Genomic DNA, 144,179 nt, shown 5'->3' on the forward strand with positions numbered 1-144,179 from the left:
AGGAAACTTGTTACTGTTGTAAGGAGACGCGTAGTAGTAGCGAACATTGAAATTGACAACATGCCATAATTGCAATACTTTTTCCTATGGGTATTATTATATTCATTAGTACGCCGCCATGGGTGTGACATGCTACAGTGGTTGTGGCCAGGGCCTAGAGTCTTCGATGCTTGGCCGTCGGCCGAAGGCCGAAGGCCTTACTTCCAAGACTGTAGGCCCTGGGCACAACCACCGCAGCATGTCACACCCATGGATACACCCGTAGTATTCCGTATCGAATGCTAAGTTGTGGGGAGTGTGTGCAGTCTTGGGTGCATGGCCACAGGCCATGCACCCAACAACAAAGTTGTACCTTCTGGACGTGCAAGCCACTGCACACCCATCCGATTTAATATCTATGGACATACAGCTAGGAGTGAAGCCTCTGGCCAGAAGCAGTGAAGGAAACCACACTTATAGAAAACCCCCAACTACCACACATCACTGAGGTGGTTGTGGGGAGACCTTGCTGTCTTGGACATACACCTAAGTTTTTAGGCCCTGGCCACAAACAGTGAAGCATTTCAGAGCTAGATAGACACCCCTAGTATTCAACATCAGTTCGGTGGCTGTGAGGAGGGTCTGCAGTCATGAGTACATGGCCGCAGGCTATGCACCAAACAGAACAGTTGTATGTAGTGTACTTATAAGGCACAATGGGTGTGATATGGTGTGGTACTGCATCACTCAGGCGGCTGTGGGGAGGGGCTGCAATCATGGGTATATGGCTGAAGGCCATTCCCCCAAAAGCACATTTGTATGTAGTGTACCTATATGCCGCAATGCATGTCATATGGTGTGGTAGTAGTGGCCAGGATGCAGAGTATTTGAACAAAGTAATAAGAGCTGCAGTTGTAAGCAACTGTGTATTTTATATACTGTACACCCATAAATTCATAATTCTATGGCCTCAAACTCACATCTGTAGCCTGTGGCTACAAGGTTCTGCAACATATCACAGCTATTGCTACACTTGTACTATGAAACATCATTAAAATGGTTGTGGGGAGGGCGTAGCATTTTGGGAGCATGGCCAAAGGCTATGCTCCCAAAACCAACTTTGTATATAGTGAAATGAGAAAGCACAACAGTTCCGATATGCTGTGGTGTTTCTTCAGGACCCACAGTCTTGACTGCATGCCCAAAGGCCATGGACCCAAGACTGAAGTCATAAACAGTGGAGTTATAAGTGAATATGGGAGTGGTGTAATGTGCTAGTTGTGTGCACGCCGTAATGCCTTGGCTGCAAGGTTGCAGACGATGGCCCCAACAGTACATTTATAAGTAGCTAATTTACACAGACCATGGTTTCGAAATGCAGCAATGGTTGTGGCTAGAAAGTATACTCTATGTACTTTGGTCGTAAGGCGTAGGTCTTAGAATAGACACTGAAGATGCAAGGGCCAGCCTCCAGCCACCGCAGCATATTACTACCATAGATTAGATGTGTAGATTTGCATGTGTAGAAAATGACCGCCAATATACTTACTCCTTACTCTGTTCAGAATCCTCATATATTTCTTAAATGATTTTCGTACTTGGCGGAAGTATCCCTTTTTAAATTTCTGTTATAAAAGAAAAAGGTATGTTAGTCTTTGCATTTTATAAAAACGTGCTACATTGCATAATAGACAGCTCACCATTTTTTTTACCCGCATATTTAGTTTACAAACCAGTGTACTGTGCATTGTGCTCAGTTTCTGTGTTTGCTTTTCTGATCCTTGGGTCTGGGGAAAAAAATCCTTGTCGGATAAAAAAAAACCTTCATTTGCTATGGTACAAACTACTTCCTTTTTTTCCTTTGAGTGCTTCCTTCATCTTTCTGATTAATGTTATGTTTGTTGCTTTCCTGACGATTTTTAACAACAGTTACATACCTGTAGGCATATTGTACCTGTGCATGTGTTCCTACAGATCTGTGATATTCATGTATTTGTGTCGTTGTTATATACTGTTTCCTTCATCTTTCTGATTAATGTTATGTTTGTTGCCTTCCTTCCGATTTTTAACAACAGTTAGATACCTGTAGGCGTATTCTAACTGTGCATTTGTTCCTACAAATCTGTGATATCCATTTAATTGTGTCATTGTGATATCCTCTTGGGCAGTTAGATACGTATTGGCGTATTCTAACTGTTTGTAGTCTTTCACATAATCTTTTGACAATCTTGAAGTACACATTATTTATTAAATGTTGGCTTTAAGAAGATTAAATATGCATTTGTAAGATTAGCTGGCAATCTATGCTTTAGAGTAATGGTGCTATCATTACATTCGAACCATCCACATTTCTCTTTAATGTATGCAGTGTAGTGACCTGCATTGGTTGTAGTTCTTGCATGGTAGATTATACCTGTTGTTGTAAAGGTTTTCTTTCCAAGTGACACTTGACCGTGTGTGAATTCGGTCAGTTTGCAGTTGTTTTTTGTACCATCTGCATTATAACGTAGAAGCATAACTATTATGTAGAAACTATGTGATTGTATCAGTAAGGTGGAGTGATTGTCTGAATTGCAAATACTACATAATCTGCCATGGTTTGCATTCTGTACAAGTTGCTGAAATGGAATGCTTTCACAATTTGGTATGGAAACATACACAAATCGCTCATTTGGGATTTCTTCCTGTATCACATTGCTAAAGAGAGTGCATGTATGTTTCCACATGTATGAAATCTGGAAGATTGAATTTACTGGTATGCTTTTGTTTTCCAATACTAACTGTAAGTACATTAGACATTCTTGTGGATCTTCTTGTGAGTTCAGAGTGAATCTCACCATTCCAGCAGAGTCGTCCAATTATTGCCGTATTCCATGAACACTGTATGTGTTGTCAGGATTGCTTGTTGCATTTCTATGAAGCACTAATATTTTCAAACACAATTGGTCTGTACTGTGCAAGTAAATATTGTTAACAATTGGTGGCAATTGAAATAGAATATTCATTGCTATTTCACCCCACTTTCACTTGAAAATTTTAATGGACCAGCTAGTTCTCTATCTGAGTGCATTTTTTGGAATTTCTGTTCCTTCTTTGCCGACGGCCCTGGTTTACATTCCCTAATAGGTTCTTCTTTTCTTGTGGTAATTGCTGAAACTTTAGCATCTTTTCTTTTCTTTGAAGAATTTGCTGTGGGATTCTGTTGCATTTGTGTTTCATTTACTTTTCCTTTACCACGTTTTACTTTATCTGGAACAGGATATTGTTTCAGATGAGGGGTGTACAGTTAACACAGTCTATTGTATTCTAGAATGCAAGGAATATCAGCTTTCACTTTACTTGCATCAAAGTTCATTAGCAATAGACCGTCAATTGTACGTAAGCGTGATAATGCTACGTAGCTCATACCTTCCTTAAAGACTGTGTTTCCTATATCTATCAATGCTTTGTCTAGGGCAAGACCTTGGGATTTTTGAATGGTAACTGCATATGCAAGAGTTAGAGAATATTGCTCTCTACATACATACATGTCTTTGAAGAGAAGGAATCGAGCAACTGAGAGGTCTATCCTTATCACTTCTGAAACTTTACAAAATGAAGATTGACAAACTGAATGTTGATGTCACATGGGTATGATTGAAAGCAAACAACTGTACCTAGTGCTCCATTAACTAGCCCTTGCTCGTTGTCAAGGTTACGTTTAAACATTACTCTACAATTTAAGGATAATTTTAATATTTTTTCCAACCCAGCTGTGTTGGAGATTGAATTTTCTAAACTATTTAGTCTTGTTGTGGCATGCTCATACATGGGTACTGTGATACCATGTACGTCTAGTTTGTCTGTGGCGCTAATTTCCATTATTGGTTGCATTTCTTTATTTAACATTGTTTCATTGAATTTGAAACAGCTTGCAAGAGTTGGCATTAAGGCCATACAATTGACATTTTTGTGCCCTATTTGTACCATAACATCAGTTGCACATGCATTATCGCCATAAAGTGCATAAATGTGTCAGTTTTTCAATACAACTTGTGCTTCTTGCGATAGTACACCAACTCTAATATTTTTTAAGATGTTGGCATAAGTGAGATCTGCAGATTGCCGCATGTTCTCAGTTAATACTCTGTATTGGAAATGTTGCAAAGGTTGACATGACCTTTGCTACCAACAGTTCTCCGGCAGAGTTTGTGGCCTAAGGTTTTCAAAATAGGTTCACCTTTCATTGGTGTCAATTGTAGAAGATCTCCAAAAACTATAATGTGTTTCCCTGCAAAGACTTCTTCGTTGTTACTTTTAAGTACTTCTTGCAATCTGTGGTGAATCAAAGCCAACATTAGGTTGGAGACCATGCTCACTTCATCTATTGGTAACATTTTCATTTGTTTCAATACTCTGCGTAATTCCATTGCAGCTTCTGCAGAAAGCTTGTAATAGTCTAATTTATTTTGATGCTCTACTGGAAGCAGTAGTAATCGGTGTAAAGTGACACCACCTATGTTGTAGTCAGCTAAACCTGTGGGGGCCGTTATAACAGCTGACAGTTAGCGGTTTGTCAATTGTTGAAGGAACTTGCTGATGATTTTGATTAAGAATGTTTTCCCTGATCCAGCTTCACCACTCACGTACAGCAGTATAGGGTTGTAATTTTGGCAGGTACATTCGTTATTTTTGTGTTGTACACCATGTACAATTTGTTTTGTTACATCTTCAAAAATGGTGCACTGGTCTTTGTTAAGTTTTGCTTGTTGTACATTTAAGTCTTCTGTATCTTCTTGATACTGATACATGGTGTTTTCTACTTCTGCCATAGCTACTTCAGCCTCATTTGCTATTAGTGGTTGTCATAGTGGTTCTTGACTTCCTGTTACAGAATGTTGACTACTGTCAGAAGAGTCCTTATCTAGTTGGGCCTGAATTTCTTCTTCCTGTTGCTGCTCATTGTATAAAAAGTTTTGTACTGCGTAAAGTTCACATCGGTGATAGCGCTTTCATTTGCTTTGTAAGCATCTTCATAGCAGTCATAGTTTTCTAGTATGTCTTCCTCTTTACTCCACGGTTTGAAAAGTTGTAACAGAGACATGTAATACAGTTCTTTCTGTTGGGTAGTTTTTAATGACAATTTTACATGATTAATTAAGCTTCGTTTGGTAAGTTTCACTAAGCTCCCTTCACAATCGGTCACTCTATATCTACGTTTGCTTTCATTGGGTTTTACATTATTTTTGTATACAAAGTTTTGAGCTATGTGGTATAGACACATGGGTTCCAAAGTGCTACTCCTATTCGGATAGTATGTGTCCAGTAAATTGTTTTTTAGAATGTCTTGGCTGTTGGGATCATTTCTGGCAATTGTTTCTTTGTCCTCATATGATTTCAGCACTCTTTTTCTAGATTTTGCTGGACCAAGTCTTAGCCATACTATGTTGTCTGATTTACCATAAAAAGCAGTACCGGTTAAACGATCTGCTGCTTCATTGGCGCCACATTCTCTATGAGAGAGCATTTTTATGCCTAGGCTGTACAATTTCTGTGATAATGTTTTGTCTGATGCTAGGTCATCCCAGAGGTCTTGAAGCTCTGTTTTTTCTGCTTTTGTTAAGTAGGCTGTAACATATCGTGCAACAGCAGTTGAATTGTCTGCAATGTACTGCGCATCTATGTTTGCATTCCATAAGAGGGCAATGATTGCATTGTAATCATTGATGTATTTTGATTCTTCCCTTCTTTTTATGAAATACGTGTTCTTAGGTGATTTACCTTTAACACTATGTCGAACTGAAGACATAAAGTTGTTTACTTCACCTGTTTCTGTAACTGGTCTAGGGAAACCAAAGCGGCATTTGGTATAGTATTTACCTTTGTTTTTTGTATTTGCGGCAACAATATTTGACACATTTGTGTCTTTGAAATTGTAAAATCTGCCCATGCAGTTCACTATGTGTCTGTTGTGAAGGGATTTCACAAGTGACATATTTTTGGATAAACTGCAAAACAGTGCTATCACTGTCGTGACCAAATTTCGGTGCACCTTTCATCCATCAGAACATGTGAATATGTGGTGCTCCTCTCGCTTGATATTCTTTTCTCCAAAAGAAATGTTGCACTTCTCCAAGGGGAGGAACAGTTTTATTGCAAATAAAGTGTAGCATGGCAATGCAACGATGATGGGAATATCTAGACACATTAACTGGATCAAGAGAGCAAAGTTCTCCAGGTTTTAATATATCTATGTTGTTTTTGTTGCTGTTTGCTATGCGTAGGAACGCATGTAATTCTTCCCATGCATATTCTGCACAACTTTTCGTAACAAACCAAGTCGGTGGTCCAAGGTTTCTGATCATATAACACACGTCTCCATGCCGTTGGAACCAGTATTCCTTTGTACCACGCATGTTTGGAAACAAATTTGTTATACTTGCTTGTAAAACTTCATCTTTTTCCTGTACTTTTTGTATTAACTGCATAACTGACATATTTTGAAAGTGGTTTCCAGATTTCAAAATGTGTGCAACTTCGTAATATAGTGTTGCTAATTCACTTTCATAGAGTAGGTGGAATATGTATTCCACATTTTGTCTAAATCTGGGATCTTGCAAATACATTCGTAAAGAGCCGTATTCTGATGCTCCAATTTTTTTTGTGGGTCTATCATCGTATCTTCCACCTTTGCCAGTAGGAAATAGCAGTGGAAAAGCATGTGCTTCTATACTTTTTTCCCATATAACCATTGGTCACCCTTTGTTTTGTTGCATTTGGTAAGTTTCTAGTGCATCATCTATGCTTTCATTGGAATGCAATGGATGAATTGTGTAATGGTCCAAAAGAGTGGATACTGTAGCAGGATCCAGAAGTTCGAATTGTCCAGTTTCTGATGGCTCTTCAATTATTTAATGGGAAATAAACTACTTTGCCACGAATGCCTTTCACCAATTCAGAGGAAGGTAATTTTGCTGTTTTTGGATGAAGGAGTATAATTGCTTGAAATGGGTGAACTGTTTGAATTATTATGCTCTCATACAAATTGAGTTGTTGCAGGATTTCTGGTAGTTGGAACAATTCCAAATTATTTGTAATAGCATGTGAAGGAGTGTGGTTGTTGTCTAATTTTGTAGTACAGTAATTGCAAGATATTAGGCGTTCAGTTAGTTCATATTTGTTTTCTGCTAAAAGGTAGAGAGCTAATTCAAATCATTTAGAGTCTTCATTGTCTTCTATTTTGTATGCTATGTCTACATTTTTTGTGTTCCTTTTGTAAAAGGTTCTGCATCAACACACACACACATGGTTTGGTACTTCAGCAGATGACCTTTTAAATGTTACTATTTCTTTTCTGTATGTGTGTAATAAAAGGTTGCTATGTGCAGAATTGTTGCTACTATGTTCTAAAACTATAGCATTTTCTAAGTGGCTTTCACTTCCAAAATACTTTCTCTGAATACAGTCAATTTCTTCTTGTAAGTATTTGGGTGTACCATGCAAAAGAGTGTTAGTTAAATTGCCTAATTCTGAAGCTGAAGTTTTTGCATAGTATATTTTATACACTAGATTTCTTACACTTGAATGATGTATTGATATCCTTTTGATATCATGGAAGGTGCTTTTGGAAATAGGCCCAGAAATGCAGGCTAATGAATGTCCTTGTAATCCTGTGTATTTGCACACTGGACAAATATCCATATTTTGCAGCACTTTCATTTTACTTTTGTCTTTACCTTTTACATACTGATTGAGGAACTGACATAAAGATTTGAAAGCTTTGTTTGGAATGGCACACATTGATGTGCACGGCCATTTGTATACTGGACGGTGTAGTTCTGCTGAATCGAGAGGTAATTCAGAGTTTACAGAGGATACTTTTGTAAGCAGTGTTTCTTGTTGCATGATGATAGTATTGATTTCTCATACCCTGGTCCACTGTTATGGATGGCAATTGTGTTTGTTTGATTTTGTTTGTATGCTTCTTCATTAAAATATGGTTCTGTGGTTGTTGTGTGAGTCCATTCACAACCACAAACATTAAACAAATTATTTTTGTTCACATTCTGTTTATTGCTGAGTTTCTTTTGTAGTTTGGTACTTAGTTTTGTTAGTGCTTTCATCCTATTTAACACTAATATAAACAACTTTCTTTTCAGAAGGATTGCACTGTCCACGAGAGCTTGCAGGATTAACTTTCTACGGTAGGTTTTAAGGGGTGAGGATGATTTCGGTCCTCTTCTTAGTAGATTCTGAAGGACTCTGTGACGAAACATTTTTAATAAAATACTTTTTTTACTCTGGGTTCTTGATACACTATCAGGATTAGTAGGTACATTGTTAGCTGTACTGGTAGCCGATTTTTTGCCAACATTTTTTTTTTGTGACACAACGTGATGGAGGACGTAAAGTTTTGGTAGTTGAATATTGTTTTGTTTTGCTAACCGACTGCATTAGCTGGTTTCTTCCAACATTCTCTACAAACTGTACAACAGATGGATGCTTAGATTGGACACTTTTATTTTTATTTGCTCTACTTCTGCATTCTTTTCTACAGAGTTACTTTTTGGTAGGCATTCTTTATTGTCTGTTGAAAAAAAGAAGGCCTACTTTGGTCTGTTGTATAATGTGTGTGTGCTGTGTGCATGCGTGTGTGCGTCTGATGGGGAAGCTCTTTGTTATGGTGTGTGAATGTGCATTGGACTCTTGCAATGATTTGGTAAGGCTATTCTACTATTTGTATACCAGTACAATGTGTTTCAGATGAGACTACAAAGTGGGCTAGTGGTGACGAGAAGCATAATCAATAAACAAAATGCCATGAACTTGCAAAAGCAACTACTTTTCTAAATCTAACCTGTTCAGGAGGAGTGGAATTCGCTGACGGGCCCATTGGTCAGCACTCACCCTCTAGAACTTGTAAGACAAGATAGCTGCACCATGTGAGGACCGGGGGTGCAGGATTCACTTACTCCGACACGACTCAATAACGAGGACTCAGTAGTTTGGCGAAGGGAAGTCCATTTAATGATACATACATCAAACAGGGAAACAACTGGGAATCAGGTATAGTGCGATCACCGGTCTCACTCCGACTTCCACGAACTTCAGTTGAACAACAATTTTTATAGGCACAAATCGTCATCATTGACGTCTAATTTCTATAAAAAATCATCATGCAATATAATTGGCTAGGAAAGGTAACTTAAATATAGGTGTTATATCTGTATATGATAATGGAGTATGTGGATTGGATAACTCTTATCGGGTGGGCGTCTACGCCCATCCCTCTATATCACACGTGATTGGCGTCACTATACGTACAATGTCTCATTGGCTACAGTGTCTATAGGACCCTAGATTACATGGTCCATTGTGATTGGCAAGTTACACCCCTAAACATAAATCTCCACTTTAATTAGCAGCATGCAGAATAGACACCCCTGAGCCTGGTGTCCCAAGTTTCACCCTGCCTCCCTTTCATCAATCAGTGTTTTAGGGTGCTGTGTCAATTAGTTGGCTAAGGACGGCCTCAAAACTGTAGTCTCTTATCTGGAAAAGTTATGGCATCCTCGGGTCCCGGATGACATCAAGCGATGGCACTTCTTCGCGCCTGGCTGGTCACGTGTTAGTTCACCATGAATCTGCTTCAGTTTCCAGCTTTTAGTGCATTTAATTCTGTGTCGGCATAGCCACCTGCATGGGCCCCCCCCTTATCTTGACCTTCATTAGGCAGGCTGGTACGCTCTGAAGTTGGAGTCTTGTGAGCTGATGCTCTCCTCCCCTTCTCCGGTTGACTTTGATTTCCTAGGCATGAGCCACTCTTAGTTGAGTTTCGATTCTGCTCCTTCTCTTGCCTTTGGCTGGGTTTCGAAACTTGGCCTGGCAGGCCTCTGGCCGCCTGGGTACCTTTTCTGCTTTTACAAAATGGAGTCGCACTTGTATAATGTGCCTTATTGAGGTAGATATACGGTTGGCGCTTGCCGCTCTATCTTCTACTAAGCATTGCAAGCAATATCGATTTCTTAGCATCTTGCGTTTCAAGCCTATTTACACACGCTTAACAGGACGGCTGCTTCCATCTGGTCTCGTAACACTGTTTCCTGGCGTTGTAACATTGTCTCCTTTCTGTGCCTATTCCATTCAATTTTGTAGCTACTTGCACTGGCGTGTTATCCATTGTCGAATCTGTTCAGGCCTTTGTGTCATTTCCACGGGCCTTCTATTAAGGTTTTTGGGGTCTCTTTGTGGACTGTGTGTAGGTACTCCTTATTTTGTATCAACGGCTGGTATGGCTTTCTGATAGGGTACCGTGCAAGTAGGGTAGGGTACCGTGCTTCCCAGGGTTGTCTGGTTATGGGTGCTTCAACCGGTATGGATCTTCTGATGTATACTGGGCAGAGTCCCACTGCAGCTCTTCATAGGTTCATTTGCTCTTCATTAGTCACATACCTTGGCAAGTGAGTTCCTGGTGCTGCGAAATGAGGGGGAGAGGTGCAGGCCATGTCTGGGACCTCCTCTACACTCCCTCTCTGGTCGGTTCATCGACCACTTCTGCAATCTCCTTTGCATTCATTTCTTTTGTTTCTTCAATGTCATGCTCATCGTCCTCTACGTTGGTACATGATGGTGTGAATGTGTGAGCCTTTGGTGTCCATATTTGTATCACTCCCTTCAAACTCCCTGCTGTCTTCACATGTTCGTCTTTGTTCCACATCATTAGCTGACATTGTCCATTTGGGCTGCAGTAGATCCATTTTCCCTCATACCTTCTTCATTTCTTAGGGTATGTGAACTTTGTTCCTTCTGGCGCAAATTTGCTGGCTTTCACAAAGTCTCTTATTTCTTCATCAGTCAGGTCTCTGGGCTTCCATCCCGGTTCAACATCAATCATTATTTTCATCCCTATGGCCTTCTTCGCAGTTGTCTGGCACTGTGTAATGATTATATTGATTACACAGAATCCTAGCAACACCATTGCTAGTAGAGCTCCCGGAAACTTAAATATATCTGCCATCCATTGTGGGACCCACGAGAATAGGTCTCCAAACCAGCTGTCATCGTCTACTTCGTCACTTTCATCGCTCATCTGGTTTTTTAGGCTTGTCAGCATGCTTATAACCTCTGTTAGGGTTCCGTTTTCTTCATCGTGTGATGGTACGAATGCGCAACATGATTCTCCGATTGTTGCACAAACACCTCCATCCATTGCTGTGATCATGTCAAGCACATATCTGTTCTGGAGGGTCATCAGTCTGATTGCTCTCAGCTCTTCTTTGATCGCGTTGAATCCTTTTATTGTGGTATTGATGTTCTGCAATAACTCCCATATGGTTATCTGCAACTATTTAGCATTCACTCCAACTAGGATGTGGGGCAGGAGCAGTGTTGTAAATACTGTTGAGGTGAGGCTGAACAGCCTGTGTTCATACGGGATTGCATGGAATGCCTCTTCTGATTTGGGAGAAAAGTAATTTTCCCTCTTCATCCTGGATATCAGTTCCTCAGATCTTCTTCTTCTTAGATGAGCATCTGCTTTCAGGAAACTGTCCAACTTCAGGTCATTTTTAGGGATCACTAGTGCGGGAATGTGGACGTTCACTAGAGTGCGTATGCCTCCCCAGTTTTTTGGCAGTCTTATGTATGCCTTGGATCCACACGCCCAGTAATGGTCCATAATAACTGCGGTTCCTTGTGTCATTCCTGGAGCTTAAAAGATTCGTCCACAGTTTTGATTCTCTCCCATCTTCCTTGTACCATTGTTTCTGAAGCATAGTTTTGGGCTCTCCAGTGGCACTATCTGCAGGGGCCCCCCTTTATCTTCGATCCATGTTAGCAACTTTACTAGCTTTGGCCACAGAGGTTTGCATAACATCTGCGAATTCTCCATTGCTTCCTTGCACGCTCCAAGGACCATCCATGCTCAGCAGATTACTACTCCGTCCTCCCATCCATCTGGGGAGACCACTGACCCCCAGATCTGCATTTGGCCTCTGTTTTTCCACATTTGGGCCTCTTCTGCAGTCTTCCCTTGAACGTTCAGTCTTGGGTTTATTTCCCATCTTATCCCAGATCCTTTGACGCCAGGGTTCTCGTACCTGATCACATGATTTCTGGTGTGCGCTCGGTTTCTTGTTTTAATGACCTGGACTTAGCCGTCTTCATCCGGGTAATCCTTGTCGTTGGCCCATATCAAGAAGGCGTCTCTTCCCATAAATTGTCCTCTGGTGTTGCACATAGCTACATGTGACATACAGTGTGCTGTAGGGACATCAATTTCTACAGCCACGAAAATCTTGGTCTTTCCCATGCTGTATGGTAGGAGTGCACAGACAAAGCATTCTCCTTCTGACTGCCTTCGTCCTACTTCCTTCATGTGTTGGTAGCATATGTTGTTTCTGAGATGGGCTGTGCTGTCCAGGTAGTCATTAAGTTAATTGTTATCTTCATGGGGTCTTCTCTTGATTCTCAGCGTTCTTCTGTAGTTTGCTATGACTACGTCTCTGAATGCATCTGTGCTGCTTTTCCACTTTGGGTATCTCGATGGAGCAGGCTGCCTTGACTGCATCGCTGTGGTAGGAGGGGGATGTGTGCTTCCTTCCCTTCCCTTTTGCAGTCTGCCATAGACTTCCCGTAACCACCATTGGTTCATCAACCTCTCAACTTGTGGCTGTGCTGTAGGTCTGTGGCTTGTTCCTTGAGTTGAAGCAGGTGTGCTTGCAGTTATAGTTTCTATAGTTCTCTTTTTCAGCTCCTCATGTAGTTTCTTTGCTTGGACTATAAATGGGAACAAATACTCTATTAGCTTGTGGGTCTTCTCTGTGAGTTCTTTTGTGGCCACTTCTTTTATTTTGAGGGATCTTGCTATTCCCTCCTTCTTTGCCATTTCACTTGGCTTTTCTTGGTTATCTCCACTATTCTCTGGAATTGAAAGTTCGGCAGGCAGTCTCTCCTTTTCTGCTGCCTTCGTTGGAGGCCTTGTAGCCATTGACACTTGCCCTTGTTTGTGTGCATTCTGAGTGTGGGTGTGTGCCGTAGCCAGTGCTACATTATCATTCATACCGTGCTGACCCTGTCTCCAGCCTTTTCTCTCATTTATCACCTCGTGTGTATATGTATCACTGCTAATTATATTCAATTTTACATCATTTGCTTCACCATTAGCTTTTCTTGGAACTGGAATCACTATGTAGGGTCTGGGTGCTTTTGCAGGCCCCAGATGTTCATTATCTGGTGGGTGCACTGATAGGGGGACACTTTGTGCACCAATAAAGAAAGCAGTTCTCATTGTTAATAATAGAAAACCAATTATGATCACAGTACATATGCACATAATCCTTCTGAAAGTTTGCAGCATTTTCTTCCAGGAAAGCGGGGGCGCCCTTCTGATGGGGGTAAAACCAAGTTACTGTTCTGGGCCCTCGTTTCGAATGAGTTCATAGTCAGTTATTTATTCCTTCTTTTGCTCTGGTCTCACAGTTTTAAAGTTTATTACTACTAAAGTGTTGAGTGCTTTCAGTGTCCCCCTCTTGTGGGTGATGATGTCAGTCTCTGGGTATCTAGCATGGTTCTGTTCGCTAGACTATGGAAAAAGGTTAGGCTATCAACTCTGGTACATCACGTCCATCTAAGCATATCGATACTAGGTGAGGTCCCAATACACGCCTCGAATTTGCTTTGGTCGTGAGGACGTGCTGGAAACAGTTCAAATGTGAAAAAAGAAAACGGTGGAACTGCTCCAAAATCACACAAAATGAAATGTTGCAAAAATAAAAATAAAAATAAAAATAAAGTAAAAATGCTCTTGATGACGACAAATTCTATTTTGGATTTCCTCCTTCTAAGGCTCTCCTTAGCAGTGGATGTCCATAATTGCTTCTTAGTTGCGCTATCATAGCCCTCAAGAGCCTGTTCAGTTGCGCGTTTTTTGCTGGATTACTGAGGAATGCGGGTATGTCAACATTGCTGGGTCTACCCACTAGTTCTGGAAAGTTTTCAATAGGTAGAAGAAGACCCGGAATACGTATCTGCTGACTTCTGGTGTCAACGACATTTGCTCTTGTTTTCTAGTCTCTAGATGACAGGCCTTTTTGCTGTGTTAACAGTTTTTGTCTCCTCGATCTGTCTCTCGGTGAAAGGTCTCACTGGAATCTCCTTAGGAATTCTCGCTGGAAGTTGGACAACTCCACCTGGTGCATTATGTCTTGGAGGAGTGTGCCCATGTGTGGGGCGTTGGCCGGATCTCGAAGAAAGGTGATGACATCAACATCAACATCTGCAGGCCTCCCCACCATTTCTGGATAGTCTGTGACTAATCTAAACAGGACACTGTGCGCCGGGTGATAGGGACATTTGCTCTGTTTGGTTGTGTCCTGATCACAAGCTTTTCTTTTGATTCGCACAGTTTTTACACTTTCCTGCTGCGTGGATTGCAACCACATAGTTCAATTTGTGCCATACTTGGTTGAGAAAGTCATTGTTTCTTGGGTCTCTGATAAAGGTTAGGGTATCTGTGGTTCTCCCGATGAGTCCTGGGCATTCCTCTATGATGCGGAAAAATAGGATATTTGTAAGTTCATCAATGATCACTTGAGGTGGGAGCATTAGTGTCCTCTTCGCTGTGCTTAGGCAGTTTGATGAAGGCTTCCATTATGACAGTCAGAAGTTGCCAGATTACCTTTTTGTTTTCAGCATCTCGAATAAAGTCTGTGACACTGGCTCCTCTCCCTATGAGCGACGGGTATGATAACACCACAAGTTGAAAGTAGGTTAGCACATCACACTTGAGATTTCTGCTGGAATGTACCATGAATTCTGTGATTAAAGTCTCGATACTGGTTGCTTCAGGATACTGTGTTGCACTCTTAGGCAAGGTTTTGGTTACATTCTATCAGGGTCTTGATTCTTGTATCAGTCTGGGCATTTTGTGCTTTCAACAGTTCATTTTATCAATGTTGTTGTGGCTTTGATTGTGCTTCCCTTTACCCTGCAACTGGGATGTACAGAGTGTTATTTCCTTATTCCCCTTTGCTTGGGGAACCTGTCCAGTTTTATGCCACACTTGCATTCAGGTTCTTTGTCTTAGTTTTCTGCTCATGCGTCCTTCTTCTTCGCCATGGATCTTGTCTGCACATGCTGAGGTTCTTCCCTGTTGTCTGTTGCTTCTTTGCGGTTGATGTAGCAGGAGGGCTCTCTCCTATGTAGGGTTTGATGTCATTTAGGAAGATCCATGCCCTTCTGCCCTGGAGCTTGACGGCAGAGGGGGTGCAGTCCTCTACGATGAACGGGCCCATTAAACCGTGGTTCGTCCCACCTTGTTCTGGTGAGGTTCTTCACCAAAACGCTGTCACCAGGGAAGACGAGGGGCGCATGTACACCTTGTTCGGTGTCTGCTTCAGCACTTCCTGCTGCGTTTTGTGCTGTGCCACCCCCTTTTTGCCGTCGCTGCAGTTGGCCTGAAATGACAAAGGTGCTGGATGTCAAACAGTCCAGATAGGCCTTCATCTCTTCTCCTAGTACCTCACTAGTTGGCTGGACATCACATCTAGCTCTGTCTCGGGGGGTTGGAGGGGTCCTCATCCTTCTACCAGTAACTATTTCGTGCGGCGTGAGATGATGGTGGGAGCCTGGCTGGTTCCGAAGAGCATACAATGCCAGTGGTAGACAGTGCAACCATCCCTTCCTCAAAGTGAGCTCCAACTTGGCTATCCTTTCCTTAAGTAAGGCGTTGATCCGTTCACATATCCTATTCCCCTCAGGATGATACGCCAACGAGAACTTGTGCTTTATACCAAGCAACAAGCTGATCTATTAGAAAGCAGAATTTACAAAATGGGCCCCATTATCTGATCTCATTACCTCGCACACCCCCCATCTAGGGAACACTTCCCTCACCAGGAACTTTGCAGCACAGGCAGCGTCGGGGTGTGTACAGGGGCCTGCTTCTATCCATCTAGAGAAGGGACACACCACCACAATTAAATACCTGTACCTGTTGCACACTTGAATCATGTCGACGTAGTCGATATGTAAGTGCTGAAATGGTCAATTTGGCCTGGGAATGATTCCTCTCACTACTTTTAATGTGGGCCCAGCGGTGAATTGCTGGCAGATAATGCAGTTCACCATAAAAAATGCAACATGCTCTGCTAAATTCAGTGTGAACTAGTCTTCTGCGAGCGTTGCAGCAATATTTTCTTTTGTCATGTGGATGGGGTAGTGCAGTTGTTCTAATGCTACCTTCAGGATGGCGACAGGCATTACTGGTTTACCAGTGCTGTCTTGCCTCCACAGCCCGTCAGAGGGGTTTAAAGAACACCCTTGACGCTTCCATAAATTCTTCTCCTCCTGAGGTGCCTCCCCTTGGAGTTCCATTAGCTGAATCTGCCCCATGTGACTATAGGCCTCGGGTGTGGCTCGTGCTACCATCATCCTCTCATGGGTACCTGCCACCTCCACATCCATGATTGCTTCAGTTTTGGATGCCATGCGCTTGGCTTCCCTGTCCGCTTCATGATTTCCGCGAGACACGAAATCTGTCCCCTTGGTATGAGTGGTGCATTTCACAACCGTTATGCCCACTGGGAGCTGTAGTGCTTTTATCAGCCTGTCCAACACTGGCGTGCCATCTGCTCTGAGGTAGCCCCTCCTTTTCCAGTGCGCTAGTCCTGCGTGAACTGTGGACATCACATGGGCGGAGTCACTATACACCGTTACTTCCTGGTCTGCATGGTTCTCAATGCGGAGTATCAATGCCAATAGCTCTGCAGCCTGTGCCAAATAGTGAGATGGTATTTGTGCACTAACGAGTACTTGAAACTCTCCATTCGCCATGTGTTTTACCACGGCCATGCCTGTATACCTTTGTCCATCTTCTTGGTCAATTCTTGAAGACCTGTCAATAAAGACGACCTCTACACCTGCTAGGGCATTTTCTTTTACCCTGGGGATCTCATCATAGAATTCTTCATAGTTCGCACAGTCGTGTATGGGTTCTCCCTCTGTGACTGGCTTAGCTATGAATGTTGCAGGGTTCACAGTTTTACATCGCACTATTTTGATCGATGGGTTGGAGATAATCACCTAATAGGCAGATGCTCTTTGAGATGTCAGTGTGCCCTTTGGCTTTTCTAGTATGGCAAACAGTGAGTACTCAACATACAATAGACAATGCCTTTTCGATAGCGAATGCGGCAGCAGCTAGGTTTTGTTCGCATGGAAAGTGGCCCTTCATGACTGGGTCTAGATTCCCGCTGTAATATGCTAGGGGCTTGTACCCCAGCGAGGTTCGCTGAGCGAGCACTGCCGTCATAAAACTGCCATCGGTATGTGAGAACAAGTAGCATACCTCCGCATAATTAGTAATCCCGAGCACTGGGGCCTTACAAATTGCCCCCTTGAGCTCTGTAAACCCTTTCTCCATTGCTTCATTCCATTCAATTTCTTCTCTTGTTGCCTGGGCCTTTTTAAGGGCCTGTAGCAAGGGCTTGGTATACGAGCTGTAGTCAAAGACCCATGCTCGGACATAATTGCACATTCCTAAGAAGCTTTGCATTTGTTTTATCGTGCACGGCTTGGCCGTATTCATGATAGCTTCAGCCCTTTATGGGGTTACCTTCTTCCCCTCATGTGAGATCAGTTGCCCTATGTACAACACCTCCTGTTGGCAGTACTGCAACTTTTCATTGTCAACTTTGCATCCCTTCTCAGCCAGTATAGTTAATAGCTGGACAGAATCGCGCCTGCATTGCTCTTCAGTGGTGCTGCAGATCAGAATGTCATCTACATACTGCAAAACAACACTGTCCACTGCGATATTGCTTAGGTCCATTTGCAGGACCCTGTTGAAGATTGACGGGGACTCACAGTACCCCTGTGGCAACCTCGTTCTTTTCAGGTGCATTTGCCTGAAAGTAAATGACGTCAGGTCTTGTGAGTCATGGTGCAATGGAATCGAGAAAAACACATTTTTCAAATCGATCACCATGAAATATTTTGCTTCAGTTGGTGTATTGCATAGTATTGTTGATGGATTAGGGACTAAAGGGAACTCGGCTTCGACTATATTGTTTAATGCTCGTAAATCCTGGATTAAACGCCAGGACCCTCCCTTTGATTTCTTGACGGAATAAATCACTGTGTTGCAAGGTGATTCTGACGTCACAAAGATGCCCTGTTCCATCATGGCGGAAATTGTCTTTGCGATCCCTTCATCCGCTGCTCTGGACATGGGGTATTGTCGTGCTTGCGGCAAAATAGCTCCTGGCTTCAGCTTAATCTTTACTTCACCTGCCCCTTTCAGGAGACTTACGTCATAGGGCCCCGTAGTCCAAACTTAACAAAGTACTCTGGGCGTATTAGTGCCAACATCGTTTTCTGTGGCACCTCCCGTTTGATCATTTTGACCCAAAATATGAGACTCACTTCCACCCTTGTATCTTCTAGGTCGGGGTGTTCTTCGAACAGATCGTCATCGGTGACATCAGTCACTCGATACCCTTCTTCAATGGCAATGATTGCACACCATTGTCTGCCTTCATCGTCATATTCTTCAACCAATACCACTCTCCCTCACACTTCGGCAGATTGTATCATTAGGGGGAACACTTGTCCCTCCTCTTCGTGCATGGGTATTCTTGGTCTGAATAGAAATTCATCAGGGTTTCTCATAGTTCTGTCTGCGAGGCCCGGCAATCCCGCCATAAGCACTTGCATGCCATATACGAAGACTTCTGGCTCCAGTGGTATCTCCCTCATGGCTGCACATCCAGAATATGCTGTGATCATTTCGCACACGTTTGAGTAGCGCATTCCTGGGGTGGAGCACACTATACCATTCTCGGTAAACGAGATGGTCATGTTTAGTTTAGTCACCAGATCCCGACCCAGAATATTTACTGGGGTCTGACGCGAATACAATAGAGGTACATTCATTTTGCGCTCTCCTACTGAGACTGGGAGTGCATCTGTAAAGGGAACTCTACTATGAGCTCCAGTGAAACTCTGGGTATCTATGGCCTCACTGGGCAAAATGTGCCTTCTCGTAAGCACGAACACATTGCACCCCTGTTAACTAGGATGGAATAATCTTTACCCCCTATGGTGACATTCACCCTAGGTTCCCTATTAGGGTCTGGTGTCACTGATAGGATAGAACACATCAGGGTCTCCCGTGAGCTGTCCTATTTTATATATAGGTTCGGTCCACTGTACACTTGTGGGTTTCCCCCATTTCCAAGGTTAATTCCCCCTCTGGGATTATTGCCCTGAGTCATCTGCGGCGGTGCCTGCTAGGGTTGTCCTTGTGGCATATTCCCCATGTTCGGTGGTTGAACTACTTGCTGTGCACCTTGCTGCAGGCCTGCCACCTGCTGCTGTACCGTGTAATTTTGGGCACCGCCCTGTTGCGGGATGGCAGGTTGATTCACCATGCCTTCCCCCATCCCTTGGTTATTTTGCCACATGCCATAGCTTCTGCACATGCATGCCATGTCTCCAGTCATTCCACACAGCCAGCATACTGGTGCTGGTCGGGCCATCTGTCCATATGGCATAGTTGTATTGCCCATCTGTGTGTTCTGGAAGCCACCTTGAACATTCTGAAACCCTCCTTGGTTACCACGAAACCCTGCCTGATTACTCTGCCATCCTCTATTTCCAAACCCTCTTCCCCTCGGGTAAAATCCTGTGCTACCTTGATTATTTTGCGAGGGGTTAGTCGCTTGCTGTATGCTTGGTTCGGCCGGGCTGGTGAGCGTTGCTCCCTCGAGAGCATACTTCGAGAGCTTTCTTTGCACCAGCTTTGCTTCCTCCCCCATACGTGTTGCCTCCTTTTTGCGATTCTTTTCTTGCAGCAATCTGCAATAATTGCAATTGTCAACTGGATTTCGGCCGATGGTTTAGCTTCTATTCCTACCAATTTCTTGAGCTGTTTTGGCACCGGTTCTAGTAACCCATGGCACAATATATGATAGAATACAGGGATGGATTTTGTCCAAGATTCATGCATTTCGAGCACCCACGCGTCTTGAAAATTCTGTATATAAAGCAACGGATCCTCTGACTCTTTCATTTTTCGAGTCATTATCTCTCCCATATCAGACATATCTGGATATAGCCTATGCAGCGCTTTCCACACTGCTGCTCTACAGTGATTAATTGGTGCTCCATCATGGGAGGTGTCAGTTAGGGTTACCCTAGGGTAGCCTGCCTGTTTCCATACATCATCGGCTCTTTCACCCAGTATGGCAATGAGGAGGCCCATAATGTCCCCTATAGCTAAGGTGACACCCCAGTCATTTTCTCTAACTCGTGTATCCACTTTCCGGCTCCCGATGTCAGCATTGGAAGCTTATTTTTAAGGTTCTCTCGGTCCATGTGTGGCCATGGAATATATTGTGGTCTTGCTCCCCCCTTTTCTAGCAACGGGATTTGGAAAGCACAGTCCTCCTTCTCTTTCTCCATAGTTCTCCGGTCTGCCGCCGGGGTTGCGTTCCCACCTTGCCGTCTGCCTGGCAATGCCCTTAACCTGTCTGCATAGGCAGGCGCCGACGCCCCTCTCTAACCGCGGGGTATTTCTTCATGTCGGCTGGATTGTCCAGCAGACTTCGGTGTCCTACTTACGGACCCGCTAGCATCTGACAATCGTACCTCTCGGTCCCTTGGGAGCCGTTTTTCGCACCGTCTCTCTTCATCATATGCCACTTCCTCCATTTCTCCACCGGAGTCAGACCCTGAATACTCCCAGTTTACGCAACTTCTTGCATCTTCTTCGTTCTGCCCAATCTCTAGACTTTCTAGGGACAGTCCCCTGCTGTCACTACTTCGGGTGACAACCTCAGTGTCATATAGCAGAGTGCTCTCTAAGCGCTCATCCTGCCTTCCCCCTTGGGAAATTAGTTCCAGCCCCATCTCATCATAAATTTTATCAATCATTTCCCCGATGCTTCTGGTGTCGAAGTCATCTTCAATATTTGTCCCGCTTGTACTTGGTACCGCATGGCTTGCAGGAAAGAGTTCTTCTATGTCTTCCTATTCTACAACAGGATTGGGTTTTTTAACTTCCTGTTGTAAATATTCTAAATCTCGTGCCCTCTGTCTGTACTTACGTTCCGCTTCCTCAACTATTTCCTTTCGCTTCTTTGCTTCTTCTCTAGCCTTATCTACTTCCCTCATTCATTAATTTCTATGTTCTTTTGCCCTTCTACTTTCCTCATTTTCCCGCTTCTTTACCTTCCTTTCTTGCACTCTCCTTTCTTCCTCTAACTTTAGCATATTCTGCCTGTACTTCTCATAGGCTGCGCATTGTGTACGACTGAGCGATATTCCTTGCTCTTCGCAATATAGTTGTTCTCGCCTCGACCTATTCTTCTTTCTTATCCTCACATCTCTCATATCCTTTTCTTTCTCCTTTTCCTTTCTCAGCACCTCATCAGACCATTCCCTCGGTCTTATGTCATCACTCCCTTTACCATCAAGTTTTAGCAATATCTGACCTCCCATCCACTCGTCCTTTGCAAATGCTAACTCGCTACTACCTTTCTGCTTCTTTCCCTCTCTCTCAAGAGATGTACTACTCTGTAACTGATCCCTCCCTTCATCACCACGTCTCTCGTTGTCCCTCCGGACTACGGAGGCAAGATTACTTTCCTGCCCTTTTTCTTTGATGTTGTCACCACTGCATGCAGGCGACTCATATGCGGGGTTGCTGTATCCCGTGGCTGCCTTAAGTTCTCTTAGTGGGTAAAGACCCTCTGACTTACTCCCTTCAATTACTGGTTCAGGTGGGGCAGGTGGCGCGGTAGGCGTCTCACCCCCCTCTGTACATACATTTAATATCCAATCTGCAGGTGGTTCTTCCACCTTCGGTTCTTCAAACATTTTCCACAGTTCCAGCACAGCAAGACGTTTCTCTAGCTTATTGCCGGTATATGTGGCATATAGGAAAGTGGTCATGTGCTGTAAAACAGCCTTAGAGAGTGACCCGTTCTGGGGCCACTGCATAAACATCTTATTTGCGGTGCCCTTAACCCACTCCTGGCTATATTTCTTCAGCTTTGTTGCATGCTTGGGCAGTTGCTTGCATAATTGCGCAAGCGGGGTAACTTCCTCCATTCTTAATTCCGACACCAATCAATAACTATACAGTTCTTTTACTCTTTTAATAGTATGAGCGAGCACCAAATACGCAAGCTCCAATCCAATCTTTTCCTGCCAAATTTTATATCAACTATTTACTCAAAACTCATTAATTCAGTGGCGATTCCCTCTCAGTTACAGAATCGTGCAAATCCAAAATGCATTTTAAACACTCACCAATACAATCATTTTATATTCGACAAACAACAGAACACACACGACAGACGTTTGACGGACTGAAAAGACACCAGCTGGTCATACGTATACCTGCCTTCCAATTAATACCCCCGTCATGGGATTTGAACGAACCCCCTTTATGGCGTCTTTAAATGTCATTGTAGCCTAAATTGTCCCCCCACTGTGGGCTCTGGGTTCACGTTCCTTCTGACCACTCTTTAAAGTGCAGGAACAAGGCAAATCTTTACGTTTTTACTTCAGGTGCCCCCCTGATTTATGTTTTTACTTCAGGTGCCCCCTGATTTACGTTTTATTTCTTATGCTCGAGTCATTAACCCCTATAAATATACAGTCTTCTCTACTTCTACTTCTAACTATTTTATTGTTCCTCCACCACCCTCCGTTACTTTCCCTTGCTGGCTCTAATGCCTACACGAGTTTACTGTTTCACTCACTGATCGCATTGTTTCCTCTATGGAACTTCAGGATCACCGCCCCTTCCTCTTCCTGCTTTTAAGGTTTTCATTGATCAGCTGCCCATGGGAATGAGAAGGGTTATGCTTGGAAAGGCGGTTTCCTTCAGACCCACTGCAGATTTTTTTTTAAATTTTTACTCCATCATTTTCCATGGGAAGTTTCACAGTCTACTCAGCCGGAATGGCGAAAGGACTTATGATCTTACCGAAGGCCCAGAGTTACTTTGTGCCTTCGGTCTAATGGTGTCTTATGACTATATCAATCGATAATCTATAAGTGATGGCCGTAACCATCCTCACACTACCAAGTGTTCAGGAGGAGAGGAATTCGCTGACGGGCCCATTGGTCACCACTCACTCTCTAGAACTTGTAAGGCAAGATAGCTGCACCATGTGAGGACAGGGGGTGCATGATTCACTTACTCCGACACGACTCAATAACGAGGACTCAGTATTTGGGCAAAGGGAAGTCCATTTAATGATACATACATCAAACAGGGAAACAACTGGGAATCAGCTGTAGTTCGACTTCCACGAACTTCAGTTGAACAGCAATTTTTATAGGCACAAATCGTCATCATTGATGTCTAATTTCTATAAAAAATAATCATGCAATATAATTGGTTAGGAAAGGTAACTTGAATATAGATGTTATATCTGTATATGATAATGGAGCATGTGGATTGGATAACTCTTATCGGGTGGGCGTCTACGCCCATCCCTCTATATCACATGTGATTGGTGTCACTACACGTACGACGTCTCATTGGCTACATTGTTTATAGGACCCTAGATTACATGGTCCATTGTGATTGGGCAAGTTACACCCCTAAACATAAATCTCCACTTTAATTAGCAGCATGCAGAATAGACACCCCTAAACCTGGTGTCCCAAGTTTCACCCTGCCCCCCTTCCATCAATCAGTGTTTTAGGGTGACGTTTCAATTAGTTGGCTAAGGATAGCCTCGAAACTGTAGTGTCTTATTTGGAAAAGTTATGGCATCCTCGGGTCCTGGATGACATCAGGCGATGGTACTTCTTCGCGCCTGGCTGGTCATGTGTTAGTTCACCATGAATCTGCTTCAGTTTCCAGCTTTTAGTGCTTTTAATTCTGTGTCGACCTAGCCACCTGCATGGGCCCCCCTTATCTTGACCTTCATGAGGCAGGCTGGTATGCTCTGAAGTTGGAGTCTTGTGAGCTCTGCTCCCCTTCTCCGGTTGTTCTCGATTTCCTAGGCATGAGCTGCTCTTTGTTGAGTTTCGATTCCGCTCCTTCTCTTGCCTTTGGCTGGGTTTCGAAACTTGGTCTGGCAGGCCTCTGGCCGCCTGAGTACCATTCCTGCTTTTACAAAATGGAGTCGCACTTGTATAATGTGCCTTATTGAGGTAGATATACTGTTGGCGCTTGCCGCTCTATCTTCTACTAAGCATTGCAAGCAATATTGATTTCTTAGCATCTTGCGTTTCAAGCCTATTTACACACGTTTAACAGGACGGCTGCTTCCATCTGGTCTCGTAGCACTGTTTCCTGGCATTGTAACATTGTCTCCTCTCTGTGCCTATTCCATTCAATTTCGTAGCTACTCGCACTGGCGTGTTATCTTCAATAGCTGCTCTTGTTCTTTCTCGAATCTGTTCAGGCCTTTGTGTCATTTCCACGGGCCTTCCATTAAGGCTTTTGGGGTCTCTTCGTGGACCGTGTGTAGGTACTCCTCATTTCGTATCAGCGGCTGGTATGGCTGTCTGATAGGGTACCGTGCTGCCCAGGGTTGGCTGGTTATGGGTGCTTCAACCGGTATGGATCTTCTGATGTATACTGGGCAGAGTCCCACTGCAGCTCTTTGTAGGTTCATTTGCTCTTCATACGTCACATACCTTGGTGAGCACGTCCTGGTGCCTCTAAATGAGGGGAGGGATGCAGGCCATGTCTGGGACCTCCTCTACAAACCTTCTAAGGATTACGTACGTTATTTGAGTTCCAAACACACAGGGATTTGTGAGCCATTCGGACTGTTATTCTTTGTTCAATAAATGGATATTTGTAGGTAGAATGGTTCAAAAATCAATCTTTGCTTTGGTGCCCAAATTAAACAAATAACCCATGCAGCCTCTTTGAGGAGTAGTTACAATATAAAGGTAGTACTGTACTTACTTTTTTTTGCAAAATGACCAGGTTTCTTCGGATATGTCGTCTGCAGTTGCTTCTCAGGAGAGTAGTCTTCACTGCGATTCAAAAAAACTAAATTAATTACTTTGTGTGTTTACAGCAGTGCTGATACTGCACACATTAATTGTGCATCGTTCGTCAGAGCATTCTCCTTTCATATTTGGACCCAGTACATGTGCGCATTTCACTTCACTCTGTGCAGGCTTTGCATGGTACTTGCAATATGTTACTTCCAAGTCCTTCAAAATTGCTAACATTTTTAAGGTTATGAAAATGCCTTGTTTTTTTACAAGGTGTACTATCAATAGGAGAGAGGTTTGTAAGTGATAGGGCAAAGTAGCAGATGGGAAAAAAAAATCTACTTGCAATTTAAAAGCACAATGCCGAAAAATAGTGAGACCCTCAGTGGGAGATGTCATCACAGCAATCGGAAGCACTTACTTTTGTTTACGATTACATTGTAAGTAGCATTACTATAGGTCGTACACAGTACACAACGCCGACATCTTCTAATACAAAATCGAGTTTTGCCCTAAATAGGCATCCTTGCAACATTTGTGTAGGTTATGCGGAAGACAGTAAGAAGTCGTGCGGTTTGTCAATGATAAATCGGACATCTTGCACTTAAAAGGGGGAGCGTTGGTATGTATTGCCTATGCACATTTAGCAGCATTCATTTGTTTTACATTACATCATAAAGGTTGCACATGTTCTTCGATTGAAATATAAATACCTGTACTCTATACTCATGCATGTGCGCATGCATGGAGTTGTACGTAGAAATTCGCAACACTTGCACAGTATCTTCTGAAGTAGGTGCTTTGCAATCATATGCGACTTCCATTCAGAATTATCGACAGTAATTTTGCACTACGGTGCATGCCATTTGGCCTACGTGACTGCACATACTTTGTTGGCAGATTTGGGACAGTTGGTTGAAGCACTCATGAGCATCTTTCCAACTGCAAAAGTGATTTTTTCTGGTTTACTCCCTAGAGTACAATGGGACAACAATTCTTTTTTCTGTCCAGATCAAAGTATTGGGAGGTGTATCATTAATCGCGGAATTCGTGCATTTATGTTACGCGCTGGTATGTTTTTCTGCAGCCACGAAAACATTGTTCCAAGTAATGCAGATTATTTTGAAGCAGATGTTGTTGCGCTATCTTCTTTGGGAAATGCAATGTTCTTTTGGAACGTAAGGCTTGCTTTAGAGAATGTTCTGTAATGGTTGTAGGAGTAAAGTAAGGACAAAAAATACAAAAAAATAAACAAAATAACAGATGTATGTAAGGTATCTGGGCAAACATTTAAAAGAAATGGCTCTTTTCAGAGCCCACCTTAAAAGGGAAAAAGGGGAATAATACTTTAATGTACCATCGTCACGCTCTGATCCTATACATGTCCGTGGAATTCTGGGGTGGAGACGCATGCAAATGACAATGAGCGGACCTAGGGATTGGTCAATAAAGTTCAGTGGGTGTGTTCTGAACGGCAAGATTTAGTAAGATTGTCTTCTCCCTGACAGGAGACCACACAGCCATGGCTTTGCATGCTCGCAAACAGATTATATGGATTTTGGGAGACTCATGGATACATTGGTTGAAGGTACATGCAGAAAGCTGCAGTTTATCTGCAGATCTCGGATTTCCTCATGTGGAAGTGCACTGGCATGGCGTGCGTGGCATGAGGTGGCTGGACTTGGTACCTCTCTGTGTTACTTTACTGACAGAGTGTCCTCCAGATATACTTATCATTCATTGCGGAGGAAACAGTTTAGGCCATGTCTCTGGAATTTCTTTGCAATTTGCAATGAAGGAAGGACTTGCGAAGCTCATGGACATGTTTCCAAATTGTCACATACTATTTTCCCGTATTGCACAAAGACAAATATGACTGTGTTCTTCTGCTTTTGGTCCACAAATGGAGAAAGCAAGACGCAATGTGAATAAGGCTGTTTGTGTCTTTTTAAGAGATGTTGGCATGTCCTCATTCCACAATGAAAACATTTTGTTTCGCAGCTCTTTAATTTTCCGCATAGATGGAGTCCATCTCACATATGGTGGCAATCAGATTTTTCTTCGCAATGTACAAAATGCATTGCGCCCTCTTTTGGATTCACACTAACCTATGTGACAACCCGTTTTCTCCAATCCACAGTTTTTGACCCACACAACACACCACCGAAAGGCTCTTTTCAGAGCCACCACTTACTCCCAGCATACACTTCATTGTGTTTGCTCCCCTTGCACCCTCCTTGTTTTCCCCTTTCGACTGTCTGCGAACATTTCCACAACTTCGAGGGGGTCTACAACGGTCACTTCATAGTTCTATTGTTAAACTCTGAAAAGAGCCTTTTCTGTAATTTTTGTTGTTTTCACGTTTATTGGTTCTCAGCACACGACACACTAGGAGAGGAGGCCGAAGGAGGGTAAGGAAGGGACACCAGCCACGGGGATAAGAAAGGGCAAGTGGACAGAGAAAGATAATGGGCGAGCTTCACTTAGGTAAGGAGCACATAATCCGGTGCTCCATGACCGTAGCCTCAAAAGCACTTCGAAAATTCTCCCCCCTGCAGAGTCTTATGTCACAATACATACACACTATTGTCACCTTTGAAAGGTAAGGGTCAACAGTATTGCGAATGGCTTGTGAGGCAGCTGGAGGGAGGCGCTCCCCCACAGGAGTGTCTCTTGTGGTGGGAAGATCGGACTCGGAGGATGCTGTAGAGGAACTCAATCGACTTCGCTCTTCACATGGCACCACCTTGCGAATGTCCGCAGTGTGGAACGAAGTGAGGTGTCGCTTCATGGTTGTCGTACCAAAGCAGTATGCACCAGGTCTCCCCCGACTCAGCACCACCTCGCACTGGTTACACCTCACCAGGTTTGCACGTGCTTTTGGTACGTCCCAAAAATGGAAAACAACTGCAACACCCACGACCCCCGCCGAGTGCTCCTAGTGCAGAGTTCCTCCACTTCATTCTCTTCTTCCTCTTCTTCCTCGCTCTCTACATACTCACCCGTATATCTCTCTGCAGGCCCTTGGGTGGGTGGTGGCGGGTTTGGGGGTGGTGCAGAGGCTAATGAACCAACAGCAGCCATGGAAGCCATGCCAATTACTTTCCTTTTGTTCACTACAGCAGTAAAGGCAATACACCTCAATCTGCTATAGCTAGAAGGACAATGAAGATGCACTCGGGGTGTGGCCATTTATAGGGGTGGAGGGGTGTGCCTCATGACCGTCTTCATCCCTGCAAAGCGGTATGAACATTTCACACAACAAGTCCTCAGGTAAACTATTGTCTGGGATATGTGAAATGATATTTTTACACTCTACAACATTTTGCATTGAGTCTACACGTTCTTTTGCACTGCTGCGGAAGCACACAAACTGTGCAAATTAGTCCACACGCTCAGCGTGTGTGCGGTCACATGATGACGTCCTGAACACATCCGCGACAGAAATGGGAGTACACTGGACAGCAAATGCAGAGTAACAAGCGTGCACAGATGTTGCAGTCAAACATCAACTCCATCTTACTTGACATTCGTAAGGGTAGGTGTACTGCCTTTACAACACCCACATTCCATTCCTTGCGGATAGGTCGAACAGGCGCACTGTTCGCAAACATTTTAAGTCTTTTTAAAAAAAAATCCACAAAACTCTATAACTACAACTACTATACAAAAACATTCCAAACACACACACACACACTTCAATACAAAGAAATAGCGGGGGAAGCAGATACTGACACAAATGTAGGGGAATTTGGATTCAACATGGGCTGGTTATGAGGAGAAGATTTCTGAGGGGAAGAAGGGATGGATATTTCGTCAAAACGTCTATTTTCTTCTTGAAGGTTTGGGGATGATTCACTAGGGAATGGAGAAGCGGGGAAGGTACAGGTGGGACAATGGTAACATACTTTTCCTCTCACACAGTCCTCTACAAACTCCCTTAAACTTTTAAAATTGTCATTCAGTACATCCATTTTCTGCTCAATCCTTTTCATCCTGTCTTCTTCTGTCTCGTTTGTTGGCCTTTCTTCTTTTCTTTCCTAGTCTGCACAAAACATATATACATATATTAAATGCCTATAAAATATTGATCAGTATTTTGCCTATGCAGACCAGTGTGTACCATTATTGTCGCTGTCTTCAGACATTTCCTCATGTGGAAAATTGTCCTCCAGCCACTCCAAAGTACTCGCCATTTCTGTGTCAAAACAACAGAAATAAATCATTATTTCTACACCACATACTAAAAGAATTACACACCCATACAAAAAAAAAACCTTCACTCACTATTTTAATGTAATTTCCCTTCGTCCTACTGTGTCCGTCCACTGTCGGTCCAGGCTCCAGAGTTTCTGTGAAGTGCTTACGATGGAGGCATCCTTTTTTATTTATGGTACCATCCATTTCATTGTACATGGTTATTCAATGTGTCGTTTCCATTTCACACCTTTAGGTTTCCATATTTACTTATTAATACTTATAATGTCTTTATGTCCTTCTTCTACGTTGCAGATTTTTTGTGTAAGACAATAGTACTTTTTCAGATACCCCCTGCATCTTTGGGTAATGTTCATCCCGTACGCAAACAGGTGCTCAGTCCGTACCTTTCTATTATCAATAGGGAAGGGGTTCTGTATGTTCTATGTTAAATGTATATCAAGTATGTACATTATACTACATATCTCCCACAATCACATGATGACAGTGTATATTCAGCACAACAACCTCATTGACACAATCTTATGATAAAGTTCCCCTTCCAAAAACCTGAAAAATTCACTAGAAAAAAACTTTGTTGAGGGGACGTTATGGTTAAGTTGACCTACCAAAAACCTGTGTACTTCATAAAAAAAAAATAATAATAATTCCTACCTCCCCATTATGGTTCAAATTAAAACCGAAAAACCCCTGAAATTCGCCAGTTATGGTAAACTAAGCCCCCATACCTGCCATCACCACTGTGCACTGCTAACACTAACACCCAGAACATGAAAGATGGCATCACAAATGTTATTGATGACATCACTGACGACATCACATGTTTAGCCCCTTTGTTTTCGTTCCCTGCCACATATATACATATGTACATTCAGTAAAAAAACTTTGTTAAAGGGATGTTATACTTCAAGAGGGGATGAGTTTGTAGAGGAAAACGTTTTAACAGTATAAGTGGTCATCAAACAGAGCCTTGATAATCTCCTAGAGTCGGGGGGGGGCAGGAGGTGGATGTAAAAATATCTGTTCAGGGCTAGGAGCCAATCTAGTTAAGTGCTAGATCTTGGATGCCTATGTTTGAATGGGTGAAGCGGTGGGAGGACTTTATCTTTCTCTTTTTTTTTGTAGCTTTGACCAAAAATCAAATGAGCTTTGCAAGCATACATCTTGCACACCTCTCTCCCGCGATGTGAAATCCCAGCTTCCTAAAGGCCAAGTAAGTCCCTGATCCCTTTTGCTGTCCCATTTCTACAGTTAGTGCAGGAAAGACTTGCCCTGGCCGCTGGCGAAGGGCAAAGGCTAAGGGTGCCCCCAATTTGCCTCTTTGACTGGTGCCAGAGCCCTGCTCTGCAACACCCTCTACCCATGCCCATTGGGCCACACAGCATTAAGGCAGCGTACGCCCCTGTGAGGAACTTACCACTGAACTATTTGTTTGCTTTGATAGTGTAGAGAAGGAGCCAAGTACCCCCACCTCAAGCATCACGCCCATGTTGCCTATATGCTGGGAACCAGAGTGTGAAATACATGCAGTGCCAGAGAAGATACCAATACCAAGGAAAATCCTGGAAGCAAGGTTCCCATTGCATAAACCATACCTGACTATATGATGGCTATTTGAATGATAATACCAGAAGAAGTGGGAAAAGTGAGCGAAAGGGAAGAGTAGTGACATCACACGAAACAGTGCTGATGCACCCAGAAGAGATGCAGAGGCAAGAGGACATAGATATTCTATAGGCATCAAGAAAGTATCAAAGATAAACAATATTTCAGGCTCGAGATGAAGATGCTTATGCTACAAAAAAGATGAAGACATTGAGTCATTTTACACATCTATAGATGCAAAGAAACACAAGCAGACAAAGTATTCTTAAGGCTAGCTATGTAGTGAATAAGTCTGCGGCATGCACCAACATATATATATATATATAAGAGTGAGTGATCTATGGACGATTCCATTACGTATGTTAGCAGAGCTTGACCAGAAAAGGGAAGGCTTTTCCAGTGTGTCGCAGCTGAAAAGCAACCGAATTACAGAGATGAATCAAGAAGGGCGAGGCTGGATCAGCACCAAGAAGACAAGGCCTCTCTAGGCTGGAATGATCAGACAGTAGCTACAAACGTGTGAAAGAACAAACTCCTGCTCAGAAGATGGGCAAGAAAACAAGGACGCCGTCAGAGGTTCATTAAATAGTACTATTTCAAATAAACCAGAGCTCAAAATCATGGTCTTCAGTCACATGGATGGCTGAAGATGGGCAATCATGACGAACCACACCTACGCAGGGAGACAGAGCATGCTTTACTCCCTCATATTCTCCAGAGCAAGCAACATTTCCAAGGCTGAGTTCAAACCTTTCATTGACGTGCAGACCACAGAGGTGATGTTAGATGGTATGCTAATTGGTGGGAAGCTATGTACAAGACCAACCCACCTGGAGGGCAGCCTGCGTGTTGCTGGCATATGTGGAAACATCCTAATGGTTGTAAGGGTGCCAACCAATTATAGAGGGTCACGCAGTCAAGAGTCCTATAGTTTGTGTAGCCAATGGGACGTTGTGTATTCAATGACGTTCATAGAGACCTGTGTTAGGGGAGGGCTTAGTTGCCACACCTGATACTAGAAACCCTATCACTCTCTATGACAATTATGAATTGTATACCTAGATGTTCCTTGTAAGCCTATTACCATTCCAAATAGGTTTTTTAGTTTGCCACATTTTTAGTTTGCCACATAGGATGATGTCAGCAACCACGTAGGTTGACGTCAGTAATGACGAGTTTTTACTATATAAGATGCTTTTTTATAAGATTTGTTGAGAGATTTTGCTTTCCGACATATGTTGATGTCCGTTGTACTCCCTGTTTTACACCATTGAAAATAAAAAAGTTTTGATTTGCCAACATCCTGAGTTAGTTTGATTATTGATGTTTGAGTATCTTCTGCATCCCCATCCATCTCAAAGTATTGCTACCTCGTCTTAAAGGGCTGGGTTGATACTCGCAGTTTTATTAAAATATAACCGTATGTTATCTAATTTAACTGCACAGTTAAGTTAGATGGCATAAGGTTATGTATTAGAGTCAAGTAAAGGGCTACTTTGCCTTCTCTAGCCCCTGTAGTGTACAATATTACTGGCGTTTTTTGCACAGTGTATAATTTGTCAGATGATGTTTTCAGGTATATGTGTGAGACATGGTTTTAGCATTGTCACTGGTTGATCTGTTATAATTGAATGATGACTTAAAAAAAACTTAAAGGGAAACACTACAATTAAATTAGATTACATAAGGTCATGTTTTAGAGTTAGGTTTAGGGCGTCTTTGACTTCTCTAGTCTCTTAGTAGACATTATTTGCGTTTTTTGCACAGTGTATATTTTGTCAGATTATGTTTTCAGGTATATGTATGAAACATTTCTGGTTTTAGCATTGCCACTGGTTGATTTGTTACAATTGAATGAAATGTTGGAATTCACTTTTTTAATGCTTTTATTACAATAAAGAATGGAGTATAATATGTTTTCATTACATGATTACTGACCTATCGCACTCCTCTTTACTATCCGAGTCCTGACCATTAAATAATTGAAGACAAGTTTTGTTCCATGAGACATCACCTACTGTAGTTCTTTCATGTGTTAGAGTGACATTGGATTGATTGTGTGCACTTTAGATTGGCCATACCTTCTACGTAGGTTGTGGTGAATATGTCCTCGGAAGAGTTGACCCAAAGTCAAAATGCAAACTGCAGAAGGTTGCTTTGAAATAATGCTGGTAGGCACCAGCAGCACAACGTTTTATCTTACTTCTTGATAAAGCTAGCTCAAATAGATCCCCAGAGGATGTGTTTTGGGTGGCAAGTGCCAAGAAGTGGGAATGGGCATAGGGATTAGCATGGCCATGGGCAGTTAATGGGTGGATGAATAACCAAACAACACTTACACGTTTTGTGTCCCTCCTCACATCCAACTGCACCCCCACCCTTCCAGCGCTATTGCAATGCCATAGTTTTGGCTTGCAATAGTCACAACTAATACATGATACCTAAATCTTTTCCATTTTTGGTTCATTTGACTATGTGAAAGGGGCTGTCTTCTAGCGTTGTTTCGAAACAAAATATTTCAGGACCAAAATAATACATTTCAGACTGTTTCGGAGCCAAAATAATCCATGCTAGAGTGTTTCCCTATTAATGCCATGTATAGTGTATCCGCATATTCTTAATGAGTAAAGCTTAAGTTACTCCTAATCATATGCATCTCTCAAAATGTGTGCATATAAGAAAAAAAATCAGCAATTCATTTAAAATTAGTTTTCACTACATGTTTTGAGGGACTTTGAAATATGCTGTCTCGCCATCACCCACACACAATCTTAATCCAATTTCTGCACCTGCTCTTGCATGATCACACTAGATGACCTTCATCAAAGTGCAGGGCAAGTGTAGTCACATCAGTGGCAGCTTGTCTGTTGGGATAGAAGGGCACCACCCCATTTCTTTGAGTTAAAGTTAGATTAACATTCTTAAAATACATCTTTCTCCTGATATAGTCTGTATCAGGTGAGAGATTTACTTTTAGAATGAACTCCAGACATACATCTCTTCATCCAAAGCACAGCGCCAGCAAGTACCGGACTCTGTTTGCACCGGGGACTGTGCGGCCTGCCCTTGAGCTGGGGTGCATCCGTGTTATGCATTTGATTCTTTTGCAATACGAAGGCTGAAGAGCTTCGCACAAAGGATGTAGACAGCACTATTGAGAAACCGGAGATGGGTAGGAAGCCTGAACCTGCTGCCACTCAATATTACTCAAACAGATTATGGCAGCAGCCCGCTGACTGACTGGAGAGATGAGGGGTGGGCCATCTGTCTCTTTCTGACTGAAGGTGTGAGCAGGTAAGTGGACCGTGTAGAGAGGGAGAGAGAGAGAGAGAAAGAGAGAGAGAGAGAGAGAGAGAGAGAGAGTGTGTGTGTGTGGGCATGCAAAGTGTTGTTTGAGTATGAATGTATCCACATGTTAAGGTGTATATGTTTATGTTTTTTTGTTTTGTTTTGTTTATGCGTGAGCAGGGAAGCATGTAACGCGGCCCTGGTGGATGGGGCGATAAGAGGTAGGCCGATGACATTGGTGGGGGTGGGAGGGATTATGCTACACTCAAATTCGGAATTTTAAAGGCATTACGAGCAAAGAAGAGTGGTTTTGTTCTCTCATGTGCCCATGCAGGCCTACATTAGAGTAGTCAGTTGAGGTAATTTGTTCTTTTTACTTGCAACAAAATAGGTGTTCTTATGGGGCCATACTGGGCACATTATTGCAGTCAGTTGTAGGCATAGTTGTTGAAGCTGCGTTTATTTATTACTGGTTTTATGAGCAAAGACAACAAGATGAATGTTTGCCGTACAGGCCTACATCACTGCAGTCAGTGATGGCATGTTTTCTTACACTGGCATTACATTTTTGGCATGGCTTTATGTCTAAAGCCAACATGATGACTGTTCTTTAATGGCCACATTGGCATTAATTGGTGAAGCCAGGTTGGGCACATTTTCTTACTATTCCATGATATTTGTTACTGGCCTCAAGGGTAAAGTCAACGTGATTAGGGTTCTCAAGAATCCATACTGGCCTGCATTATTGTGGCCAGTCTGCTCATATTTTCCTACTCTGGATTGGCATATGACATTTTTTTTTCTGGGCATCAAAAGTAAATACAACATGATAACTGTTCTTAAGTGGTCATGCTGGTCTACATTGGTGGCTCCAGTCTGGACATATTTTCTTACTGTGGCACTTCATTTTTTACTGGCAATGCCAACAAAAATATGTTCCTACATGTGGATGCTGGCATACATTGGCAGAGCCAGCATGGCCATGTTTCCTTATGGTATCAGTACTGGAATTATTGGCAAGGTAAATAGGTTTATGTACTTACATGGGAATATTGAAATATAAGGGTTCAGAAAGCATGGATATGTATCAGCAGAGCCAGCATGACAATGTTTTTTTATACTGCCGCACATTGTGGACAAAGGCATCAACAAATGGGTTCGAAAATGTTACTCTGCACTGTTGTTGACATGCATCTACTGGACTTTTATACGTTACGCTAACAATCCAGTTGCAAACTGTGTGTTTTTTTTCACTCGATTTTTGGAAGAAATTGTACTTTACAATGCACCACTTTGACATAATATTTGAAAATGTTCCCATGGGAAGAATCCCCTTCCCCCAAACCACCGTGGTTGGTTCGGGCTCTTTTACTACTGTCTGTGGCGCCTGCATATTTGTGGGAAATATGCATGCTCCTCCAGTTCCGTTAAACACATAGCAAACCCAGTGTGGCCTGCCAGTGGCTCATGGGCACCCACCCAAACCACATTGATGCCACTCCCTGCCATTTACACATCAAACTTTCATGCGGTTTACACAACCACAATGCACCATTGGTGTCAAGGTGGCACTTATTGCCACACCCATTCCTCAATGGGAGCAGCATGGCGGCTCCTGATGACTCCTGCATACACATAAAGCCAAATGGCCCTGCGCAATGTGAAGAGGTGTGAGCAACCTGAGTCCCGGGGGAATGATGGGAGTATAACCTGCAGACAAGTACGAGAAGAAAGCAATGAAGCACTATGAACACGGTATAACGTCGTTTCGTCGTCAGTTATTTTTACAAATGACATTTAAACAACTACAACATTACTAAAAAGGGTATCAACATTTTTGGGCGGGATGGGAAAGGGTAGATAAGGGGTTGGGGTACAAGTAATAGTTAAAAATAGGTGGGGGAGGAGGTATTTGGGGGGAACCCCCCAAAAAACAGAAAGTATTTTGATAACCATTTTCGTAATTTTGTACTCGTTTAAAAGGCAGTCGTAAAAAATGACTGACGATGAAAGAACCATGAACACACGTGAATATATACCTTCCTACCTATATCCAAATGTTACTCCCTGCAGCATGGGTATCTAATTACCTGATACAATATTAGTGCTTTTGAGCACAACCTCCCTGCAGTAATGGATAACAATGGTGGTATTCACCATGTATGGCCAAGCTGTGTTTGGACGGGCTGAAAGGCCAGCTTACCAAAATGAATGCCCTATCCTTTGTCCCTTCTCTCATTTGTGCTAGCACTGTATCCCTAGCCCTTCCTGTGCCCCCCCCCTCTTTCGAGCATTGCTACATACTAATGTTGAGTATAGATATACTGTAAAAGATGAAAGCAGTTTAGCAGAAATATCTATTAATAATCACCTGTAAGCAGTGCAGCAGTAATAGGTATTCACATGTCTGTGTTAGTTTGTTGTTGCATAGTTATACGTTGTTGCACAAGCCCCTGTGGAGAAGAGTGGGTCTTCTTGGTCATGTATCCAATCAGAAGAGCTTCACCATGCTCCCTACTCTGTCCCTTCAGCCCCCTACCAAACTCCTTTGCGAATGGGAGCTGATGGACCTTCCGTGCTCACTTAGGAAACTCCAGTATTATGAGCATGGTCTCTGGGGTATGTACACTATTAAAGGGTGACAATCCAAAATGGATGCTCACACAGCCTACTTTTAATGGTAGCCCGTTGAAACCAGTGTCCATATCCAATACACCTCCTGCCAGATCTAAACAAATCCTCTGATAGTTGTTCTAGTCCCCTCCACTGACCCGTCCCTGAACTAATCTCCTGATTAACTTCCTGGTTTTTCTATGACCCCATCACCTCCATCAAGAGTGTCCACCTCCAACATGGCACTTATCACACAGCAATCCAGTCGCCCCTTATGTGAGCTTTGATGATAAGAGGGAAAGGGAGATTGCCTGTGTGTGCATGTGGCATCATTGTGAGAGCATGTTGGGTTGGAGGGAAAGCTGTGGGAGGGTCGAGAGAAGGACCTCTGCTCCACCTCAAAGGTTAAGAGCTAAATGATTAGTCACATCTAAATGGCAGTGTTAGTTTCATCACTGCTGAATGATTACGATTTTCACTTGGTTGTCATTGAGGATACCTATGGGCTTTGTCGCATTAGAACGAGATAAATAATAATAATATATAGATATGTTTTCAATCGTTAATATCTCAGAATTGGGCAATTTGATTGTCAACATTTTTTTAGTACACCAATTCCAGCTAAAATGTAGGTGCCTGCAAAAAATAGAAATATCAAAGTAGCCGAGATATTTTGCCTGAACAAATATAATCATTTCCTGCTGGAAAGCCCCATGTTAAAAACTGTTCAAAACACAACCAAAGTAAATATTTTCTAAACTATTCAGCCATTAATGTAGATATTATGCATGCATAGGAGGTTGAATCGAAATATAACTCTAATATTTTCTGATATTTTCTTGCAAGCATTCGGAAGTTATTGGGCAAAGCCATTTTCTGACACTCCATAAGAACTTTGTCTTAACTTTAACTATGCCTTGTATGAAGGCGTGATATATCTTACAGTAAATTAAGCAATACATGCTGAAACGAGCCCACATCTATCTGGCTGAAGTTCCACCTGTGTGCATTTTGTTGTGTGTCTGAGAGAGCCATTGTGTGTTTGCCGGAGTTAGATGTGAGAGACACTCGGATGAGAGAGTGTGGGAATAGGGAAGCAGGTGACTAGGGACATCAAGACTGCACATTACAGGCTCACAGTGGCACAATAACATGAATTGATTAATCGTGTACTTAATGTGCTAGGTGAGCTACCTCAGTGAGCCATTCCTGCTCAAATGCCAGTATTGGTCCTCTTCTGAATAAGAAGTATGGATAACTTGGCATCAAACTTGAATTTCTTTTACTATTCCTGATACTGTCGAATCAACATCAGGTATATGAACATTTTTCATACCATTTAATCAGGGAAATGTTTGCAGATGCTAATGATGGAGTAATGACTCACAATGGATAGCAGGCAAGAGGGCACTAGTGCTCTTTTTTCTTGAAACCAGGAGCAAGGAATCCATGCTACCACAGAGATCGACAAAGGCAAAGGGTTGCAAGGATAATTGGGTGCAATTGGAGTGCTAATGCTCAGTAGACAGGATTGTGGTGGTCTGGGTGAAGCGGCAACAGGCAACGTGATTAATAGTTCCGGCATTGTAATGCAGGCGATGAGTGGTGTTATGATGGGGCAACAGTCAGGTCGGGTGCGCAGGGTGTCTATGAGAGAAGAGGGGATACAGGAATAATTGGTAACGGAATGGAGGGGATGGCCATCCGGAATGGCTGCCAGTGCCATTTCAGAGTAAAGGGGTGCCTGGAACACTGGGGATAAGCTCATGGGCTATTCAGGCTGTGTGTGTTTCTCAACAGTATGTTGTAAATCAATCATTGTCACGTGCTCCTTTTGCACCATCCCCCTTAGCAGATGCACATTGCTTCTTAATGCAAATGTCAGTTCTTGCTGGACAGTTCAGAGGAAACGATCTGCCTCTGGGATTGAAAAGTGGTTGTGCAGTCTTTCAGGAGATAGACTTTTCTTGCAAGCCTGCACAATTCCTTATTGACATGACTGCCACTCCGAGCCTTGGTGGCCATCAGCCTCATCCTCGTGAGCCACTCCCTGCGCTTCCACCAGAGAGTGATGCTGCCTTTCAGCTTCTTGTGCACTGCCAGCACTGTCCCGACATCAGGTTTTGCCCCTGCTCTTTTCCCCACTTACCAGTGTCATCATAGGCAGGTTGGTCAGGTCTCTGACCTTTCCCAATGTAATCCTGCCTTTCATTTGCAGTGGCTCATCCAAGAAAACGTTCCGCACGGCCAGAGGTTTTGGTGCATAAGGGAAGAAACATGCAGCTAGTTAATGTCATGGGCCCCCACAAATGGAAAAAAATTACAACAGTATGTATCAAATCCTTCCAATATGAGACACAATGAAAGGGCTGTAATGGGCTGCAATGAATAGCTCACCCTAGAAGGTACTTGAACCCAAATACAGTTTCAAACATATCCAGTGGCAATAACAGTCGGAAAAGAAGTACTTTACAGTGGCTGACAACCACACTAAAAGTACGCTTTTTGCACTGACCGCTTCCATGGACTTTAAGCAAATTGTGCTCTCCCCCACACACAGCAAAGCATCTCCCTAGACTTAGTTGTCACATCATCCCCTTGTATCAACTGTGCAGACCCTTTCTCACTTGACTGGTCTGACCACACCACCATCCAACTATCAGTAACCCACTCGACTACTGCTCCCAAATGTCAGGTTAAACGCCCCTTCACTCAACGCCACTCATTCAAAATCTTCCCAGTAAATTAGCTAGAAGCAAACTATGCAGATTTACCCCACCACAGGGAATGCTTCAGACCTCCTGGAAGTATTCTGCAACTCTGCTTTAAAACTGCTGGACACATGTCCCCCTAAAAGTCAGCCAGGCTAAGACCAAATCATCTGCCCCAAGGTACACCCCCACGAGATACCCTTCAACAAAGGATCAATCTGAGCCCAGAGAAACGTTGGCACAAAAATCCTAACTCTGGAGACCTCACCAACCTAGAACCTCTGCGCGCAAACCATAGATTTCTGATTACTGAGGCCAAAGCTGCTTAATTCTCCACCACCAGTGGGTCAGACCCTAACAGGAGCAAAGCCCTCTTTGAAGTAGTAAAACATTGTACCAAGCCCTCAACCGACCCAAAGGTAACAGAAACTCAGCAACAATTTGACAGAATCAACACATTTTGCATTGGAAAAATAGACAAAATCCAAGACACCATCAAATCAACCTCTCACTGCATTGGCATCCCCCACACCCTAGCATGCACACTGCCCCTCTGGACTGAATTATCTCCTCTCTTTCCCCCAGATCTCGCAAAATGATTTCCTCCTTCAAACCTACTTCTGATTTTGATTTTTGTTATTTGTAAACGCGCAGCAGGCAGACCAAACTGCATTCAGGCGCAGTTGTTAACTAAGAATTTACATTTAGCTGTGGGAGTCTATAATTGCCCTATAGTTAGGTTCACTTGAATAGGTAGCTTTTCAATTCTTTTCTGAAACCCTCTAGAGACTTGCATGATCGTATGGCGACGGGTAGCTTGTTCCATACTTTTGGGCCAGATAGAGAGAACCTCCTATCGCCCTTTGAGGTGCATTTGGTCCGTGGAACATCCACCAAAAGTTTATCTCCTGACCGGAGATCTCTGGTTGGTTGATGATGGTGAATTTATGTGGTCAGGTATCTGGGTGCAATTTTATAGTAGCATTTATACATGAGGCATGCCACTTTAAATTTTACTCGATCCTCCACCATAAGCCAGTGGAGTGCTCTCCGGGATGTTGAAACATGGTCTATTTTCTTTAAGTGGGCTATAAGCCTAACTGCTGCATTCTGTACCCTCTGAAGTCTCAACATCTGTTTCGCTGGAATCCCTATCACATAAAGGAGGTAACTTAAAATGAATCACTTTAAGGGAGGTGTGTTCAAAACTAAATGACCCTAAACACTATGAATAGAAATGTCATCGACATTAAGGATATGGTGCATTGGACACTCGCAGATATCAGCAGGGTAAAGATATCAAAGCAGAATGTCACAGACGGCTCAAGGAAAACTCAGTGTCTCCAAGACGGTTCAAGAGCCTTTATTGAATGGTTCTTTGGGGCTCTAGGTATGTCCCTATCTCTCTCATCTAAAAACCGACATTTCTCTCTAAACCAGGTGATCCTACTCCCCATGTTAGTATATGCTGCATCTTCCTCCCTGCTGTCTAGGTTCTGTCTTCGCAGCACAGAGCAATCTAAAGGCCAATGTCTTTTCTTCTTAAACCCCATCAGGGACTTCCTAGACCAACCCTACACTATCAATGTTGTTAGTTAGCTACAATGGATTAAAGGGTGTGCCTTTCAAACATGCTCTAGAATTGTTTCTTATTCTTATCATGTCCAGGTGCTCTTCTCCATCTCCCTGCCTGATGTCCTCCTCACACTAGTCTCCTACTGCCAGTTCCACCCACCTTCACTTCTTCTATATACTCCCTGCGTCTTCCTTCTCTGTCCCTCCGACATCTCTCACTCGTACGCCTTGCCTCCACCCTTTGATGCTACTACTCCCACCTCCACACTACTACTCCCGCCTCCACACTACTACTCATCCTCGCCTTCTCGCCCCATTCACACTCCTTTCACTCTCAACACCACTTCACGTTCACTCCCTACTCTCCCTCGAGAATTCTCACTTGCTTGTCTCCCACACACACACTCACAATGTAGTGCCACTTGGACTCACCAAGCAACACCTCACCTGCTGGACAATTCAGGTCCGCTCTCTTCTCTACCATCCTTGCTGATGGTCTTTTGCTCTTCCACCTCCTTCTCATCTGAGCTTATCCGAACAAGCAACACCGTCCTGCTTCCTTGGGTGTCTTTTAACCCCATGTCTATCCTCTGGCTGGTTGTCTAGTCCTTGCCAATCTAGCCCTGTCTTCACCATCCAGAAGGTATTATATACAAAAAACTTTAACATAGCGGGTGGAGACCCACCCCTTTCCTCTGGGGCTGCTCTAATGTAGCAATGGCAGCCTTCGATGCACACTGTTAACGTTTGTATTAGGGGCCTTGTTGTGGCTACTCAAGGCAAGTGCAGTCCTCTTTACTGGTGGAAGTCCCTAGTGGCCTAGGATCCTCACAGAAGGTTCGCTGCTGCTGGTGCTGTTGCAGTGAAGCAGTGTGCAGCGTATCAGGTGGCCTTGTAAACTCTCCACCACCTCTTCTGTTGGTTCTCTCTCTCTTTTTCTTGGTCCAGCGCTTGAATGCAGAGGGCGAGGCACACCAATGGGTTGTGCTGATTTTACTGGCCTCTTCCTCAAGCTGTAGCAGTGACTTTGGTTCTGAAAACCTGGCGAGCATTTGATATGATATGATAGTTTATTTATATAGCGCCGATACAAGCACAGGATACTGCAAAGAGGTACTGCCCATATCAAGACTGCCACTTGGAAAGGGGACATACATTGGGACCCTCCCAACTGCCACCGTCCCTCTCTCGGGCAGGACTGTCTCTGGATTCCTTCCTGATGGGCCTTCCACACTAGGGTCAGAGGAGTTCCCATTCCCTCTTAACAAGTTCAGGGTGCAAACCTTGTGACAAACAGCATGACTGAAAGTTAGGATGTTCCATGGCTTCAAGCAAGAAGTAGGAAGGAGCTGCAGAAAGAGGGGATGGACTGTAATGAATGTCTAAGCAAACATGGAAAAGGGGATGCTAAGTGTTGCCATTCAAAACTTCCCATAAATCATTATGTAGACCACATAGAGCAGCTCGGAGACAGACTCCTCGTCATAGGCGAGTCCAAAGAAATGCCGTAAGTGTGGCAGGATGCCAGCGCAACCACATGAACATGGCTTATTGTAAAAATGCTGTGAATACAGTCAGTAAAAAGAGTCAAAAGAGTCATGGGGAACTAAGGTCTGCACAAGAAAGGCATATGCTGCCTGTTCTTCCAGGTTGCTCAGGTAACAATCAGATGCAGAGATTGTAAATCCAGAACTATTCTTTTTGGGCCAATTTAATCTCTCTGGGCCCTCCTTGTGGAGCTTCTAAAACCACTTTTCCAAAATCCCACGACTTGACGTCACCGGCAGTGTGCACCTTTCATGCTATTAGATTGTTATTGTGACTATTAGTGTTTTTTTTCTGATTCTGAGATTAACATGCCAGGGAGCACGTCACACAAACATTTCCACATCTTTATTTAAAGGCATTCTTTTAAGTTCAGGTGACATAGATAAGAAGTGTCCTCTCCCCGTTGTCTACTTCAAAAGTAAGGCTTTAGCACAAAGCGTACATGTGCCAGAGCTACCAAAGGAATAATGTCCTATTACGGGAGGCATATACCATGACGCATGCAATAGGTCAGAGTGCAATTACTTCTGATAGCTCAAAGGAATTTCACACATGTTTAAGGTTTCTCTCGTTTCTGAAAGCAAAACATGGTTTTGAGAAGGAAGGATCCTGTTTGCACAATATTTCAGTTCTTGAGGTTATGTTTTCTCACAGTATCACCCAAGGAGCAAAAGCTGATAACACATATCATCCATGATGTGCTATAATTCCTGATGTTGCTATGCAGCAGGGATCCGGGATTTACCCTTCTTGCTCAATTCATTAGGGCATCTAATATATTTCTTCAGCTATCCACATTCAGATGACCAAGTTATCAAGCTTTCTGCTTAAGTCATAGAGTAATTTATCGTAGAACCATCCCTGCTGACACTTGCAAATTGCCAATATGGCAAGTTTTGTTTATTATTATTATTATTATTATTATTATTATTATTATTATTATTATTATTATTATTATTATTATTATGCTGGAGCATGGATCTTGCTTCGTGAAGCAACTGAGGACTTTTCAGAGGGATAGAACAGTACAGATAGACAGAAGGGGTGGGATAAAGAGGGACAGAGAGGAGGGGTAAAGCTGTCCAGGGTGGCATGGAGGAGAGTGGTGGGCAGCGTCAAGCAAGTCAGGTGGTACAGGGGACGACAGGGTGGACTTACTGTGCGCCTGTATCACATAATGGGGTCACCACATCCAAAAGCAACCAAACCATCATATTCGTCACCATCAGCAGCATTAGGAGTGCATCCTCCTCATCATCACTGTTATCATGGTGATGATCATCATCCGCATCATCATCATGACTGGTGGAACCGTGATAAGGATAATGGTGGCAATGCAGTTGTTTGTAGCGCAACCCTGCATCTCTACGGTCCCCTGCTGCAATAAGAGCTGGTGGATTGTCGTCCACCCTCCCACTACTAAAGCCCCCTCAGGATCGAGAAGATGAGCCGACCAAAGGCCAGTGAGATTGGGCAGGCTTTGTGTGGAACCAAGCAGGTGGGTGTATGAGTGGTCACTGTGCAACCTACAGCACCTGGTGTAGCATGGCTAATGACAGAGGCATATCTCACGACAGTGGGTGTGATAGGGCTTGCTGCAGTGGGGGTGCTGGCAGCAGCCACACTGGCGGAAATGATGAAGGTTGCCGGGGTTGTAGCAGTCATACCAAGGGCGAGTGTTGCTGCAAGTTGTTGCAGTTCTGCTGGTCATCTTACTTGGACTTAGAGTGCCACTAGAATGCTGGACTGGAAATTAGAAACTGGGAATCGGGGAATCTGTGAAACACTGTAAAGGGTACTGTTTGTAGACAGGGACGGTGCAAGCACTAGGCCAGGTTAGGCACTTGCCTACATTGTGGGAATCTTGGAGCGGCAAATGTTGTCTCCGGCAATAAGCGCTTTTTTATACATTATTTCTGTAGACAATATGTATTCTCATTCTTGAGGGTGGCACTGCGCCGTGAGGTTCGGGTGTGGGCGTGGTGTTGCGCTGTCATGTACTGTACGTGGGATGTACCTGCTCATTCAAGAGTTGCACCGCACATGTCCGCATGCGCATGCAAATGTTCTGTTCTGTTGTAGCCCTTTAGTGGCTGCAGCCTGCCGGGGCAGCCTGACTAAGAGAGACAGCTCATAAGAGAGGCAGCTCAGTCAAGCCCAGTCAGATGGAGACAGGCAGTGAGCGAGGAGAGAACAGACGAGTGCACTGACAAACGGGTCGGCCCAGCTAGTAGGAAGAGAGCACAGGTACTGCCAGCTCATTGTAAGAAACCACCAGGAGTCAGCCACGTTAATGAAATGACAGCAATGCCAAACCATCCTCGTTTGTGTTAAATGGGATGGGACAGTTGGAATGTTGCTGTTTATTTAGGTTGTCAAAATGTCATTTATTATTGTATTTGCACCCTGCCCTGGGAAGAACGTCCGGTGGTATTGAAACGCATTCCATGCTTTTATGAATTTGAATGTTCATTTGTGTTCTCCAGTGAACAGTAATGGGCCAAAGCCCTCACATTAACAAATGTGTTAGGTTTCGTTTTCTGAGTGAACATAAAGAAGACAACGATTGTCGTTTCCTGGTTTGCTTCAATGCACCACCTTCACTCCCTCAGTGTGACCGTGACTCTGGGCGTAGCACATAACATAGTTTGTGTTTCTGCTCTTCATGACTGAACTTGCCCTGGAGTGGGACAATTTTTCTGTCAAGTCTGCAACATTTGTGCAAACGTGGTTTGGTTCGGAAGGGGTTTGAAACTGTGCAGCGATGCTTTCGGTGTGTTACTGTTGTAGTAGGTGAGAAAAGGCTTATTTCACACTAGGCCGCTGTGCAGCAGGTCAGGCAGAACACAGGCATAGCCCCTGATCTTTTGCAGACCTAGCAACACCCCTGTTCACAGGTCAACTGAGCAATACAACTAATATGATCGTATCTGCTGACAGGAGCGTGCATGCATGTGTTTCTTCTCTCTGTCAGTGGACAGCAGTCAGAGTTCAAGCTGACAATGCGCCACAGCTCTGAAGAAAGAGTTTTGTGTTTCCCAACCTACAGTTCTGTGTGGTGTTTTTACATTCCTTCTGTAGGAGGATTTTCATTAACTTTTGTGGCCAGTGCCTGACATCCTTGGCCTCTCTGCTGAGACTACCAACTAATGGAAATGCAGTAATGCTATGTTGGCCTATTAAACCCCCAGCAGCCTTATTGAAATATATGACTGCCACATTTCTATTAATTATGTACAGCACAATCAGACCTATTTGTGCCAAAAATACAAAGCATATTTTTTCTATTTTTTCTACTTGCAATTTTTTGTGCTTAAAATAGAAAAGCATAGTTCTTCTATTTCCAAAGTGGGTGCATTGAAAATAGAATACGTCTAACATGTCCCACTGCCCTGTGACAGCCCACCAGGCCAACATGCAGTGAGACATGCAAATGGGCTCTGCTTTGGATGTCAGCAGCCTGCCCCTCTTCACAAGACCCACATGTGTCAACCTCAAACATGTTGTCCCAGGCCTAGTAAAGAGGGAGTCGAGACTTCAGTTGTTAGAGTTCTCCAAGTATACTACCAACATGCTAGCATACACCATGATAATAATAATCGCATACATTCTTACACACACCATCTTCATACTCACACTAGACTAAACACACAGAAGCCATTCACTGATACAAAGCCAGACCTACTGATTTTAAGAATCTTTGTTTCTATGTTGTTATGTGAGGCTGTTTGTCTTTTGCTGGGTGGCCTTTTCTCAAATAGGCTGGATTATATAAACATTTTTGTAAATGCAAATTGTTTTGTTGGTTGTAAAAAGCACTGCCACTTTCTTCGACCACTGAAAGATTGCTTCAAGGCAAATATTTTGGCATTGCCAAAAATGTTGCAATATGATTAGGTTGGGTCAGTAGCAGTCAAATATACGTTCAGAAGAGTAGGGGGTTTGTCCTTCTCTCTCCCTCTCTCTCTCCCTCACATACTCCCTTCCCTCCCTATGTGCCTTGTATGACGATATACTGTGTCATCATATACCTAGGTGTAGCCTTGTAACCATCTGCAGACATCAGAGGATTACTGTATGGGGCATATCCTCACGAGAATGCACTGCAGTGCTGTCATATGCTGGGGGTCTGGGACCTCCATGAAAAGGGCATTTATCACCACAACATGCCGGCCCGTTACATCCTATGTAAGCAACTCATTCAGAGTGTGCAGCGGTAGCATCACATGTTGAGCTGCACAGTCAGGATCATGGCTCGATATTCGCTGGCGCATTTTGCTGGAGGGCATCATTTTAATAAGACACTTGGCCTGATTCATGGAATATTTTGCACGGTGCAAAGTACTTTTCACTGGTGCAAAGTGACTTTGCACTGTCAACAAACACCCTGATTCATGGAACAGTGCAAAGTGTCTTTTTGCCATGAAAAATTACTTTGCACGGCAAAAATACACTTTGCACTGTTCCTTGAATCAGGGTGTTTTCTGGCAGTGCAAAGTCACTTTGCACCATTGAAAAGTACTTTGCACCATGCAAAATATTCTATGAATCAGGCCCAGTAACTTTCAAAATAAGATAATAAGAGAACCTGTTGTAAAGTGATTAGAGATTAGAAGCTAGTGGAGTCTGGTGTGAACCATTATATAAAAACACCATATTACGGTGATTTTAAAAGCTTTGTGTCTATCTTTGTTAGAAAGGCTAGATTTAAAGTCACAGAGGTTTAAACGAAAATCAAAAGGAACCCTCTCTATAACTTGCTGTCAACACTTTTCCCTATCCTAAAGCACCCAATTATATGGAATCCTTCAATGTTATCCTCTCTGATGTTGCTTTTAACCAGGATGAATCTAGTAGCCCAATTCTTCTACAATCCAAAACTAGCGAAGATCAAAATCTATATATACTGGTAGATAGCTCAGTGAGTTAAGCGCTCACCTCGAACATCTGTTTTTAGCATGTGGCACAGATGTTTGAAGAATCAAGGCATGGCCGGATTGGCCCTTCATCTGGCTGAGATTGATTAGTTGAGGGGTAGTAATACCCATTATTACAGCACTTAGAACAGGAGGAATCATACACAAAGTGCCATATAAAAACCTGATACTATCCCCACCACTAACATTGTAGCTTCATTGCAGCAAAAAACCCCTCCGCTCAACTTCTAATGCTCCATGGTTCAACTTCCTCTTACCAGCCTGTGTCTAGTAGCCGCTTGATTGTATTGTGAGAGCACTGCAGATATCTAATTGTTGGAATGCAATACAAATGCATACTGTAGATCAGGAAATAGGTGACCTGTGAGAGCTCTAGGGATTCCTAAGCTCTGGGATACCTATGAACACTGCAGATTTGAACAAGGTACATTGCACAAACTCTATGGATGTATTATTTACAAGTGGGATACCAGCTTGTGCGGTGCACACAATCAGACTAGAGGTGCATTGCGAACAATCTATGGATATTTCATTAGAGGAACACAAATGCATACTTCTCGGCAATACAGTGGTTTGTGTGAGCTGTTTTATATGTATCAGTATGAGTACACCAGAACATTTATGAAAGTCTACATAGAGGTGCATTTGGAGACTTCTGCTGCTCCACAGATATTTTCTATTATGACTCACATGATTGTCGCGATTGACTATGATGGCTAGGGCTGATGGGAGTTCTAGTCCAAAACATTTGGAAAACCAAAGGTCGCAGCCACCTGCATTAATGGAGTAGCATACAATGTTGCAAGCCCAGAGACAGGTAAATGGTAAGTGGTAAGAGATGTCTCAGTACAGGAAGAGCAATGATTGGAGCGGATCAGGATAGGCAAAACAAATGATGTGCTAGCTGGAATGTTGAGAATTAATCTTCACCTAGGGCACAGCTCTGGGCAACCCTCCATGACATCATTCTTTGCCTGCCAAACCATTAGCGAAAGGAGAAGAAACATATATAAATCAGGCTCGGGCGCACCTAATTGGGCATCATCAGTGAGGTATAACAAGGATCTCTAGACCCAGCAGGCTCAGGATCCACTCTAGGCCAGTTCTAATTTATTTTAGCTTTCTCCAACCCCACTGCTTGCTGTTTGGTGGTAAACGCACCATACTGAGCGACTTCTAATGCAGACATGTTCATTGCTAGCTGCCGGGCACGTCAACACTTCAATGTGCAGTGCACGTACCCGGATTGGGGGGCGCAAATCTGACAGTTTGCCTAAGGTGGCAAAATTCCTTGCACCGGCCCTGTTTGTAGAAGACTACTACAATGAGCAGCAAATGCAGTGCATTTGGGGCGTAGATTCACCTCCTTTTCACTTCAACTGCTATGAAGCAATCCAGTTAGGAGCGTCACATTTTTTGTTTTCCCGGTGAGGGTAGGGTGGCCGGCAGCAACAACAAAAAAAGTCCAATTGGAACATAGAGGGCCTTTCACACAATTGGCCTTTCCTGGGGAAGCCCTGGCCCCAGCTCACCCGTGTACTCGGCGCCCCTGAATCCTGAACATCTAGTGTGTGGAAATAGAGTTCTACGTTTCATGGTCAGCCATGTCCTGTCCAGGCATGCTGTTTTCATGTATGTATGTGTGTTCGAATTTGACTCATGGCACAAAGCCAGACATGCCAACTCTCCCGATTTAGGCAGGAGACTCCCGATTTTGAACTGAAAAATATTGCTATTTTTCACGGTCTCCCGCCTAAAATAATTCTAGCCCCAATGTATGCCTATGGGGAAATTAATGTCTCCCGAATTCTCTCGTGAAATCTCCCTCTTATGTGCCTCAGAATGTTGGCATGTATGCAAAGCTGGCAAAGCAAGTGATGGGGCCCTGAACAGAAAGGGAGAGAACATAAAATCGCCAGTGCCCTGAACCTATAAGTGTCACAGGATGTTAATGGCCGCCGCCATTTTACCTGTCAAAGTGCTGGTAAATAGAGCACACAGGCTTTCTGATGTTATGGAAGTGCAATTAGCCATTAAGAAGTTGCCTGCTATTTCGGTCTCAATACTGCTGATCTTAAAGTTGTCTTGAAAGGCTAGAGGAGTAAACACAGACCTGCACGTGCCCTCCTTTCTGAATCACGTTTAGCAACGCTGGCTTCCCGGATGTGCTGATTCTAGGCAGGGAAAACACTGTGAGGGGTGTGCTTTGTCTGGCTGGGCCTCAAAACAGCAACCCACGCTTCACAGTTTGGTCAAAAAGAATCCATTGTTGATTGCCTAAATATAGATCTAAATCCATCCGCTATTGGTTGTTTTTGCAGGGCGTGTATTTTTAGCCTCGCTGAACTGTCTGGAAAAGTGTTGTCGAGCAGTACAGACACAAACGCCTATCTCAGCCGGGAAGACACCGGGGCTCATTTACAGTTGGGGTGTCTTCCATCCCTGGCACTGCTGGGCACCGAATTATGCAGCAGCCTTCTGGCAGCACAGGATCAGACCCGCACCTGTGGGACTCCTGGCATGCGCAAGGCGATACTCCAACGATATGTGTGGCATCGCCCACATCTTAACTTCGGTTTGTGGTGGCACATCAGAAACACGCACCGATTAAAAGCAGTACCAGCAGCCTTTGCGAACTCTTAGGAGCGTTAACTTCAGCTTAGAGGTGACACGTCTGGGCTATGAACTGACATTTCAAAGCAGCATGGTTGCACTATCCAGACATAGTGGCCGTAATTGGGTGACTGAAAAAAAAAACCTCTAGTCACATCTGTAACATATTAAGGTAAAGTGTTTGCAGCAATGGTACCGTTGGATTTAATTTCAATGCATTCTTACCAATCTCTATGAGATATTACTGGGGCGTGTATACCATGAGTTATGACAGTATAATGCTGCCTCGCCTCTTTGGGCCATGTAATAAAGGTGGGGGCTGCGGTTAGTGGGATAGAGGGTGGGGACCAAGGTTAATTTTGCTAAAGTGTGCATGCAAGGCAGACCCCAGAAACCGTGTTCTGCTCGGATAAGGCGTCAGCACATTAAGGATATGTGAAGGTTGCAGAGTGATCACCTGTGTGGACGAGTTCCATGATTTTGGTGTCAGTAGACACAACGCACCCCCATGGGAGTATCCATCATTGCAATAGTGTGGGGAGGTGGGCGAGCCACAAAAAAAACCCTGCTACTTTCCCCTCCCAAATGCAATGCGTGCGATACTATACGGCAGGGTTCTGCGACCTTTGGCTCTCCAGATGTTTCAGAGTAAAACTCCCATCGTCCCAAGTCTCGGGACGATAGCTCAGGGGCAACATGCTCGTCTTAGAAGCAAAAGCACGCTGAGCAACACAAGTTCCATCCCTGCGTCCGTGCTTAGAAACCTCTGGGTATTAAGCGCGTTATAAATAATCCATTACGATCTTCACTAGCCAGCATAGTCAATAGCAAGGAATCATAGGCATTGTAGTCTAATACATCTGAAGAGTCAATAGCAAGGAATCATAGGCATTGTAGTCTAATACATCTGAAGAGTCAATAGCAAGGAATCATAGGCATTGTAGTCTAATACATCTGAAGAGTCAATAGCAAGGAATCATAGGCATTGTAGTCTAATACATCTGAAGAGTCAATAGCAAGGAATCATAGGCATTGTAGTCTAATACATCTGAAGAGCCAAAGGTTTCAGACAACTACACAACCCCAATCACCTTTTTTGGTAACATTAGTGGCAGATGCCATTTTAACACATACACACAAAAGAAAAAAAAAATATGCAGGGCCATTACAGATGCAAAAACTCATCAATTGCAGCTCTCTCCAGGCTCTGTGGGGCAAAATACATGCAAACCTCCAAATGTGCATATGGATTGCAACACCAGAGGTGACGTCACAGAAAAGGACATAGCAAGGAGCATCATCAGTCTTTGAAACTTGGAGGCTCCATGGAAGTGGCTTTAGAATAAGATGCCATAAGTAAGCCAAGTGGCAAATAACTTTGTGGTGCAAAATACCATAAGTGCACTATTACCATATATGGAGCAACTCTAGAGTAATTAGGCTTTTTTAAAACATTTTATAATAGCATGATATATTAACATAAGCTATGAGGTGAATCACTTACAGAGCTGCAGATAAGACACAGTTGGCCTCATTACAAGGTTGCATTACGACCCGCGATGCCCGTGCTACCGGCATCTGCAGGGACCCGTTGTGACTGGTTAGCACCTTCCCGGAAAGAGCGCAGGCACACGGCCGCAGATCGTCCCAGCGTTTCCTGAAGTCTCGTATGGTGCGTGGGGTTGTCCCCACCGCAGAGATCTTTTGTGCCACCTCCTCTCAGATGTTTTTCTTGGGGATTTGAGCTGCCCGGCACAGGTCTGGGAAGAATACTTCATCTGCACGCTTCACCAGTGTGTCGGCGAGCATGTTGAGCTCTTCATCACTGAAATGTGGCTTTCGCAGTGCACTGTACCTTTCCTGGTTGCCATGGTCATGACCTTGCGGAGACAGTCCAGAGTTTGCGGATCCAGTTGCTGTAGGCATAGGATTGCATTGGATTGTGTTTTTTAAGATGGCCGCCAGAGCATTTCCCATTCCAGCACAATGACGTTGCCTCCGGTACCGGCACTTCCGGTACCAGTATTTGCAATACCGGTATTTACGGTACTGTTCCTTACAGCATCTAGGATGCCGGTGCCGGTGTCTGCGACATTGTTGATGCCGCTATCGGGGGTTTGGAGGGCCTTACCAGCATGCCAGTATGCACATGCACGCTGACTCGGAATCAACAATTGATTCTGGCAGCAGAGCTACACAGACACGGTTGCACTGGCATGCCTGTAATTTGCTTATTTTATCGGCCAACTTGTAATGAGGCCCAGTGTGATTAAATGATTTGCCCAGGAACAAACACTTTGGTAAAATAGTGAAACTGGGATGTGGACAATTTAAGTAACTGAACACATCTTGCCATGTTAAGTTGATATTGATATTTATTAAGGTGTTGCTTTGCATTTAATGTGTTCTTAAATAATACTTTATGCATAGCAATGCCTTTGAAGCAGTAAACTATCCTTTCATAATAAACTAACTTCACACTACATGCATCGCCATAGAAATATGTTGAGTATGGCTTTCGTTTTATTCTCCCCACCCTGCATACAAAGTCACAATAACATCATGCAGGTTAATGTGAGCATAACAACCCCCCCTGGGGTTTTAAAGCCATAGTCATTATTTCATAAAGCATGCAGCATTATGCATCCTTCCACTTATAACAACCCCCCATTCACGTTTCTTAAGGGACGAAAAATCCCTGCTAATAGCACCCACGACCTCACATCAATCTCTATTTCTCCCTTTGTAATGCTCTGTTGATACAGAGCAACGTGTCACTTCCCTGGGAGAGCCACTCTGCTGCCCAGAGCTCAAAATGGCACGCGACAGTGTGAGCACTGGAAAGGCCCAGCGTCCTGCAGACCCCTCACAGGCAGCCCGAAGCAAAAGCGAGACTTTTGCCATCCAGCTAAAGGGGTCTGCAGATCGCGGGATCGACCTGTCATTTCAGGACATTGTCCTGACACACCTTTCCCATTTGCTAGAGGTATCTGCTGTCAAATGTCTCAGTTTGGCTCTTAAAAGAGCCACTGGGGAAGCAAGCTGCCCCCAACCCACCTCTTGCTCAGTATGCCACTGGACACCGATATTGGTGTTTTTACGTCTGTATTGTGCTCCCCGAAAATATTCAAATCCAGATGGACAGACTCCCAGACAGGGGTGTTGATAGGTCTGGAAAAGATCCGGGGCTACACTAATTTTGGGACTGTTGGAACAGAGGGCTAGTTAGCCTTTTGGGTTGTAACCCCTGAGCTTCTATCCGGGGCTACAACCAAAAGATCCGGGGCTATAGCCCCCTCAGCACCCCCCTAGCAACGCCTCTGCTCCCAGATAAGAAACTTACCTCGAAGAGCCTCTGAAAACATGACTTAGGCGCGTGTGAAATGTCTTCTGTGGGATTTTTATCTACAGGGACTATTTTGGGCAGAGTCATGGGGTTAAACGGGGTGAGCCTTTCATACTGTTCCAGCTGCATTATAGGAACATCTCCCCTCTCTGTTTATTTTCCGGATGTTCATTATTTCTGAATGTTGCACTTTCTTCAATTGGGTAAGGGAATGGCATTTGCATATTACCCTTTCATGATATGTTCCTCTCCTGTGATGTTACCTCCTATTTCCTATGCTAATAAGTCCCCTCACTTTTTTTGGGAAATGTGCCCTGGGTGTAAGCATAGGTTAGATTTGGAGTATTGGTCAGTGTGCAACATGAAGTTCAATGAGAAGACAAGGGTGCATAGTGTGCTTGGGAATTGTATCTATTCAAATGTTTGAGTGGTGTTCATTGATGCAGGTACCAAGGCACGCTGTGATGAAATGACTACTGCCCTGCAGGAGGACCGGGATAGTTACGGCTAAACCACCAAATCAACCACACACTACTACTAAACAAGCATTGGCAATGCTAACAGTTTGGACTTTTGTGTATTAATGGGTAAGGCACTTGCCGGGCACTGCCGTAGTGATATTAATTGGCCATTGATGGAAACAGGTGAAGTATGGTGGCAGCACCTGGGCATCTAATAGCAGTGCCTGACAAATGGCTAATGCTTCAACACAAGCCAAAACTGTTGGCTTTGCCAATTCTTGTTTTAACAGGGCTTCAATGAAGGACACAGAGCATACTTATAAATCGAGTGGCTGAAGGCAGGCCTGGTAAGACATTTGTATTACACCAGTAATGGGTTTACAACTCCAGTTAAGGCATTAACTCTCTGAAGGATGCTTTAGAAGAAACACTGGCAGTCACTTTGAGTGCAATGTTTGATGGTAAGGCTTGGTTAAAGCACACTCAAAAAGTTCCCATGGGGAGGTGTTTTGGGCCAGGAGGGCAGGAACTGGGTGGAAATGGCAAAGGTATTAGCATGGCCATGGGTCAATGGGTGGGCAAATAACCAAACAATTCCTAATCACTGAGTGTCCCTCCTCATATGCCATTTCTCCCAATCTGTACTCGAATGCAATCGTTTTGACGTATATGTGTTGTAAGGTACACCTAATAGCCCAAACTAACCAGCAGTGAGCCCAACCATAAGGGTGAAACAGGCACAACCCGTAAGGTACACCACCATCGATATTTTGGAATCACAGGCTGAGGACATGGCAGGGGGTGCTGGGGATGAGCTGATAACAGTAGCAACAAACACAGCAATAGTACAATCACTCCAAAATAAAAGATTTTCTGTTTAAAGTTCTATAAACGTATAGCCCTTTAATTAAACAATAAAATGCAAACAACTAATCAGAAAACATACATAGAAATGCACCCACGTAAAAGAAACACAGAGAATGCACACATTTGTCTAGGGCACTCTAAATGGATGAGCAGGCGTGTTCAGGCACATATTGGCACCAATGTCACTGTTCACTGATATTTCATTAAAGAAAAGGGTGGCTTAAAAATCAATATAGTCCCAAAAAAGGAGCCTCTGGGACAAGGCCTCTTCACAGTACTATTGGTTTCTTGTCTTTGGGGGCTCAACATCTTTGAACTAGGCTTCTAGAAGCTTCCTTTAGTCATGACTCAGCATCAGGTTGATGAGATTGTCGACTTGGTCCAACTTGCAATGCAGTCCAATCAAAAATGTTGCGTGGTGCAAAGAAGCTTGGGGCTAGCGGGCAATGTTTGGATCAGTGTAGCTGATACGCGATTTAATGCGGGAACCAGAGCCCAGGGCTGTTCCTTGAATTCTGGATTGCTGGGAGGACCAATCCGTGGTGTTCAGGGACAAGAAGAGTCCTTAGTTTTGCACTTTGCCACCCGAAAGTTGTCTGGCACCCACTGGACATCTTTCAATTCCAGTGAGCAGGATCCTCCTTTCAGGACACATGCCAGCAGAGAGGTCTTGGCCCAAAAGCAGTGTGACCCCCACTGCTCCATTGGGATGGTTACGGGCAGAGCTCTCTTCTAACTTGGATGCCTTCTGTCTTCACCTCTAATGCAGAGGACTTTGGTGCAGGCTGTACACCCAGTGATGCCTTCTTGTCCCGGTAAGAGTCCAAAGATGAATTAAAGAATGAGGGGATACCCTACTCCTCATAAAGGCAAAATGTCACAGAGGATTAGTCCAAAGCAAGTCTGCTGTAAGGGATCCAATCCCAGTCAGTTGTTGTAACAAGTGCCATTTGCCTCATGACATCACACCAAGTGTGATGTGCTTGCAGGACATAAAGGGGAAGGAAAAGGAAGAGAACCCTAAGTGAAACCAAGGTGGCAGGACCCTTACATCAGCTCACCTCTAACTTCTGGCTTCTTTCACTCTGTCCCTTTTGAATATCTTCTGACTTCAAAGGGTCTCCACTGATCAGCACCCTGGTGTGAGAGTGGCTTTGTTGTGTCAGTGCTGACTTTGAGACACCATTTCCCAGGAGATCTCTGGTGAAGTGTTCCTGTTACCTAGGGAAAGGGGCTACCATTCTTGCAAGATAATCATTGGGACAGCATTCTGACCATTGTTGCACATGGCTGTAGTGGAGACCAGCCAGTAATATAGATCTGCCATGTCATAGCTGGGCCCCTCTCACAGGGGAGGCACTACCCTGGTACCAAACTGCTGTGGCTGTGTGCATATGTGCTCTTAGAAGTCACCATGACCCAACGTGATATGGCTTACATTTTTTTTATAGATTTACATGCCACCAGACTGGCTAAGGATACAGTTATTATGTTTTGAACCAGAGGTGCAGAAGGTTATAAAGCCACCTCTATCTGTAGTAACCTTGTGTTCCAGGAGCTGTCAGGAATTCACATGTAACCATTGAACCTTTTCTATGCCACTGCCAAGCTGGTGCTGAGGGAGGTAGAAGGCTGTCTCAACAATGGCACATGTAGGCACTACCATTTTGGAATGGAAAATGTATGAAATGGAGCAGATCTCCATCTAAGAAGCATAATTACCTACATCATTTTGGTACAACGTCCTTTCATCACTGGATGTTTTTTTGCAGGGTTTTTTACTGCAAATTTTTTCAGAAAAACCCATCGAATTCTTTAGAAAATGAGGGGGGTTAGGGGGGTCCACGTCCCAAAAAACATTTGATGAGTTTTATCAGGAAAACATTGCGGTAAAAAAACGCGCGAAAAAACACCCCAGATGAAATGACATGGAACCATCATTTTAGTATTAAAAATAAAAAAGAAACATGTGTTAGTCCTCCCTCGCAAGATGGTATTCTCTTACACACATGGTTTTTGGTTAGGATACATGGTTGAGAGTTTGTTATTTTTCACAAAATACAGCTGCAAGCATCACTACTATTGGAAATGCTACATTTCAGGCATTCAAAAACATTGCATACTTTGTGATTTTAATTGTAATTGTTTATTTGTATAGCTCTTATACACAAGTGAAGTGCTTCAAAGCGCTTCAAGCTGGGAAGGGAGCAAGGGAATACAGTAGTTATTCTTAGGCCTTGGAGTTTCCGAATGATCTAACAAAAAAGTAACTAGCCTCATTGGCCTAACAGCATTTCTCCTAGTGCAAGTGCATGAAGTGTATCAGGTGCAAACAGATTAAGGAGGTGAGACAAAGGGGGTGTAAGACAGAACTTACTAGGCCTTGTGAATTCAGGTCATGCAAGTGTACAGACAGAAGTGCAAGGGAGGGGGAGGGGGAACCAGTGTGCCCAGTCCAGCAGGGCCCTGGGTTAGGTTCAGAGAGGTTACCTCACTAATGGAACGTATGCTGCAGTAGTGTTGAGAATAGTGCAGAGGCCCGGAGGCAAGTGCAAGGACTGGTGGGGGAGCCTGGGTCCTTTGAGGCTCTGGAGGTGAGCCAGGCGACCAGTCACCAAAAGCTGAACATTGCTAGGGGAGATATGGAGGAGTGAGGCTGGAGAGAAAGAGAGAGGATGTTAGAAAGTGAGAGGAAGAGGGAAAGAGAAGAGAAAGGTCTTGAGGAGTTTCTGGAACATAAGGAGCTCCTGTTCAAGGCGGAGAGAGGCAGGGAGGCTGTTCTAGAGGGAGGCACCTGCAGAGGATAAAGATCTACCTCCAAATCTCTGCTGGGAAAAACGACTCATCCGCAAAGATTTCGAGGAGGCCGAGTGGAGGGCTCTAGAAGCAGAGTATTTAGGAAGAGAGCATTGTAGATAGTGCGGGCCCTGGCTCCAGAAAGCCTTGCGGACTATGCCAAGGATCTTGAACTTGATCGTAGCAGCCACAGGGAGCCAGTGCCGGAATGTCAGCACCAGAAAGATGCGGTCCTTGGGTTTGAGGCCAAGGATAAGTCTTGCAGTTCTTTATTGGATGTAGCAAATGCTACATTGCTTTGCATGGCATTGCTAGTCAAGCACTCTGGGAAGGACAGACAGTGGTTGTGCAGGTCAATGAGCATATGCACATGTTATGTTATTGGGTCTAGCACAGTGTGGCATCTGTCAATTGCACAAATTCATCAGCTTCCTTGGTTCCTCAAGAAAGGGGATGGATGGTCAAAAATAGTTTTAGGAGAGCATGGCAGTGGTTGCCAAAATGTTGGGGCAGATCAGATCGGAGACAATAGTCAGAGGTGACCAGAGGGAGAGGAAAGAAGGGTAGAAGTAGAAAGATGCGAATTACACGCTATGGTGTGGTCAAATAGTGCCATCCGACCAGAGCACAATGGCTCTAGCCGGAAGATTAAAGATCCTTAAGGTGCTACTGCTGGATTGTGGCCTGCACAGGGTGTGATATTTGGCTAGTTATCTTAGTTTCTATCCCTGTCTGTGGGTTATTCTTTCGCTTCTTAGGGTGGCACCTTTAGTTGATTTCATCCATCAACCAATAATGGTGCCTTCAATATTGTGTGTGCCATCTCAGTGTAATCTGGTTGAGCCTGAATTATACATAAGGTGTTGTGTATAGCCAGATCCCAAACACTTTCTGAATTTTTTTAAGTATGAACTTTCACAGTTTGTGTGTAAGAACTCTCAATAAGAAAACACCTTACATTCCTTTTTCATTCTTTTTTTTTAATGTAGCACCACATGAGATGTAAGGAACTTGATCATGGCCTCCTGGCATGTTTGTATGGTGTAATTTTCCTTTGAATGCAGGCTTGTGGTGGTAATCGAGAGTGCCTTGAATTTGATCCTGATTGGCAGACAGTGTAGAGCTAGTGCCTAATTTGTGGAAGTGTTTGCCAGGACTCACCCTCAACCCTTATTTCTGAGCACTTGCACTTATTTTGTCAGACTCAGTGTGATTATGATGACTTGTTTTGAAAACTTTATTACTTTAACTCTCATTCAGTAGTTATCACACAACAAGGAACAACAGTGAGCACAGTGGGCCTCATTACAAACCGTAGTTACCGGAGCAGCAAACTTGTAATGAGGCCCAGTGTCTTCTTTCTGGGCCGGTGCATTGTTATTCCTTAACCTATTGACCCAGATGGGCAGGACAGTGCTAGTTTTCATGGGTAACAATAAGTTGGAAGGTGACAATGCTGGGTGCTCCAGTCACCCTGCTTGAAAATGGTGCAGCTTTGCTTCTGCAATGTGGGTTGACAATAAGAGGACAGCGCCCAGCCAGCAGCACAAGCACATGGGCAAAGCCAAGGAAAAGGCCACTGCCTAAGGGGAGTGTCTGCCATGAGCACCAAATTATAAATGATTTTGCTGCAGTGTTTGACGGGCAAGTTCATCAGTTCAGGAAGGATTTGTCCTCATTTCTGCATTTGTCAATGTCTTTACCATAAGAGGAAAGCATGTTTACTTTGTTTTCTGTGGATAGATGGTCAACATGTTCCACTTGCCACCTATTGAACCCGAGAAAAATATTAACAATGATGATGATTTAAAGAATCACTCAAACATTTGTCTTAAACTAGCATGATATGTTATTTTATGTATTGGTAGGCATAAATTGCACATCTTCAATGGTTAGTGCATCGATCACCGTCAATAGCCAGTAGGAGTTGCAAGTTATACCCTAAATATGCAGACTTTTTGGGGCACTGACGTGGATGGTGACACCGTTGTGCCGGGAGTTGCCCCTCAGATGTGTCCCAGATGTGCTTGAAAATATCTGGGCCATGGCACATTTATTTTTGCAAATAAAGCACTGTGTAGAGCGTGCAATGTTGTAGTAGTGTGCTCTCTCTGGGTTAATTGTACACTTTTTAGAGAGTATTCTGGTATGCCCATGTAGATGCTATTTTTGTAGTTCAGCCTTCACAGAACCAGGAAGATAAGTATCCGGTGAGGGAAATTGAATAAAGGCATGAGTCACTGGAGAGGTCTGTGGGATGTCTTGACCCACTAGGCTCTGCCCTGCGACATCACTGTATGCTGGTGGCACCAGAACCAGCAAAATGGCTGCAAAAAGCCCTATGCATGCTAAACCCATGAAAATTGCGCTGAGGAACCAGAAAGTTGGCTGCCAATCTACTTTGCCTGTGTCAGTGGTGGATCAGGAGACCACACTGCTAAAACCTGTCATTGGGCTGCCCACAGTGTGAAAATGTAAACTACATGAAAGGCAGTGCTTTATTGCAAGGAAACCCAGAAGTGCTCTGAAATCCGTTTTCCCTTGGTTGCTGAAATTACAAAATGTTTCCCAAACATCAGAAAAGATCCAACATCTTTGCTGGCTGTTACCCGTCACTTTATTAAAGAATCCACATAAGCACACAATGTCAGGAAAAGTAGATTCCATCACAAGAATATCCACATTAAAAAGTATGCTGGTCTGTAAAATCTGTCAGAAATGGGCGCATTACCGCTGGCTGCCTGTGTGACAGCTGTCATTTAATTACATTGGAAGCTTAACTTGTGCAGTTAAAATCACATGGTTGAAATTAAGTGACTTGCTATCAAAAACAATATAGGTTGCAACTATTTAATCTCTATATTTTAAAAGACTGGAATTAGAGATGTGTTGGCCTGTTTTGAAAATGTAAGTTTATTTTCATCAAAGAAAAATTTAAACAAAGTGGATTTTTTTTTTTTAAATATGTTTATTTATAGCAAGGCAGTAAAGGTTACAAACAGTATCGGGTGGCAGTATAATATTGCAAAGAAAAAATTCTAGTTTTGAGTCCCTTTCCCCCCCTCATTCCGGTTTTCCCGGGCCAGAGATTCAGTTTAGCTCCCCCGCTTGATGCGTATTCTCCTTGTCTCTCAGGGCCCAACGGGCGTTGATTGGCTTGAACGTCATTGCGGGATATCGCTGATCATAGTCCAGCACTGGGGCCCACACATTCTGGAAGCGGTGCAGAGACCCCGCTCTCGCAGCGGTGACCTTTTCCGCTATTAAGATGTCCCACAATTTTCCCCACCAGTGGGCCAGGCAGGGGCCGTCTCGCGACTTCCAGAAGCGGGCCAGAACCGTCTTGCCCGCCAGGAGGCACTGTGTGAGGAGCTTAGCCCTGTTGCCGGAGCGGGGGTAAATTCCAGGGACCGGGATCCCCAGCAGAATTGTCTCAGGGTCCAGTGGGAGGGCGGAGCCGGTGATTTGTTCGATGGTGGAGAGACACCTGGCCCAAAATTGCTGGATCTTGGGGCATGTCCACCACATGTGAAAGTAGGAGCCTGGTTGACTGCAGCCTCTCCAGCAGGCGGGGTCCACTTGTGGGTTCATGTGGTGGAGTCTGAGAGGGGGGTAGTACCAGCGTAGGGTGAGTTTATATGCACATTCCTTGTTGGTGACACAGGTGGAGGAAGAGTGGGTGCGGGACCATATGTCTACCCAAGCTTGGTCATCGATCGGATGGCCTAGGTCCGCCTCCCACTGAGCCATAGATCGAGTTTTTGTCGCCAAGAAGTCCCCCAGGAAACGTCTATATATAGCCGAGATTCTTCCTCTAGCCGGCAGGTCCGCAAGAGTTAGCTCCAATGGAGTCGGGGGGCGAGTTGCCGCCTGGAGGGTCTGAGGGTGCGAACACCAGTGGCGGAGCTGGCAGTATGTGAATCTGTCCCTTTCTTGAAGCCGAAAAGTCTCCTTGCACTGCTCGAAGGTCCGGGGTCTGTTTTCGGAGTACATCTGCCCCAGGGTTTCCAGGCCTCCGCCTATCCAACTCTGGAAGTTGCGAGGGAGAGATCCCGGGGAGAAGTCGGGGTTGTGAAAGATCGGTGAAAGGGGGCTTCGGCCCCTCGGGATTCCCTTCTGCTTTAGAGCCCAATCCCAGGAGCTTAGGGTCTGCTTTGTTGTTAGTAGGATGTCCTTCCAGCGTGCCCTGAGGGAGGGTTGGATGTGAGGGAGGAACCGGAGGGGAAGCGGGAGCTGGGCCTGCTCCAGTTCCACCCATCTGGGGCGGGCTGTGCTCGTCTGCCAGGCGTGTAGATGTGACAGTTGCGCCGCTGTCCTATAGGCCTGCAGGTCCGGGACCCCTAGGCCTCCCAGCCTGGCGTTGCCAATCAGGGTTTTGTGGGGGATCCTGGCCTTCTTGCCTTTCCATATGAATTTGGATATCTTCCTCTGTAAGTCATGGAGAGCCTGGGCTGGGAAGGGCACCGATAGAGATGAGCAGGCATAGAGGAACCTAGGAAGCAGGTTCATCTTGACGGCCGTGATCCGGCCCATTAATGAGATCTCCTGCGTGGACCAGCGTTTCAAGTCCCCCTCCAGCTCCTTGATCAGTTTGGGAAAGTTCGCCTGATAGGTCTCCTTTGGGTTCGCTGGGATGAGAACTCCTAGGTAGGGGATCGAGTGGTCCCGCCATTCGATCGGGCACAGAGCCGTTAACGCCTCCTTGTCCTCTGGGCGAAGGCCGACTCCTAAAGCCACTGATTTGGTGAAGTTGACAGTGAAGCCGGTGACCTCCCCCAGTTCCTTTATTTCGGCCAGAGCATGTTTCGCTGAGGTGTTGGGTTCGGTGAGTGTCAATAGAACATCGTCCGCGTAGAGAGCGATCTTGTGGTGGGAGGAGCCCACCTGAAGACCCTTAATGGACTCATTGCACCTGATCCTCTGGGCGAAGGGTTCCATTGTGAGGGCGAAGAGTAGGGGAGACAGCGGGCAGCCCTGTCTCGTCCCACAAGACAGAGGTATCGGGGCTGAGTGGATGCCATTGATCCTGAGGATGGTTCGAGGGTGCTTATAGTTCGCCAGGATCATGGCTCGGGCTATGGGGCCGAACCCAAATGCTTCCAGAGTGCATTCCAGATAGGACCAATCGACTCTGTCGAAGGCTTTGGTTGCGTCCAGGGCCATTAGGGCCAGGCCTTGGGAGTTGCGGTGGGCGATGTTCACTAGGTTCAGAGTCCGCCGGATGTTGTCCCCTGCCGCTCGGTGAAGAATGAAGCCTGTTTGGTCGGGGTGGATTATATCCGGGAGGATGAGTGCCAGGCGGTTAGCTAAAATCTTCGAGTACAGGTTGGCGTCGATATTCAGCAGGGCGATGGGTCTGTATGACGCCGGATCTCTCGGGTCTTTCCCCGGCTTAGGAAGGAGAACCGTCACCGACTCCTGCATTGTGGCGGTCACGGATCCTGAGACCTTAAAAGAGTTGAACAGGGCCACTATGTGAGGGATGAGCTGGAGCTTAAAAATCTTATAGAACCTCGGGGGGAATCCGTCTGGGCCCGGGGCCCGTGATTTGAGGGCCTTGATGGCTTCGTCAACTTCTTCAGCTGTTATTGGGGCTTCCAACTGCTCCCGTGTGGAGTCTGGGAGACGCGTCAAGGCCGCGTTCCGTAGGTATGCCTCCTGCTTTGATCGATCCCGGGGGGGCGCTGTCATGACCTGGATTAGGTGGTCTGAGGCTAGTTGTAGTTTCGTCTGTTCAGAGTGGTGTATCACCCCCTGTGGGTCCTTAAGCCCTATAATGGTGTTGGTCCGTCTTGTTTTAGCTAGCTTGGCCACCAGCAGCTTATTGGCCTTGTTGCTTTTGGCATAGTAGAATTGTCTGGTCTTCGCCAGGAGTTGCGCAGTGTGTTCTGCGTAGTGGGCCTCTAGTTTCTTCCTGGCCGAGCGGAGCGCTCTCTGTGTTCTGGGGGACCAGCCACTCCTCTTCTGGGCTTCCTCAGCTGCTCGCAGGTCCTCCTCCAGGGATAGACGGATTTGTTTCCGGTTTCGGTGGTATGCCACGCCTTGGGCTATCAACGTTCCCCGAATTACAGCTTTCATTGCATCCCAGTTATTGGCCAGGGAGGTGTCCGCGGCTAGGTTCTCCTCAAAGAAGTTCTTGATGGTGGTGGTTATGTTGTCTCTGATTGACATATCATTGAGGATCGGGTCGTAGAGCGCCCATCTGCGTGTTGCCTTGGCGTGGGTGTTCTGAATGCTCAGATCCATTATTATCGGGGCATGGTCCGATAGGATTCGCTGGCCTATCGATACCTCATTGGCGAGGGCGAGAGTTTGAGGGGAAGCCAGAAGGAGGTCGATTCTGGAGAACGTTCGGTGTACGCCTGAAAAGAAGGAGTAATCTTTCTCGGTGGGGTGAAGCACCCGCCATGTATCCACCACCTCTAAGGTTCTGAAGAGCCGCAGCAGACTGAGGGCCTGGCCGAATTCGCCAAGGGCGGGGGGGTTAGATTTGTCCTTAGTGGGGTCTGGGACCCCATTGAAGTCCCCACCGATTATTGTCTGGCCTTCCACAAAGCTTGAGAGGGAGGAGCCCAAGGAGTCATAGAAGGTTGCCTGTCCTGAGTTGGGTGCGTATGCCGATACCAAGGTGTAGAGGTCCCCCAACAGGAGGCACTTGATGGCCACAAAGCGGCCCTCGGGGCACATCATGGAGTCCAGGGTCTGGGGGCGCAGGTCTTTCCGGAACATAATCGCTGTGCCCCCTTTTTTGGAGTTCCCCGAGGCGAAGAACTGGTGTGGATATATGCTGGATCGAAGCCGGCCAAAGTCTGCCGGGAGGAGATGAGTCTCTTGGAGGAACACCACATCGGCCTCCTCATCTTGTAGCTTCTGGAGAATCGATTTTCGCTTGGGGGGGGAGTTGAGACCGTTAACGTTCCAGGAAAGGCATCTGAGCGTCCGGTGTTCCGGGATCGGGGAGCTAGGGGTTCCATGCGTAGGGGATGGAGGGGGGACTCCAGGTTGTTCATCAGCTGCCATCGTGAAGAGGGTGGAGAGGTGAACTGTACCGCACTTGCAGTTTTAACCGAGGCCCCCAACGGGAGGCCAACTTTTTAACTAGCGGGGTGGGAAACATTGTGGGTGTAACCCCACCCCAGGCCAACAGGGCCATTTGTGTCTGGCAAAATAACGTTTGCATCCAAGGGCTCTAAGATGGAGCGGATCTTGGAGGGGGGGCATAAGCCGTGGAGGAAGCCCGCCGCGCTGGGCGGACGTGGGATTGTGTTGGGCCGGAGTTACTATTTCTGAATTTAGCTGAAAGGACGTTGGGCGTCCGGGACGCCGGAGGTGCGGGGGGCATCCGGGGCCGCTCGGACTCGGGTTATCTTCTCCTGTTTCGGGAGGCCTTGGACCATGGAGGACGTCTGGGTTGGGGGGGGAGGGCTGACGTAGGGCTTCCCGAGGCTTCCAAGTCTGGGGAGGTGGTTCCTTCAGGGGGGGAGGATATCTGCATGATTTTAGCGGCATCTTCTAAGTGGGATATTCTCCGGAGGGAGCCATTATACGAAAATTGCAGGGCTGTGGGAAAAAGCCATCTGTATTTGACTTTACGCTCTTGGAGGAAGAGGGTTAAAGGTCGGAGAGCCCTTCTTTTCTGTAGGGTTGAGAGGGAGAGATCCTGATAAATTTGGAGAGGGTGACCTTGAAAGGAGAGTTCATCTCCGGACCGACTGATGGCGGAGATAGCTTCTTTAGTGGAGAAATAGTGTACTCTCGTTATGACATCTGGGGGCTGGTCGGAGTCTACTCCTCGTCGCGGACGAAGTCTGTGGGTCCGATCCAGCAGCAGTTGGGATTTATCTAGATGCGGGAGGAGAATTTGAAAGAGGTCTCCTATGTATCCTGCAAGATTTTGGTCGGGGACTGAGGACGGAACTCCCCTAATACGGAGGTTATTCCGACGAGCTCTGTTTTCCAGGTCCTCTTGTTTGTATTCGAGGATTTCGCACTTGTCCTGGAGGGCTCTTACTGATTGCTGGATATCTCCCATGGCGGCTGTTTGGTCTTGGGAGCGATCCTCGATCTCACTCAGTCTCTGCTCCACTTCGGTCACCCTATGGTCTGTTTGTTCCAATTTGGAGGTAAGTTCCGACATGCAGGACCGAAACTCGGCTTTGATGTCTGCCATAAACGCCAACAGATCACCTCTAGTGGCTGGGGAGTCACCCCCCTCCTGGGAGAGCCCTGGGGTGGGAGTGACTGAGTCCGGTTTCTTTCCCTTATCAGGAGCGGTGAGCATGGTGGCTATGTCTACATTTTTAATAGCTTTCGACTGTCTCGACATGTTGGTGAGTCGTGGGTGGGGAGATGGTTTATGCGGCCCACCCTGTGGATGAGCGTCGAGGCTCTTGATTGAGAAAAGGGAAAGCTGATTCCAAGCTTGGCCGGTGTATAGAGGATTCGAGTGAGGGGGTGAACTCTCCAAATCTTGATGGTGGGCAAGTATGTGGGGCGTAAGTTCCGGTGGGGGGATTGAATAACGTGCGCCCCCTTGAGACTAGGCCAGAGAGAGCAGAGCGGGTCGCCCCAAGAAGTAGGCAGTCAGGTCACCTCCGAGGCCGAGGGGGCCCACCCGTCAGGGGCAGCCCGGGATGAGAGTGTGGCCAGGTCGAGGCTTCAGGTGGGCGGCGTTGGTCAGGCCCTTCTCGGGGCTTGCAGCTGTGGGTCCCTCGATGTGACCCAGCTAGGGCCGCTCCTCCTCCGAGGACCCAGGCTTGAAACGCCTGGTGGGGATGATAGTGGGAGGGGTCCCAGGTCCGAACGGGGGCTCCAGATGGTGGTGTGGGCCGGGGCGCCCCAGGAGTGTGTGCTGGAGGGCGGAGGGGGGGGGGGGCGGTGATGGCGCGGCCCCCACCTCAGGCGCTGTGGAGGGATTTCCCTGCGTGGCCTCAGCGATCCTCACCCCCAGCAGCTCCTACCTGAAGGGCACCGTCCGTGCCGTCCCTCGTCGGGCAGTGCAGGCTCGGGCTGGTAGTGTAGGAAGCAAGGGTCGCCCCAGGGAGAGCACCGGAGGAGAGGTCCGGGGGGCTGATGTTGCTCCGCCGCGACCCGGGTGCCCGAGAAATCGAGCCGCGTCTGGATGCGGCCTCAGAAAGCTCTCACCGCCCTCCAGGGCCGGGAGACGAGCACGGCCGCCATCTTGGGAGATCGACGCTGAGGCCGGCGCGGCCCCCACCTCAGGCGCTGTGGAGGGATTTCCCTGCGTGGCCTCAGCGATCCTCACCCCCAGCAGCTCCTACCTGAAGGGCATCGTCCGTGCCGTCCCTCGTCGGGCAGTGCAGGCTCGGGCTGGTAGTGTAGAAAGCAAGGGTCGCCCCAGGGAGAGCACCGGAGGAGAGGTCCGGGGGGCTGATGTTGCTCCGCCGCGACCCGGGTGCCCGAGAAACCGAGCCGCGTCTGGATGCGGCCTCAGAAAGCTCTCACCGCCCTCCAGGGCCGGGAGACGAGCACGGCCGCCATCTTGGGAGATCGACGCTGAGGCCGGCTCGGGGAACCGGAGCGGCTAACTTCGTCTCCGTTGATCGTCGTGGTCCCCGCTTCAGCCCGGGTGGGCCCCAGGTCCTCCGACGTCCTTGGGATCAGCTGGGCTCCGGTATACGGGCGCGGAGCCGCATCAGGGGCCCAGAAGCGGCGGGCTTCGCACGGCGGGCCTCAGGGGAGCAGCCACATCGATGGCGCTCCAAGCCACGCCCCCAACAAAGTGGATTTTTAAAGTCAAGCTCTGATGCCAGCCAAAGGGCTTCAAAGCAAATTCCACAGTTTGCTCCAAGAAAGGGCATCTCCCCTGCTTCTCATCAAAGCCCAGGAACTCCCAGTCAGGTGTCAATGAAGAGGGGAGGGGATTTCGCTCTGCTGCTATGGGGAGAGGCAAAAGACTCCCTTGATTGAAAACATATGCAGATGCAACTGTCAACAGAAACTCCTGCAAAAGGACAGAGGTGGGGATTGCTCTTGACCCACCAAAACTTTGGGGGCGGCGACAGACAGTTATGTGTCTTCTTAAAGCACAGGAAAGTATATTTTTTTAAAAGGACTGACAGAGGACTGTGCAAAATTGTAAAAATGTGTAAAATGACAGTGTTGTTAATATGAAAATTCTGGTCACGTTTTAAAACTACTCAGAACTCTGTGCTATGTTCAGGGACATGACTACAGAATTTGTGGTTTTGTAGCAATTGTGGTGATGCCAGAAACATGAAACTTCACATGATTATGCCCAGATGTCATGCGCACATATGTGTAAAAATGTGGACACATCTGACATTGGGTATCGGACCAAAAGTGCGGAAAACTGCCAAATCTAGACCGAAGCTCTCACCAAGACGGGGCTCGGATGAATACTTGCTCCACCAAATCTGTGATATCAATATGATGTTGCTAGCAAGTTTGTAAAATTGTAAATATGTCTTGTATGAAAAATAGATTTCATGTGCAGAAACAAAGGAGAGGCTCTCCCTGGATCATAAAATACAGCGTCATCATGACGCTCTGTTTTCTTCTCAAATCAGGGGAGAGGAAATACCCTAACCAATAGAATATCTAGGGGGTGTGCCTAGTAGAAGTCAGCATACCCACCCTTTTAGAAAATACATAAATAGACACAGCTTAGGACCTAGAGACACACACATTCACCCACCATCCGATTGCTGGTGGAGCACTTTGCAAGAGAAATCCATATTACAGACTCCAGAACTTTGAAAGCAGAAAGGCCCATTTCCAAAGCTGAACCCTTCTCAGCTTGGTCTTTTAAGATCCTGAAACCAGATTATACCCCAGATCTTTAAGGGGAACAAAAGAACAAAAAAAAAGAACAGCCTGGCTGAGCTGTGCTGCTTTCTTGCTAAGAATTCTTGCCAGAATCCAGAGATCCAAACCAGTAGAGCCGAGCTGTGACCAGATAGATGCGAACCAGAACCAACCCATCAGATCCAGTCCAATCCCGCCGTGCAATGTCCAGAGTGCCGTGCTGAGTGGAGAACCAGAGTGCCTTGAGTCCAGTCCAGTGTGCTAGCTGAATTCCTGTCCAGAAAGTCTCTGTGACCAGATCCCTGACGGGTCCATTCCAAACAGTGGTAGTGAGTATCCATAGCATAGGATTGTCCCTAGCAAATATCTTATCCATAAGTAATCCTATCCAAACCCATTCTATTATATCCAGAACTGCATTGTAAAAAATCTTTGGTTTTACCTGAATCTTTCTCTCATCCCTATAGTCCTTTGGTAATAGTAGTGTTAAAATCATCTTTGCGCTAATATATTTGCTGTAGAAAGGCAAGCATCTCGGTGGGCAAAAACCATCCAGAGGCGTCGCTGGGCTGGTGGCTGTGCTGTCGTGTAGTTTGTGGCTTCATAGTCTCCCTAGTATAAGAAACCTTGTTTGTAATTTTAAAAAGCGCAACCTTGTTTTACAAATTTCGACTCTTTCTGGAAAAAAACGACCTCCACAAAAACCTTCATAGCGTCTACACCGTGTATGCTAGAAATAAGATGCAAGTGTCTAATCGAAGCTAACATCCTCAGCTTTCCAACAAACCCAAAATCACATCCTTATAGTTTTTCGGCAATCACGCTTACCGCGCGTGGAAAGGTTTGCCGCAAATGTTTCGTTTGGCTCAAATCTATCACGTGTGAAACAACTGTACGTTGCATCAGACCTCAGAATTAAGTTTTCAATTTGCTAGTTACTCAATAATCATTGCTAGTGTTTATCTGAAACTATATAAAGCAGCTCCCACTAGTATTAAATCCATTTTAGTGAATTAAATCCATTTCAGTGTTTTTTTTTACCATTCATTTAAAGCCACATTTGAAACCATTTTGACAAGTTGCAATCATTCCTGTTTTTCTCTGTGTTTGCTCGGGGAAATAGGGATGGATATTGTATTTGTTGAGTGTGTATTCCTGAAACCTGTTTTCTCTCCTTCCATCTCTTTATATTGCATATTGGGGGGATTGAGTAGTGTGCAGGGGGAAAGAGTGATCACATTGCATTCTGATTGAACCCACACACAAGTATTATTTCTATGCGGCATTATTTTTCCTATCAATACTCTGTGTGATTAAAGAGATTTATTGCGACATCACCCCATTGGTGATAATGTATAACCATTAAAATAGTGTGATATATATATATATATATATATATTGTGAAAATACCTAAAATAAATATTTTTAACTTTGCAAAACAGCCTGCTTACTGGTTCAGTGTGACCGGGGGGTTCAAAGAGAGGGGCGCGATATAAGCGTACATCATTTAGAAATAAAAGAACTTATAGACATAAATAAATAATTAAGGGTTTCACTTGTGCATCCCACGGCTAGCCATTGACTTAGGTGAAGTGCCGAGTTGAAATCACTTACAGGTCAGAGACCCAAGTTTTCCCCAGCATGTTTTGTATTGTACTTTACAAAACCGTTTATCAAACATTTGGAGACATAAACAAAAGTTTAATTGGAAACAGCAGATTAGCTGCATGTCTGGTGCTAGTATGTACACATAATAAACGATTTATGTGGTCTAGCTTCATAAAATTGGAAAAGGGTGCATACACTCTTAGCAAGCCCTGGGAGACTGTGTTGGGAGGCATGGTGCTTGGCCTGACAGAAGCTAAGGGGCTAAGAGGAATGATCCGGCACTGATGAGTGGTGTGCTTAACACACTGCAGTGAATTGTTTGCTGGACTCTAAAAATTGCGGACTTTGCAAGAGAGATTTTGTGCCTAATTCACAGAATGTTTAGCACAGAGCAAAGTGACTTTGCACTGCAAAAGTACTCTGCACCGTGCTAAGTGGGCCTAATTCACAACAAAGCGCTTGGTCTGCGCAGACTTAGGTGAAGTTGCCATCCGGGTTGCTCATCGACCAGTGCTGATCAGTACGTGCAAAGGACCTGGGGAATGGGGCTGGCAAGTTTTGTCGGTGCATAGGGGAGCCTCTTATTTCCCCAAGAATCTTTCCTGGGGGGCCTGTAGTAGTGAGTGGAGTTTCACGTGTGTTTCCTGGACCTATTCATGATGCAGTTGGAGAATCTATTGTCGCAAGGGTCCAGGATGTAATTCGTTTTGAATGAACAATGTACTGTGTTTCTTTTAAGTCATTTATGTATTATATGTTTCATTTTCTAAAATTAATTCAGCCGAATGCCTTCCAATACAGAATTAGAACAAGCTTTGCTGCTGAGTGCTTCACGCAACATGGTTCAACGTCTGTGCAGTGCAAGTGGATTGGCAGGCTCCCTGCCACTGAAACCCACTGCAGTTTGGTCTTGTGTTTTTTGGGATCCACTTGTGAAGACAGTACAGTATGGCTGCCCACAGTAAGTCTGCACTGCTGTCCCTTTCTTTATATTTGACTATCACAAAGGTCCTTGTGGAGTAGGTTATGAATTAAGTATCAATACCTATAAAAGCAATATGCTGCTGCGGAAAATAACCGCTCCCTAGGATTAAACCCTGCTGGAGGTATCTGAAGTAGAGGAAGACAGACATAAAGCTCTAAATGCAAAAGACAATGACAGCTGTGAAAAGAAAGAAACATGGGGCGTGGCTTTGCCAGTTTGTGCATTTTCCCTAACATTTTCTCATTTATTTCTATACCTAATGTTGCCCTAGCACCATGAGGCGCGGCTTTGCCAGTTTGTGCATTTACCCTAACATTTTCTCATTTATTTCTATACCTAATGTTGCCCTAGCACCATGAGGCGCGGCTTTGCCAGTTTGTGCATTTACCCTAACATTTTCTCATTTATTTCTATACCTAATGTTGCCCTAGCACCATGAGGCGCGGCTTTGCCAGTTTGTGCATTTACCCTAACATTTTCTCATTTATTTCTATACCTAATGTTGCCCTAGCACCATGAGGCGCGGCTTTGCCAGTTTGTGCATTTACCCTAACATTTTCTCATTTATTTCTATACCTAATGTTGCCCTAGCACCATGAGGCGCGGCTTTGCCAGTTTGTGCATTTACCCTAACATTTTCTCATTTATTTCTATACCTAATGTTGCCCTAGCACCATGAGGCGCGGCTTTGCCAGTTTGTGCATTTACCCTAACATTTTCTCATTTATTTCTATACCTGATGTTGCCCTAGCACCATGAGGCGCGGCTTTGCCAGTTTGTGCATTTACCCTAACATTTTCTCATTTATTTCTATACCTGATGTTGCCCTAGCACCATGAGGCGCGGCTTTACCAGTTTGTGCATTTACCCTAACATTTTCTCATTTATTTCTATACCTGATGTAGCCCCCGCACCAGGAGGCGCGGCTTTGCCAGTTTGTGCATTTACCCTAACATTTTCTCATTTATTTCTATACCTAATGTTGCCTTAGCACCATGAGGCGCGGCTTTGCCAGTTTGTGCATTTACCCTAACATTTTCTCATTTATTTCTATACCTCATGTTGCCCTAGCACCATGAGGCGTGGCTTTGCCAAATGATGCTACTAAGTATCACCCATTTGTTTTAACCTGTTGGTGTGGCCTCGCACTTTTCAGAATGTTCTCCTTGTACTTAATGTAGCAGCCCGATGCCTGAGGGTTTGGCGCTCTGAAATAAATGCAAAAAAGTAAATAAATACATTTCTTTTATATTTTTATTTTTTATCTTTAGCTTTATAGGTTACATTAAAACTTTTAGCAAACCACTAATCCACCTGTTATTCGTCATGTTCGTCCATGTTCATCATGCAGTTTTCCCCCCATTCTTTCACCTCTTAAAGAAGTGTCAGTTGAGTCTACTTAACACAGTTCTACCCGGGGGGGCTTCTCCGCCAATGCTGGTTCCAGGATGGACCTGTATAAACCCACCGTGGTGAATATCAACAACGATTTCCACCAATCATCTGCAGTCACTGTTTTATAGTTGGCTAGTAAGTGGCCAAACAAGTGTGTCCTTTGCTCCGTAAAATGAGGTCAAGTGGTGAAGAGGTGCTTGAGTATTTCTTTCCTGTATGTTTTATTGCAGAATCTGCATGAAGAACTTTTGGTTTTGTTGGAGTCGCGGGATGCAATAATTTTCCCTGTATTACAAATATTGATACAAATTCTCATAAAAGATGCATGTAGCCCCGCATATGGCCATTTGTTTAAGCAAGGTTGAAGCAATCTCATTTCTTCCGATTCTGCTGAAAGTTCCTCATGAGTTTCAACAGAACTATTTCCTCAATGGTGATTATCCAGTCCTTTTGTTTTTGTTTTTTCTTTATTGTCCCTGGAGTAAGGAGCACGTCTCTGAGTTCACTTTCCATGCCCACCAATACTGCTTCACACTCCCCTACCCATGACAATATTCGAGGATTCATGCCATGCCGCAGCACCTGCTGGATCCCTTCCAACATCGACGCTGTCAAGTTATTTTGACATTTCACATAAAAGCTCAGTTTCTTCCATTGAGCTGCCATTGACAGTGAGCTCAGGCCAAGTTATTTTCTAATCACCTGAATTGGCAACGATGGGGGCATGCCTAGAACTTTTTTCCAAAAACATCCTTCAATTAAGGCCCACTATTATTTAGATGATAGATTAAGGAGGGCTTCGGAGCCATAAATTAGAGTCAGGATTACCTTCATTTTGTAAAACTCAATCATGGCAATCAATGAGAATTTACAGTATCACCATTTTAGGAACTGTGCTTGGCTCACCAGTGTCTTGACTTTGAGTTTCATTGATTCAGCAGCTTGGGTTTCCACGCTATTATTGGAAATCGTAATTCCTAAGTATTTAAATGAGGAGACTGTACCGATTTCCTTAGTATTCAGATGCCATTTAAATTTCTTCTTCGTACCCTCAGGCCCCTTTTGAAGAATCAGTTTTCCTTTTTTGGTGGTAATTTGATTCAGCGTACTTCTGAAACAATGTAGCCAAAGTTGGAGACCTATTTCCATATAGTCTAAAAGAAAAAAGTCATCAGCGTATAATAAGTGGGTTACTTTCATTAAGCCCACTTTTTGGGGGGAAACAACGGATGGATTACATATGTTCTCCCAGGTCTGCGATGTAAAAATTATAGAGAGTCAGAGCTAGGGGGCAGCCTTCTTTCACACCTTTGTATGTAGAAATGTCCTCACTGAATAGCCCAGAAGTATTGAGTCACACCCTAATGGGGATGTTGGAGTAGAGCGTTTTTATTTGGGCCAGCAGCATCCCTGGGCATTTTTTCTCAGCCAATTTGTGCCATAGTCTATTTCTATCAATGCTGCCAAAGGCCTTCAAAAAGTCTGCGAACGCCAGATGTAGTTTGATATTTGACTGCAGAGTTTTGGGAGATAATAAAGGATGGAGGGGCTGTTCCCAGGCCTTTTACGAAGCCTGCTTGAAATCTGTTTTGAAGGGTGTTGGTTCGTAGCCATCGATTCAATTGATTTAGCAGTAGAGAAGCATGATGTTTGCCCAGCACATTCGGGAGAGCTATCGGTCTGTAATTTACCAGCTCTGATCTTCATCCGTTTTTAAATATGGGGATTAAGTGCACGGTCTTCCATGACACCGGGATCCATTTTCTACTGAGAATGTCTTGGATTATGGTGTCCAACAAGTTAGCCCATTTTGCACGGTTTTCTTTCAGCATCTGGTTTGATATCCCATCTGGGCCTGGGGCTGTCGAAGGACTTAGTCTTTGTATCATAAGAATTTGTTTGGCTTGGTCATATACTAGCTGCCAGAACTCAGTAGACTTCACCCATGGCAATGGTTTTGGTTCAAGATCTCCAAAGAGTTTGATGTAGAAGGCTATCAATGCTGCTTCTGTGACCCCTGATGATTGAAGGTGGTGTGGAGTATTCTTTATCGATCTAATTAAAGATCACGGCTGAGCTGTTGTTTTTCCTTGTAGGGAAGCCAGCATTACTTCTGCATCATTTTGCAGTAGAGTGTTTCTGTGGTTGATGCACCAGGATCTGTAATAAGGTTTAGACCATTTAATGTTGGTGTCCTGTGAGGTCTTTGGAAATTTCCTGGGAAGCTTTATAGAGTGTATTAGATCTTTGAATTTGTGTACTAGTTCAAAGTCCAAGTATTTTTTCAGTGTACATTCTCAGACGTTTTCCTGTACCAATCACTTCTAATGGAGCTGAAAATGTCTGTGACAACTCAGAACGAATCTTAGCCCAGGTTAGTTTTAGCCAATTATGGTAACTTTTCGTTGATGGCATAACTTCCAACCACTTAATGCTGGAATTCAGATCTCTAGAAACAAAGATTTAGGGCCTCATTACACGGATGGCGGTAGGGATTTACCGGTATCGGTAAAATACCGGTACCGGTAAATCCTTACCGCCTTACTACGAGGTCCCTTTGCGGGTTGGGGGATTTAACGCCTGCTTTTTGCAGGCATTAAAATCCAACCCGCTAAGGGACCTCGGAGCTAATTACGGCACCGCAAAATTGCGGTGCCGTAATTAGCGCCTTCCCCATTCCCATAGAGCCCAATGGGGCAGAAATGGGAATGGGGAAGGGCAATGGTGGAAGGGGGATTTACCGCCCCTCCAACCTTGGAATGGGGCGGTAAATCCCCTTTCCGCCAAGGTGGTGCCGTCTACCGTGCAATGAAGCCCATAATCTATTACAGAAGAAGATGCATTCCGCTTCCATGTTGGGTGGCAAATCGCATCAAGCTCAAAGTGCCCGTTGTCATATGCATGTCACGGCTCTTCAATAATTCATGAAAAAGACATATCCTTGACTTCTCCTGATCAGATAACAAACGTGTTGCCAATTTTTATTTGATTGTAGTAAAATATGGCATGTTGAAATCACCACATAAAATGACTGATGAGTTATCAAAATTGTGGGATCTGTCAATGGCTGCTGCTATTTGGTCTCTCATTGTATTCAGGTCCACGTTCATTATACTCCAGTATATGATAATGAGATATAAGTACAGTGTGTTGTAAATAAGGACTCCTCTTGTGATGCATGACAATAACATAACCAGTGTGTATGTTAATTAGGGTTATGAGTCCCGCTGTTGGTCTTCCTGTGGCTCCTCTCAGGGCCGGGGTTGCTACAAATGTGAAGCCGTCAAATACTGGTTCCTCTTTCAACCACGTTTCCTGGAGACATATGAAATCCAGCTCGTTCCACGGTAGAGCTTTTTTCGGGGTTAGATGAGGGAACCCTCTTGTGTTGCAGGAAACAAGTATACAGTCCTTTACATCAGATTTTTGTGAGGTTCTTTGCTAAACCTTCTGCTTCCAGGCTAAGGCTCCAGGTAGCCATGCCCAGTCATCTTCGATTGGTTTAGGGTCGGTCATAGATGTTTCTTTTGTATGGGCTAGACAAGTGGAAGAAACCGCATCTCAGTTTATAGTTAGAGTAAAGTTGAGGTTGTTCCTATTAGATGGGGAGTCGATTCGCAGGGATGACCCTTTTGAATAACTTGTTCTCTGGTTACGACCTCTTCTGTTCGAGGAATCACTACTAAAGGTAGCGTGCCGATTTTCACAGTTTCTGTCTTGACTTGGCTTATCAGCTTCACATTGGTTTGTTCTCTTCTTTCCAATCTGTGTGGTTCATTTGTTATTTCACAGTTCTGTTAAATCAAAGCCCATAAACAAAAAATGTGAGGTTTGTGACAGTAACATATTTTTCACCGCTAATGATTTCAGATGTATATGGATTAAGTTGGCTCTCTTTTCTCAACTAAATTCAATTTTTGCAAAGTCTTCGGTGGAGATATGTTTTAGAGATGTTATGCAGTGGCACAATCTAACCACATTCTGTCTATTTAGGATAAGACTGTCCCCTTTGTCAATCACTCTTTCTGATCTTACACATCTCGAGTGGTCTTTCCGTGGAATCTCGTTGTATGTACTAAGATCAGATTTTTAAGATTCCTTCTTCACCCGGGTAACGTGTCTCTCAAATTGGAGGTTCATGGATTCAGCTGCCTTCTCTGATGATCATGCTTTTCGGTTTTAAAATGTTCCTTGGTTTCATGTATTCGAACCTCTTCCCTCGGAGTGCGCCCGCGTTCCGAAGTACTTTACTGGCAGCGAGGCTTTCTTTATTGGTCCTTCTTTCTGTTTAAGTTTACTAATTAGTCTTTTTCGTTTTTCTGAGAGTGTCAAAAAAGGGGAGGCCCCTTGGAGGTTAAGCTAACTACGGCCCTCCTGAGGTTGCCGAGGATTTTCATGTGGCAACTGGTGGGATTGGCGATCACTTGAAATATCGGTTGGTACCTCCACGTCTTTCGGAGGGGGGGTGGCCTGTTCGTCCTCTTCTATTGAATATGTAGATCAATGCATAAGGCTACTAATCTCCTTTTGTTGTGTTGGAGTTAAATTTCACTTTCTACCAAAATGAGGTCAATCTCAAAATAATTTTTTATATTGAAAAGTGGCGTATTCTGAAAGTGCAATTTCTGCACATCTCAAAACCTGCTGCCAGAATAGATTGCACATTGAATGCGGATTGCTTAAAGCCTAAATGAAGTATGTAGCAGGTGCACGGTGTAGGTGAAAGGTGCTCTGACCTGGAGATGCAAGCTGGCCGCTGAGGATAGATTGCTTGCATTTAGTCTGGGAAGGGAGCACAGTGTGGTGACCAGTGCCACAAGGACCAGGGCTCTGGTGCTGGGTTACTTATTATTTAAACTTTTATTCAGCGCTGACGCTACCCGAAGGGTCTCAGAGTGCCTTACAAAGTTCAAAAGAGAGGAGGTGAAAGAGACGTTGCAAAGTTTTCAGAACTGGATAGGACGATTAGGATAGGAAGAGGTCTGGCTGCTTACTGCATGAAACGAAGGAAGGCAGGTGAAAAATGGCAATCAGAGCCCAGCATGGTGGCAGGGTTGAGTGTTGGAGTGAGTTAGTAATTGGTATATCTACATGGGACGACTGATGCCAGAGATACCCCCACACTTGAGGCTGCCTATTATTGCTATGCGTTTCAGACATGCAGTATGTACAGTGCAGCTCCTGCAGAGAGTAAAAGGTAATTGAAGACTATCAAGTCTAGATGCTTGTGATATAGCGCTTTAACTGTACAGTGTGATGTATATGTTTTGTTATGGTGCTTTCTACTTGTAAAGTATAACATTAAACATCGGGATAATTATGAGCTGGGAGCCAGGGTGAAATCCTCTGGTGTGGCGGTGAGCGGACCCTCTGTGTAGCTGCAGTGGCACTGCACACTGAATAGTCTGAGACACTATATCCCTTAACATTTAATATCTATACGCTTCCTCCTATCCTAACCCTTTCCACTAACCCTCTGTCACTTACCCTATGTCGCAGTGAGTGCAGCCCGCACCCCGTGTTTAGGCACAGTGGCAGTGATGGGAGGGATAAATGCTAGCTGCCTTTAGGCTAGCTGCCTTTAGGCTAGCTGCTGGTACTATCGCGGACTGGGCGGTCTGAGTGTAACTTGTGTTCCCCAGACCAGATAAAGCACGGCCTGTCTGCCTGGAGTGGAGCGTAACCTCCCCCCACCCACTTACCCACTTATCCACTGGGGGCACCACATTGCTATATACCCTAGTGCTAACTACTAACTGCCAACTTGTCAAACTTCATCAATAAGCAACAGGCAATAAGCAACAATGCACAAGCTAACTATAAACAGCATTCTTCTAATCTTTTAACAATATTCACATGTGCATCGACTAACCCACAAGTCTAAGTTAACCTGTAATTGGTCTGCGAAGCAAAGTTACCCAGGGTGGCAAGCGCCCCATGTCTCCTATTAAAGACGGAATCAGACAAAATGTAGCCCTCCATTCTAAAAGAGCCAAAAAGGACAGGCCCATAGTAGCTCAAAGCGAATGTCACTCAATATATTGAAGATGTGCCAACAACTTTCCGGACTCTGCAGACCGTGGCCCCTATTTATTCTTCTTTAATAACTGTTAGCGACCAACTTATCAACAGCCTGAAAGCCATTACAGCTGCCGATATTGAGCATGCCAACATCTTGGTCCATAGTTCTCCTTCAATTGACAACAACGGCTCTCTCCTTACTCTGTGTGATAACCTTAGGCGGAATTCTATTGGCTCCATTTTGGCAAACTCTGTGCCCGTAACCAATACCAAAGCTTCAAGCCCCAATACGGCAGTAACAACATCAAATCATGATGTCGATGAGGGAACATTTTCTTAGCTGCTTCCTTCATTTCAAGAAGATGCACTAATGTTTGCTTCAACGTCTGCTCCTCTTAACTTTATTTTGTCCAAAATGAAGGCCTTACTTTTGCTCTGCTCAAATATGGCAGCAGACCAACACTAACTAAAGCTTACTGGTTCCAGGGTGATGGATGTTATTTTGGCCAATAGCCAAAACAGTATTGCTGGACCATTGGATGATGTACCTGCTGGTACTGCGAGAATAAGCGGAACCCAGCAAGAAACCAACTCCTGCCTTTCTAAGTCTGCAGAGTCAACCCAGGAGAGGAACAGCCCACCATACTCGCGTGCCCCTAGGGACTCTCTGCAAGGTGCGGCTGCAACAGAGGAATATGTGACCGAGGCTTTACGTTCCGAGCAGTAAATGACAACCAGCCTTCATACAGGAGATCAAAGCAACAAAAACAACATCTAGCCACCAAAACGAGGAAGCCTCGTAGGAATAATCAGCAGACATATGTGACATCCCCTGTGGTTATGGCCAGGACAAAATAGCCCCATTCCTCTTATAACAGGTCTTCTCGTCTGAGCCCTGAGCAAGTAGCCATCACAATGTAGCAGGGGGATGAATCGGTCAGACAGGTGACCCTCCACGGTCCTCGACCATACTCTCTCGGCAGCAAGTCCTCCAAAAAATCTGCTTTATTCAGATGTCTTTCAGCAAGAATCAGAGTTTGTCCAGGCTTGTAATGGTCCACTGTTGCATTGCCCGTTCCAATGCCCTTATTCAAATGGTCTTCTCACCAACCCATCCGGATCCAATTTCAACTTATAGCCATATGGGGTGCAATCTATTGGTGCTCGAAAAACCTACAATGAGTCGTAGGTTAACCTTGTGTTATCCAGGTAGGTGAGACTGGAGGAACTTGCACCAAGACCTGATAGCCCATTTCTGAACCATACTTCTCTAATGTCCATGTAGGGGTCACTACCCCAGTTATCATCTATTTGCAGCAGTGACATAGCTCGGTTCTAACTACGTAAGTGGAACAGTGCCCATAATTGGGCTCTAATCAAGCTTTTTTCACCAGTGTCTGTTTCACTACTGTCTACATGTTCAGGAATCTTATTTTCTATGGGCTATAACCTCACAGTGTGCCACATGTGGCCCTCCGAGGCCCACTCCTCTTTACAATGGCACATTTTTATTAGGAACCAGGAGATTCTCCCCAAGGAACTCCATTCTAGGCTTCTTGGTTCTCACCCTGTGCCATTGCCAACTTGTGGGGGAAGAGTAAGAGAAAGCAGGCAGCGAGTGACATCTAGACATGAACAGATCCAAAGATTGACTCAACCTCAACTGGAAGTATCTGACTGACTTGACAATGGCCTGTGTATTGAGGGGAGCAATCAGGGGTTCAGGCTGCTCTGCTGGAACATCACCGGGGTGAACAAACACCTAGAAGATTCTATGTGGATTGGTTTTATTGGTGGTTATAACATAATTGTCTTGCAGGAGACTTGGGTCTTGGACCCTGTTGTGTTATGTGGTTATCAGTAATTTTGTGTCCTGGCCACTAACGCCTGAAGGGTAGGCCACGGGCTCGGGGGGTTTACCAGTCTGGATCGAGTCTTCCATGGGCTGGGAAGTGAAGATTGTGGATACTCAGTCTCCCGATGTTCTTATGCTTTACATCAAACCCAATCCCTTAGAGACGTTATGCTTAATTAATATTTACAACAGACTCTAAAGTTTTAATGGAATGCCCTGTATGGAAACTATCCAAAATGCGCTAGCTGCCAATGAAGCTGTTAGGTTACAATACTCTTTTATAGTGATGGTGGGTGAGTTTAACCTTCAATTGGAACCAATCAAGTCTGGGATATCCCTGACCCGGTGGCGCCTCGACCGATTTCAGTTTATCCCTAGCCGCCCAAACCTCTACCATCCTGTACAAAATCAAACTAAGACTCTGATCAATCTGCTGAAAAAACATGTATTGGGTTAGAGGGCTGTATTCTAATTGATTATATACTAATCTCTGCATCGGCTTGGGCACAAGTATGCGACTTTAAAGTCATTTATATGTCCAATATACCTGCCTCAGCCTTGAATGAGTTTAAAACATTTAAACTTAACATTCAGCCATATTTATTGGTACCTGGGGGCAAATTCAAAAACAAATTGACCAATAGGGTGGTATGGTTTACGGTTTTTGTAGAGCTGCACAAAGAGCTATTGAAAGGTGCATCAGAGACCCAATGGGGATTGACAAACCAACGCTTTGTCTCTTGAGATCTCATTATAAAAGCATAATCCATGCTAAAAAGACTGAACACCTAAAGGGAAAATTGGAGGGCCTTTATAGAGCCCATCATCTAAGAGACAATGGGCCTCATTACAAGTGAGGCGGTAAGGGGTTAACGGCGCTGGTAAAGGTGCAGGCGCAGTTAACCCCGTACCGCCTCATTACGAGATCCCCTCGCGGGACCCACTCTGGACATCTGGTCAGACCAGAGGTCCATTGCGGAGGGGACCAGCATGCTAACAACGGGCCCATCATTAGCAGGCCCGTTGTTAATATGCTCCCCATTCCCATTGAGCCCTATGGGGGCTCAATGGGAATGGGGATGGTCCGGGTCCGGGTTCCCTGAATGGGGAAATACCAGGCCCTCCAAAGTCGGAATGGCCCGGTATTTCCCCATTCAGGGACCACTGACACAGACCCAATCCAGACCCGAGTTTGGAACTTGTAATGAGGCCCAATGTCTTTTTTTGGAAATTGGTTTCTGACAGTGATCATAAGGGGGACACTCAAGTGGCTTGTAGCATTGGTGGGGATAGATGGAGAGCACATTTGTGTGATCTGTATGTTGGAGACTCTTCTTTGACCTGCCCCTCAAGTACATACAGGAGAACAAGCTCTAACAACCCATGCATCACCCTTCAGGATGTAGAGGACGCGATAGCTTCTACAAAGATTGGCAAGGCGGCAGGTCCAGACTTAATTCAGCTGGATCTTTAAAAGGGCGAGGCTCTCATCTGGGCCCCTATATGCAGGGTTTTTAATGCAGTATTGCTTTTGGGCAGGATCCCAGATGGCATAGGCGGTCATCATCCTGGTATATAAGAAGGATGGTAGGGACTGTCCTGCTAATTTTAGACCAATCTCCCTGCTAGATGGGGCTCGGAAGTTGTTTGGAAAAACAGTTCTGAATCTCCTCCAATTATGGGTTGAACGAAATAGGGTGATTAGTATCCAAAAGGGTCATGGATCAGTGTCTCATGCTATCTCTCATTTTTCAAAAATACTCAGGGCCTCATTACGACCCTGGCGGTAAGGGGTTTACGCCAGCGTTAGCTGCGCCGACCCCTTACCGCCAATTACGAGGTCCCTTAGCGCCATGGCGCTTTTAACACCTGCTTTTAGCAGGTGTTAAAATCCATGGCGCTAAGGGACCATGGAGTTAATTACGCCACCGTAATTTACGGTGGCGTAATTAACGCCTTCCCCACTCCCATTATGCCCTATGGGGCAAAAATGGGAATGGGGAAGGGTAAATGGGGATTGGGGACTTACCGCCCCCGCCAACCTCGGAATGGGGCGGTAAGTCCGCCAACCACCATGGCGTAAACGTAGTTTACGCCATGGTGGTAAAGTCACGGCCCAGGCGGTAACTTACCGCCTGGGTCGTAATGAGGCCCTCAGTGTGATGCTGGAATTGCATTGGAGGGCCGCCTCCATGTCCTTGTCCTGTTCCCCCTTATCATGTGTGTTCTGTGCTGTTTTCTGCACAGGAGGCCAGTTGGGACCCCTGGCAGTGCCGCTCTTCCTCTTTTCGGTTGTGGTGAACAGAGACACTTGGGATACCCTTATGGCACCCATGGTTCGGGGTACAACCCTGTACTCCTATTGTATGTTTTGGGCACCTCTGTGTTGCCCACAGAGCAGGGTATGGGCTGGTGTCAGCTTCATGCAGATGTGACAGGAGCTCTGAGTGTCTTCCATTTTGGGATCCCCAGGCCCTGCCATAGGAATCAGTAGATTCTTGATAGAAGGCAAGATGGCTCCTGGAGCCTCTTGGTTTCTATTGCATGTTACCTTGTTTTCCCTATGTCCAGGGAAGCCCTGACTCTGTCCCTTCACCTGACTGGCTCTTTGGTGGACAAACCATATATGCTATTGTGGGGAAGTCCAGGCCAGAATGGCTGGAGCCTTCCCAGTGACTGCATGTTGTGCGTACACCCTTGGGGTGGGACCTGTGTGAATACAGTTTGTGACCAATATGCATTCTATGTTATGGGTGTCTGGTTTCGGTGTGTGTGACACAATGAATGAGACAGCCCTGCCTGAAACTGCCATGAATGAATATGGTGTGTTTTGCTGAAAGGCTGCGTGCTTGTCCCAATCCACATTCCTTGTTATGGGTGTCTGGGTGGAAGCGAATGGCCTGAATTCCTGTTAGCCTAATTAGCTGCCGGCCTGCATAAATGCCCTTCTGTGTGATTGGCTGACTAACCCTGGCTCAGCCAGATTTAATGAGGGACAGATGTTTATATCTGGGGACCTCTCACTTACCAATTTGTTCAGAAGCTCAAAGTTGAAAATTGAAGCTGTTCCTTGAATCCCAGCTGGAGAAAGAAGATTGCTGCTGCATTCCCTTCGATGTAATCTAAGAGCTGTCGAATCTGTCGAGGACTGATCCAAGAGAGTACCTAGCTAGGAGACCTCTCCCCGAGCTATGAGGGACCATCGTGCAAAGACTGCTATTCTTAAGCGAGGCACCCTGGAAGCCAGGTCTGTGAGTCTGGCGTCCAGAGAAGGGGTCTGCCGAGAATCCGGAAGAGAGCGCCTGACATCAAGGAGTGTCGAAGTCCCTTGGCGTCGACCAGGGTTTGAAGATTTCTGTGACCGCTGCAAGCCAAGTCGACTCATGTCACCCAGAAGCGGGGACACCTTGACGGCATGCTGCTCGATGCCCGGAGCCAAAAAGTTATGCATTGCCTAGAACATTTGAACGAGGCCTCCTTTGCCCTCACCGTTGACCACTTTGTCCCGCCAAAGAAAGTCGAGGTCGCTGGCTACTGAGGAAAGCGCACCGGTGGGCTTTCCCCCACCAGAAGCCGACAAAGACAGCCCGAGAACACTGAAGGAGTAAAGATCTGAGGTCCAGGCCGTGGCCGAGTCCCAATTGCTGAAGCTATCCAGAGGTACGTGCTGCAGCTACAGCACGACGTGCCAGAAGACTGTTGAACGCAACTCCTGACACTCGACGTCCGATTCCGGGCTTCCATCCATCACCGCTGAATGTTTTCCAAGTCCACAGAGTCTTACTTGCGGCACTGAACATTTTGCATCAATGTCTACCGCACTCCTCACCTTCCCAGGACTTTCTCCATCGAGGAAACAATTGTCAAAGAGTCCACCCCCGAGGGACACCATTCACAAACCATTGATGAAACTCTTCCAATTCAGGCAGATTGGGGTGGTTGAACTTTTTAACCAAGAAGCAAGGCTTATTGAGCATTTATGGACTGTGCTTGTTAATTCTCCTATTACAGGTTGCCCAGGTGGGGGGGTCTTCATTCAGAATTGTGCATCTATAGCCAAAGAAAGCATTTCGCCATTGCTACCCTTAACATGCCTTCCTTCCCTATTATCTATGCTGATACACCTTACTGAATGATTTGTATGCTCTATTATAACTGCCAGCAGTTGATGCATTTTAAAGGAATCTAAAGTCTAAGGGCCTCATTACACGGTAGGTGCTAAACCATGGTGCTATTAGCACCATGGTTCATGCCGGTAATTTACCAATTCCGCCATGGCGGAATGGGGAATAACCACCCCATTCTGAGGTTGGCGGGGCGGTAATTCCCCATGCCGCCATGGCCCTTCCCCATTCCCATTTTTGCCCCATAGGGCATAATGGGAATGGGGAAGGTGCTAATTACGGTACCGCAAATTGCGGTACCGTAATTAGCACCAAGGTCCCTTTGCGGGTCGCTACTTTAACGGCTGGTCTACACCAGCCGTTAAGGTCGGGTCCCGCAAAGGGACCTCGTAGTAAGGCGGTAAGGGTTAACGGTCACCGGTAGCATTACCGGTGACCGTTAACCCTTACCGCCTTCTGTGTAATGAGGCCCTAAGTGTGGTACCACATAGAATTGTATAGATTTGTCATTATGGAATTACCAGAGTACAAAGTGTGTTACTGAATTGTGTATATATTTCTGAACCTTATTTTTATGTAAAGAACTTTGTTAGCACATAACATAGTGTATGGGCATTCCTTAGTTGGGGCATGGGTACTCACAGTACTTAAGAAAAAGCCTGCATCACCTCCTGAGAGCTTAAGTCTTGGTTGCTCGTCCATAGCTACCTTGTACATAACCTTGGCTGGGGTGCTCTCTGCCTCTATTCTGCTATATAGAGGGCAGAAGTAGAGATACCCCCTCCGGTCTTTACACTCAGTCCTACAGAAAAGGCATCTGAATATATTGTTTGGACAGCATTCGATTCTGTACTCCGAGAACAGCTATGGCAGGTTCTTGCAAAGTGTAAAGTACCAGAGTGTTTGCTTAGTATTATATCATCACTCTATTCAAATACTGTGTCCTGTGTATGCTATAACATGGGGTGTGATCAAACAACATTCTTTGAGGTGGATCTGGGTGTTCCCCTCGTAGTTAACATCTACATACAGGAGATCATCGATGAACTATTAAGGAGGGGCCAGGACTGCCCTAAGCTGTCTACAACCAAATACCTGGCATTATTCTATGCAGATGACGCTGTCCTAATAGCAACAACATCGCAGGGCCTGAAAGAATCCCTCTCAATATATTTAAGGAAATGTAGGCAGCTGGGTCACAGAATTAATGCTGCAAAAACCAAATCGATGGTCATAAAGCCAGAATATGGAAAGAATGTCTCGCTCCAATTAAAGATCAATGATATTTAAATTGAATAAGTTGATAGCTTTGACTTTTTTGGTGTGAGATTTCAGGCAAGTCCAGGGTGGGCCCATTAGATAAATAGGGCTGCCTTTACGCTGAATACATTTTGTGGGGCTATTTTAAGCTTTTTTACCTATTATGGGAGTGGTGCAATTTCACCTGAACTCGAACTTTACCAAAGGCATGCAGTTTCAGCCACCCTTTAAGGTTCAGAGTTATAGGGTATTGAGGATGTTGAGCCGCCTCTTAGAAGGCAAAACAACTTCTTGAAGTTGTTATTATTACCTCCTAGTGGTCCGACTGCATTAGTTCATTTGGAATACGGCACCCTCCATCTGAGCACTGATATTATGTTTCGGCCTGTCGCTATGGGTCAGTCTGGCCAAAACCAGCTCTGGAACCATACAGGGACTCACTTTCCCATATCATGTCTCTTGAAGGAGCAAATGGGCTTAACTGGCTCTCCCATATAAAAAGCATATTATTCTTCTGAACTTGGGTGAGTTTTGGAATGACCTGGGAAGCCTTTGTGCATCGAGCTGGAGCCGATTTAAGCCTCTAATAGGACAGAGTGCTTCAAAGCTAAAGTTGGGCCCGGACTATCTGGATAAGAGACACATAGAGGGTTTTAAAGCCTATCTGGATCAGATCAGACCTGCCTATGCTCGATCACTATACATGAGGCTTAGACTGGGGATACTGCCAATTACCACTGTTACTTCCAAATGGAAGGGTCCTGATTCAGCCAGATGCCCATTGTCTGGGGCCACAGAGGGGACAAATGCACACTTCCTTTTATTTTGCAAGCCCTACCAGCGGCTAAGGTGGTTATATCTGAGACCCGTACTACTGTAGGCAGGTAGTAAGACACAGTGTCACCCCTTAGATCTTCTGGTCCAAAGCACCAACCCCTCAGCGGCATGCTGGGTGGCCTGCTACTTGCACACAGCATGGTTGCTGAGGAGAAGGAAGGCTGCTCTATAACTGGGCTCCAGGCTGCAAATATTTCTCTCCTGGCGCCCAACTGCTTTTGCGCATGGTAATACCTACTTGTTTGTGATAATCGAGGCCTTTTGTTGTAGTAACAATCTTTTTTAGTGCTACATTTTAGGTTTTTAACTATGTTTCTTTAGCTGTGGCCTTTTAACTGTATGATTCTTTTTTATGCATTTTCCCCATTTTGTAATGTACTGCAACCTGATGAGTGTGTGTCAAGAAAAAAAAACATTTTGGTGCTGACTGCTGCCGTGGGGGCAAGAGGATATTTTTACACGGGTGGGTTGCCCTAATAAGGGAAGAGATCACTGGGAGTGGGGGCTATTCTGCATACCCAACGCCTTAGAGTGTGCTGGGATTGCATCATTTTCTCAGGGGTGGCTCGATTATCAAGCTTTCTGTAACGCCTGAGAATGGTCTGTGGCCGGGTGGTTACACAAGATCAACCTGACTGACAGCTCCTCTGCCCCTTTCCTTAGATCTGTGGAAACTGCAGCAACGTAGGCTTGACAGTGTGCAAAAGAAACACATATTATTAAACCTATATGGAATTATTTACAACAAAAAAAATCCAAAATGTCTGAGACATGGAACCATACATGTGTGTGTGTAAATCTTTGGGGCAATGCTAAAATGGCCCCCATGTGTGGTTTGAAGTCTGCCCCAGGGCTGTCCACACAGTGGAGTAACTTTGCTGAAAATGTTGGGGACGGGGCGGGCATGACATGTAAAGGAAAGCGGCCCTCTGCCAAATGAGGGAGACAAAATGGTGTGCCTCAACGTTGGTGGGGGAAAAACCCTCCGGCCCCCTAAATTCACGCTTTTGTGTCCACGTGACGGCTACGCATTTGGAATTTGAAACAGAATCACCACAACGGACACACCAGGCACCCCCATATGGCGTTAACCACTAGCTACACACTCTCTAAATTTAGCTACTAAACTAACCTTGAACACAAGGCATTGACGTCACTTGAAGAAAGGTGGCGGAAAGTTCTCATTAGAATAAATATTGCCGTGCAAATAGAAATGGGACACAAATATCTAATTTCCATTGCGGTGCTCAAAGGAAATTCTCAATGACGGAAACAAATGTTATCTTGGTTTAAAAATGTAACTGGTAGTGTGAAAGTAAGCCGCAAAAAAGATAGAGAGCAGCTATACATTAATCATGGCGTGGCGGCACCACGTGACAGAGCCACTTGGGACAGTCAGAAAGACAGGGCAGAGTCTGATTGTTTTTTTTTCTCAATAGTACATAAATAACATCTACATATAACTGTATACATTAAATGAATGAGCAAATACCTATTGTAATACACGTGTAAGAGTCTTTTCAGTCACCTGCGACGCCTGACCATGCCATGTGCCACTGGAGAGCAGGTGCTGCAGATCAGGATCCTGATTCAACAGGGCACAGGTGTACATTATGATTTTGGTACGGAGCTTATGGGGAGCTTTCCCTACTTGAAAAGGAATTACCTGCATCATTGTATTAGTTAATAACAATCAAGAAAGCCAGGAATTTGCCTTGTCAGATGCAAATTCCTCACAGGCTGCCCTATAATGGGCATTGTGCCTGAATGAGTCAGTGCCAGGGGCATAGTACAGTGGCACCACACCATAAAAGGACGCATGCCGGCTGCCTTGTGTGCCCTACACTTGGAGTGCACCAAAACTGCACCACATCCTCTAGAGGTGGCGCTGTCACGCCGTCTTTCAAAGCGGCATGAGAGAAACTGCTTTGTGGTCAGTACCATATACATGTAAAGTGTTCATTTGAATTGGCAGCAAATATGTATTCCCTTACCCTGTATGAGGGGCACTGGAACAACAGTAAACATGTCATCTAACGTCTACACATATAGGCGTGTAAAGGAAATGTAAACCCTTCCCTTACAGGCTCCATGATAAAATGTCTGTCACTACACCAAAGTAAACGCGGGAGCCACAGAGAGGGGGAGGAGGGGAGAGAGAGAGAGAGAGAGAGAGAGAGAGAGAGAGAGAGAGAGAGAGAGAGAGAGAGAGAGAGAAGAGGGAGTAGTCTCACATCAGTTTCCAGTTCACACAGATGTGAGTTGGGATGCATAGGTGCATTTGCCAGCAGGGCGGCTCATTATGCACCTGAGACTTCGCAGCTCCCCTCTCCTGCTAAATTGTTCAGAGATCCGCGATCACCCCAGCCCCTCTGGTCGTGGTTATGCCACACACACCATAAACAGATTCCAGTACCCGGACCCACAGGCACAATAAAAGTATTAGTGCTTCTCAACGAGAACACTTTTCCAGCAACATTTTCAAGCAGACAATAAGGACCACATAAAGAACAGACCATTCTGAGCTGTATCTTTCCCCTGGTCGCTAGAAGGTCACTGTGTGAATCTCCTGGCCCTAAAACGCCTGTGATAAAGGTTCTGCTGGTGGCATTCACTCTCACTTTTTTCACTATAGGAATATACACCCCCACCCCTCCAACATCCACCATTTAATCCCATGCCTTATTACCCACCTTTGTTTGGGGATGACAGGGAATGCCACCATAAGCATGTTTATCACTGACATTATGTGACCAGCATGTTCACCTAATGCCTGTTAGAACCCGATCCTATGATATTGTATATTGCTGGCTAGCCTACATGTCTTTATCAGTTAAAGATAGTTTCCATTCAACCATACAAATAATCACATTCATGGTTCTACAGGGTTTTCCAGTGTATGAGTCCCTCTCCAATGCCCTCTACTGGCACATGACCAGACAACTCAAGATGGCTTCCTGAACACTCCCAGGTGCTTAGCCAGCTGTGTATGGGAGGTCCAGGGAGACTCATTCACATACCAGTTACCAACGTCAGAATCTCCCTCCCTATTCACCTCCTGATTAAAGATGGCTTCCTATGAATCTGCAGAAGATTAAAAATGCTGCTATTCCCGAGCTCTTCGGCTCAGGGATGGACTAATGCTTGATGGCTTCTGGCTAGCCGAAGAAAGGACCAGGCTGCCCACTGTTCACCATCCTACACAGCCAAACTCCAAGATGCCAAGCCAGTGGTCACCTACAAGCTAAAACATTTCATAACACCAAGACCAACCCTCTCACCCTTCATCCTGGACAAGATTAGATCTGAACCCCCTCCCCCAAACACACAACTAGGATTCACTTTCCCTAAATTGCTGAGGTTGCTATGTGAACCCCCTAATTAATATAATAAATGGAAACACACGTGTTGGTAAAATTCAGTTCTTAGTTGCAAAGTGTACTTAGGTGGTAAAATTATGAAATCAACATTAATGGGTTGCTTGCTTCCTCATTTGGTGCCCATGTATTTCTGTGTCATCAGCATCAGTGCTGCAAGGGTTTGCTTTAGAATTGGACTCGGCTCAAATGTGCAAGAACAGGACACTGTTTAAGAGGTTAGGTACCAAATGTGTGTTAAAGACACTGCCCATGCAATAAAGCAAACAAACCCCTGTGCAGTGCTCTGACTATGTGGCCTGTGCAGCGCTCTGATTCCCTATGTGTCCCTCTTCTACACGCAAGGCAGACAGTGAGTCACACACACTATTTTTCCTACTGCAGGTGTCCTTGTTAGTCAGGTACCCCTTTTTTTTGGGCATACTAGCCTGCGTGTTGATCACGTATGCATTTTATGTGTTCCTGGCTGCCACAGCGTACTGCGTGTGTTTTTTTTTTTCTACATGCACGTGAGCCACAGGGGTTGCAGTGCATCAGTGCTGCAAGGGTTTGCTTTAGAATTGGACTCGGCTCAAATGTGCAAGAACAGGACACTGTTTAAGAGGTTAGGTACCAAATGTGTGTTAAAGACACTGCCCATGCAATAAAGCAAACAAACCCCTGTGCAGTGCTCTGACTATGTGGCATGTGCAGCGCTCTGACTCCCTATGTGTCCCTCTTCTACACGCAAGGCAGATGGTGAGTCGCACATGCTATTTTTCCTACTGCGGGTGTCCTTGTTAGTCACGTACCCCTTTTTTTCGGGCATACTAGCCTGCGTGTTGATCACGTATGCATTTTTTGTGTTCCTGGCTGCCACAGCGTACTGCGTGTGTTTTTTTTACATGCACGTGGGCCACAGGGGTTGCAGTGCATCAGTGCTGCAAGGGTTTGTTTTAGAATTGGACTTGGCTCAAATGTGCAAGAACAGGACACTGTTTAAGAGGTTAGGTACCAAATGTGTTTTAAAGACACTGCCGATGCAATAAAGCTAACAAAACCCTGTGCAGTGCTCTGACTGTCTATGTGGCCTGTGCAGCGCTCTGACTCCCTATGTGTCCCTCTAATACACGAAAGGCAGACGGTGAGTCGCACATGCTGTTTTTCCTACTGCGGGTGTCCTTTTTAGTCACGTACCCCTTTTTCCATGGCATACAAGCCTGCATGTTGATCAGATACGCATTTTTTGTGTTCCTGGCTGCCACAGCATACTGCGTGTTTTTTTTTACACGCACGTGGGCTACAGGGGTTGCAGTGCATCAGTGCTGCAAGGGTTTGCTTTAGAATTGTACTTGGCTCAAATGTGCAAGAACAGGACACTGTTTAAGAGGTTAGGTACCAAATGTGTGTTAAAGACACTGCCCAGGCAATAAAGCTAACAAACCCCTGTGCAGTGCTTTGACTGTCTATGTGTCCTGTGCAGCGCTCTGACTCCCTATGTGTCCCTCTTCTACACGCAAGGCAGACGGTGAGTCGCACATGCTATTTTTCCTACTGCGGGTGTCCCTGTTAGTCGCGTACCCATTTTTTTGGGCATACTAGCCTGCGTGTTGATCACGAGCACATTTTTTGTGTTCCTGGCTGCCACAGCGTACTGCGTGTGTTTTTTTTACATGCACGTGGGCTATAGGGGTTGCGTATCTCTTTTTCTCGTTTTTTTGGGGATGCCTGGGCGTTGCGTGACATGTCATTTCTCCTAAAGGGACATTCATCGTCGCAGTATATGCGTGTTTGTTGTTTGTGCACCCTTTTATACTTCGCGGGGACGCTACCGCCTGCCTTCGTGTGGTGGGCGTGTTTAGGCCTGTGTGTGTCTTTTGGTGTGTGCATGTTTCCCCTATTCGATTCCATGAATACGTGTAGTTCGCATGCGTGCATGTGGGCGTTCCGCAGTTACGCCCTCATTTTCACGTGTTGTTCCCCAGTCTGCGTGTTCCGCCCCCTTTCGGTGTGTGCGCTAGACGTTGTGCGCTTTTGCTGTGTGCCTCGCGCACAGCGTTCGGGATGTTGCAGTGACATGTGCGCGTGTGTGCGCCACCTGCGGATTTGGCGCACATCCCGGGGAAAACACGCGCAGGGCCTTCCATGGAATCACACGCATTTCAGTGCACATTTGTTCCATGAATCGGCCCCTCAGACGCCAATATTCCTTCTTCATTTAAAAAAAAGTTTGGCCTTGGAAACAGACATCTGTTTCCTTTCAGTGATTCCTTATATTAGAAACTAAGCTTTATGCTGGGCCTCCCTGGCCTGCTCTCTCCCATCTCTAAATGAGCTCTGGGCACGAGCTACAACCAGGCAACAAAGAAAAGGTATACAAAAGTCCTTTCCATCAGTCTTTTAAATAATATTCTAAGGTTTTCAATTAACACAACCCACTGCAAAATGTCCTCACCAAATATGATTTGAGTAGCGTACTTATTCCTAAAATATGCAGAACAGAGCAGTCCTGTAATGTAAATCTGTGGGGGTCATTACGACCCGGGCGCAAGGGGATACCGGGCACCGGTAATGACACCGGTGCCGGTAATCCCTTTGCGCCCTATTCCGAGGTCCCTTTGCGGGTCCTTCCTTAACGCATGGTTTTAGCAGGCGTTAAGGACGGGACCCGCAAAGGGACTTCAGAGCTAATAACGGTACTGTAATTTACGGTACCGTTATTAGCACCCTCCCCATTCCAATTGAGGCCTATAAGGGCTCAATGAGAATGGGGATAGACATTTTCAATGGGGACTTACCGGTCCCGCAAAGGTCGGACTAGACCGGTAAGTCCCCATTGAACCAGGGCGGACACGGTACCGGTAATGGTGCTATTAGCGCCATGACTAGCACCAACCTCGGAATGAGGCCCCTTGATTCTTTATTGCATGTAATTTTGCATTTTTATATATTTGTAACTTTCACGTTATACAAATCAGGCATCACCACAATGTTCAACCCCACAAAAATGGTTAACCTTGTTTTCATGTCAACCAAGCAAGCGCAACACAGTCTAGTCCGAACTGTTTGCTGCAAAACTGACGTTTATGATATGAAGCTATTTACTTTGGAGTAGGATCAGATCAGGGGGCTGGGAGCTTTGAAATGCTAAAGGACCACAATTAAGTGACTTGACAGGGAAATGGGCAATTCACCCTCCAAGTGTGATACTTGGGTTTCATGCAGCCTGCATTAACATACATGCCAAGTGTGCTGCTTAAAAGAAAGTAATACTGGGAGAAAAATATCTGCAGCCCCGTGAATGGTGGGAATGGGAGGAAAAGGCCATTGATTTCACTTAGCGATGGGCGTTAAATGGGTGGCACACATAGCCAAAGTACTTAAATCCATCCTCCTATGCCAACCTGCTTTGAAAAGCATTACAAACCTGCATCCAAACAAAGCCCCTATTTCAAGTTCTCATTGGAAAGCTCTTATTTCAATGACAATAGTTTCGGCTTTATAGGTTGTGCTTTCAGCGTCACCTAATAGCCACAACTAATAAATTGACATTCTCAGGCAATTGCTGTTGAGGGGTAGAGTGATGATTAGGTAATGGACTGCAACATGGCAAGAATTACTGATGGTGGCACCAGAAAACAACATCTAGAACGGTGTATTATTGTTTCGCTGAAATAATCATCTTTTCCTGTCACAACTTCTTCAGAAAATGTAACTGATGTCTGGAGTCCAGCAAAACCTTATTAGGATTACTTGCATTGCAGAATTAAGTCCGCGCCAGTCAATTGTTGCTCAAATCCCATTCCAAGGAAAAAAATGAAACTAGAACGGTCTAAACAATCTGCTTACATCTTGTATTTGTGTCCCTTGCACAAGCACACTCCCCCAGCTCTCAGTAACTGGACATTCTTTCCCGATAGCTGAAGCAATGCCGACGGAAGCCGTGGGAGCGGCCCTGCCAGTCACGGTTTCAGGAAGCCCTGCGCTGGAGTCTCCCTTGATTAAAACTCCGGCTGTGATTAATAGCCCCGAAATTAACCTTCTTACAAGACATGTTTAGGACAGAGGGGCGCGTTGCGAAATCAGCTTAATTGCAAAACGTGGCTTGACACTGTAACAAAAGCAATTCCGTTATTGTGCCCCAATGTAACACCACGCTGCACTACGCATTCCGTTTAATGGCCCCTGTAGGCTGGTGGCGCCACGTGTGCAAACTCTGCCGCTGTTTTCCAGGATGGCAATTGGACCCTTAGGAGGGTTAGCGAAATGACGATGACAGCGGGGACGCGCAATATTGTACCAACCATGAAGGAAAACTCACTCATTACACATTACAAAGGGAATGGTTTCTTTTACTATTTAGGTGATGACGGGCAGAGTGAGTCACATGTGGCAGAACTTGGGTCAGCTGAGTATCTTAGTCACCTTTATTCGACGAATATTGGACTTTATCCTTCATTTAAGCAGTGCTGAGCCTAGTACAGTACTTGTCGTCGAACATTGTGCAGAACTCATTTTTTCGTCCAGTGACTTATGCTTGATTTATTTATTTTTTCCTGATTGCCAATATCCCTAAAGAGTAACTTGCTGAGGGGCTCCTGGGAGGATATAGCCCCAGGTGTTTTTAGCTGTAGCCCTGGATAGAAGCTCAGGGGCTACAACCCACAAGCTAGCTAGCCCCGAGTCCCGCCAGTCCCGACATTAGCGTAGTCCCAGAACATTTCCGGACCTAGCAATGCCCCTGCCCATGGGGAGGGTGTTGCGGGAGCCAGTTGCACGGTGATGTATGCCAATGTCTGATCTCTTCCACTGTATCCCGGCTTCACTCTCACAGTGTTGGATTGGCAAGTGGATCTGAAATCCCCCATTGGACTAGGAACAGATATGAAGGCTAGGTTGAAATATCTCGTCTGCCAATGCCTTTTTTAATTTAACAAGTATTTGTTTAATTTCTTTAGTACAAAACGACATCATTAAAATAGTCAATAACAAGACTTTGGTATTAAAATGCGCACTTCACTTCTTATAATGCTGTCGCTCACAAAAGCAATGAGCTTTGCGAACAATTGAACAGTGCAATGTGGTGATGACGTGGCATGAAATCCAATGCTGCATTCGTTTATGTTTTTGCCAAATACTATTCATATTTATTACAAAAATCCAGAATAAAAAGAACCGGGCTGCTTTATTGCACTGGACCTCTTAATTTTCTACTAATCTCATAGACTTACACTGATGGTGGCACGTTTACCCTTGATTTAAACAGGTGCTTTAAAAGCTGTGCTACTGTTTGGACCAGTCTTTTCAATATTTCTTTCATGCTCTGAATGCGACAATCAAGCTTCTTCATTAACAATATCTCCAAAACGATATATGTCTTGCTTATACATGTGCAATGGGGTGTCTTAGAAGTTACTGAAGTCCCAAAAGAGGACCAAGGGGACTGGGAATTCTCAACAATACCTACCTTTCTCAGGTCTTGGGTGATTTGATGGCATCAAACCAGGCATCAGAATGACTTCTCACTGACTTTGTGTTTCAAAACAGGTTCAGGTGCAGCATGGCGTGCTGGTTGAAGCAACAAGCTGGTGCTGAGTCCGTTCAAAGTGGTAGCTCTATGCAGTTTGAAGGTGGTGTTCGGAAGATGCAGTAATGAGGGGTCACCATGGTTCCTTTGAAGAATGAGCCAGTTTGAGATGTTGGTAGCCACTGGGTCAAGTTGACAAGTGATGCAATGATTCCAGTGGTTTGGGTCGAGGTCCAGGTGGTTGAAAACTGTGATCCTGATCTGTTGTGATGTTGAAAGAGGCAGCATTTAGAAGTCATCTACTGTGGCGTGATGGTTGTTCGAGACAAATAAATGATGTGCTCTGCTTGGTAGAATGAGGTATTGAGTTGGTTCGATGAATGCAGCAACTGCAGTTTGAAGAAGATTGAAAGAAATGCCAAGATAGACAGCACAGGTGCTTGTGGTTCTAAGGCCTTCAAACACATACAATTCTGGTTTGAGGACAGTTCGAAGATGTAGAAGGTAGCAAATAAGCTGATGTGCTGCTTCTGGTGCTCTGAGTCCCACTCCAGCAGCTCACGGACAAGATGGTTCTGTGTTCTCTTTACTCCGACCATGTGAAAGAGAGATATCACAAGAAGGATTCGTTCACCTCTAGTAAGGGGCCTGACCAGTGCAGCTGGCAGAAAGTGCAGTTCTTGGTCCAACATCCTTTCACCTCAATGTTCCCTCGGGATGGGTAGGGAGCAGAGCTCAACTCTGCCTTGGAACACCTGCCTTCACCTCGCAACTGTAGGAATTCGGAATGGACTGCACTCCTAGCAAGGTCCAAGCAATTGCTTCTGCTCATCTTGCAAAGTTCTAAATGAATAAGAGAAGGAGTGGGTTATCCCTTTCTTATAGAGATAACAGGATCAGGGGATAGGGTAAAAGGAAGCCTGGTTTAAGGTGTTGAATCCCTGTAAAGGTAGCAAGTGACAAGAGCCTTCTTGAATCATACTCAATATACTTTGCTGTGCTGGAAGTGGAGGAGACAGGATGGAAAGAGAAGCCCAGAGAAAACCAAAATGGATGAATCTACCCCGTTCCCAAGTCTGCAGCTTTAAATGCGCTTTGGTATGCAATGCCCTGCTGTGAGGCTGGTCCTTTTGTTTAAGGTGGTCCCCTTTGAAGAATGGCTCCCAGGAGTCCCCTTCTGGGAGTTTGCTTTAGCTGGACAAATGTATTATCCAACCTCACAAAGGATCAAAGAGAGGCAGCTCCCACAATATAGTTCTGCTGGCTGCAGCAGAGGCAGAGCTCATAGTGTTGACATGTGTATGCTAAAATCAGATGTCACTTTAATAATTATTTGAACTACCACATACCATACCAAACCCAGGTTTGGTGCATTATTTGAGATTATCCTGCTACGAGGTGATATTTGATCATAATTATTATGGTTTGGATCAGAGGTGCTGATTTAAATTCAACTTTATCTTGAATTCCACAGCAGCTGGCAAACAGTGCACCTGAGCCCTGTGAAATTGTTCTGTGCCCCTGAAGACGCTGCAGATCAGGAGACTGAGGCATCATGGCACAATTATACACTATGCTTTTGTCAAGGAGATTTCTGAAAGGGGTCTGGTTAGCAGACCACCCTTTCTGAGATGAAATTACCTGCATCATTTAATTATTTAATGGCAATCAAATTAAAGATACAGGCTCTACAACCTCACCAGATGGCAATTCCTCAGCATATTTCATATTTTTATTTTTATTTTTTATCAGTGCATTTCGTAGAACATTGTCAACCTTTCACACTTTATGATAAAATAACACATTAAAAAAAGTAATACGGTAATGCATTAAAACTGCGATTATTTACTTTTCCAATACACTTAAAATTATACAATCATTGATTACGTCCTAAGGCCCCATTTTCTGTTAAGAAATGAAACATTCAGTTCATCACTTCATTACATGACATTTCCTTAAAATTGTTAATTTAAAATCTACAAATATGATTAATTCCATTTCATTTAGTTAAATCATTCAGTTAAAATATTCAACTTAATTAATGCCTTTTGTCAAATGTGAAAAGCGACCGAGGCTCTCACCAGGGATTCAGCTGCCATAATCAAGGCCCTAAATTGGTCTGTTACTACAAGCCTAAACTTCAAATACCCTTGTTTGTATTCCACTTCCAGTACTGCACAGTTAGTAAGTATATGCCTTTGGGTCTCGACATAATTCCCATACAGTCTGCACAGCCTGGATTCCCTTGGTATTCCCAGCCATGACCCTGTGATTTCAAATACTGGAAGGAAATATAGTCGCATGGCGATTATAAATCTGGTCAATGGTGGGGAGCTTAATTTAATTAGGTAGTTCCTAGGGCAGCCAACCTTAACCCCTGTTGTGTGTATTCTGTGTAGCGAAAGAGTTTTGCTAAGTGGTTGACAGCATGTGACATGTCCTATTTTCTCGATTTCTGCTCCAACTTGAGAAGGTAGAACTCCTGCCAGGAGAGTGGAGGGGCGTCTATACTAAGTTCACTGAAGTGGGAGGTAACCTGCAGGCCCAGTTCTCTGTACGATTTACTTTTATAGAAACAACCTGCATGTAAAGCTGATAGATTCAATAGGGTCACCTCCTGCAGCCCATTAAACTGGATTTTTGCAAGCCACAAGTCTCCAAAGTGACATCAGAGATGGAAGCCCCAGCTCCAGCTGTATGGCCTCCACTGGTACCATTGATGGTAATCTCACTAAAGATCTCAATATCTTTGCCTCCAGTTTCGGAAGCAATTTCACTAATCTTGTGGGGAAAACCTCCAGTGCATATATGTTACTCGGGACGATAGAACACCTAGATGCACTGATCATCGCCTCCATAGATCGCCCTGCATGGAAGTCTATGGTCCGCTTTAGTGTCAGCCATTTCTTCCATACTTTATTACCAATAGATTGGTATATGTGGGTGGAGGTCATTCTAGGTATAATACTCACTCCCAAATATTTGTGTTCATACACTTGTACTAGGTATGCCCCAGCTATCTTCCAATGGAAAGGTGGCGCTCAATTTGCCCTTTTGTCCACAATCATTATTTTTGGTTTTGTAGGGTTGGGGCTCAGTCCCAGTTCTTTTGCATAAGTATTGAGGGCCTCTAAAGAGCGTTGCAACCCTAAGGGCATTCGGTCTAAGATGAACGTATCATCTGGATATGTAATGCAATCAAGTGCCTCATTAGCATAGTGAGGGGAACATTTACATACTTCTATAAGGGCCACTACTAACTCAGATGCATATGAATTGTACAGTAGGGGTGCCAGTGAGCATCCCTGCTTAAGCCCTCTATTAGTATCAAAGGACAAAGAAAGGGTACCATCCTGAGATTTTCTTACCCTAACCTCTGTGTCTGTTTAGAGTGCTTTAATAAAGTACAACAGTAAGTGGTCTGTACCCCACCCTTCTAGCTTCTCCCACAGCCCTGACTTTATAACACTGTCAAAGGCTGCAGAGTAGTCTACAAAGGTGAGGTACAGAGCAGATCCCATGTATGAACACGTAGCTGTCATTAATGTTTTAAGTGTCCACACTGGGTCCATTGTTCCCGTCCCCCCCCTGAAGACTGTCTTATGGTAGGGCAGAAGATCCTCCCGCTTCAACCAGTTGGGCAAAAGTGTTAGGAGAATGACCGCAGAGAGCTTTGCACTGCAATCCAAAATGGCCAGGAGTCTAAAATTAGCCGGCATGTTATGGGGGCCTTTCTTGTGTACGGGGATAAGTATAGAGCTCCTCCACGTTCGTGGAACTCTTCCCTCCTTGCATATGTGGAGGACGAAATGCCACAGTAATGCACCCCAGAAGATTGGGTCACATTTTATTACCATGTTGGACAGGCCATCTGGGCCATTTGCCCCCGAAGATTATATTCTGGTAATCATAGCTTCCATGTCTACGTCCTTAATGTAATCCGCAACCAGTGAATGCTGCATGGAGCAAGCCTCCCCCTCTTCTTTTACTTCAGTGTTTAGCCAGAAATGATCCTGGATGTGTGCGCCCCAATGCACCTCTTTTACACTAGTTACTTCAATAGTTGCCATACCTACATAATTGGACCAGATCAGTGCCGAGACTTCTTGCAATTGTTTGTACGTATGAGATAGTTAACATACTTCCAAGCGGCAGAGTTTGCTCCATGTCTGTGGCCCCTAAGCCAATACTTAAATCTCAGCCTAGCTGTACTAAGGACCTTTGTCTTTGCCTCCTTGGGTACGATGTTAGTTTGTTTAATCTTACGAGTGTCAGGGCATTTAGCTCTTTCTTTTTATTAGCTATGGCAATGTCAAACATTCTGCCACCATTTAACTTGCCATGTACCATGAAGCCCTGTCTGCTAGTGGAAGAAAACAAGGTGACCATCCTGCCCAATTCCCAACCACAATGTGATAGCATTTTTTCCTTGCCTCAGCCTAACTCTTTTAAAGTCAGGCCAAATCATTCAATCTTGGGAGTTGTCCACCGGAGCCTGCTACCTTGGTGACTCACTGTCAGATTTGAATTGCCCAAAGCAGCATGCTTCTTTATCTGCAGGTCACAGTTCAAACTAAGCATAACATGGTCACTAGTATTTATCGGGGTAGTTGACAATTTTGGCTGGAAATTCTAAATTATTGAATTTACGAACAGGAAATCAATACAGCTATGGCAGGTGCCGTTTGCACCATGTAATTTGACTCTCTCCCTCCTTAACCCTCATTTTGGAGAGATCAAATTCATCCAATGCCTCGCATGATCCCCTTGCCCTGGGATCCAGTCCCTTTCTCCCTGTTAATTTGGTACCTCTTCTGGGATTAACACAGTCTACGTTGAAGTCCCTAGCCAGAATAATTCCACCCTGAGTAAATTTATTAGACCAGTTCTGTAGGGTGTCTATCAACACTTCCCTTATGCTTACCGTTAGTTCCCCAACCAAGGGTTCATAAAAACTTCCTACCAGAATAGTGGTTAATCCAGCGTTTAAATAAAAAAATTGGGCTACAGAGTAAGTTCTGATGGAACATGGAAGGTGGGTATTCAATGAGATTTATGCATGTTCTTAGGCCTATGCCAAGACCTCCCTTTGTATGCCCCTTAACTGGACGTAGGGAAAGTCTTAACAAGGTGTTAAAAACATCCAGCTCAAACGCTGAAGTTAGCCACGTTTCTTTTAGCAAAAAGATTTGGGCCTTCCTAAAGATATTAAGTAAAAAAATTGATGTTTCTTTGAAAGGACCATGACCCCTCGAGTTCCACGAGAGCACCTGAAGACAGTTCCTTTCCTCCCCAAATATTGGTCAGTGGGCTGTTTGTCTGACTGGAGACCAGAACTTCTTCTGCCAGCCCTTGTTCGACCCTCCCGTCTGACCATGTAGGTGAAGACGATCATAGATGTTGGTGGACATGGCTACTTCATGGTGGTGCATCTGCTGCGGGCAGGAAACCATTATTTAAAAACCTAGGTTCATCTAAGCGGTTGAATTTTTACAAACACTTTCCAGAACAAAGGAGGGTTCAAAATCGACCACTACCAATTGTATACACTATTACAAACTGGTAGTTCAAGTCTGCTGAAATCCTTCCTAGTTACAGCTTTAAGTTCTGGTACCAGGAGCAGAAACTCCTGTAACCAAGAGTGATTTAAAAAGGGGCTATTTCCTGACGGGTCACCTCTATCAGTTTAATATGGTGCAGCCCAGAGTAGGAACCTCTAGATCCAGGGGCCAACGCAGGCGACTGCTTTGCTGGGCATAGTTCTTCAACACGATTCAACCAAGTTCCACAGGTGCAGTGAGCGGATTGTCCCTGACTAATCGCAGAGTGGGTTTTTGTCCCCTTCTGGCTCCTTTCCTCAGGGGGTGGGACCGGCCTCTGAGTTCTTTGGGCCCAAATTATAGGGCCATTCTCTGTGTTCACTGCACCTTGCCCCTCAACTCTTTGAGATATGTGGCACCACCATGGTTGTTGGTTCTCAATGGTCACTTCTTGGTTTGTAGGAACATGACTCTTTTGCTCTGCCGCTTGCAATTGTTGTATACTTTGGGAGGCCTTTCTTCCTTTGACATTGGGTGCGATCCACTTGTCCATCGGGCTTTGCAACTGGACCGTTCTGACAGTGCCATCACTCATTGCCTTGGTGATAGTTCTTTTTACTGTTGTCTTTCTCTCGCCTCGGTCACTTCTTTGATTCCAAGGATTTGTCAATGCCTTCTCTTGCATGGGGTTATGCAGGCAATTTTGGCAGGGAAGAGGGGAACCTTTGTGCTACATATTCCTAGGAGGCGATGGTGGGGTATTTATAAACAAGATTTCAACCAGAAGAGTCTCTAAAGCACAGCTCTATGATTCTGCCACCACGTAGCAGGACTGAGAAAGATGGTCCATTCCAAAGGGGGCAGATGCTTTTTCCTGTCCCCGTTTCATTACAGAAATTCAGCAAGGTCTCACCACAAAGAGTGGCATTTATTACCTGCCCAGTGAGAAAGTGCACCTGCAGAAGAGGATAATCAAGTATAAAGATTAGTGTATGTTTAAAGCTTGGCTGTGCTATAGTCAGAGGTGCAAGTGTAATATGATGTATGCCATGCATTGGTCAGAATAAATGAAAGATTGGAAAATGAATAATGCAAGTTGCACTTGTAAATGTGTGCAGATATGTGGACAGACATTCGCTAATAGAGCAAAATGTCTACCAACTCCCCCACAACAGTGAACAATATTGAAGGCAACCAGAGCTGTTGTAATATTACTTTAAGGAAAGGGTGAGTGTATCCATTTGTGACAAGCCCTAATCACAGGGAAACATGTGTTTCATTGTTAGACTTTTATGAGAAATTAATGTGTTTCCATAGAAATAGCTGGGGTTGGGTAAAAGTTGTAGTTGTATATATTATCTACAGTACATATGAAATTAGTATTGGCTCTCCGTATACACATGTATAACTCTGCCAGCATGACCAGAATCAATGCAAGGTGTTCTAGATTTGCTTGATGAAAAAGTGGTTACCAGAGGCTACAGTACTAATCTAGAAAGTTACCCTTTTCTGTTCTTTACTTTAGACATCTGTGTAAGATCATGGACCCAATCTACCTCACCCATTCTAACTTGGCCCACTCATTGCCACCCCACTCATCCACTCTGCCTTACCACAGTCTAACTCACACCACTTACTGACAGTAGTTTCTCCCACTCAACCACTTTACCTCACCACCACCACTCCTTACCACCACTCCTTACCTGAGCCTACTCATCCACCCTACCTCACTCTGGTCTTCCTCACCCCTCTCAGCCACTCGTCATTATGCACTAAGCCTCAAACCACCAACCAACTTTTTCTCAACTTTTTCTCACTCACTTTAACTCACCTACTCACATATTCTACCCCACCTCACTTACCCACTTTACCTCAACCTACTCATACACTCTAGATTACCCTACTGTACCTCACCCCACCCCACTCTCACACCATACTTCACCCCACTTTACTACTTCAACTCACCAACTCTACCTCATCCACTCTCTCCTACCCACTCTATACCACACTGTGCTTCATCACCCCACTCACCCTCACCCATTCTCCCACAACCCACTCTGCTTCACCCTACTCACCAACTCTGCCCACTCCATTCACCCACATCCCACCCTGCCACTGTACATCACCACACTCAAAATCACCCCCTCGTCCACTCTACTTCACCCTTCACTGCATCATCCACTTACAGAATCTTCCTCACTAACTATATCTCCCCAACTCACTCACTCACCCTTCCTCACACCACTCTACTTCACCCCAATCATCAACTCTTCATCACCCCACTCGACCTAGCCCCACTCTACTTCACCCATCAACCACACCGCACTCACCCATTTGACTTCACCCCAATCACCCTCTCTGCAATCTGACATTCTAGGTCACTCTACTCACCCTCTCCACATCACCCACTCTATCTCACTTCACTCACCCAGTCTACCTCTCCCCACTCACCCACTAAACTGAACCAATCTACCTCACCCAACTCACCATTGAAACCTCATTCTACTCACCCACTCTACCTCACCCCCACTCTACCTCACTCAACACTAGCTCACCACACTCACCCATCTTCTCCACCCCAATCTATGTCAACCCACTCACCCACTATACTCATCCCACCCTATCTCACCCCACTCTACCTCACCCACTCATCCACTCTACCTCACACCACCCAAGCCAGTGTTACTTTCTTTGCCCTATGATCCTTGACATCAATAAGCAAAAAGGGACTGGCCCACATGAAGAGTTGGATGGAGATAATGGATGAGTTTGAGGATTTCCCGTTCACATAAAAGAATACCATTGCCCTCAAAATATTTACCTGGATGGAATTCAGAAGGAAATACAACTTTTCAAACTAGCCCACCCCAACACACCACACTACATGTCTCGGACTGCATCTCGAAGAAGGGCCAGGAAACCTGTTTGGTTTTGAGGGCATAAAGGACACAGGCTTCTTTGAAGAGATCAGAGCTGTAAAAGGGCTGTTGTCATATATGAAGGAGAAATATTGGCAGAAACCCTCAAATTATACATTGTGTAGGACAATCACCCCAGGCACTCATTTGCAGCTGGTATGGTGGAATAGGACATCACTTGGATTCAAAGTCTGCCAGAATCTTCTGACCTAAATGCAAGTGCGTTGGTGTGGTCATAACCTAAGTCCACCAGCAAGGAAGAGCTCTTGGAGGGCAGATCAAAGTTTTGGCGGCAGGTTTTCATTCCAGATGGTGAACTGCACCCTGAAGTGGTTGGGCTTGTCCTCTTAACCTGTCAACCAAATGTGCACCCTCAACCTTCTCCTTGCACTCCCTTACCTTTGCAGGCCCCCTTGCCCTCACCCACCCCCACACTTGCCCTCACCCACCCCCACACTTGCAACCACCACCATTTTCTAACCCATTGCCAGACATGCACCCTCATATTTTCTTCACTCACCCCACCAGACAATTCCTCACCCAAATTAAAACATGATCCTGGTGATTGTGGAGTCCAAAGGGGCCATGAGTAAGATGTAAATGTACTGTATTATCACCTTTGATTGTTCATATATTACACACATCAGCTCCAGAGACCAATACACTACAATAAAATATACATACCAGAACTGCTGCCAAGCATTCTATTGTGGGAAGTGGAAACAGAATTTGAGCACAGTATGGTAAAGTGTTCAGTAAAAGCAAAGAGTTGTCTACTTGGTGTAAGTGAAGAAACGGATAATAATATAAGTCAAGGTTGGCTGGGAAGGAGGGCTACAGCTGTCACTAGTGTTAGGGACCGTAGGGAAGAGTCTTAGCTTGGGTAGAGAGGGAAGCTTTGTGGCTACCACCAGTGTCAGGGGCCAAGGGAAGGAACAGTAAGTGGAGTGCAGGTGGGAACATTGATAGCTGTCACTAGTGTATTGTGCCAATGGGTATAAGCAGATGGGGTGAAAGGGGGCAGGTTGAGAGCTGCCACTGAACTGGGGACAACGGGGGAGGACTTGGATCAGAAGAGGAAGAGTGCAGGGAAGCCTATGGGTTCCGTGTTTGCAATCCAGAAGAACTTGCATATTTCAGCCTTTGTGACAAATCTGGATTATTCATCCCTTATCCCCAGAAGGGAGCCACACCCTCTGAGGTTAGGGAGGTGAACCCACTCAGCAAGGCTGTCCTTAGGGGTCTGGGCAAGTTTGACCTTACTAGGAGTGACTCCCTTCTTCGGGACAAGGACTCCTATTCCTGAAAGGAACTCCCTGTCCAGCTCCAGAATTATATTGTAAGTTTTGACCGTATCTAAATGGTCCCATGTACAAAAAGGTCTAAAAATGCTACCACCAAAGGTTCGGGCACCAAAAGTTTGAACCTTTGGTGGTAGCATTGCAGGTAAGTAAAAAAAAAAAAAGACTGCAGGGGCAGTCACTTAAAAGTATAGTGAGCGGGTGTTGTGGGGGAAACCCCTGCAGCCCCCGTAAAAGAAAAAAAAAAGAAAAGGATCCTGCGGTGCCGCTTCCCGATCACGGAAGTGAAAGGGACTTGACGCCAGAGGGACTCAGCGTGAAGAAAAAGGTAAGTGGGATTTGTTTATGTTGGGGGTGTGGGTGGGGGTGTGTCATGGGTGTGTTGTGGGTGTGGGTGGGGGTGTGGGTATGTATGTGTGTTCTCATGAAAAAGGTGCAAAGTTTGGGTGGTTCACACCTTTCTCATGCGAACTTTCCGGCTGCTGGCAAATCAGCCACTGTCAGATCACATAGATCCGTCCAGAATACCTTATCTGCCTCCATGAGACTCTGAAAGACTGTTGTTACTTATATTTTGGATTATCTGGTAGCGACATTTCTTCATTGTCTTTGGCTTTAGTTAATTGCATTTTCTCGCCTGAGCGCCACAGTCAAAAAGACATGATACACCCCTTTTGTTTGTGATGACCAACATAAAACCATGTGGAACATGGAAAAGGTGAGAGAAAAGCCTATGCAGAGCTGAGCCTCTGATGGGAGGACATCCTAGAGGGGTGGAGCCATGCTAGACCAAGGAGCAGCAGTAGCATGGGGGGCGAGCAAATTGCTAACCAGATGCCGGAAGGCTGGTGCCCTGAGCAGCAATAAAGCCAAGGTCGAGATACAGAGAGACGAAAAGCGATAATCTTGCCTAGTGGCACGACCACATGAAAGCCATGGTGGGCCTGGAACCCATCAACTGATGCTGAGACAAGACCGCAGGGGAGAGCTTTTATCCCTGATCACTGCATGAGAAGTGCTTTAGCTGCATAGCCGAGCAGAAGAAGGGAAGCAAACAATACCACAGAGGTAACACTGTTGAGAGGTGCATTCGGTGATATCGGAAGCTCGGAAAGCTACAAGAGTTACGGGAGCCAAGAAAACTTGAATGGGCAGACGCCTAACTGGCATTCTGCTAAAATAAGCCTATCAGAGAACCAGAGGACTATTGGGAGTCCTGGGAAACCTAGAGACATTAATATCAGAGGCTGGAAAGGCCACAAGTGTTACAGGAGCCAGAAAAACCCAAACGGGCAGATGTCCCTCCAAAGCCGCAATAAGGCAAGCCTATCAGAGGGTCACAGGGCTTTGGAGAGCCCGGGAAAACCATGAGACATTAATATTCGAGTCTGGGAAAGCCACATGGGTTACTAGAGCCAATAAAACCTGAGTGGACAGACACCCGACCGAGGCCCTAATAAAGCAAGCCTATCAGTGGACCAGAGGACTTTGGAGAGCCCCGAATAACTGAGAAACATTCATATTCAATGCTGGGAGCACCACAAGTGTTACAGGAGCCTGGAAAACCTAAACAGGCCGACGCCCAACCAAATCCCTGGTAAAGTAAGCCTGTCAGAGGGCCAGAGGACTTTGGGGAGTCCTGGAAATATGAAACATAGTGAACAGAACTGGTAGAGCCATTTAGCTAATAGGATATGGACTAAGGACTATTTCTTCTGGACTTTGACAAGCACCCTTAATTTTAGTTTTGATAGGCAGGGAACTTCCCTCAAAGCAGTAGGGCTGGATAGCCATTTTGTCTTAGTATTTAAATAAACACCCTTGAAAATGTCACAATTTAGTCTGACTCCTCCTTTTGGTTCACCACACCTTATAAATCTGTGTGCGGTCAACCTCAAAACTTGAGGGTGCAAAGGTGAGGATGGTGTTACTCGGAAGAACAGGAAGAACCACCTTGTTGTCTGATCAATCATTCACTCCTTTGCACCACTGCTCATACTGCTTAAATATGGCCAAATGATTATAGCATAATGTGTGCCATATTGCCTCAGCAATACTTACAGTTATTAACCACCTAACTGCAGGAGTGGGTGGAGCCTTCAATGATTTCTCATGGGAATTCAGGATGAACTCTCACACCCATAGCATTGAAGGGGTTAATGAAAATACATTGGTTTCATACATTGCGCTTCATGCAAGACTCCAGCCTATAAGCACAGGACTGGGATTGGGTATCGAACCAGTGCTGCTCAGAGTAGTTTTGTTTCCAGAATGAGCGTGTTGCCCCTGATCTAGCCACCCAACTTATAATCACTTGCTCATCCTCTGCTGCTCTGCTGAAATGTTTTTCGGTGAATAAACAGGCAACATGGGACCAACACTCTCCTTTCTCTGACCCATGGGTATGAGGGGCATATGACATGTGGGAATCCAACCAAAAAGGGAGGATGGAAGTCAGTGGTGCCAAAGAGGCTGGGGGGGCCAGCATGGGTGTGGGTGAGGAATTGGCTGGTGGGGCAAGTGTGGGGTGAGTGACGAGAATATGAGTATGCAAGGCTGGAAATGGGTTAGAAAATGGTGGGGGTTTCAAGCGTGGATGTGGGTGAGGGGAAACTGGTGTGCAAGGGTAGGGGAGGGTGAGGAGAAGGTTGAGGGTGCCGATTTGGGTGAGGACGTTGACAGGTTAAGAGGACACACCCAACCACTCTAGGGTGCAGTCCACTGCCTCCTTCTCCACCCCCTTCTTGAACTGCAGAGCTTCAGGAGGGTGCGGGGTTATGTTAATAAAAGCATTATGTTCCCATTTTGGCACATCAACACATATAGAAGCATAACACATTCTAACAAATAATGCACCGCAACGAGAGCAACAGTGGGAAAAAGACAGTGGTGTGTGGTATACAAACTACAGAATCGTTTAATAACATAACATAATTAACTCAGGTTGTACATATATATATATATGTGTGTGTGTATAAAGCGAGAGAGAGAGAGAGACCATTGTGGTATGAACTGCACTGATATACTGTATAGTAATTGAGCATAATGAAGACAAGATTTACCGTGACATTTGCAGTTCCTTTAAGGAGAATGGTGCAGTTGACTTCCAGGTTTTGCAGGGGGGCAATTCTGTAGCACATCAACACATACAGTAGCAGAGCACCTTCTGACAAAGACTTCACTGCACCGAGAGAGGGAAAGAGGGAGAGAGAGAGTCAGCTGGACAGAATAGTACTTACGCTGTTGAATTCTCAGCACTTGCTCTATCACGCCAGGTGAGCAGATTTGGAAAGCAGCCTTTGAGAGCACTTGAGCATTAGGGCCCATTTATCCCTCTAAGGTGGGAGTGGTCTTTCCAGGTCTGCCTGAGCAAAGTGGAGTTTGCATGGGATTGCATGGGTCTTCTATTTGTCTTTGCTTCCATGGTTGAGAGTAGTCCAATACTGACTGTTAGATTGCAATATTGCCTGGACTTCTAAACCCACTCTGGCCTTTTTTATGGTCTACAGAGACATTCATAAGCACATTGAGGTGTACCCCATAGATGGAGAAAACGGAAAAGGAAGTGCCAGCAGATGGGTGGCATGTTAGGCTAAAGCAGGGAATGCCTGTGCAGTGCTCCTTCATTTTCTTTGGTTTGGGGTCGAGGGGGTGCTAATGCACATTAATAGCTGTCTACTCTTCAAATAGCCGTTTTGTTCATTTAATGTGATGGCAGGGGGACATTTCAGTGTGCTATGTCCGTTTCAACTGAAGAAAGACAGGTGCACCCCAGTACAAGAATGCAGCCCGCACAGACCCAAATCCTTCATCAATCTTTATTATATACAGGTATAGGAATTGCATTTTTTTTAAAGATACGTGCTATGGGATATGCAGCTACATGGTTTACATTAGTACAGAAAAGTTGTGTACATAACTTTGCAGCTCAGGACTCCTAAAATGGAGCACCTGGGACTGAGACCAGAGATGCAAGTAACGTACCTGATTTATGGACTCTGGAAGAAGCACATACAATATTGTGGTGATAAAACCTGATGTTTTGAAGCTGTATCTCTCTGCCCTATTTGTTCTTGAACTCCAAAACCCCAGACAACTAACCATAGTGGCAGAGGCAGGTGGGAGCTATGGCCAAAAACAACTGAAGAGTAAAACATTGTTGATCAGTGTTTACCTAATGTTATTGTATGCTTTTGAAGATTGTAGGTTTTCTGTACCATTGTATCAACGCTGTGATCTAATGACACCAGTTAGCAGTCTATTCCACTATGTGGCAAACATGAATCTGCCATTAGGATCAAACGTGCTAAACCAAACCGACTCATTGGTTTTCCAATTTTAGAGTTGCATAGTTCCTGGTAATAAAGACTTGCTCAGAAAAATACAACGCTGCTGTCAATAATTGTTCGCCTTTTAATATTTTATTGAATGTACATGGAAATGTCTTGGCTCCCCCCTACCCACCAACTCTATCCAAATGTGCTCTAGGCAAATGGAGCAACTTCAATCTCTATCAAGAGAGGGGCATACGATGATAAAAAACACTTTCATGGGACTCCAACGTCTGCTAGCAGCAGCGCCAGAGGAGAGGTGCAGGAATTGCTGGGGCCTTGCCAACAACTCTTCATGAACTAGGGCCCTGTCAATGGGAAGTAGCCCAAATTCAGGTGTGGATGTGCCACGCTACCATGAGAGCAGACAGAAGTGGAGAGGCAATTGAATGTACATGTGGGGCTGGGCTATGGGGTGTAACAAGAGACACGTGACAACATGTTGAGCTAGCGCCTCAGCCTCAGCCTCAGTCTGTAACGAAGCACATCACCCAAGGTGGCAGGGGCAAGCAGGGAATGTACACTTCATTGTAACACATCACAGAGCACTGCAATGTGACTGTCTTTCTGTAGCTAGCTGCATTGCCACTTTGCAGCTCAGCGCATTATTACTCACGGGGATGGGTTGAAGCTCAGTTAGGCTTCAGCAGGCTTCATCATTTTCATCATCATCATCATTGGGCTAGTTGTGAAACAGCAAAAGCGTTCACCCCTGGTGACAAGGAGCTGAGTTTTATTCAAATCACCCCCCGCCAACCCTTTTTGAACATGCCCTTTATTTGAAATGTATGTTGGTGCTTTTGTTTTGCTATCCGGGCATATTTTAACATAAACAATACAAAAATTGCAATCTCTACAGGGCATAGTTTAAATAAAAAAATGAAGGTGTCAAATTAAAAATGGAAATCGTAAAAAAACAATACATTCTGCAGGTGTGAATTAACACCTTGACGGGTGGATCAAATCCTTTGACCCAGTTAATTAGGAGTGACCCAATTGATGAAGCATTGAGCCCCGGTTTGAATCCTGGTTCTATGTCTATCATGGGTAAAGTAGGCGTTCAGCTCCCCCGCCATTGCTACTATAGAGAGCAATGGGGGCTTGAATGCTTGCGTCCTTGACCGGATGCCTACCTCACACTTTCCTCCAACTCACACTGCTCTTATAGCCAGGGACAGCACATGAACAAGTGGGTGCTCCCTCCACATTGAACAGCAGCACACAAAGAATATCAAAGATAGACTGGTGCCAAACCAACACCAAAACACCAAGAATGGTATCCTATGTGCATAAGCATGTCGATGAAAACAAGCACTACATGCACAATTTGCACACAGAAACTGTACTTCACTTTTTAGGGAAGTTGCTCCTTGACTCTGTAGATAATCCTAACCTTCACTTAGTGAACAATAGACACCAAACTATATTAAACATATTCAAAATGCTTGTACTTATTACATTTTGGAAATTGTCAACAGCACAGGATTCATGTTGGTGATGCTCCTTATTGGATCAAATAGGGTTGCCTCTTTGAGTATTATTATTGAAAAGAACATTTTGAAAACATTATTAGGTTATTAGGTTTGGCTCCCCTGAGTGGTCTTGCCTTGTAGATGTGGATTGCGATGTGCAGGGGTGTTGCTAGGTTTTTAAAAGATCTGGGGCTAGGCTCATGTCAGGCTAATGTCAGGACTGTCGGGACTTGGGGCTAGCTAGCCTTTTGTTTGTAGCCCTTGCTGATTATTCGTCAATTATTCAAATCTCCCAGTTGTCAAAGTATTGGTCATGAAAAAACCAAGGAGTATTGTAGTTCATAAACAGATTCGTTCTTCTTGAAAGACCATTTGTTCTATTCGAAGTGGTTCGCACGGGATCAGTCCCGCAATATACGACGTTACCTAAGGTATCAAGCTATTGAGAGCTGTGACTTTTGATTTGTGCATTTTCAAGCCACAGAACAAATGGTCTTTCAAGAAGAACTAATCTGTTTATGAACTACAATACTCCTTGGTTTTTTCATGACCAATACTTTGACAACTGGGAGATTTGAATAATTGACAAATAATCAGCAATAATTTGACTTGGTATTGGGCCAATTTAACGGCAACAAGATATTTGACCATTCTAACAACTGGCTGCCTTGAGAACGACCAGTAGTCGAAACACGTGTCGGCTGTTCATTACATTAAAAAGAACTTTTGGAATTCTTGGCTTACTCCGATGTTTTTGGCAATAATTGACTTTCCTTTGGACTTTGTAATTTATAGGGTTTGAGCGCAGGACCAGATAACCCTCCCATTTTCGATTAATCTAACAAAGTTGCTCATCTCAGTGATGAAGTTTAGCTTTGTGAATTCCTGATATCTAAAGCCTTAGCTCGATCAAAGGGCGGTCCTACTGCAGATCCTATGCATCCAAATCATTTTTTTTGATGCCAGAAATTGACGATTGTGCTGGTTCACATTTAGGCTGGAGTTTTGTGATCTAATGAACATCACTGTTTTATATGATTTAATTTGATTTGATGTATTATTTATAAGATGCTAAACTCGAATGAGGCTCTGAAACAAGACTAAACAACAATAACAAGCATTACAAAAAATCAGAAAAAAATACATTAGGAACAAAAAAACAACACAAACAATCCTACAAAGGCAGATAAAAGAAAACAGCCCCAATCTTCATAGGAAATAAAAACGTAAAATGCATTGATAGCTATTCCGTATAATATCCAAGATATTGAAGCAGGACGAGAAACCACCCAAATAGAATAGATCAAAATTCTGATTAGGAGTCCTGCACTAGATCAACCACCAATCTTAAATTACACAGACCATGGGGAAGATCTTTACAGATACTTAGAAAGAATGGGAGGTTGCTGTCACCGCAACCCAAAAGTACACAGTCTCTGTTTTCTGGGAACACCAATGTTCTATTTCAATTCTACGAAGAACCTTAAAGACGGGCGATCTGATAACACCAGGCGCAGTCTTCTCGCGTAGCCATGTAGTACTTTTTTTTCTCAGAGCCTCCTTTGGCTCAATCCCTACCAACTTCTCTATGTCAGTGATTATAAAGTTTCTTTTATTCATGACAAATTCTCTCAAAGTCTTATCCATAATCGCAGGAATAAGTGATTTGTCAACTTGCAGTTTCCTAGTAGGACAAGATTTTCTATTAGAGCTAAAGGATCATCAAGAGCACAGGGGTGCTTGTGTAAGTTATGCAGCTGCTCCATGAGATACGGGTATCAGTGCTTGGGCCATGGATATCATCTTCTGTGGTTCAGAGGGTTTTTCCACTAATAGATAAGCCAGATCCGTCTGGTAGAATGTATCCACCATGTCTAAACCATCCATATATTCTGGGCAAGCCGACTATTTACTGTGGGTGAAACCTCCAAGCCAGATGCAATACACACATTTTTGGCAGATGTAGGTAACAGTGCAAACCAAGTGGACAGTATAAAATGACAACAGATTGGGATGGCAAATCCTCGATTGCCACTATATATAACAGCTATTGCTTATAATTAGACATAGCCAAAGAACCACCATCAGGCAATGACGAGATGCATTTAAAGGTAATAGGAAACATGTATGCCAGCACTTTTAATGTCAGCCCATGTGTGCTGGAGTTAAATTGATTCCAGCAGGCTGTTTTAGCATGGCCCATGTTACTGTGTAGCAGTTAATTTGGCATTTCACATTGTAGCTGCTGGTATGTCAGTAGACATGGTGTGCACAATACTATTTAGCATGGATAATTTGAAAGTGGGGTCTGTTTAGCAGTCTGAGAGAGAAGACTACCATCATTGCTCATAGCAAAAAATATTTTTAAAAACTCAGGATTGCACACCCTGGCAGATGGCATTCTGTCACGCTGTCATTGGCAGTCTGCTGCCCTGTTTGAGTATGTCTGAGATCAGTGCAGATATGATGGGAAGCCAAAAGAGCACCCGCTTCAAGAAAGCATGGGTGTAGTTGACTGAGAATTCTTCAGAATACATTGGCTCTTTTAGCTGCTTGTTCACTTCACCAAAACCGTGTGATCTTGGCTCTATGTGCAAGAGATAAAAAGCAGGCTGCTCATAAGTATTAGATCCTATATAAACACCAGTCAGATGCTGGTCTGCCATGAACTGCATAGAAGGGAATACGTCCATTTTTCCAACCACACACAGACAGGCAGAGGTGCCTTTCATCCAGATATTATCCAGGTAAAGAGATTGGGCAAAGGAGGGCATGGCAAGAGAATGGTACAGGGTGGCAGTGGGTTTATGGTGGCACGTTTTAGATTATGACGCAGATGCACTGTATATGCGTATAGGCACCGGCACTGTATGTTTGCTTTCTCTAGCCATAGTGTCGGTGCCTAGCAGCAGACGTATTATGGAGGTTGGCTTCAGGCTTGAGTCCAATGAAAAATGTAAATAATGCACATGTTACCTTCCCTCCCGCTGGGCGCCGAGGTATGTGCATTGGAAACAGTTAATCAGTGACTGAGAGAACTCTCCATTTTCCATATTACAAGGAGACATGTATTGTTAGGCATCATATCACGTTTCCGCCGACACGTGATGTGCACGATTTGTGCGTCTCCCAGTCCTGTGTTTAAAGGCATGGATAAGATTTCAACAGGTGTTCTAGAGTCCTCAACATTCATTGTCTTACACATTGCAGAAAGGTGCGCCCGCCTCTACAGCGTGTTTACATTGCAGAAAAGATCACGAGTTCCTGATGGAAGCGAACACGTGTGAAGCCGATCCCAGTTCTCACCGTTGCCAGGGCTTTGCCAGCTATGCCAAGGGATTGCGGCCTTTGCGTTCTTAAAGCATAGGTAGGGTCTAATTGCTTGGCATTCCAGCCATATTGTCAAATGGGTTGGTCATGAAAGCATTCACCTTAACTGAGCAAATGAACAACGTGCCACTTGTGTACAAACAGTGGAAGAATTATAAAACAGAAATGAATGTCTAGCTAGAGCAAGTGCCAAACACGTATCGAATGCCTCGCCATGTCGTCAGAGTCTGCTGACACTAGCCATAATCACTGGAGACGCCATGTTTCATCATGCTTGATTAGAGGTGCATCCCTCGAAGTCGCTAACACAACTCTTCAGATCACAGCTTACAGGGAGTTGCAGAGGCTGATGAAGAATAAAGGCTGTCGGTATCAGGTTATAGGTTAAGTGGTACTACCCACCACCAAACAACCTGCACGGGGCATCATGTTGACCCATCACAAAAACACTGCTACCCAATATGCTTCTACTTCAATGAAAACAAGGCTATGGATTCAATAGCATTGGGATAAACATGCAACCCGAGACCATCCAATTAACACAACTAGCATCTAGTAAAACACCCCCAGGACCTTTAGGAGCCTTTAACTCTTACACAACGCAGGATGTGTGGTCACAGTCATCTGTAACAACCCAGCAGCTGCACTCAAACCTCCCCAACATATACAAAGCAAAAACACAACAAGCAACAAGCAGAGCCCCTCTTGTCATCACTTGTGAACTCATCCATAGAACAAATTACCATCCAGAGAGCTCCCTTCACCGCAGAAAACCTGGAGGTTCCTTCACCGCAGACAACCTGTAGAACTTCATCTACCAGCACCCTCGAGATTTCCTGGTGATGAACCAAATCACTCACAAGCCACAACATGGAGTCAGACTCACAAGGGGAACAGATGGGAAACACTAAAAACATGGACTCAGACCTCAAGGGGAACAGAAGCAACTCTATCCACCTGGGAAACACTAAAAACATGAAGTCAGACCCACGAGGGGAACAGAATCAACTCTATCCACCTGGGAAACACTAAAAACATGGAGTCAGACCCCAAGGGAGACAGAAGCAACTCTATCCACCTGGGAAACACTAAAAATATGGAGTTAGACCTCAAGGGGAACAGAAGCAACTCTATCCACCTGGGAAACACTAAACACGTGGAGTGAGACCCACGAGGGGAACAGAATCAACTCTATCCACCTGGGAAACACTAAAACATGGAGTCAGACCCCAAGGGAGACAGAAGCAACTCTATCCACCTGGGAAACACTAAAAACATGGAGTCAGACCCCAAGGGAGACAGAAGCCACTCTATCCACCTGGGAAACACTAAAAATATGGAGTCAGACCTCAAGGGGAACAGAAGCAACTCTATCCACCTGGGAAACACTAAAAACATGGAGTCAGACCCCAAGGGGAACAGAAGCAACTCTATCCACCTGGGAAACACTAAAAACATGGAGTGAGACCCACGAGGGGAACAGAATCAACTCTATCCACCTGGGAAACACTAAAAACATGGAGTCAGACCCACGAGGGTAACATAATCAACTCTATCCACCTGGGAAACACTAAAAACATGGAGTGAGACCCACGAGGGGAACAGAATCAACTCTATCCACCTGGGAAACACTAAAAACATGGAGTCAGACCCACGAGGGTAACATAATCAACTCTATCCACCTGGGAAACACTAAAAACATGGAGTCAGACCCACGAGGGGAACAAAATCAACTCTATCCACCTGGGAAACACTAAAAACATGGAGTCAGACCCCAAGGGGAACAAAATCAACTCTATCCACCTGGGAAACACTAAAAATATGGAGTCAGACCTCAAGGGGAACAGAAGCAACTCTATCCACCTGGGAAACACTAAAAACATGGAGTCAGACCCCAAGGGGAACAGAAGCAACTCTATCCACCTGGGAAAAACTAAAAACATGGAGTGAGACCCACGCGGGGAACAGAATCAACTCTATCCACCTGGGAAACACTAAAAACATGGAGTCAGACCCCAAGGGAGACAGAAGCAACTCTATCCACCTGGGAAACACTAAAAACATGGAGTCAGACCCACGAGGGGAACATAATCAACTCTATCCACCTGGGAAACACTTAAAACATGGAGTCAGACTCCCAAGGTGAACGGAATCAACTCTATCCACCTGGGAAACACTAAATACATGGAGTCAGACTCCAAGGGAGACAGAAGCAACTCTATCCACCTGGGCAACACTAAGAACATGGAGTCAGACCCACGAGGGGAACAGAATCAACTCTATCCACCCGGGAAACTCTAAAAACATGGAGTCAGACCCACGAGGGGAACAGAATCAACTCTATCCACCTGGGAAACACTAAAAACATGGAGTCAGATCCCGAGGGGAACAGAATCAACTCTATCCACCTGGGAAACACTAAAAAACATGGAGTCAGACCCCAAGGGAGACAGAAGCAACTCTATCCACCTGGGAAACACTAAAAACATGGAGTCAGACCCACGAGGGGAACAGAATCAACTCTATCTACATGGGAAACAATAAAAACATGGAGTCAGACACCAAGGGGAACAGAATCAACTCTATCCACCTGGGAAACACTAAAAACATGGAGTCAGACCCCAAGGGGAATAGAATCAACTCTGTCCACCTGGGAAACACTAAAAACATTGGGTCAGACCCCAAGGGAGACAGAAGCAACTCTATCCAGCTGGGAAACACTAAGAACATGGAGTGAGACCCACGAGGGGAACAGAATCAACTCTATCCACCTGGGAAACACTAAAAACATGGAGTCAGACCACAAGGGGAACAGAAGTAACTCTATCCACCTGGGAAACACTAAAAACATGGGGTCAGGCCCACGAGGGGAACAGAAGCAACTCTATCCACCTGGGAAACACTAAAAACATGGAGTCAGACCCCAAGGGGAACAGAAGCAACTCTATCCACCTGGGAAACACCAAAAACATGGAGTCAAACCCCACGGGGAACAGAATCAACTATATCCACCTGGGAAACTCTTAAAAAACACAGCTACTGAATGACACATCCACTCATACTTCTGGATATCTCTAAGAACTCTAACACCATCAGGCATGACATCCTCCGAAAAGGACCTTTTGTCCAGTGGCATGGAGGAACTTCAGCACTCGGTATGGTGCTGTTTCTCTCAAACATGTCTACCATGAGTCCCTTTTCAAATTAGCTCCTTTAAAATGTCACCTGTGGGGGTATCTCAAGAGTCGATCCAAACACCAGGTTCTTCATCATCTACATGAATCCACTCTTCAACACGCCAGCATCAACCAGACCGTGCAAATTGCCTTTTATGGATGGATGCTTGGATAGAGTTCCACCGACTGAAACTCAACCCAACTGAAATCGAACACACAATGTCTGGTTCCATAGCAATTCACTCCAGAACACTGCCCAGCCAGAAGAAATGGAAACCTGGCCCATCCGGCCTCTACATCCAACAAAACTGATATTTTACATGGACATATGAAACCATAAGCCTGAAGGATGAAACAACCCAAATAAATCAAACAAGCTGCTTCAATGGCCTACAGGATAGAAAGTGGAACAATGATCTTGATCTGTGGCTCAACAAATACTCACAACCTGCCTTTCTCCCGGCCATCTTCATTAGGCAAGACTCTACTCTAGCAGATAAGGTAGAAAACCTTGGTATCTTACTTGATCCTACATTTTTGATCACCCCCCACATCTATAACTTAACAAACTCATGTCACTTCCAGCATCAACTGCTTTGAAAGTCGCCCCCAGCTTGACCATAGCCACAGGATAGAACTGGTGTGCACCTTAATGATATCTAAACCTGACTCCTGCAACATTCTCTACTCAGGCCTTCCAAAGCAATCCATGCACCAGCTGTGCTGCAGATAAAAACAGTGCAGTTAATCTACAGCTTGAAACAGCGGTACCACATTACAGAATCTCTCTAAACACTATGGGCCTGTTTCATGGAAGTTGTTTATAATGGTCAATCCCATAAGAAGACGTTCCATGAACCAGGCCCTATGTTGGCTTGATGTACAGCAGAGAGTAGAATTCAAGATCCTCTTTATGACACACATGATCCTCTGTATCCACAAGAAAAGGAAACTTAATACAACTCTGCGACAAAAGAAATGACACAAGATGGCATTCTTCTTTCTAAAATTGCACTGATCTTTGCAATAACCTACCCCCAACCTTGATTCCAGAAAAAATCCCTTTGTGACTCTGCAAACATCTGAAAATAATTCTCTTATTCCCAGTGGTTAAACTACAACCAGAGATGAAGTGTTAATACATTGTGACATCTCCTCTCCCTTTCTCTGCTCACTCTGTTTTAAATTAGTCAGTCAGAGAGTGAGATTTAGGGATGGTTTTGCTTATGTGTTGGTGTGTGATGCATTCAGTGATATGAAGTAGCACATAAGTGGCACCTGAAGAGAGTTAAGGGAGAAGAAATCCCTGAGTAAGATAACATGTTTGGTGCCCGCGAGAGACACATGCGTGTGAAATCTGTGTATGCACGCCATTCCCTGAAAACATCTCAAGGGAGGGTAACGTTCACCTGATTTTGGTGGGAGGGGAGAACAGGGATTCAGGGAGGTAGGTGGACGAGACACACATCATCGTTTCACACCTTGGAGGCGCAAGAGATGAGCCAGGAATCCCTGAGGGCAGTTTGCTGTATGGTCACATTCACCTGATTTTGGTGGGCAGGAGCACCAAGGATTTGAGGAGATTGGTGACACACCAGTCCCTAACCATCTGCGGAAGTGAGTGGATGATACCCATGCCATCGGGTGACATTTGGGAGGAGGACCAGGAAGAGTGGGGAATCCCTGAGTCCAGCTTGTGGGAGAGTCAAGCTTGCAAAAAACAAAAAAAACAAGGAACAAGACAAAGCACTTCATTATGACCATGCCGGTCTGGAATTAATGTGCTGGTAATTCCATTTACCAGCACGTTTCTGGACTGGCAGAGTACAAGTTTGCTGGTGGGGTAGCCTTAATTACCTCCAGCCAAGAGCTGCAGGTAAGTCAGGCATCCCACCAGCCAAAAACAGCCGGTATTACTGACACTGATGTAACCGGTGCTGGTAATACCGATAATCCCCCCATGGAGTCCTATGGACTCCGTGGAATGGGGATTAACATACCTTTGCCGGCACCTTTAATGTGACAGTAATTCCGGCAGATCATGCCGGTATACTGCTGGATTTATCAGCGGGATACCGGCAAACTCTTAATGAGTGCCAAAAAAAACAAAAACAAAGAACAATGAAAGTAAACTGATGGATACCCTTCTTGGGTAACACTTAAATGTACAACATCTACTAAATGTCAAAGAATTCACAGTCATACTTGGCATCCAGATATTCAAAGATCATCTAAATAGACAATAGTCAAAACTGAAATGTTTACCTATCAACATAGGGAGAGCAAATATGAAGAGGAGGAAGAACCTGAACCACTTGTGTAAATTAGTTGCGATTTTGGTGGGAGAAGCATCCGACTCAGTGAAGTAGGCCACACGCCAGAAAGTGTCCTTCTCGGAAAGTGAATGATTGAAAGCACAGGAGGAGTGAGGAAGCCTTGCATTATTTGTGTCGCAGGAAGTAACAGAGATTCAGGGTGGTGGGTGATACACCAGTCAGTAATTAGACGACACATTGGAACAACATGTTGGCAGCACCCACACTTGCCAGAGGTTAGGGGAGACTTGCTGCTTGTAGTCTTTTCACTTTGGCAACAGCACTTGCAGTGTGCACTGGGGAAGCCATAATTGCATGTGTTCAACTGAAGGTATAATCCAACTCACCTCACACAACTCTATCACAAGTTGCTCTGTCGTACATGCCAGTGCATGTACATCACAGGTATGTTTACCATAATGCTGAACTAGCAACATTAATGACATAGGTGGTTATACTGTTATTTCATGTACTTTGGTTGAGTGGTGAAGCAGAGATTTCAGACAAGTCTGGCATTTCATCCCTAGACCGCATTGCTTCCCAGTTCTTGTCATTACGCACAGTGCAATTATTTGTGAATGTTTGACTTTCAGAAACAAAAAAAAAATACTTTTTATGTATTTCTGACTTGGAAAGTCCACAGACCACATGATAAACCGACATGACAATATCTTACAAAAGCATCCATATAGAAACATATCATGCAAAAGAAAACACCAGTGAAACATCCCTGAAACACTTGTGTATGGGCTCAATATAAATAAAATATCATATCATATCAATAATGACATTACCTCCATTTGTTGCATGATGAATTGAAGTCTCCAAGCACCAGAACACTAATTTGTGTGAGCCCAAAAGATTGAATATGGATTTACTAATGTATTCTAAATGTTTAAATATGCCAATACAAGAGATGGCATGATGAAGTAATGGGCGTATAGTCATGTTTGCCACAGACTTGCACAATGTCATTCATGATGTGAAGAAGAGCACTTATTATGTGTCAATTTAGCAGACATGCAAATCAGCTTGCCAGTGGCCTGTTAGAGTAGCTGGTGAGCGCGCGTCTCATCAGAGAGCTCTGTGTTTCAGACATTGATGCCATTCCGGGTGCTACAATGTAAAGACCCTAGTCAGGAAGGATTTGGCACACAGCTACATACCTTGTCAACAGAAATCTACAATGATTTTCTGTATTCTTGCAGATAGATACACACACATTATGGCGCAGACTGACATTCACTCTAACAGACAGTGATCTGGTAGGCATCAAAAGGAGGACCTATCCTTTCATTATTTTAGACAGCACTTCTTTCATTTTCACTTGGAAATAATACAGCATCTTCCTAATTTGGGGGTAAGATCTGTTTTCATCCTCCCTTTAGATAGTATTAGCATCTAATGTAAGAACATCACTTTCCTTAGTTATATGTTTTCCTTACAGATGAGCTCCTATGGAAGCAGCCACAAACCCAAATGCTGATGTGTGTTTCCATATAGAACACTACCTCACGGGTAAATAACTTGACATTTTTCACATGTTTTTGATGCAAATCATTTCTAAATACAGCCTTTCGGCACACATGGTTCGCTTATGGCGTTGTTTTAATTTTCTCTTTAAAGAATGTAATGCAAATGGACAGTCACAATAGTCTACATGTATTGTTTTTAGTGTTCTGAAGAAGGCTTGGCTTGAATGGAATATGCGCCTCAAAGCCGAAACTTAACTACACTTAAGTAGATGCAATACGCCTTTGTACACATTGAGAACTACCATAGAACAAAATACATTGCTCCTATTTCTAAATGTATTCATGTGTCTGATGGTGCACAAACATATTCAGCCTGGACATTTTGTAATGACAGTGTTTGCCTAAAGATGTGTTCATACCAGATTGGTTGTATCATAAATTGTTTTAGATCCACTTTGGTGGAATGTTTTATGTACTATTGTCCCGAGTATTAATTGTTGTTTTAGTTCCAGGTTTGTCCGCAGGTGTCCTTATTTCCTAATTTTTTCACTGCCTTAAGCAATTGTCCAATGTCGTCTCAGACATGATTTTTGTGAATATAATCAATGTGTTCACAATTACATGTGTATGGCTATTCAGTATGTGTTTTGCTCATTCATTCATATTGTATATCTTGTGTTTGATCAATGTTTCAGTGCTTGTGTAAGGGACTTTTGTTTGCTCATAGCCTGTCACATTGGTTCAGCTGATTCCTGTTTTGGGCCCTCATTACAGCACCGGCGCTAAACCATGGCACTATTAGCACCATGGTTGGTGCCGGTGTTGCAACGGGTCCGCCATGGTTCAATGAGGAATTGCCCCCCCATTCCAAGGTTGGCGGGGCGGTAATTCCCCATTGAACCATGGCCCTTCCCCATTCCCATTTTTGCCCCATAGGGCTCTATGGGAATGGGGAAGGCGCTAAGTACGGTACCGAAAATTGCGGTACCGTACTTAGCACCAAGGTCCCTTTGCGGGTCCCTACTTTACCGGCTGGTGTAGACCAGCCGTTAAGGTCGGGTCCCGCAAAGGGACCTCGTAGTAAGGCGCTAAGTGTTTAACGGCGCCGCAGCCTTTTAAGGCGCCGTTAAACACTTAGCGCCAGGGTCCTAATGAGGCCCTTGGTCTTCAACTCATATAGCCTAGATAACAAGAAAGAGCAGGCAATTGGCCTAGCAATGCCAGCAAAATGTGCGTAGTCAAAACCTTTCACCAATGGCTGCACACTGCTACGCAGTGAGATTATATTATCTGTCCAGGATCCCAGTGCCGTATAGTGGAAAAGACGTTACATGAGCGTTGACACTTTGGCTCCACTGTCTTGAATCTGGCTGTGTTAGCAGCTGTGCTAACACATTATGCTCTTGATTAGTGTTTACAGCCACTACTTGGAAGGACCGAGATCTAGAGCTGCAAAATACTGTTCGCATGTTAGTTTTTATTGGCAAGTGCATTCTGATGCGGGTATGTTGGTTTGCAGCATAGAATGCCACACAGTGAGGGCAGGATAGACTGATTTTCTTTTTAATTTTCAATAATAAAATAATTCTGGTAATTCTGTTTCTGAACATGAGATCTACTAATCAGAATCAGCAAGACAGGTTTGAAGGGGGCATATGCATCCGAGAACACAACTTCTGGAAATCAAAGCAAACTTCTACAAGAAGTCAGAGATGGCTTTTTAACTACCTGCTCATCTGTTTTAAAATATTATTATTGTGTACCTTTGCAGTCTGGTGGCAGTAATAAAAATCTAACCTGGTGGTGACTGAGATTATATAATTCTACACAGACACAGGCATTAGATGTCATTTCATTGTTAGCTTGGTGAGCAGTGACCCATTCATGAAAGTGCTGGCTGTGTATTAGCAGCCTGGACTTTCTGTGATCACAACAACTATATGGATCCCACCTCAGTTAGCCTGCTCTGATCCATGAGAACAGTTGATACATTCCTTCATGGAACAGGAACCCTCCATGATGGTCCCCTGCTAACAGGTATTTCAAAGACAGTTTTGCCATGACAATGGCCTTCTCACACCAGGGTGCTGATTACTGCAGTCCTTTCGAAGCAGGCAGACAGAGGAAGGGGATAGAGCTAGAGTAGCCCAGAGGACCACACAGGGGTCTGAGCATTTTGGATTTGCTATTGAACTCCACATTTCCTGCCCCATCCTCATTTTCTGCCGACAAAGGCGTCTAGGTATGACATCAGCAGGCAAAGGAAACATCTGCCAGCAGCTTTGATTAGACTGTTGTCTATGCCAAGGTCCACTGCCATAGAGTGAAGACAGAAGGCACCAAGAAAGAGGAATGCTCTTCCTCCTACACAGTGTACTTTTGGGTTAAACTGCTGTTTGGAAAAGGCCCACTACGACAAAGGCACTGGTATCCAGGGCCCCGGACTGGTCACTCAGTGACTGCAAAGTCCAAGAAGCAGCCCAAAACGTGTTTTTCACTTTGAGATGCTTTTCGAGCTGTTTGAACATGTTTAAGTCCCTTTGAGCCGTTATCGGGCCAGAAGCCCTGCCTTTGTCACTTCAAGTACTTTAAACTGCTTATCTGCTCTTCAAGAGGTCTAGGTGCCGATTTGACCAGATTGTTGATTCAAGTCCATGAAATCAACCGAATCACTGTGTCTGATTTGCCAATTCGACCCATGAGAACCATTGTTTCGTTGACTCGACATCCTGGAAGACATGGACTCAACCTCTCTCGAACATCGACTCAATCTACAGTGAGCCCACACCTTGAAATATGTTGACACTTACTTGCCATTGGGAAAGTACAACTCACCAGGCTCAACTTCAGTGAAGTGCCTAAAGCTCAGATTTGCCTCAAAGACAAATAATTAAGGCTATTTGAAGAGATGCTGTCCCACTGGTCTACCTTAAACGACCCTCTCACTTACTAAGCCCTGCTTCTTTACCTTTTGAAAGTGGCATCCATAAACTTTGATATTTTGCTGCTTAAGTATTTGTCTGAGCACACATTTTAAATCTCCTTTCTCTGTGGTTTCCTTTATGTATTGGGCCAGCGTGTTTTATTAGTTGTGTACATTTTTGTTAGTTCAATTAAAGATCCTATTTTTGATAGAACCTTGGTTGGTTATTTTGCTACCACAGTAATATTGTTGTTTTGATTGCCTCTGTCTCAGGTTATTCGCATCCTGAAGAGTATAGCTGGATTTCAGCACATGTTAATAAAAGCGACAAAAGAAGTATACCTGTCGGGCTGGGCCCATTTCACCTTTATGATTGAGATCTTTGCTGGATTAGTAGTAGGGTTGGCTGAGTAGGTGCATTAGCCACTACTAATCCTTGTTCTCATGCAGTACAGTACTTATTGTGTTACAGTTACTACCACCAACGCTAATATACTCAAATGTACCAAGCGCAGGAAGAGGAAAGTTGGAATATGCTTTTCTGGGAGAAGGGACTGTGATCTGGCCTGCATACACAGATCTCAGCCAAACGTGCCTAAGACACACAATTGCCCTCTGAGCCATTGCAGCGCTCAGATTCCCAATATGTATTTCAACTTTGCTCAGTGCAGGTTATCAACATATTTGCCATCAGAAGGTGTGTACTAATTGTGCTATAGTTAAAGCACAAATAGTTTGTACTGCAGTAAACACAGAACGCACACATTACAGGACTAATTGATCAGTTGGATTTGAGTTGTCAACAACAAGAAGGCAGAAGGCACAGAGCATCAGCATCCCACTATACAAATGTGTTGTTTATGTTTTGCAAAAAATGGGGACTGGCTTCTTTGCAAATAGTAGCCAAATGGAAACCACTGCCACGGTGTCCCTTTGCCCTCTCATTGAGACATCTCTGGGGCAAAAAAGCCTTTTTTTAGATTCAAAGTTCTATAAAGTCAGAGATTTGACCTGGGATGTGACCTCTTCAAAAGGAACAGCAGTACACTAGCAAAAGAGGTCCAATCTCCACAAAATGATTTGAGGGTCTTGTGATATGTGTTTTAAATTGATCACCCAGGCATAATTGTATGCAACAGTTTAAACAATTTACCCTTAAACCGTGCTGCTGTCTGGCCGCATCCGAGTTTTTGATGTATTTGCTGATGTGTGCAGATGGCGATAACGCACTGAGTTTTAATTTGTGCACATGTTATGTGGTTTAATAAAAGAAAGATACCCATTTGACATGTTTGGTCTGTACTAAACATATTTAAATTCCTCTCTGGGTGCATTCAGACATCAGCTTCTTAAATGCACTTCAGATGAAAAGGCATTACAAGGCGTGGAAGGTATGACAAAGCCTTTAAATTCATGGCCGGGTTCACTCCTAACAAAGGAAAAGAACACGGCCCATTCAAGTGGCCTCAGCGTGCTGCTCCCATTTCACTTTCTCATTTTGCCACAGTCAAACTCCATGTCCCTCTCTCCTTCTGTCTCTCTCTCTTTCTCTCTTGCTCTTTCTAAAATAGGTACAATCTACACCATGTGCAAGAAAGATCGGGGAATTGCTGGAGTAGGAGAGGGATCTGAAAGGGGACTCCACCGTTTACCCTAAGAAAAGTGCCAAGGGCTATGGGAGGCATGAAATTTGGGTTCAGAGGAAGAGGTGCCTGAAATAGCAAAACCCCAGCACTCATTTCACCTTCCTAAGTATGTTGTCTAGCAGACTGATAGACATCTCAAACCTCACTCTCACTTGCTCAGATGCTGACCCAATAGTGCCTGCTGGGACCTTTCTCCATTAAGGCAAATCCCATCAAGCACAAAACAGCATTTTCACCCGGGCAAAGGTGCTCAGCCAATCTGGTGGCTGGAACAGCAGACGAGAATGCACATTCCCCACCCACTGTTTCAGCCACCCAAGGCCCTTTGCCGGGTGGCAGCATCTTTTTTTGCGCAATGTGGGGAGGCAGCAGAGAGCCTCTCCTTGTTGCCTCCCCACCTCCCAAACCCAAAACAATCCCAACCACCTCCGCAGTCCCTCTCTCCCTCTCCACGTACCTGCACCTCCCACACAATCCGCCACTATAGACATGAAAAAGGAACTTAGTCCCTTTTCGCTATGGCGTGGCCATCTTGGATTTATTTATTTTTTTTCCTTTGGAGATTGGTGTCGCTTTTAGCAGCCAATCTCCAGAAGAAAAAAAAATGAAAGCCATTCTCACCCTGGATGAACCCTGCGGTGCAAATGGCTTTTACGCCCCAGTGACTGATAGACATCTCAAACCTCACTCTCACTCACTCAGATGCTGCACCAATGGTGCGTGCTAGGACTTTCCTCCATTAAGGCAAATCCCATCAGGCACAATACCGCATTTGCACCCGGAGAAATGGCGCTCAGCCAATCAGGTGGCTGGAACAGCAGGCTAGAATGCACATTCCCCGACCATTTTTTCACCACCCAAGGCCCTTTGCTGGGTGGTGGCATCTTTTTTTTGTGTAATGTGGGGAGGCAGCAGGGAGCCACTCCTTGTTGCCTCCCCACTTCCCCACCCCAAAACAATCCCAACCGCTTCCCCAGTCCCTCTCGCCCTCTCCATGTAACTGCACCTCCCATTCAAGCCGCCACCATAGACATGAAAAACAAACTTAAGTCGATTTTCACTATGGCGTGGCCATCTTTTTTCCTTTGGAGATTGGTATCGCTTACAGCAGCCAATCTCCAGAAGAAAAAAAGGAAAGCCATTCTCACCCTGGATGAACCCTGCAGTGCAAATGCCTTTTAGGCCCCAGTGACTGATAGACATCTCAAACCTCACTCTCACTTGCTCAGATGCTGCACACAGTGGTGCCTGTTGGGACTTTTTTCCATTAAGGCAAATCCCATTAGGCACAAAACAGGCATGTAGCCAATCAGGTGATTGGAACAGCAGGTGAAAATGCACATTCCCCGCCCGCTGTTCCAGCCACCCAAGGCCTTTTGCCGGGTGGCACCATCTTTTTAGTCTGGGCTATTAGGTGGCACTGAAACCGCTACCTTTAAAGCCGAAACTATTGTCATTAACATAAGAGCTTCAAATATGGGCTTTGAATGAGGGTCTGTAAAGCTTTTCCAATGGAGATTACATTTTGAGGAGGGACACACAATTGTAATCCCTCCCATTCCTTGCTCATAGGCAATCTAATCCTTATGGCTAATCCCACCCATTCCTGCCCATCTCAGAACTCTTTGAGTTTTTGTGAGCTCTTCCATGGAGTCAGCCATCTTGTTTCATTGACTAGCCAATTGGAAACAGCAATGGTCTTTGTTTCTTTTCTATGTCAGCGAAACATGACTCGCAAGCAGGTCCTCAACAAACTGAAAGTCTTTGTGATCCAATCAAAATTGAATGTTCTTCGGCCTGTGAGATGGGATAGCCAATTGGAAGTGCTTTCCCTTCTAACAACCTCAGAGGGAGTTTTCTGCCACACTGCAAGCCCCCTTGGCTCCCTCCTCACACCCGGGTGAGAGCCAGGGTCAACGCTACTCTTACAGCATGGGGAGGCAAGGCTGGCCTAGCTGCCAGAGGCTCCCACAGCACTGTCTCCGACAGGGGGCCATTCCTGCACAGGGGTCCTGGGATGAGACTGTCATTGGAACACAGGATCTGGGAAAGGCAGAGCATACTTGGCAGACATCATTAGATCAATCGGGACAGAATTAAGCCATTGAGGAAGCAGCAGCCACCTGTGTGCATCCCAAGCCCGGCAGCACAATGGCAAAATGGCATCTGGCGAACACATCCAGCCACAAGGACTTCAGGTGAGGCCATCTCCTAAACGGACACATGGAAAAATACCTTCATGTTGTTGATGAAGCAGTGTGACCAACCCATCCCAAAGATTCCAGTCTTCCTAAAGGATGTTAAGGTGGAGGAGAGTGAGGGATGGGCACAGGACCCAGACTACTCAGAGATAGGAATAGAGGGGTGGGGGGCATCTATTTGGGTCTAGCTCCGTGCCTCAAGAGCAGCCTTAAGAATGTTAATTGCTTAATTGAGCTATACACCAGCTAAACCATCTCCTGATGTAAAACACTGTCTAGAATTGTGCCTTCAGCTACTTGATGAATTAGCGGTACGTGTATCCTTGCATCTGTTCCTTGCAGTGAATTCTTCTTAAGCTAAATCTTGTGGCTTTTTAATAGGCAATAGCAAACGTTCCCTGGCCACTGCCATAACATGCCCACGCAGTAGCCCTTTATTCCAGCTCTTGCCATATAGGGATGTGGCAGTACGATGGCAGTGCCTGGGAAATGTGTATCCTATGCCTGCAAACAAGCCAAAACTGTTGGCTTTTCCAATGTGACCATGGGAGGTTGTGGTTCCACATTTTCTGGAGCTATCCATGTCCGCACTGTGGTTTCTCCCTGACTGTCCATCTCCTCTTCAAGAGCTTCGGGGGAGGGGTGCAGATAAATCATTGGCATGGGTCAGCCTGGTAGTTGAGAGGCATGGCCTGCAATGTAAGGGTCTAACATGGCAGCTAGCTCTAGTCATTCAGCATAATAAATACTGTTCTCGTGCTGATTATATACCTTAAGAGCCGCCTACTTCCTTCGCTGATGAAAGATGCACGTGGCAGGCCAAAAGGGGCTGCGTGCAGCTCCAGATAATACCTTCCCAACCTAAATATAATGTATAATCCTTATGATGGGACTAGCTTCAAGGACAAACCATAACAGCGATAATCTTAACCTATGGACATTGCTGAGGTTATGATGACTGTATTAGCCCATTAAAGAGAATTTAATTTGGATTCTTAAACAGCCACAACACTTTCAACAGATTGACGTTATGATTTAGATTGGTATGAAAACATTTGTTTTATGAAACCTTCGGCCATTAATTGCCTTGAAAATGACCGGAGAGGTTGAAACACGTGTTGGCAAAATGATTCTATACAACTAACTCTATGCATTAGTGTACTTGAAGATCATATTACTGCATGCATAGCATGCTAAAACAGCTGTTGAATTTTGGAGAATTGCTGTGGAAAGTAGACTTGGGTCATACATGTTGAAGAGATACATGACTTGATGCACATGATTATAATTGAGTTCATTTGAGTTAATCCATGGTATTGATGTTTTTAATTCTGTAACACAATAACACACTGCTTTGACCAAAGGGTCTTTCTGTGCCTTACCTTCCAAAATGAGGAAGCCTAGAAGGGATTCCGTTCACAGTGCACGCTATTGCAAAAAAAGCCTCACGGAAGGTTTAATAGACTCGTTTTGCTCCATCTATAATAATGACGACCCTTCACATTAACCATACAAAGGTTCAGATTTTGTTTCCAAACGTGTATGTCGCCCTGAGGATATTGGTCAAATCTCCAATTGCTGTTACATCCTGGCTCTCTCTCCGGCATAATAGCACTGCTTCACACCCTCAACTCAAAGAAAAATGTGCTCCAAAGCGCATAAAAAATACATTTGTACTTCAATATGCCAATTATGAAGCCACAAAATGTCTCATTGCAGGCTGTAGTATTCTAGCGGGTCTGTATTTTAGAAAAAGATCTTTCACGGCAAGATGCCCGGCCAGCAAGCCAGTCCACTGCGGCCTGCTGGGAGTAGCCACAATGTTCGGGGACACATTGGGGGGCGCGCTGAAGCTGAGATGGAATAAGGGCAGGGGCCCCACTGCTCAGTCCTCGCAGAGGAGCAGATGCATCATCCTCGATTCTCCCAAGTCAGGCCTCAAAGACATGGTGGGGACGCACTGGGGTGGTGGTGAATGGGAATGGTGGGGGGGAGTGGATGCAAAGTGACTAGTTATAAAAGTTGAAGGGGGAGTGGATGAAAAAGAAAGGGGGAGAAGATGGGAAGATCGGTAGATTGATAGGTCTAAGCTGCTAATCTTTCTTCTTTTTTGCTCAAGACTTGTATTTTTTTCTGGATCCCTTTGTGTATAATTTTTAATAAAAGCTTGAGACTTTTATTTTTAGGAGATGACAAATTTGGATTCACATCTCAGGCTCTTTTTAAGGGTCTTTCCATGAGAAAGGGGAGAGTGTAATCAAGGGAATAAGAGCAGTGCACTGAAAGTGAGGGAAATGGGGGAACATGGAAGACGAAGAGTGCAGAGTACAAGGTAAAAGGAGTCAGGGGCTTGTGGAAGGAGACAAGAGAGCAGATGCAAGAAGACAGCAGAAGATTTATGACGGGGTACAGAAGTGCATGTGATTTTGGAAGGGATGAGCAGATGGAAGGGGAGAATGGATTTTCCCTTTGAACAAATTGAGTGATCCTGGAAAAATCTCTTTGTGACTATAGCAAAACAAAAGAGGTGATGGCTGGAAGGTTTAGAATTCATGTTAACCTCTGGCATTGCTCAGGGAAAGCCTCCAGATCATTGTTCTATATCTGCCAAGCCATTGCAAAAGGGGAAAGACGATATGCAAACCAGGCTTAGTCCCACCCCAAAAGGAGCAGTCCAACCCAAACTGCTTGGTCACATCCCTTCTGCAAGAGGCCACATGCATCTCCAGACAAGCTCCAGACCATCACCTCTTTTGCTTTGCTTTAATCACCTTGATTGGGATGGGTATGCTGGCCCATGAGACCAGAATTACTTGTCACAAATCGCTCCCTTTGCTCTCTTTCCTGCGACTTGGGGGCCTGATTTGGGGTTTAGTCCCCATCGGACATTTCTTTCAAACCATATGAGACAATGCTGTGGTGATTTGGGAGCACTAAATCCGTATTTTCCATGTCACTTCACTTCTGGATCCATTCCAGGTTTTTGGCAGCCAGTATGCTGCTTCAATGAAAAGAATATGGTTCCCATAATGTCTGGCCCACTGCTTCCTCTCCACCCTTGAGGACAAGGTTGGGTGGAGGATAAGCAGCATCTGTGGCTGGCAGGTGCTAACAAGCAGAACATGTGAGGCGTGTGCTTGTTTGACAGCTTTAAAAGCCTTTGCTTGGTTCAGTCCAAAGCTGGTCATTGATGCAGTGTTCCTGTTTGCGACCAGTTCCTTGTTCCCAGTTCTTAGCTTAGTGTCTAGTACCTACTTTCATATGTCTTGTTACCATTTCCTTGGATTTCGAATTGAGTGTGCATATTCGTTTTTTCTGCTTCCTGGATTCCCTTTATGTCTTCTGTTTTGCAGTTAGCACTTTCCAGTGCTTTCCTTTTTCTGTTCAGCCCTGTTCGTCTATGTTCTGTATTCCTTTGACCTGGCCTTTTTCTGCAGTGCAACCTAGATCCTTAGACTCCCCTCATTTATAGATATATCATTGTGTCCCATGTTCCTTCCCTGAGTGGGGCGAAGGGGGGGGAGATTATGCACTTGTAATTTCGTTTTTCCTTGCTCCTGTCGCTTTACTTTCTCCTGGAGTCTGTTTCAAGTTTTCCCCTGCACTTCTCCCTTTGTTCCCTATTGATTGTTAGGTCTTGTGTTTTCCTCACTATTCTGTAATCACTTTTCCTACTTGTCCCTGGTCAGGAGTCTTATATATTAAGTTATCCTCCCTTTGCTGTTATAGCATTTCTGGGTCCCTATTTGATCAACAGGGTTTGGTAGTTTTGCTGACATTTCAGGTGGTATTTCTCATGAGTATTGTCTTTAAGTTACCGTATACAATACCATCAAGGTAGCTCACAGATACTGTCGTGGGTTGTGATGTATGCTAGCTTAGAACTGACCTCTTTTGTTTTGCTATAGTCACCCCGAGTGGGAGAGGTATGCCCAGACATGGGTCTGTGCCTGCTGGGCCTAGAGTCTCAAGCTACCCCTCATTGATGATGCCCAATGAGGCTAAAACATGTCTGGAGTTGCTTGTGGCCTAGTGCAGAAGGGATGTGACCTAGCAGTTTGGGCTGGTCTGCTCCTTTTGGAGTAGGACCAAATCTGATTTGCATATGTTATGTTATGTTATATGGCACCTACTGCAATTGGAATGACCGCAAAGCGCTGTGGGAGAACACCCTTGGATGGCTAAGGTCCGAGATATGAAATTTGAAGGAGGATTCTAGTATGCATGCATGCATATTTACCCAGCACAAAGTTCTGTCAGGATAGCTATGTCCCTGATATCAACCCATGGAGATCTGTATAATGAATGAGTGCTGTGATAGACAGTTAGGAGTGTAGGTGAGTCAATGAGACTATTTATGTGTGCAGCTGAACCTAATTTTATGGGGGACTTAGCTGAAAACTACTGGCAGTGTGAGATGTGTACTGTGAGGTTGAGTAGTGATTATTGCAGATCAGTGCGGGTGGGTGGCTGTACCCTGGGAGGGATATTTTCCATTGTAATGGAGTGCTTTACGTAACAGTGAATCAAGGGTGATATCTAGTTACAATGAGGTTACGCAGATTGCATCATATGGATTGACTGGAAATCTTTCCATGCAGACTGGGTATTATCTTGTAGTCTCCTCAGGGGGCTCATTGGGTGCCCCTACCTTCCTATCTGGGGGTGAAAGTTCACTTTGGAGTTGGACTAGGTACGTCCGGATGCAGTAGAGAAGAGCCACGTCTTGAGAGCCTTCCGCAAGGTGAGGTGATCCGCTATGCGGAAGATGCAAAAACGAATCGAGTTTCAGGTGGTGGGACCTTGGACGGAGAATGAAGATCCCCTATTCTGGTCGATTTTGTAACTGGAATGATGAGGAAGAGAGCTCTGCTGTTTATGTTGGGCCTGTAGTGTGTGAGATTGGGTCCTGTGTTGCGTAGTGCTCAGTGGGTGATCACGTGCTTGCTGGGCCTAGAGACCCAAACTACTCCTCACTGATGATGCCCAATCAGGCTGCAACATATCTGGGGGGTATCGGGTAATAAAATTGCGGCAAAAAATGTCACTGGTAAAATAAATCGCGGCAAAAATGCTTTGGTTTGACCCGGTAAAGGTGTACCTTATTATACCATTTAAGGGGAGCGGGGGTTGCAGGGGTGTCTTTGCATATGGTCTTTCCACTTGTGTAATGGCTTGGCAAGTGAATAACTGTGGTCTGCAGAGTTGCACAGAGCAATGCAAAAGGGTAAGATGAATTCTAAACCTTCCAGCCATCACCTCTTTTGTTTTGCCACGTCTCTTTTTCACCGAGACCTGGTGAGGTGATCAGTCTGTTTCCAGCCAGTCATATTCCAAAACACAAAACATGAATAGTAGAAAGGATATCTTACAATACATGGAACACGTGTCCCTAACGTTCATCAATGTTGCACATGTGACAACCATTATCTCCTCCCACCCTAAACTCCACCTACCCGGGGCCGACTGTCAATCTTGTCCATGGGGCCCTTTTCCTTAAAACTGCCACTGCTGCAACAGTGTACTAATGCTCCAAATCAGCCCTCTCAGAAGACTGGGTAATCAAGGGAAATATTGCTGATTCTGCTTGGAGAGCAACTGAGATTGGTGACTGCTGTTGACACTTCATCCAAACAGCCAAAGTACAGCAGTCATAGTTTGGTCCTTGGACTTTTACCTGCATTTTGGTGTTTGCGTTTTTAATGAATTTCATGGAGGTCTATCCAGGAGTCTGCAACCTTCAGCTCGTCATATCTTTTTGACCACAACTCACCCAAACCCAGGCATTATAGTTAATGCTGAAGAATTATGGGAAGTTGTAGTCCAAAACATCTGGAGATCCGCAGGTTGAAGAACCCTGCTTAAGACAATACAATAGCTAATCTCCTACCCTAGTTTTAGAGGAAACCTTTCACTTTGTGGTCATAGACCTTCCAACTTGAAGCCCGAGACTATGCATGTGTGTGACACACTATTTGTTTGCACTGTACGATCGAGGTAGAAGCTGCTCTGGGTGCTGGGGTCGTGAGGTCAGTGTATGCTTCCTTTTGCAGCTCTATAGAAAGGCAATTTCAGTGATGATGCCAGTCACTGCAAAGGGCAGGGTTATTTAGTGGTCAGTAGAGGACAATTTTACTGTGAACATATTTATGCAAATTCTCTCTTATTCTTACTCTGAACTAATCAGTGGCCTTGATACGTTGTGAGATCAAGGTCAAGCCTGTGAACAGCTCTTTACTAGAAGAAGATAACAAATGTTTGAGGGAATATGATGAAAAGGGTGTATTTACTAGTAGACAAGAGTTGTTGGAAAAGAGGGATGAGACGACAATGGCAGACATGCCTGATTGGCATCTACCAGCCTTGAACAATTTGTGCAAAATAGTATCAGCATACCATCAATAAGGCTAGAATACAGTGGCCCACACGCTGGCCTTGGGGTGGTTATAGATATTTCTTCAGCATGTCATTCAGTGGGTTCTGGGCACAGACCTACTTTTTCCTTGTATATGTTATGATATGTTGTGTTAGATGCTTCCTAATATTTGTCTCTCCTTCCCTCTCATTCCCACATCCCATTCTCTTGGTACTGCATGTGTGTTTACCAGAAGGCCTAATATGGGTTCTCGTTCCTAACTTTGTCATATCTGTTTTCAAAGCAAACGTTTTTGTAAATCCAGATAAAAGAGAATGCAGTGGTAATGACCCAAGGTTTAGAGAAAACAAAATATTCAAAAGTAAGTTTCTTTATCTTTCAAACTAGATGGGAATGCAAGGAAGAAATGATGTGAGAGTTCACTGAGGAGGTTGAGTGTTTGACACAATGCAAGGGGCAAGATGACGTTCGTAGTGAGCGGAAAGGACAGAGAAGGACTGGTTCCTTAAACCAAAAATATCATCTAAGAGGTCAGGAATTGTGTTGGTATCCACATAGTTAAAAGATCCAAAGTGTGAGACTAATGTATAACTCCAATTGCATGGAGAATAATTAGTAAAACTCAAATATATGAAAGATTGCACATTTTCATCAATACATATTTTAAAAAACAATCTGTGGTTTTCACAATTAACACATAGACATATATACACAATCACAAAGACAATCTACATTCAATAATAATGGTAGAGCAGCTAAAAAATAAACAACAAAGTTGAGTAAAGTGTTTTAGTGACTCCTGTCTAGCTCATTCTAGACTAATTAATGAGGTAAAAGGGGTCTGTAAACAAATTTCAGATCTCATGACGATTTATCTCAATTGTAATGCTCAAAGGTTTAGACATATACCATTGTGATATTAAAGTAGCTCATACTCGACATGTTTCAGTTCTTCAATCCTATCACTTGGAGAAGCTTCCTCAGGCGCTGGTAAAAAAAGAGCACACTTTAATCAAGGGTGTATTGAATAACAACCACCATCTATGTTCCTAAACTCGAAGATTGTGTCTTGTCCAAACCTTGCATTGTTGTGCCTTGGCATACCAACACAAAAGACAAAATGGTAGCAGTTAGTGCTAATGGTCTTAAAGACAGAGGGTACTGCTTGCCCTCTATGAGCTGCCCAAAGGTGGCAGCAAACAATGATCTAATATCCTCTGGGTAAGTGTGGTGGAGTTCTTCTCTAATGAACACAGGTTTAGCCAAATCCACTTATTGGATGTGCATCCGTGAACCCACAAAAAAAGGTGTGTTTGAGAACTATGGAGAAAATGCTTGAATAATAAGTGCAATAGAAACCAATCAAGACCTGATTCTGAGAACTAATACTTGATAATGGCATGGTGGTATTTACCTCGGTCCAGGATCTCCTCTGGATTGATACACTAGTGGCCCAGGAGACTTTTCTCTTGTCGAGATTCAGAGAGGGTGGATGGTGGGAATCCGCTAGGACTAACATTAAATGATAAAATGATGATACATTATAAAATTGACACCCACAAAGCAAGGTCCATGTCTGCCATAGAAGCTCACCTTAAAGGTTGGTAGGTGGCCACACTATTAATTCAACAAATCTTGAGGGCTAGTGGATCCGCTTCCTGGCGTTGGTGCAGGACAATTGGCAGCCTGCACTAATAATATTCTAATAATTTTAATAATAAATAAATAAATTAATAGAAACTCATGTGAGATCTCAAATGTGGCAGGTACTCCATATAAATGAAAATAGCAGCTTGAGTCTATCCTGTTGCCGGGTAGAAAAAATATACATACCTTCTAAATAAATTAAGTGGTAAACAAAGCAAGATGGGGGTGGTTTGTACAGAAGGAAAACCTCCATGTGGCAGAATCTAGAATAACAGCAGGTCAAACGGCATCAGTGCCATCTCACAGGTTGGCCACCAGATGGAAGTGTGGTGCCCTGGTAAATAGGTGCTAAAGTACTGATATTAGGATCATACCAAGGTCCACAAACAATGTTATGGATAAATCGTCCCCTACTTGGTCCTCATGGCCAGAATCCCTCTTTGAAAAAGGTGGAGGGGGGGCAGGAATACATCAGTGCTCAGTATTCCTCTGTAAAGGGTAGCATCCATCTGGTGCTCAATGAGGAATCAGCGCTCTGTGGAGGATGGCTAAGATATCTATCCTCCAGGAAGCCAATTGGGTGCCTAGGTTCTCGTTAAAGCTGCACACAGAACCTCATAAAAAAAACCTATATAATTAAGTGTTGCATGTGTATATATATATATTTATATATATATATATATATATATATATATATATATATAGAGAGAGAGAGATAGAGAGAGAGAGAGAGAGAGAGAGAGAGAGAGAGAGAGAGAGAGAGAGAGAGAGAGAGAGAGAGAGAGAGAGTTGAGGGGGTACATAGTGGACCATTAGACACTGAGACTGCACTTAATCAACTGTTGTTTGTCTAATGCCTCAAGTATTTACATAAAGGATGATCATTATTTGATTGTATGCCATTTGATGGCCTCGTTGAGGCCTGTGCAGCCACTTTTAGTAAGAAAAATCAGCTCCTGCTCTTGGTTCATAGCCATAAAGAGCTTGGCCATGGGGACTTGTTCTATTTTATTTTGAGACAGCTCCTATGTTCGGATATTCTGGTCTTAATTTTATGGTTGGTCTTGCCTATGTACTTAATACCACAAGGGCAAGTTGTTAGATAAATCATGTGATCTGTCTTGCAATTAGAGAATGAGGAGAGGTTAGGACAGCACGTATAAATGTACAGGTGCAACCCGGGTTTCCCTTCTGTTAAAGTCTAGTTACTTAAACCACATACCCAGCCCAAGAACAAGTCTCCTCTCTACCTACTCCGATCTACCCAAATACCACCTGAAAATGAGTACCTTTAATCAATTATTCATGTACCCCAGATCCATTGCTGCATTGACAGCCTCAATTGAGCCCCAACACCTCTGGTACCAGTCGCCATCAAGCAGCTCAACTATCATGAGGATTTCCCAGTAATATTTTCCACTTCCGATTTTAATGCAAAGATCTCATGCTCTACTACCATCCATTTTTGAACACCTGATTCCACAGTACATTCTCCATACTAGCCCACATTCACCCTCACTGCCATCATAACAAGCCTCCAGTCTATCTCCCTAGTAGCTGTCTCTTACATTGCCTAGATTCACCCTCACAGACCTCCCACTATTCCCTTATGACTAGCCTCTAGGCATCCTCATTCTGGGCTGCCAATATGGCAGACAGGTATGTTTATATAAGTTGGAACTCTTCATCCATCTTAAATATATGGAGATGTTTAGTTCAGGTGGACCTGCCCTACAGCAAACCTTGTTTCATTTAGGGCAGTGTATGTGAACTAAGCAAACATCTGTAATGAAAGCCAACACACGTCAATGTCTAGGCTGACTATTAGATCACAGATAAGATTATCAGTTCCCCCAAGTAGAGCCCCATGAAAACCAAGCCAACAGCTGCAACAAATGCCACACAAAACAATGTCCAAAGTGACTACTAGATCACCTAGAAGATGAACAGCTCCCCCAAATACAGCGTTAGGAGAACCAAGCCAAGAGCTGCAAAAAAGGCCAGCACACAACAGTGTCCAGACCTACTACTAGATCACACAAAAGATTAACAGATGCCCCATGTACAGCCCTAGGAGAACCAGGCCAACAGCTGGCTGCAACAAACACCAAGACACATCAATGTCCAGGGTGACCACTACTTCACCCAGAAGACGCTCAACTCCCCCAAGTAGAGCCTTAGCAGGACCAAGGCAACAGGTGCAACAAAAGCCAACACACAGCAATGTCCAGGGTGACTACTACATCATACAGAAGAATATCAGCTCCCCAAGAAGCCTTAGGAAAACTAAGCAAAAAGCTGCAACAAAGGTCAACACACAACAATGTCCAGGATGACTACTAGATCGCACAGAAGAATATTGGCTTCCCAAGTAGAGCCTTAGCAGAACCAAGCAAACAGCTGCAACAAAAGCCAACTGACAACAATGTCCAGGGAGACTACTAGATCACCCAGAGGAATATTGGCTCCCCCAAGCAGAGCCTTAAAAGAACCAAGCCAACTGTTGCAACAAAAGCCAAATCACAACAATGTCCAGGGAGACTACTTGATCAAACAGAATATCAGCTCTCCCAAGTAAAGCCTTGGGAGAAGCAAGCCTGCAGCTGTAGCAAACACCAACACACAACAATTTCCAGGCTGACTACTAGATCACACAGAAGAATATCAGTTCCACAAGTAGAGCCTTAAAAGAACCAAGCCAATGGCTGCATCAAAAGCAAACACACACCAATGGGAAGAGTGACTACTAGATCCCCCAGAACAATATCATCTCCCCCAAGTAGAGCCCTAGGAGAACCAAGCCAACGGCTGCAACAAAAGCCAACATGCAACAATGTGCTTAGTGGCTACTAGATCACCCAGAAGAATATCAGCTCATGCAAATAGAGCTTTAAGAGAACCAAGCCAACAAGGAAAGGGCAAACTACAGAACAGCCTTGGGTTACATTGCCAACATGCAGATCACCAAACATCTGCATAGTGCATGCTCTACTACACATCGACTAGCCAGACTCGAATCTCCAAGAAAAGGCAAAGCTGCGTGGAAACATACAATCCAGACAGCTGTCACCACTCCAACCAGTGGTCGAAGTGGGCAGGAGCGGTCAAAAGCGGTTCTCCTCTACTTTATTTTTTATTATGTTTTACCGTTCCTATGCCTTTATTTTAAAAAGAAACCATTCCGGAATGGTTGCATTTTTTAAAAAAAGTGTTGGAAGAAGTTGAAACTTGCATTTCAGTGCACTGCATCAGGGGTCATGAAGCCAGAGGTATGACCTTCACTTAAACAGCAGGCAGGTTTGCAATAGCACCGGGAACGTTCCAAGTGCCAAATGGGAAAACCACAAAAAATAATCTCAGGCTCAAAAAAAGAGACAGACTCAAAGACTATGGCAATATACTACTTTATTATCAGTTCAATAAAGTAGGGAAACCTGGTGAACAAACTGCAGCTCACACACTCCCAATGCATTTCAGTTACACAAAAGGTGTTATACCTCCACAGACATCAGCTATGATGTAATCCTACATGGCTAACAGTAAAAACCTACTGGGTGGAGGGAATGATCAAGTGAAATGTATACATTTGGTTTGTATAAGTGTTAGTATCATCGTTGGATGACTCTTATCTGGTAGACATGGCTTGAACTACCTCTAAATTCGTAAAATACAGATAATAAAGTAATACCAGCAGCGGATGGGCCCGAACAACGATGTACGATCCACCATTACATAGACCCTCATGATTGGTTGGCACTCTCTTATCAACCTTGAACATTCGGCTTGTTACCAGCACGTAAGCACCGAGACCCAGGTACAAGGCACCAATGTCAGACAACTGCCTTTCTTAGCTAATTAGCCTACCTTCGCTCATCAGTTAGCACCTAAGCCTAGGTTTCTTCTTTGTAGTTTACCTTGCTGACTGTTCTCTTGCCCAGAACTTTAAAGGGAGTGAAGGTACATTGCTATCTTCGTCTGGACCCTTATGAATAGGCCTTGTTTTCCAGTCCTGTATTGCGTGTGGGGAGACCATGATTTTGTCAATTTTGCCCTTGAATTTAGTGCTATTTGATTCAATAATATTGGGTGCTATTACACTGCTTGACCTCTGGAGACATGTTTGCTCCATTCTAAAGGAGCTTTCTTCATCTTTAACTGTACAATACTTGGCACTCGCAATTGTTCACTCTTTTACTTGATCTAAGAGAAATAAGTCCTGCATATGTAGCGTATCCTCTTCGACTCCATTCGAGCCATATGCATCCTTGATTCCGAGCCAAGCAAATGCCATTTGTTCTTGCAGGAATTTGTATTCCAGTGCCAGTCAGCTTTGCAGCCTTGGTTTACCTTCTTGAGTCTTCTTGCTTACTATTATACAATGCCGACATCCATTTTCTTAGCATGGCTGCTTTCCTTGCGCCCTATTTACTACTTTAGCAAGCTTCTATGTGTCCCATCTGTCATGTGTTACTGCATATATACATCTATTACATCTCTTGTCACTTATCTTCTTAGTGCATATGGTTTTCTTTGTATTCTCATATATGTTTACTTCGTCACTTCAATCACATCTCCATTCTTTAGATGTCCATCCATCGAGTTCAGTGCGTCCATGTACATTCTCTCTTTAGTGGCGTCACGTTACATTTGTCAGGCTTTACTTATATTTCTTCTATGTCCAGTGGTGTCTGCAGACTCATGTCTACCACATCAGTTTGAGGAATACTTTTGATACGGTTGTATCAAGCGCATAACGTCACTGATACCTTCGATGTGGTATTGGGATGGTGCCAGGTGTCAAACTCAGTGCTTTCTTGCTGCTTTTCCAGTATGACAGTGGTGCAGGGGTGGGCTCTATAAATGACGCGTACATCTGCCTCTATACATATGTCTGTTTTGTGCTTTCGCCTTGCTGGGGATTGGAACCTGGAACCTGCAGTTCCAGTTCCAACGTCATGTCATTGTGAGCTATCATATGGGCTGCTCTAATTGTTAATTGATCTACTTGGTATAAAGCCGATTCTCAAGACCCATCATAGTCCTTCTCCCGCAGTAATCAGAATGTTCATTTTCATTTAAGCAACTTAATGTGAAAATACTGCAGGCGCAGCTGTACGTGCAGCTAATGTGTAGGTGGGAGGGGAGGTGCCATTATTCTTTAGCATGACCCTTACGAGGTGCGACTGGTGGGTGATTGGAAAGCTGCATGCTTTGGGGGACAATGGATAAAGGTAATGGAGTTTGTTTGAAATGCATTTTGCATTTTCTTTCACTGTGTTGCTTTCACCCTTTAAACAGTAGTAGGAGTGCAATGCAGGAAAGGCGGTATGTGGTTTGTGTTGCGTGTGGTGATGGGGTTTGTGGTGAGCCGTGGCGGGTCTGCAGGGAACATAGTTCCACTACTTCTTTTCACAGACTCCAACCACTGACTCCAAAGGCATACTAGTGGCACACATGTTCTCTATGCAAATACTGGTAACATAACATTCTGTCAGGCACAGCTCCTTAACAAACCATGCGGTCACAGATGAGTCACCGTGTAGCTTTCTGACAGATGTGAAGGGTCCCCTTTCAGCCAACATCTTTCCCATGATGCTCTGGGAAGATGTGTATGACTTTCAGCCGTGTAGATATTGCTGTCCGGAGGTGAGTGACCTCATCTACATTACCAGAGCTCAAATCTCTATGAATGTCCGACATGTCGATTCCCCTTTGCTTTTGATCCCTGGCAAATAATGGAGCCGTAATGACTCACTTTTAAAATTATGAAAAGCTGCATCGCGGCTCTCGCGCTGCTGAGTGTTCCTCGGCCTGTAATTGGCTGTGCCTGACTGATGAGCACATCCACTGACTCAGTGGGGCAGTGACCAAACTGAGAGTGAAAAACGCAGGTCAATCACGATGACCGGTCTGATGCCATCCATTAGGCTGCGTATTGATCTCAGAGCCCCTGAGCTGCACTCTCCCACTGCCGGGATTGTTTCCATTTCTTTGTATATAAGTGATCGCATACGTAGAGAAGAAGCCACTTTCATGTGTTGTGCTCTGTTTCACCCAGGCTTCAGTAGGGGTTATTTGGCTGAGTGGCTTTGTGTTACTGCTTGGTGTGCTGCAGTAAACAACCATTTAACAGGCCCTAACACTGGATTCTGAAGGCGAACCCGCAGGCCTCTCGCCACCATGTTAAATATTTGAGCGTTTGTGTGCTGGTCAGAGGGAGGTCAGGTCATTGACCTCGGGGTGGCTTCGCAGCAGGAGACCCTGCCGAGTCGTGATCCTGTGAGGGCAGCAAATGCTTGAACAGCTGCTGTGAAGGTGGGGGAGCTGTCTCTTTACCTGCCACCCAGTTTGTTTCACGTGTCCCCCGTCGCCCTCCTCTTACTCCCCTTCCCATTGGATTTAAGTATGAGTTGCAACTGTTTGACAAAGACGAGTAGGAGGTGTGGGAATACCGACCCAATCTAATTGTCCAGATCATGCCTAAGGACATGAGCGTGCAGCATGAAAATAGCTCTTGGGATAGAATGTTCGTTTTCAGCCAAGTCCCCCATGTTCTGTTAATGTGACCCAGGCTCAGGGGTGTTGCTAGGTGTGGAAAAAATCTGGGGCTATGCTAATGTCGGGACTGTCGGGAATCAGGGATAGCTATCCTTTTGGTCGTTGCACCTGAGCTTCTATCCAGGGGGGGCTACAACCAAAAGACCTGGGGCTATAGCCCACCCCCAGCCCCTCCATAGCGACGCCTGTGCCCAGTCCTCAGGTGATATCGTCAAATGCTGCATGGAGGTTGGAACGCTGGTGAATTCCAGATTGGATTATTGCAACGCCTTGTCGCCGGTATTACTACTGATTGGATTCACCGCTTCCAGGTTGCCCAGAGTGCGCAGTCGTACTTCTCTATATCCTCCCAAAGTCTGCATTGGTTTCAGTGTCTGGCAGTAATCTTCATTGGTTGCCATTTCAACAGAGGATTCTATTTAAGGTCTGTAGAGGGAGACTCCAGGACTCTGCGCCAATTGTTCACAAATTCTGTGCTTTAATCACTGTTAAATCAAAAAAGTGCCCTTGATAACAGGTGCTTCGGCTCAGCAGAGCCTTTCTCAAATCTGGGTTAGGTCCTTACGGATATTCCAATATAATTCTCGTCTTCTTGCCCATTAAATTAGAAGTATTCTTTTAATTGAGTTTAATCCCAAAATTCTTTGTGTAGCACAGAGTATTCCCTCACATTGGCTAGGCACGAACTTCCAAAAACTATTTAAGGTCCCCTGTTTGATTTTAAGTGTATTCATGGTAGAGCCCCCAAGTTATCTAATTTCGAAAATCTCGCTTTACTGGTCAGCTCACTCACTCCCCGATGCTCTCCATTGGCGGTCTTAGAGCTTGGGATCTGCTTCCTGCCGACCTCTGGAAATGAAATTCCTTGTCTCTATTGAGAAAAAAGGAAAGAACTATCTATTTCAATAATTCTATTCGACCTTCTCTTTTATTCCTCTCTGCCTGTTTTTCAACATCTGTGCCCAGGTACAGTTTTGGCTTGTTTCCTTAGAGATCGGAAACACACATTTGCACAATCCAGTGCTAGGTAATTGCATGTCTTCACTGAGAAAATCATTTTGCATTCCGTCCCTTTCCTTACAAAAAACGAGTGACTTCTGGGGATTGTAGTCTTTCTTAACATCAATTGAACAACTACGGGAGTGGGCGGGTTCTACAATGATTTTGTATGGGAATTCAGCAGAAACATAAACGCCCTGAGCACTTAAGTTTGCAGCCAATATCAATGAACGTGGTGGGTATAAGAGCTTCAAAACGGATGACCCTGTAATGTGCAGCCACAGGTGCAACATCAGACACTTTCACACACTGCACATCCTGCCCTTCCCGACAGCCTTATTTAAATGCAGTTCAAGAGATCATACAAGAAGACATATCTGATTGACGTGAGGAGTGCAGCATGGATATTCTCCTCACAACACACTTGTATCCAGTCACAAAACTTGGGTCTACAACATGTGGCTCTCCAGATATTTTGGACTACAACTTCCACGATCCATCACAATTCTCTATGCTGGCTAGATCTGAGGCAGTTTTGGTCCAACACATCTGGAGAGCCAAAGGATTCAAACCACAGCACTAAAACAATGCATGCATTTATATTATCACCAGGAGTGGGTATGGCCACTGTTAGTGAACACTGGGGTATGCTAGCCTGCAGTGCACTGTTGGCTAGGTGCAGTAACCCCTTAAGTGCTAAA

At 44.8% G+C, this 144,179-nt stretch overlaps 1 long non-coding RNA gene across 1 annotated transcript; it reads left to right on the plus strand.

Annotated features, from left to right (window-relative positions):
* The first annotated feature begins 44,630 nt into the window (after positions 1-44,630).
* LOC138511005 (uncharacterized) lies at positions 44,631-95,626 on the plus strand. The gene is made up of 3 exons (XR_011280530.1): positions 44,631-44,741; positions 70,712-70,871; positions 95,291-95,626. It is a non-coding gene; the product is annotated as an uncharacterized lncRNA (long non-coding RNA).
* The last annotated feature ends 48,553 nt before the right edge of the window (positions 95,627-144,179 follow it).

The sequence above is a fragment of the Ambystoma mexicanum genome, chromosome 6p (assembly GCF_040938575.1).
Source record: "Ambystoma mexicanum isolate Mex_15411 chromosome 6p, UKY_AmexF1_1, whole genome shotgun sequence".
NCBI lineage: Eukaryota > Metazoa > Chordata > Amphibia > Caudata > Ambystomatidae > Ambystoma > Ambystoma mexicanum.